Raw genomic sequence first — 127,008 nt, 5'->3', positions numbered from 1 at the left:
GGTAAAATGGCTATTCGCAGCTCACGGAAGTGCAAACTTTTTGCTGCCCTCTAATAGTTCCAACAACTATGTCGCATTCAAACCATCTTGAAAACTTGTGGTCAGGTTTCCTTAACGTAGTAGTACTCTGACATAGCCCCAGATTGCCTGGTTTAAGTACACATCCCATCCTCTCTGCGTCACCTAGAAGTCCGTGCTTCTAATCAGTTGCAGTTAAATTTCGTTTAACTGCTTCAGGCTTCTAAGGCCTGGTTCGAACGTCGCGCTTCTCATGTGCCGAACCTAACTCGGCGAAGTTAGCTTTTCATATGAACAATTGTGCATCGCAAGAATACTAACCAATCGCAAACCGTTATTTTGATGGGTGGCTTGACAAGTTGGGCATACGCAGTCCTTTTATATGGACACACTACCTTTAAGCACTTTATCGATTATTTGGTAAACATACAAAAGAATTTGAAGAATGTTTCAAAATGAGGCCGTACGTTGAATTGGTGTATTGTTCTTTGGTCTTTCCGCTGGTCCTCTCCTTATTCCGCAGCCATTTGCTGGTCGTTCCGCTAGTTCTTTCCTCATTCCGTCGTCTTTCCGCTAGTTCCGCGGTCATTGCTAGTTCCAAGCACGTTCTGCTAGTTCCTCGTTTTAGCAATGTCGCTAAATGACAGCGTTAGGAATTGTTCACCTGATATAACTTTCAATAACCTAAATCCTGATATCTCAGCCAAAATGATCTTCTCAGTAATATATAAAGTCAAAACAAAGTTGCACATATCAAGGTTCAAGTTTATTTACACTCTTTTCTTTTTATAAGAATAATTTTATAAGAACACGAGCATCAAAACTGGTCAAAGGTTGAGATAAAATTAGGAACAAGCTAAGGCTGAGTTACTGTTTAATGCATTTTTGAACAACATTTTATCCCCAAACGAGGATTTTTAGCCATGTGTGGTTGCTTTTCGGTGAAAATTCAATCTTGTCGTCAAATGAAGGCCGTCTCACTCACTTTGTTAGCAAATAATGCTTGAACACCTCCCAAGAGCGAAAAAGCTAGCAATCGCACTGCTTACACCCTATTAATTTAAGAACAAATTAAGAACAATCCACCCTCGGATTTTTGCGAAAATTAAGAACAGTCAGCCTGAACCTAAATTCACTGGCTTTTATAAAAAAAATAGTGAATACAACATGCACCTAGCAGCATACCCTTCCCTCTACAACGCGTATAAATGCTTGATGACACTAAGCTGCACCCAAGTTTCCTTTGAAAGATTATTTAGCGCTACTGATAATTTCAAAAGAAAAGAAAACTTTCCACTTGATTAAGAGCAAGTCATTGGCCAATTTGCTGATTCATTTGCACTTCTTCAAAAAGAGTTGAAACTCTGAGAATTTAAATAAGTTTTGATCTTGATTCTTAATTCTACATGGGATTTTAAAGCCTGTTTACAGGAGAGGAAAGGTATGGATCCAATTGGGTCCGAATTTACGAATTAAAGTCGATATACTACTGCTGTTTAGCATGTTGCTTTATTATCAATTTTTATTGAATCAATCGAATTCTAATCCACATTTTTAGTTGGTGTGGCTCCATTTTTCCGGCCAGGCCCTAAACCGGACCCTTGAGTTTTATAGCCACCCTGCGATTTTGACCCCAGACCGCCCCTGGTTTCGAAGCTGCTTATATCTTGACCAAAGTGCTGGATCTCTCTCAGCCCGTCTCTTAATATGGTCTCTCTCGCACATCAAATTCTTGATATATGGAGAAATCCATAGTACATATGCATGTCCCGTCTTAGCGGTCCTTTTTATCAACGGGGCATGCACATCCAAGACAGCGAGAAAGAGATCGTAGAAATTGCTAGCCATCCTATTAGGGTCATCCGATCTACATGACATAGCCATCTCCCAGTCAATACTAGGCAAGTCGTTAAGGAAAGAGTCACGGTCATAATTTTTCAAACTGCATGACTCTGTCTTAAATTTCACGTCATTGACATGAACTCTAGCGTTTAATTTTCTAATACCGTATGTCATATAGTGGTCTGTTATACCGATTTTTACGGCCGAAACATTACAGAGGTTGTTGGGTCTGTTTGAAGAAAGGTGATCTATAAACTTAAAAGTTTTATTAGGCTCTTTATCTTTCTTTTAGTTAAGTTAAGTGAGCTTCTGCTAGATGCCCAGAGCATGATAGGACAACTGATAAATTATTACTGAATGTTTTATCTTCGACAGGATCAAATTACGAAATTTACAGCAATGCTGACATTTACAGGAGATGTTTTGTTTTTGATTCTGGGCATTTCGCTTTGTTTTAAGTTTTGATAAGAGAGTCTTTCCGATGGTTATACGAGAATTACAATACATGAACTCTATATTGAACTGACGAGGAAAATTCACATTTTTTGAACAAAGCAGGAATCTGGGATAGCCGCAAAAAGACATTTTCACAAATCCCAAAATTCAATACTGCACATTTTCGAAATCAATACTACACGTTTTTAAATTAATACTGCACAAAGTGTGTAATACTGCACACTAAAATAGGCCCTGGAAAGAGTATTATCATTCAAGAAAGGAACATGCACAAATTACATAACAAAATATAGGCAACATTGAAAAAATCCTCTTCCCCCTAAATTATCATCTAATTTGCATCATTTATTGATCATTATGACCGTTAAAATTTGTGTGGACGTTCTTTCTTTGTGTGAACCCTCCATCTTTGATTAGGTAATATGTGAACGTTCCCATACCCAACTGCCAACGCATCGATAATCTTATCCATATACAACCATTCTGAATGGAAATAACATAGGATTGTACTCAGTTAATGCTTCAGAAGTGAGAACCCTCTCAGCTATTCGATATCAGGCATTTGAAATAATTCGCATTAGTCATAAGTGAAGAAACTAATATTCGCTGGTCGTAAGTCTTGGTTAATCACAACTCTTGGGCGTTTTTGAAGATTTCGGAAAACCATTCAATAAATTATACAATTACAAGGAATTAGCAAAAAGCTGGTGGAAATTTGATACATCATTGATACAGTTTTTCTCAATCTAATGGTGAAGCAAAACTAAACTGTAAAATCTTTGACGCCGAAACCATAACCACGGCGAACATTTTATGCAAACGTTCTTTCGAAAGGTCAATTGATGGTTGTAATCAATTCTAGATCTTTGCGAATATAAATAATTGCCTTTCGAAAGCTATTAAGTTTTTTGAAAAATATAACTCGAAGCAAGGGCGTAGCGGGAAATTTCGCCGTGTCCTGGTAGGCCGAGAAGCGATGGGTGGAGAAAAACTGGATAATTTTTCGGAGGTGAAAAGGCCAAAATTTGGTATATCCTACAAAGCAGTGAGAGATCGCTTCCAGAATATTTTCACCGACAAAAAATCCAAAAATAGAAGAGAAGAAAGTGCAAGTGGAATTAACCCTGAGCACACAGAAAAACGTGTTCTCCTTCTCTCTGATCAGCAAGCAGCATCCCAGCAAGTTAAAGAAAAACAAACAGCAGAAATGGAAAAAAGCTGAAGAAATGAGAAGGAAATCAGTGGAAACATCGAAAGAAAGCAGGAAGAGAAAGGAAGGGGAGGTAAAAAATGTAAGTGAAAAGAAACGTAACGTTAGGCAGAAAACCTTTCAAAATTATTCAAGAAAAAATCAGAGTTGGCAGTTGACTCAATCCGGGCTGACTCACAATTGCGTTTGGAAACCAAGTTTAGACCCACTTTCCGTTTCGAATACAAATTGAACAGAGTTTACCCTGGGTGAGCTCAACACAGGTTGAACCCGGGTAGCTTTTTGTAGTGTAAACCGGGCTTTCGATTGGAAATAATTTCACTTGCTTTCATTATTAAGCATCGGGCGAAGAGTTCAAGTGAATTTTGTTCCACTTTTAGAGCTATTTTGAACATTATTTCCTCTTTGTACTTATACTGTAGTTTTCTAAATGTATTATCAGTCATTCTATCAGCTCAATTTTTGCGCAGACACGACATGCTCAATGCATTCTAAACAACAGGATATACCATTCAATCTTTTCCTCTCTTGGGTACAGTTGAATTTTGGCTGTAAGTCAGCTCTGTGAGTTTTTTTTCTCCGATCGCAGTAGCTGCTAAAAAAATTCACCATATCTTTGAAACGCGATGAGATTTGTAAGAGTTGTTAGTTTCTATAGACTAAACACTGAAGAAACGAACGTCGTCGGGAAATCAACTATGTTGATTTTCTTGATTACTTAGATAAAATGTGAATCAAAATTATGGACTAAAATTTGCATAAAAAGAAGCATAAATAAAGGATTTTCCTGGGAATTCGGAGCTGGAGAAATCCCAAACGAGGCAGGCTTAAGAAGGTACTTTTCAGAGTTGTTTTAATGTTCGCAACTTTTTAAAAATATAATTTTCGCAACTTTAGATCTGCAAAAATTTTTTATGAATGAGAAATTATGCTTTTTTGCTTTGCTCTACTTTTCAAATGAATGTATAGCGAAGGGCGGGGGTGGGGAGTGTGAGAAGTGACGTAATTGGCAATATAATAGGGGGGTTCAGAAAGATGGTGACACAAGGGTGCAGGGGGCCTAAAAATCTTTAAATTATAGGTGATATCATTTATATATGACCCTGTCATGAATGTAAAATGTCTTGTCTACACTTTACTATCAAACCTTGTTTCAGCCTATGTAGGGGATAGAGTGAACCCAAGTAATATTTTCTGCAGTGCGAACACAAAGTTATCTCGCCAAAATTGTTGCCCGGGCTGACTCGGCCCGGGCTGACTCGGTCCGGGCTGACTCGGCCCGGGCTGACTCGGCCCGGGCTGACTCGGCCCGGGCTGACTCAATTGATTTGAATTAATGTATTGTTAATGCGAAAGAGAGTTGAGCCCGGTTAACTTTTCTACTGCGCATGCGGAATAAGGTTGCGGATTGAAAAAGGCGCCAATTTTTTTTGCATCTTTTCGCACAGTTAGTGCCGAACTTTTAAGGCACACAGTTATGACAATGTTTGAAACTAGCAGAAGTTTTGAAAATGCAAAAAGTTCCTTGTAAACGGAAGTTTCCATAACTTCTTCATCAAAACTACTAGTTGAGGTCTGAAAATCTCTTCACCGGTTAAGGCGATTATCGTTGCTTTGCGGTTGTGGTCGCATGTCTCATTTACAATATCGCATGGCACATCCATGTATTCAATGTATGACTATCTTTATTCAAACAGGCTTATTCATCTTAAAGCTTCAAGTGACTTGACCCGGATTTCACTGTGGTTTACGAGTGTACCTTGCAAGTGCGATCAGTAAAATTCCGTTTTCTACGAACTTACAACCTCCTCTACATACAGGTACGAAAAAGCTATTTTGTACTCAAGGAACTAATCGAATGGCTCAAAAATTTGCACACGGTCAGGACAGCTGTTGGGTAAGCAAAATGTGTCTCAAATCTGTGTAGCTGGGAATTAGTTTACTGCAAACTATGTCATAATTCAATTAAACTAGGAATTATACTTGAAAAAATTAACGAATTAATAAACGTCTTTTCGAGCATAGCCCGTTATCAAATTAGTATATTTATGTCATAATTCATTCTTAAAATCTCATGCAATGTATGACGGAATGAAGGATTATATTGCAAGCAAAACGGGGGCTTGTCCCCAGGGATGGCGCCAGAAAATAAATGCTGGGGGGCTGTAATGTCGGAGTGCCGACAGTGAGTGAACCATCAACAAAGATCTAATATAACACCATTTCTGCTGTGGTAATTCCAGTTCAAAAATGAAAAATAACTGAAAAAAAATCAAACAATAAAAAAAAAATAAAAAAAATCTTGAAGTGGAAGTTATGAAAATGCCGACATTGCTTAAAATTTTTCAAAAATTGAAGTACTGACTCGGCCCGGGCTGACAAATTGACTGTATTTGAAACTCTGAAAGGGTGGCAAAATATTTAGGTGTCAAATTATGTAAAGTGGTTTGCAGATTTTGAAAGTTAGACTAAAGCCCAAAGCCTAAAGCCATTTTTCAGTTAGCGCGAAACTATCTTCTAAGATTTTACAGCGAAAGCAACTTCTCTTTCCAGCGTAGGAGATGAGATTATTTTCGATTAAACACGCAATCTTCTGAAATTTAGCAAAATAATGACTTCATTCTCATCAAACGGTAATTTATGAATTTTTGAAAGTCTCAAAGCGTTTCTTTGAAAAAATAAAGAGGAGCTTTAGCTCCAACTAGCCTATTATAATGCCCGTACAATTATGCGTAAGTATGGTCAGGTATTGAACATGTGCTTATAAAACTATTGACTTTTCAGAAAGATATCTGACAACATCATTTGTAAAAATAATGGGTTCTAAGGAATCCTCACGCCACCCGTTTGTGCAAATTGATAATTTTGCAGATTGATGGGCTCCTTCTGTATAAGAAAGATATGGTAAAAAGGACAAAGAACCTCTTAAGAAAAAACACAGATATTATTCAGTAACGAAAATTATTTACGTTTGAGGAAAGACTGGAATACTTTTATAAGTTATTTTCAAAACATACGGCTTAATCTTCCAATAATAGTTGTAGGAGTTTCATATTTTCCAGGCTCTTTCTGTAGAATTCCAGGTTTGAGGTGTTTCTGCCAAGTTCCAAACAAGGAGAAGGGGGGGGGGGTACGGCTGATCATTAGTCAGGGAATAAAAAGCCCGGTTTGTCACTAGACACGACTTTTGAATAAAGTTGGACAAAATTTCTTTTTAGTACAAAACGCAGGAGTTTTAGCGCTTCAAATACAAAATCAAGATGCCTTTGGGTTCTTAGTAAAAATGTTTATCCTTTATCATTCCTGGAGCAGACTTGACTATTAAGGGATATTTGATGGTGCAAGGGAAGAGCCCGGGCCTATTTTAAGAAATTTTCAATACTGCACATTTTTAAGAAACTTTCAATACTGCACATTTATAATCATATTTTTTATAGGAAATTTTTTGTTGCAATTAGTGCAAACCCATGCAAACCCCAAGTATCTTGGCCATGCAAGTGTAGCGAGGAAATTGCCCGAATTTTGAACATGTGTATAGGCCATGACGGAGAAATCACAAACAGATAGACGATAAAATACACAATCAAGAATAACATTTCAAAACAGCAACAAAACAAACAGTAGCAACAAAACCTGAATAGAAACATAGTCATTTATCTCTTGTAAACGGAGTCACTATCTCATGTTTTGTCTGGACAGTAAAACAAAAAAGTTTTATTAGGCTCTTTATCTTTCTTTTAGTTAGTTAAGTTAAGTGAGCTTCTGCTAGATGCCCAGAGCATGATAGGACAACTGATAAATTATTATTGAATGTTTTATCTTCGACAAGATCAAATTACGAAATTTACAGCAATGCTGACATTTACAGGAGATGTTTTGTTTTTGGTTCTGGGAATTTCGCTTTGTTTTAAGTTTTGATAAGAGAGTCTTTCCGATGGTTATACGATATTTACAATACATGAACTCTATATCAAAGTGACGAGGAAAGTTCACATTTTGTGAACAAAGCAGGAATCTGGGATAGCCGCAAAAAGACATTTTCCCAAATCCCAAAATTCAATACTGCACATTTTCGAAATCAATACTGTACGTTATTAAATTAATAATGAACAAAGTGTGTAATAATGCACACAAAAATAGGCCCTGGAAAGAGTATTATCATTCAAGAAAGGAACATGCACAAATTACATGACAAAATATAGGCAACATTGAAAAAATCCTCTTCCCCCTAAATCATCATCTAATTTGCATCATTTATTGATCATTTTGACCGTTAACATTTGTGTGAACGTTCTTTCTTTGTGTGAACCCTCCATCTTTGATTAGGTAAGATGTGAACGTTCCCATACCCAACTGCCAATGCATCGATAATCTTATCCAGATACAACCATTCTGAATGGAAAGAACATAGGATTGTACTCAGTTAACCCAAAGTGAGAACCCTCTCAGCTATTTGATATCAGGCATTTGAAATAATTCGCATAAGTGAAGAAACGAATTTGCGTTAGTCATAAGTCTTGGGCAATCATAGGTCTTGGGCGTTTTTGAAGATATCGGAAAACTGTTCAATAAATTGTACACTTATGAGGAATGGGCAAAAAACTGGTGGAACTTTGATACGTCATTGATATAGACTGACTGACTGACTCGGCCCGGGCTGACTCGTTTCTTTAAAAAAATTAGTGAATACAACATGCACCTAGCAGCATATCCTTCCCTCTACAACGCGTATAAATGCTTGATGACACTTAGCTGCACCCAAGTTTCCTTTGAAAGATTATTCAGCGCTACTGATACGCATAGCACACCGGAAGCAGTAGACATGGTTTCTATTATGCTTGACAACGCAAGTGTGGCAAAAATAAAAGCCATCCCACTGTCCAATGACACTGTCGCAAGACGCATTGGTGCCCTTTCGAGAGATCTCCAGGAACAGTTGGTAGATAAACTCAAAGGCAAACGACCGGGGCGACTTCAACCCGGGTTTATTTCAACCTGGGACGACTTCAACCCGGCACGATTTCAACCCGGCACGACTTCAATCCGGGTTGATTTCAACCCGGGACGACTTGAAATCATTCGTTGGTGGAATTATTTTTGTACAGGATCTTGCCCCATTTGATGATTTCAACCCACATACATTAACAAGATAAACTCCGTCGAAAAGAATTTCAGACAAGTTTTCAGAATTTCGTGACAAAAATTTCATCGCCTATTTTACCACAGAGATAGCAACCTATTACCAAAATCTTAAAAAGCAAAACCATACAGGTTGCTTTGTATTCAATCCATCCCATAGGTACCAGCTTTGTGGAGACTTGAGGGCTTGAGTACCCGTTCGGATTAAGTTAGTTCAAGGACCGACAATGATTAAGATGTTGATGCCTACGATAAAGTTACTTATGAAGATAATATAAATGAGGACAGGCCTGTCGGGAACGGGGGGCTGGGGGCTGGAGCCCCCCCCAATAATTGTCAAACTGTAGTATGCTTCCTTCATAACAGTGTACTGAATGAGAAGGAATACAACGGGCAGCCCCCCCCCCCCCCCCATATGAATTTCGTTCCGACGGCATTGGAGGAAAATGATGTAATTGAGAATTAATGGATCAAAAGGATACATAAGTTTGATTCTTGACCTCAAGTAATAGTTTTTCTATTCGAATTCTCGAAAATCTTAAATGCAAAAATTATCGTCGTGAAAAAATTCCGTCTCCTTTTGAATTTAGTTAGAGAAAATTTCGTCATAATTTTTGTCCGAAATTTTTTGTAGTTAATGTATGTTATTGCCCTTTCAGCCGCAATGATATTTGTTTGTTTCAGACAACAGACTTTTGCTTTGCCCCGTTTGCTGAAGTCCTCTGGAAACAATTTTGACGAGTTATCATATCAAAATATTATCAAGGGGAGTTTCAATACCATATACGCATCGTAAGTGGTTCTCAGCTCAGTTCACCTACACTTTCAGAACCCCCCAAAAATAAAAATTCAACTAACTTTTAGTCAAAAATGCTAGGAAACAAAGTTGTTCCTAGTTGTGAACCTAAATAATCATCACAGATGTTTTGGACCTAGCAAAGTATCTCGTATAAAAAATTACCTATCCTAAGTAACACGAAAATACCTATCCGAAAACTTTCAAGCCACGATGCCTAAAATAAGCGTGGATCTGACTCACTTTGTGGAGTTGTAAATTAAAACTGTGGAGCTGTAATTGTAGAAAGTGTGGATTTTTAGATTGTGCATTTTCTTAAAAGTGCTGCATAAAATACTAATCAAAACGCCTAAGAAAGAATTAGGATCTTTTTCCAATGCAAAGTGAATACCCAATCCCAGCCTTGTGTAAATTGCTACGAGAAATGAAAAATGGACAATTAAAAGAATTAAGAAACTTCAAAACTGTAAGATTCAGTGCATGTGGAGAAAAACCAATTGTGCTTTACAATATTGTCGTCAGTGGCGTCGCCAGGTCGAAAAAACTGGGGTGGACAAGAAGAAATGTTCTTGGCCACGCCCTTCAGACACTTGGAAAAGCCTTTTCTTTATATATTTCGAAATCTTTGGACAAACAACTTTCTCAAGCAGCTTTTTTCGTAACGGTGGCTATCGATCTTATCAGTCCAACTCCTCCCCCTACCCAAAGGTTCTTCGACGGATTTCGAGAAATTAGAAAATCGACTTCTGGGAAAACTAGGGTGGACATTTCCACCCCAGTCCACCCCGTGGGGACGCCATTGATTGTCATGCTGTTTTGAAGTAAGATTGACTCGGTGTACAGCTTCAACTTCACGACAGCATCTCAAATATTTTTGCTTTATGACTTACTTAAAAAAGAAGACACTGAGCCTGAAGACCAAGACTGAGATTATGATTTTCTGTCCGTAATGAATTTTGGGGTGTATGTGATATCTTACAGTAGATTTAAGAAAAATTTGCAAAGCAATTAAACTAAGGTGTTTTGAATTGGAGAAGCATTGGAAAGGTTCCTCTCAAGGCTACAGCAGCTGAACGATGATAGGCCTCTCGGTGGTAGCTGGGAGGAACATTCAATTAGGAATATGGCATTACAGGGACTATTGTCCTTCCCAAATTTTTTGCAATGATAGGTTAGAAAATGTTTTGAAAGTTTACGCTAACGAACGCATTAGTAGCAGTTCTGCTGGGAACACGTTTTTGTTCTTTTTGATGGTGCTTTATCTTGTGTTGTCAAAGATGGATTTGTATTTTATCTAACTCGGTTTTGTTTGTTTATGTTAATCGAAATCTTCTCCAAATCGTTATGTTTATGAATAAGGAAAGAAAGAAGCAAATATTTTCTGAAAGGGGTGTTTTCCGGTGTTTCAAATGGCGTGGCCGTAAAAAATTTAGGGACAAGCCTCCTAGTTCCGTTCCAGCCACTCCCCTGTGGGCTGGTGCGTGGTGTCTGCGGTACAAACAAGATTGGGGCAAATATGATCCTTTCATACTACGCGAAAAGAGAATAAGAAGAGATAAGCACAACTTTTACATCAGAGAGAAGATATTATTTGCCATCCCTAACGTTTGATACCTCCTTTATAGTATCAAAACGTTTTTAAGAAAATATTTGAATGACAAATAATTTGATGGGCTGAATGCAAATAAAAAACTTTCCATAAGCAAAAAACGACTTTTGAAAGCCTCACCCAGCTTTTGCCCCGGATAAAAATTTAGCAAGATTTCATTCAATCATGCATTGAAATTTGAGAAATAAATGACTAAGATCACAGAGATCTCAAACTTGTTCTCAGAGGAATTCTACCAGGCGAGACAATGTCACGGATTTTGGCAGCAAATCCTAATTCTGCCGATGTAGAGAGGCTGATTCCCATCTACACTTTTCAAATATATGAATATTGCAATGAATATGCTTGATCTCGCAAGTTTCAAGTTCCATGAACAGCTGCAAAGATTTTGCTTCAAGAAACCAAAAACACTAAAGTCTGGAAAGCAAGACTGACATGAGGGGGTTTTTCAAGGTTAAAGGAAAGAAAAAATAACTTTGACAGATATCCGAACAAACAATGTAAAAGGGTTTCTTTTAGATAACTTTTTGCTCATAAGTTGAGACATAACTATATGTTGCTAATTTTCTTATTAACCCAATTACTGTATTGAAAAGAATCGGCTTCTTATACTTCGTTTATTTAAGTTTTTGCCAAATATTTGCCACGTCCATTGTGCCAATCCCAGCAAGGTACCACGCCCAATTTTTATAAGAAAATGTGGATCTGTAAAATTTTTCTTATTTTAGGCCCTGAGGCCCTGCCACGACGCTATTCTTGTTGCAAGTTTTGCTGCAGAATTTAAGATGAAATCCATTTCAAATGGACATCGATAAATATCCTTCTTAATTATTCAAATAATGATTCTATCTTGGAAGCATCTTGTCAAATGTCTGTTTACAGCGATAGAATAATCCGTGTTTGCGAGAAACAAATGTTCTGTTGGTAAGGAAACTTTTGTAAATATTGATATTTCTTTGCATATCAAAATCTCATTGTTTCTTCATTTTCACTGCTACCCGATGTTTTGGTGGAGAAACTGTCGAAACTTTGAAGAATAGTAGAGCAGCATTATCTGTTGAAAAATGTTTCGTTCCCTTTGAAATTATAATAAAACAAATGTTAATTGAGTTTGAGATATGACGTGATGAAATTATTTGTCAACCAATGAAAAGTACGAGAGTCGATGACGTTTTGAACACGAGACTTTCCTTATACCACGACAACATGGAGGCTGGGTGTACACATCTTTTTAGTGTTTACAGTTAAACTTTAATAGATCGAGAAAGCATGTATCGTCAACGGGTACGTAAAGCAATATAGCAGTACTTCAAAACAAACAGAGGAAGCCAACAGCCTGCTAAATGTCACGGCTAAGCTTTGCGAGTTCAGACAGGAAGGACTCTTGCACTTCGACCCAGGAGGGGCTCAAACTTATAGAGCTGTTGCAAAATTTCCTGGTTCAACAGAATGAGCAGATCGAAATTTTGAAAAACAGTGTCAAGAGTCTGGAAGAGGAAAGGGATGCTTTATTAAGTAAGAGATGTGTCAACGACACGTATTCCTTGAGAGATATTGCAACACAGACTGACGAGAATAACGATTTGTTTCAATGCCAGCGCAGTTTCGCAGAAGAAAGGCCAGAGTGAGTTGCCTATTTTTTCGATTCTATAAAAACAAACTTTCCAGTATGAATCCGATAACTGGCTCAGAAAATCCAATTCGTATGGTTTAGAGATAATGCTGTTGAACCTCGCGCTGAATCGCTTGTTTTGTTGGCAGATTAGATTGAACTGTCGCCATTGAAAACTTACAAAGTTTTTTATTTTTGATTTTCTGTGTCAATTTTCAAAAAGAAATTTCCACTGAAATAAGTATACCCCGTTTAGATTCCTTGACATTTTTTTAACGATGAAATCAAGTTTACCGAGTTATGATCGATATTGGTGGCTGGGAATATTTGTGGCCTAAAGTAAAACCTTAACATTATTTGCGGCGTTTTTATGTCATTCTCAAATGGGATAAAACACGTGATGATTTCGCATTTCTCACCACCAACCATTGCGAAAGTTTGCTAAATATACTAAAGTTCTGTTAAAAATTTTGGCAAGAAAAGCGTCTGAAAAATATTGAAGTTGGTACCGACCCGATTTTGACAGTATAAGAACTGTGTGACCCCCTGTCATGTAAGACAATAGAGAATGTTTTAACAGGCATGCTTCCAATTCATGTTTATTTGATGACAACTGTGTTGGGGATGTTTAAACTTGTTATGTGCAACAGTACACTTTTTGGGCAAAGGGATGTTCAAAAGTTACACTAAGCAAAGGAGTTTTTGAATTCTACATTCTGTTCCTATCCATGAAAGTTTTTTTTGTAATAAAATTTGAAAAAATTGTTCAAATTCAACATTTTGTAGGATTTTGGTCCAGGGTGTGCATATCAAATAAAAAAGGACCAAGTATGTGCCACATGTAATCAAAAAAGGACAAAGCCAAATTTTTCCCATTGACTTAGGTATTGTGAGATTAGAGAAACATAGTATAAAATAGAACACTCTTCTTGTCTATCTTTGCAATAGAAATATTATAGTATTTGCTTATTCCTCTACCAAGCTAAGAACATATGTAATTTAGCAGATCTTTTACCAGCTTTGGTATATATTTAATTAGGGATGTGTCTATTGCCTCCAACTTGCATGGCTTGATGATCTCTTAGTCAATTGAACTCTGCCTTTGATATGAAACAATTTCATCACAAAAATGATTTAAATTAAGGATTTGTGGCTTCCAGTTGAAGAAGACAGGGAACAGATGCAACACACCGTAACTAGATTAGCCTAGGTGTATGAACCAAGGATTTTGGACTTTGTGAGTCACAATGTTTCAAGTGTTTCAATTTAAGAAAAAGCCTTTCAGTATGATTTATGTATCAACATCTTTCCTAAGCTCATTCAGATTTTCCAGGCAAAAAAATATTTGAAAGCGAAGGAGCCAAAATGTTAAGATTGTGGATGTTTTAGAAAGGCAAGAAAAGTTTTAGAAATTTGGTTTTTCTGGCATGGAAAATTTTTTCTATTTAAATGCTGACATGAAACGGGAGATGTCTTCTAAAGTTTTGAAATGTAGAATTTGACAGGTCTTCAAGTATTTCTTAAACTCTCAAATAACTATATTTATCTTTTTAAATACTTCATTTGGATTATTTGTTCCCATAGAAACCACAACCCAGGAAATATTCATGGTCACCAGAAAATGGATGTGGAGAAGTCCTTTAAGCAACAGCATACAAAGACCAAAGAAACTGAGGTGCAAGAAGTGGAGATTGCACTAAGTGACAGAGACTCCAGCTCATTAGATAGTGCAGATGGTGTTCCAGCCATCAAGAAGGGCAATTCTGAAGTAAGATACAATAAAGATTACGCAAGCTTGCTAGACACACCAGTGAAATCAACACCAGAAGCAAAAGGAGCTTCAGTAACCCCACAAAAGTCAATAAAGCGTACTAGCTCAATTCATGTGAAAAGGCATGATAGTAAGGGAAGAGCAGACTCTTATCAACTTTCACCTGATTTGCAAGCTGTTACAAATGATTTGCTGGCTAATAAATATGGAGGGAAAGAGAAGGCTAATAGTGCTGCGAAGGTAATACAGGAATATTACAGGCATTGGGTCCTGAGTCGAAGCTTCAAGCGAATGAGAGCGTATTCAGAGAAAAGAAAAAAGTCAATAACTAGGTATCCAGAGAGAATATTGGACAGTGATAGGAAAAGGGGTCAAAATACTATGTATAACATTGAAAACCCTGTCCTTATTGTTGATCTAGAAAATGGCCAAGAAAAGGATAGTAGTTTATACTTACAAACGAAAGAGGAAGATGAAAACACTACTCTAGAAGCAGAAAGAACTGAAAGAACTTCATCATTTTTGAAGACTATGAGTCGTGGGAAAATTGTTGCAGATGAGAAGGGGGCTGTCAATGGTGATGGGCGTAAAATTTTGTTACCTTCAGATACTATGTTCTATTGTGGTACTCCGAAAGAAAATAAGGTAGAAAAGGAAACCCTACTTGGGTCATCAAGACCAGTAAAGCCTAACAATGAGGCTGCATCAGTGGATGATGAGGCTGAGGAAGAAAAGCAGGGAAGTCCAGAGAGTGAGGAAATATCAAAAAAGAAAATCACAAGGTCTGACAGCTCTGATAGCTATGAAATAATTGATGGTAAGAAATTTCTTTTATATTTCATAGGTTACTGCTTGGAAGTGCCTGCAAGAAATATTCTGAAATGCATTTAAGCTTATCTTAAGTGTGTGATCACAGAAATAATCTCATCTTTGGGTTTTGTCCCAGGGCCTCCAAAACCTCTTCTCTTGCCCTGCTTATTGGTGTATTCTTTGCAAGAAATATTTTCAAGCTTGTTGGAATCCAGAAAGTTCAGAAAGTTTTGATAAAATCTTTCTTTTCAGCACAACAGCTCATGCAGGTTTATGCTCGAGATGCACAGTCAGTAGGATCTGTTTCATCTGTTTCATCAGACACAATTGATGACAGGCAAGATGTGTATGACTCAACAGCATCATCAATGTTTTATGATGATGATCGTTACCCTCCAACTGTTGACAAATCTAGGAAATGGAAGTACAGAATTGGGATAAATCTTTTCAACAGGTAATAGTTTCCAAGTCTTTAACTAGTGTCCTGTTATATCTGGTTATCTTCTGACTGTTGGTTTCAAATCAATTTTTGTGTTATATGCTGCAAAAACTATAAACAGGAGAAGACATAAATCCTCATGAAGTACCTAGGAATATCATGTCTATTTTTGTCTAATGCTCCTCATATGAAGAATTGGTACAAATTACCGTATTTGATTTGTGGCGCGCGCTCTCTCTCTCTAATAAACCCCTCCTCCAAGGAACATAACCCATAAAGCTTGGTTTCCACTATGAGTTAAAGTCAGTTAATTTGAGATAATTTTGTGATCTGACATGGTTTAAAAATTATCTCATAGTAGAAACGCTCATTAAAAATTTACAAAATATATCTCATGAAAATTTACTTGTGTTAACTCACACTATCTCATGAGCTTGGAAACAAAATTTTTTGATTTCAAACTCATGAGTTAACTTGAGATAACATCTTATCAAAAGAAGCCGATGCGTGGGAGGGGAATGTGCTACCATTTCCACTGAGATTCCTACGCAACGCACTTGCACTGAGCATTACTTTAGATTTAAAAAACAGTTTTCTTCACTCAATGAAAAGTCAATTGTGAAATAAGAGAAACATATTCTCATTTTGAAGTTCCTTTTCCAATTGGCCGTATTCACCAAACGCATATCTTTTTTGGTAGATTTTCCATACTCAAAAACCTTGGCGCAGATCCCTAACGGCATTTCTAGCAAAAGAATCTTATCTTTCTATGCATTCTCAAAAGCAGCAGTAAAACAAATTGTTCTTGTAAGATGCCTGCCATAACTGCAAGACTCAAATAAAATATGATTTCTGGTATTTCCATACTTAATTCTATCTCAAGTGGAAACTGAATCGGTACATGGGTTAATTTTGAGTTAGCTCGCTTTATCTCACGCTATTTCACGCTATCCCAAGTTAACTTGAATTTAGACCTTGAGTTAATTTTCAAACCTACTCTCTAATAAATACCCAGGGCTTTTGTAAAAATTTTTGCATAAAGGAGAAATCCCATGTTTTTATGTATATTTTATAAAACTATTGCAAAAACAGATCTTTGTTATTTCACCAATGATTATTTTTTTGTTGGGAGTCATCTCAAATTTCTTGTCTATCTCCTGAAAGAATATTTGTCTTCATTTGAAATTACATTAACTTTTGCAGAAGTCCTTGTTTCAGTTTTCTTCCACCTGTTACTTCAGCCTGGAACCTGTCTTTGCAATAAAGTGAGAAATAGAATGAATATTCTAAGGAATGAATAGGTACAGTTCAAGCAAGCTCTAAACTCTAGGATGATTTTTGTAACAATTGGTAGAAATTTTTACCTTTCCCATTAAGTGTGGATTGATATAAAAATAATGTTATCAGTGCTGCTTGGCGTAATGCAATCAGACCAACATAACTTTATACGAGAGGTCAAACCCCAGACAATGGGGAAAATTGATGTTAAACAGAATACGATGATGATGATGATGATGATTATGATTATGATTATGATTATGATTAGGATGATGATGTGATGATGATGATGATGATGATGATGATGATGATGATGATGATGATGATGATGATGATGATGATGATGCCCTTTAAGAAATAAACGCCGCTCTCTAAGAAACGCCCCTCTACAATAGTCACCTCTCCAAGCAAAATGTGAAAGTTGCAAAACAGAATTACTGTTTTAAACATTTGTTTAAACACTGATTCATTTGTTTTAATTCTACAAGAGTTTATTAATTTTCAGGAAAATCAACTAGATTTTCTTGTAAATAGTGTTTTAACAAACAAAGTGAGTGTAGTAGAATGGCAAAATGGGGTAGAACTTTGGGCAGTTATTATTGAAAATAGATTTATGGCAGTGGAAGCTTGGGGGCTTAGTGGTTACAACTGTCATTGAAACAACCACTATAGAATTTCAAACAGTTGTTATAAAGAATTTGAAATATTTTCTGGTTTTCATTTTTAAGTGCACAAACACAAAGTAATTCAAATAGCTTCATTGTTTCAAAGTTAAAGATATTTGCTGAGCACATTTTTGTAGTAATCAAAATTTATGTTTAATTGATGAATGTAAGCTTTTTCAATTGAGAAAGGAATCTTAAGTTACAGATATCTCAGAAATTATTTGTTTTTACTTAGTTGAATATCAACGACATATTTTGCTATTTTAGCAAACCTGAGGATGGCATCGAATACTTGGTAGACAATGAATTGATACAGAATAATCCAAAAAGTGTTGCTGATTTTTTACGAAAGGAAACATCTATTGCCAAGCAGAAAATTTCGGAATATTTCGGTAACTTCCGGAAGGAAATGAACAGACTTGCTCTCAGGTATTCATTTAGATTAACACGTGGGACTTGAATTAGCATATGGTTTTTCACCATGACTTTCTCTTCCATTGATAGCACAGAACAATATATACACGATTCATTTTCATCAGACTTTTAAGTATGCTTAACTGTTTTTCTCTATCACATTAAACATTTCCTCCATGCAAACATGTGAATTGCTCTTTGTTGGCGGAGTTTCCATTCTTTGTTGATGTTTTAAAATCCCATTCAAATACTGAATTTTTTTCTGACTAGTGAATTTGCTTCATCATTCGATTTTGCAAACAAGGAAATCGACGAAGCATTGCGACAGTTCCAGTCTTACTTTAAACTAACGGTATGGCTTGACTTTTCTAGTCGAATTGCTTATTTTCTACATCATTAGATAGCTAGATTGTCTGAAACAGCTGCAATTGCATATAAAGCCATTATATATATGTGTTGTTTTTGTTTATGTGGCGTATTTTCGAAATTGCTTTTTGAAGAATACTCAAGTGTCATGACGGTGCTAAAAGATTTGTACTCCTTGAACAGAACTAGCTTGCTAACTATTTTTCATAAACTTGGTTCATTATAATTGCTACCCGTAGCTTTTTTTAACAATATTTTAGCCGTTGATTTGTGATTACATTGTCAATGTAGTGTGTATAAATGTGTATTTGTAAAATCCAATTTGTTATTTTAATTAGAAAATACTTGACATTTTCTGTTTTGATTATTCAGGGGGAAGCTCAGTCTATAGAAAGATTTCTCCAGGTATTAATCAATTATTGTAAAATTACCCGAATATCAAGTGATAGATGCATCAAATTTTATCAAAGTTAGCATTCTCTATAAAAGCCCTAGTGATATTTTAATCTAAAGAGCTGTATTCTAAAAAGCTCTTTTTAGAATATTTTTAGAATAGAGAGATTATTTTCAATGATATTTATGAAAATTTCTGTTTTAACTCCTTGTCATTAAGTGTTTGATGGTGATAATCAGAACTGTACACACTTTGGTGTATATAACAGGACAGTTATAATTGGCAACCCCGTGTTAAACGCTAAATCGCGTGTTTTTATAGAATTGACCGTGAAATGAATTGAATTCTGATAGCTTAATGTATTCCTTCATAGGTCTTCAGTGAACAGTATGTAGTCTGTAATCCAGATGGAATGACTATAAACGTTGACACAGTCCTGTTGCTAAGTTACGCCATGGCCATGCTTAACACGGACCTTCATAACGAAAACGTCAAACGTAAAATGACTGTAGATGATTTTATCAACAATTTACGAGGTAAGCTTTGTTAAGTGTTAACTGTTGTGGTATTCGGGTTATTTTCCTTGGTGAAATTTGTGTGTAACTTCATGTACAGCGTATTACCCGCGTGTAATGCGCAGGTATCTCTCGGAATTTCTACCTATTAATGAAGGGTACTCTCTAATGTAACCTTAAGTTCTCATTTATCTGAGGGGAGGGGGGGGGGGGCAATTAAATACCATTTAAATTTATATTGCATTTGTTGCTATTAATATCGAAAAAATTGGCTGTAACTCGTTTGAAAAGTTGATCTCTTTTTCCGACAAATTATATATCTACTATTTAATACGTTTTGTCAATTCTTTGACATTATTCGTCTCTTGATTCAAGTATTTTTTGTTCATTCGTCACCTTTCATTTAGGTACTGATGATGGCAAAGATTTTCCACGCGAGATGTTGCTCAACATCTACAATCGAATACAGAAGAACGAATTTTCAACCGGAGCTGATCACATGACACAGCTGAAGCAAATAGAACAAAGTTTTATTGGCAAGATACCAGTATGTATTCTTCTTTTTCTAATTAGGTCGATGGAAGTTCTTCCTTAGGCCCTGCTCATATCTTTTTGTATCTGTAGTGCCATCTGTTCGTCACTTGTGCCTTTCACTCTGTGACATCACGTGACATTTGCTTCAAATACTTACTCACTTACACTTGAGGTGGCGCTGTTTAGTTTTACCAAAGTAACTTCCCTATGGCTATTAGAAGCTGTCAGAGCACATGTTAATTATCTGGAAATCTATATGTGCCGTCTTATGTCATTTGTGTGAAGTGAAGAGAACTTCGCTTGACTAGCCACGCGAAGGGAACCTGGTTCAGTCTTCGGTCAACTTTTAGTTTTGAATTTGAAACAGCTGGGTCTTTTTTGGCTCAAAACCAAGCTAAGGTACTATTGGACAATTCTTGAACTTATTCATGGTTGATCTATTCTTGAACAACCAAACCGCCAACAACTTTCAAATCTTTTTTTAGAGAGTGAAGCAGATTTTGTTTGTAGTGATATTTTTCTAACTTTTGCGTTAACTTAACTTGGAAGAAAATTGTTTTTGTTTGAATGAGTTTTGCACTTAAAGCTGTAAAATATTGAATACTTTCTGCGTTGCTGTGCTCATTATTATACTCTTTCAAGCTCTTTCTTTACTTTTTCTTGATAACTTCAATTTGCTGTCTTACGTCACCGTGTCCCCGTTTTCTCTTTCAGTCGATTGCAGAACCTCATCGACAATTTGTGAAACTGTTTACTCTAGAGGAAGTCCACGATCCAAACAGAATCGACAAACCGCATATGAGACTGGCCTTTCTCTTCAACGACCTGCTACTGGTAAGTGTGCTTTGTATCGAAAAACAAACTAAAGAGAGCAACGTGGATTGTTTGTCACTGTTATAGGCATTGTTATTGTTCCACCAACAATGTATAGCTTACAGTAACGGCATAGGTAGATACTTGATGACTACACCACAAGAGAGGTTCATCGATGAATGAGAGGTCGTTTGGGCGTCCCTGGAAATGGGTATTCAAGTATCTAGCAGTTAATGAATCGATATAGTTTGTTATTTGTTATAAACATTTATGGTGTTTTTAATTGAACTGTCACGAAATTCGCTGCATTATTTCATGTGGGCATTTTCTATCCTTAATGAATACGGTGTCAAAGCATTTTGTTCACATTGTTTTATGCAGGTACCTAATCTTGTACAATATAGCATTCCTTAAACAGAAATGCACTCGATTCTTTCAAGTTGCCTTTTTGACAGCATACGTAAGATTCCTTCATGCAGTACCCGTGAGGCTAGTTATAGGTGGTTTCCACGCTACTTGAAACTGATGTTCACCCGTTACCTGTGCCATAAGAATTATCTGGCTCTCCCCAGAGCTTGGAAAAGTTGCACACCTCGGGTCGTAAAATGAATAATCAAAGGATTACATTGTCTATCTTGGGTATTTTACTTGCAGCGCTTTTGGTGCGGAGAACAGGAGCGGTTTAGGCTGTTTCTCCAGGTTTCATGCTTTGTACTAGTCAAGGAACTCTGAGTAACAAGTCAGAACCGCCTTGTACTCGACACCAAACCTATAAAGCATTTTAAGAGGGTTTCAGGGCGCTCTACAGCATACTGATTAACTGTAATATTCATTACATTGCTACGTTTCTAGCCAAAACTCGTCCTTTTTTAGAAACAGAGCCTGACTCTGAATGTTTGAACTGTGTAAACGTTCTTTAATCTAATTTTACTCCTAAAATTGTTTTACTCCTAAAATTTTTGCTCATAGAACCTGATTGTCAATCTAATTTTACTCCTAAAATTGTTGCTCATAGAACCTGACTGTCAAGTTGCAAGCTAGTTGTCAAGTTGCAATGTTCTTTAACCTCAATTTGTTCTGATACATTCGTTTTTGCCATCATTTCTAAAGAAACCTTTTTTCTTTGTAGTTGGCAAAGCCAAGGATCAGGCAAGGTGGTCACGGGGGTGGGCAAATAACCTTAAAAGCATCGTATAAGTTGCTAGGCATGCAGTTGGCCGAGTTTAGCAATGAACGTAAGTCTTTTCAATTTCTTTTTGCTTGCAGGTCGATGCCAATAAAGGGCTTACAATTCCTTCGTCGTGATTTTTATTATGAAAAATTAGATTTACTCTTTTATGCAAATTTTCCATTCACCCAAAGGAATGCTGGTTTCAAATTTGGTAAGGTGTTGAAGGGTAAATGCAGCCTAGCTTTTATGCCTGTAATTCTTTTAGTAGCAGTCAGGGTGATTTCAAGTGGTCAAGAAATTATTTATATTCTGATCTGGCACCTTAGCTCACCTCAGGAAAAATTCCTGAATTCTCTTAATATACCTTTAAGAGCACTTTACCGTGACTGCTAATTGGAGACATGGTACAGTAATTTTGTTAGTAGTATAGTAAGGATATGTTATTTTAACTATAAAAATAGTATTTTTATGCATGGGAATGATCTCAAGGAATGTCTTTTGCGCGGGAAGTGTTTTTTTCCTGAGCATGGATTTTTCTGTGAACAAAGAAACTGTTTTCGATTTAAGTATATCGGAATTTTGATAGATATAAATCTTGCAGTGCAGTGATATTTGCCTGATTGTCGCAGAAGGCATGAATTACGGAGTTATGGGTTTTTAATGAATTTATGTCTTCCATCAGTCAGTTTAATTTTTGCTTTTTATTATGAAATTATGCACGCAAAATTTGTAGCGATTTTTGAAATAACTTTTTATAAAGGTTTTAGTTTGTGATGAGAAAGCATCTCTTCTAAAACAATCTTTTAGTTGTCTTATTTTTATCTATGATCTGATGTGAAACATCTTCTTTTAGATTACAAATACGGCGTTTATCTACAGACAAAAATCGATTCAAAGGTACAATCTTCTAAAAACAAGCTTTTTTATTTGTGTATTTCTTTTGTGATGTAGAAGTATATTGGGCAAGAAGAATAAATCAAGCCTTTTTGTCTTCATGTCTGTCGAGCTTTGAAATCTTGCTACTCAAGAAACTCACTTGCGTATGAAAGATTTCTGATTTTCTTGAGCTATAACCCTTTTAAACAGATTCTTTTAAAGTATTCATTTCCAATGAAAACCAAACATCTGGTATTTATGAACGCGTGGTAGCTTTAAAAGCATTTGACTAATTGATGCCACGTAGCACCAGATGTTTTAATTTCAAGGATAGTACAGTCTAATTATTTTGTTGCAACTATGATCTTTTTTGCTTTTAGACTGTAGCTCGTTTCAATCTAAAAGACGAAAAAATGCGGAAATCGTTTGTAGAAGATCTTGACGACTGTATTAGAGAGGTAAATTTTTGTGTCATTTTCCCCGATGTCGTTTAAGTATATCAAGGACCGTACCAGTCCCTTTTTTGTTAACTTTTCAGGTGTGCGGTCAGTTTTAATTTGCATTTATCGAATGATGACTTTTCAAATCTAGAAACGCCTAATTTTCCAGTTCGATTTTTTCAGCAATATTATTTCTGCAAAATTTTCTTGGATAGCTTTGTTGTTATTTGCGTCTGCCAAGTCTCGGAAATCATTTTTAATGCGCGTTTTTTCTTTGTAGACAACTGGAATGAACAATATTCGAATAGGTACGTCGTTGAATCAGAATTATGACAATTTAACTTATGTATTGTAATATGAAAAACTTAAGGATTACAAGTTGCTATTATCATGTTTCTCTTGTGAAAAGGAAGGAAAAGAGAGTAAACAGATAAAATATGTAAGTTAAAAGGATTAAAAATGTGAGAGCAGATGAAATTCAAAGTTAAAAGGGCATTCGAGAAAAAATTCGTTTAGTTTTGGATTTTAGATACTCTTTACATTTCTCTCTCTTTACTCTTTACAAATAAAAAGAGTTCTTTAGAGATCTTAATATCTAAGTAGAAATGGTTTTTCGCTTATAATGTTCGGGAGGTGCACGCTAGACCGATTGCTCCTTTTGGTCTGGCAATGCTCTTTATTTATGATTTACAAGCACAGATTATTGTAAAATGATTTTATGAAGTGTTTTACAATGTCACACAATCAAACAATCGGCTCGTGCAGATTCAGTAACTAGACGATTTATGTTTTCTATTAAAAGTGACTTTTCTAGATCATTGTCATCTTCATTACTATCATACTGACAAGAGCAAAGCAAATTTCATTTCGATCTCATTTCGTATATCTATTGTCGTTTTTAGCTCTTAGCAAATCAAAACATGCAGCCAGGGGCAACTATATTGGACCACAAAGTATGACATTGGACAGAAAGAAAATCAAACGAAAGACAGAAGGAGGGGGCGAAACTCTTAGCTTATTGAATGTCCAAATAACTTCACTGGAAGCTGAAGAACTGACTTCGAAAAACAGAGCTTCGTCGATGTTAAATATAAGCGAGGCTGCGTCAGGTGTGTTTATTTATACCTTTCTGTAGTTCATCGAATCACCGTCAGTTAATCTTCACATGTTTTCGCAGCTTTCCCTACCAAGATAATATTGTTGGCCAACTAGCAGAATGTGGCATTTTCATAGCCCAATATGAATCAGGAATCATCATCTGCCACAAGTTACTGCTGAAGCGTTTAAACATGTCTCTTAAATTGAAACATCTCGTCCAATATCACTTTGTCTGCTTTGATGCATTTTAGTTTATTGATGAACATGCTTGATTTTGACAAATATTTGAAACCCACCTAATCTGACATCTTTTTCCTAAGATAATCCAAAAGCATTTCTCACTTTGTGGCCTGACCAAGATTTCCCACTCCTTCTTTCTCGCACCTTGTTTGATCAGATTAATTGAATTTGGTATAAAGTAAAGAAATCGTTTTCCTTTGTATGATGTGACGGTAATTTCCAAGATTTTCCATCCCTGTTCTTGCATTCCCCCTACTCTTTTCCCATATTCCAAAAACCAACCCAGCTCCTCAACGTCATGGAAGAATTTGCAATTGGAAAAATAATAGTCTTCATAAAATGTGGATAAACGAAACAATGGAGTGGATCAACACCAAAGAATTCAACCTAGTGCATTTAACCTAAGGGGCCAAAGATCAAATTAGGGGTCAACGGTAGTAGTTCAATGTCATTTATCTGTAGAATGGAAGGTCGAAAAGAAAACGCAGGGATTTTTTAACCAGCTAATTGAAAAAGTTTATCACATCTGTCATCGTGTTTATCATTTATTATATATTTAGATCCATTACTTCAATATTGACTATGCGTCTTATTCTTTTAGACACAGAATCGGAGCCATCTATGAGGCGGTCAAATAGTTCGAATTCGTTAGACAACGCCATAATAAACCCGGTGAGATGTTTGTAATATCATGAATAATTTGATTGATGAATGAAGATGTATCCAGGGTTTTTGCAGTGCATCATTCACCACAGAAAATACTGGATACCTCGCTGTAATTTACAGGTTTTTTCCTGTCATGTTTCCAAGAAATAACCTAGGGTGTTCCCCCATCGGGGAATGCCGTTCTTGTATGTGTCATGCGATAAGTTGAAATCTAATTTTATTACCAACAAAGAGAAAAAATCATGACCGCCTGGATGGACCATAATTGCTTTTTTGGTATCCATTTGCTTCATAACAATTATTTCTTCCGTTTGGAATGAAAAAATTTGGTAGATAAAGGAATGTCACTTTTTGACCGAATCGCGTAATATCAAGTGTAATTGTACCTATATCTTTTTAGATAACGATTGGGAGTCAAAGTTTATATCAACAGAATATTTTTTGCGCGGAAATGTTTTCATGTCTAAGCCATTAGAGCATTTTTTATACCTTTATCGTATAAGATATTCGTGTTTTTAGCTATCTAAGCTATTCAAATCATCTACATACTAATAGCGTAACATACTAACCCATTAATCATGCATTTACGACTTTCGCACATTACAAAAGAGAAGAAGCGTATCAACAGGCTTATTTCGATCAAAGATTCTAATTTTTCTGTTTAATACTAACAATTGAATTTGAAAAATAACACTTTTGAACGTCATGAATGTGTGTCTTCAACGTGGCATTGCTAACTTTGTCTCGCAATTGTTCATATTTAACACAAAAGATGCGAATTCACGTTCTGATTCACGTTAACCCATGCTCTCTTTAACCAGTCTTTAGTTTAAAAAGTTTACACTAATTTTACTTCACATCAGCACTTGTGCTGCCTATTTTAGCAACCTGCCTAAAATAGATGACTTCCAAATTTCTGCAGTAGTTTAGAATTTCATCTAAAGTAAGTCAATCAAAGATGAAATTGTTTCCCTGTTCAAGATCAACAAGTCTACGATGAAAAACGTTAGCTCCTTTTTTACTTAGATCTCTATTCTAACCAATAAATTTTTGTTGTTTAACACCGTTTAGTCTGGATGCGAAACCCCTACACAATGACTCAGAGAGTCGTTACCGAAATATGACAGTTGAAATTAACCGGGGGTTGCTTTCACAGTTAGAAATACGTTGATCAGGCATCAGCTTTCCTAGTCAATTAAAAGTAAAATTAAGCCAATTATAATTTCGATTCCTAAAATCATATTTATTTTCATTTTATAAATATAACATATTAATTCTTAAATATACAGGGTGTCGGAAGGAGGGGTCTGCAAAAAAGGAATGCAGCTGTTATTTTTTATTTAAATATGTGTCGTTGAAAAAAAAGAACGCCCCCTCCATCTTTTGACGGCACGGCCCTGAAATAGTTTTAAATCACAAGGATAAAATTGAAATAATAATAAAATTTAAATAGCTTGTATCATAAAACATACTTCTAAATCAAAATATTTTCCTAATAAAAACAAGTCACAAAAAGTATGCCAGTAATTATTGAACATTAAGGGTGACAAGAATGCTGTTCATGTCATTGATGACCAAATATTATCCACATGTTTATTTCCTTTTTATCTGGTTTTTCTTGGATTTATCTTATTTCCTACTATATATATCCTAATTTTCTATGAATTCCCAATATAAATCATAAATTTAAAAATATGTTTATGCTTGCATGCAAAAATCGTTAAACGAATTTTAAAATTTAATTTCTCGTCTTTAGCCGCGGGAACCGCGCCCGCTGAAGAAGATCCGCTCCGCGATGAGATGGATGAAGCCCGCGTCTTCGAGTAGACGCAGATCTGAATCATCTAATACTGTGATTTCTGAAGTTAATACTCAAGATGAGAGTAAAATGTAAACACCAATCATACAGTAAGCATCTTATGTACATCATAAACGTTAATGTTTTTATTACGTAGTTCATACCCAGACTCCTACAACTGTGAAACTGCACTAAACGAACTTTTTCAACAGCAAACGTCAAAACAGCAAACGAATTAAAAACGTAACGTAATTTACAGTTTTGATAAGAGGTCAGAACAACAGTATGAAACAATAGCCTATCACAGCTCTAATGGTAATACTAGGGTGACAGCCCCATCCCAGTCTACCTTTGGGCTACGTTTTGTCCACAGCTATTAGGACACCCATGCAACATATCACTCTCTGCAACTAACCTCACAGGCATCTGCTATATGAATGTCACTAACTCTTAACACTGTGTTTGCTTTGCATAAATATCCTATATCTTAGACATTGTATATAACATATCGTATGCAATGTATCTTGGAAATGTTTTGTTTGGTTGGTATCTGTGTCTTTGTGTAAAAGGGAACTAAATTCAATCTTATTTGCTTCCGTTTCAGAGATTAAAACATTCGTCTCTCCCGCGTATCAGTGAAGCAGTTCAGAATTCGTCTTCTGTTCCACGCCGAAAACACACGCTGTTTGGGTTTAGTTTAAGAAGAAAAACGTCCGTAGAAAATAGTGACAGGCGTCGTGAGGTTGGAAAATCAACGTTTTTCGAAGAGGTAGACGACATAATGGAGAAAACAGTATAATTTCAATTTCATTGGTAAACAGATGTTTATAGATATTGAAACTGTTTATATAAATTTTAATAATATGAATTTCAGGGTGCTCAGGGGTACTTATGTCTTGCGTAAAATATTTTTAACCTAATTTGTGAACCTGGATTATTTGTGCAAATCTGTTGAGTTTTTCACAAGAACTTCAACATCTGTATGCATCGAAAAGGCCTTTTCTAATCACCAAGATGAGTATTGTGAAATTATTACGCTAAGGCCACAGAACCTTAGTGCAAGAAGGATCACAGAGTTCTAGGCATCTTTCTGAACGCTTTTAAGTATGCGTTAGTCTTGTTACCGTTAAAAGGTCCACCCTCCCAGCCTCCTGATGTCATTTTATGTTTTACATGTATAGCTTCCAGTTTCGGATATTTTTCCAAAATTTACGGTTAGCTTCGCATGAAATATCACATTTGTTTCGAAATATATGTTTTGAATACTTGCAGAATATCCATGTAGAACTCATAAAGGAAAGTTAAATAAAGCACCATTAAGGTTTGCTTCAATTTTTGTTTTAATTTTGGTCCTTAACCCCTCAAATTAGATTGATTTTCATGTTCATTTTGGGTATAAATTATTCTATCACCCGTTTGAATCCCGTATCCATCTTTGTACCAGAATAATGAAAAGATAGAACAAATTGTTGATGGACTTTGTATATAGAAGCTTCTTGGTTAAAATTTTAATTTCATGCTGCTTTGCCTTTTTTCATGTTGTTCTTGCAAATCATTCGTAGACTTAGTCTAAGAGCCTGCGTTAAGCTGCCTCTTTTAAGGTTAAACTTCACCCATTCATTTTCCCGCATCCTTTTTCCTGCAGAACTAGATCGAACAAAAGCTGATAGGTACCCCATCAAGTGTAGACGGCGATTGTTTGGATACGTTTTTTACACACGCCGTGTTTTGATCCACAAAATGACCGAAACCGGGTTTTTGCGGTTATAGGTCCGGTATAAGCAGCCGATAAAGATCGAAAAGCTCCCCAGATTCAGTTCTGTTGGAAGACAATTATGATTTGTAACGGTACCGAATCAGGATTCATACAATTCCCAGGAAAATAGCATTTTACTTAAAATTCGATTTGATTGTTGTAACAGTGCTCTTTTGTAGGCTAGGCCGATGCTAAATAGATTCCGATCGTATCGACTTTCATTATATCCAGTTTCTTTCGAACAGAACCCAATCGTCTCAACAGAACCCAATTGTCTCAACAGTAAACTAATCAGTTCTCTTTCGAATAGATACCGATTGTTCCGACTTTTGGTATATCAGGTCTCTTTTGAACCGACACCGATTGTCCCAACGTCAAAGAAACACTGTCTCTTTCGATACTTACGCGAAGATGCTAGCAAAGACTAAGTGAATTTGGAAACTGTTTCAACGGTCAGTTAGCTTTAAAGATTGCTCCAGATCCTTCTATGTCTCGAAATAAATTTTTTTCAGTCAGTGTTCCATTATAAAAGACTTCATGATAATACATTCCTCAGCATTTTGGTATCTAGAAATTTTCCCACCTTATAATTAACCAGTATTGAATGATATCATAATTTGTTTGTAATAACAATAATTAAGATCTCTTATAAATTCTTAGAAATGGAGTTGTTACCAGTGTAAACAATGAAAGGATTAATTCACAAGAATATTTTTGTATGCATCTCTCTTAAATTCAGTAGCCGATGTTTTCCAGTGAAGCTAGTTTTTCTGGAAAAGTATGAAATTTTGGAACTTAATTGTATTTTCTTTTGTAATTGTCACCAATTCCATAACAAAACAATTGTGTGTAAATGTTGATTTTTCCGTAATCCCTGTCTCAATTTGAATTTCTATGTGATTTTTGACATGGTTATGGATCTAAGCATCCACTATGTCCGGATCTACTGCATCAATGTAGCATTTCGCTCCTGAGCACAATCTAAAGATACTTAGTAGCACAAGCCATATGTCAATCAACTATTGGACACTCAAAGAAACGCAAGTATAGTCATTGACAAATTAAGTATCCGTCAATTGCTTTTTAACTGCCTGACTAAACTACCAATAAATCCTTTTTAGTAGTCTTGAGCAGGGTTGATGGTGCTCCCTCAATTTTTTAGCCCCCGAACAGAAAATTCCTCAGCACAGTCAATTCCTTTTCCCTTGTTCATTTTAATTTCATTTTATATTTTTAGATGACAGTAGTCTGTTGAGAATGCTTTATGAGGGACCTTGCTGCAAATTAAAATATAAGGAATTTCAATAGCGAATTCCAAAGAAAAGATGAAAGAAGAATTAGAAGCAAGCCTCTACAATGTTTTCTCCAATCATTTCTTTGAAAAAAAGAGAAGCTGCCTGTTTGCGTATCTGCTCAATTGGTTCCATACCTTAGCCCAACGAAATATACCTCTGCCCATTGATGTTCTGAATAGAGGAACGCACAAGTCTGTTTTACTTTTTCATGATCTCAGTGTTTCTTGAGCTGAATTTTCTGGAAACAGTTTTGGTGCCTAAATTTTGTCTTAGCGTGTCAGCTGCTAAGCCAACAGAGCGCATGTTGTACTTACAGCATGATATGATCCGAAAGAGGGTGTGTTTCCTTATTTGGAGAGATTCTCTCAATGGAAGAGTGCTCTCGGGGATAGGTTTCGCCTTGGTTATATTTAGCAGCTGTCAGAAACCCACTCCTTCCCTAGTATGCACTGGTGTGCTGGGGATGAAGTCACAAGGGGGCAAAGGGTCAAAATGGCGCCCCGCATACCTTCAAATTTTCCTTCAAATTATTGGAAATTTGCAGAAAAGTACAAGATTTCGGAAGTACGCCGATCTATCTCTATCTACTTGTGACGTACTGAAAGACCTTCAAATGAAGGGAGAGGGGGTAGTCAATTACTGACAGGACGTGAAAGAACATTTTCAAATAGAGTATGTTATTCTTTGTAAAACCTAACAGTGTTTTTGAGTATCGTTGTAGCGGTGATCTTATTATCAAACTCCACAACAACATCGCTATAGACTAATGGAAAATCCTGGACGATACATTTCTTCAAAATATGGCCCCAAGGCCGTTGCGAGGCAGGCCTTATTTGGGTTTTTTTACTACGAATTTGCCGGATTGAAAACCGTCCTCCGCAATATATTGTTGTGTTGATTCACAATATTTATTTACATATTATCATTAGATCTTCCAACCCTTTAGATCGGAAACAGCCCAGGATATAAATACACTGTCCAAGGCGGCACCATGGTTGCCACCGAAGGGAAAACACTTTCGTATTTTGATGCTTACAAAATTGCTGGAAATGCACTTTTTGAAGTACTTATTCAATAACGCAAACTTTTTCTTCAATAAATGTTCACAGGCTGAAAGCTATTTGATGGTTCTAATCGATTTTCTGGTGTCGTTGCTAGATATTTTTGCTTATGCAACACAATTTTCTTCAGATTGGGGCATAATCTCTCAGCTTTTTTTCCCAGCATTGCTTTTCATTTAAGTGAATTAAAACTCCTTGCACATTCTCTAAAATTTTATGAATTGATGCCCAATCTGAACTTTTACCGACAAGCCAAAGATTTTTGATGGGTTCCTCAAAAACTCCCCCACGACCTTCCTCGATACGCCCATGGTAAGAAAATCATTTAGATTTAGTTTGAGATATTGAGATGGTGTTTGACGATCGTTGTTCAGTGCATCAAAGTTAATAAAAAAGGGATTTCTCTTCGAAGCGATTTATCGTGGATTGTTAAACAGTGTCCGCCTTTTGTATTGTTGGGTTCTTTTATGTAAATTGTCCGCGGTTGGGCTTGTAAATGCAAAAAAAAGTAACCCTTTCTTCTTTTACTGTTATTTTTTGAGACACTTTGCTGGGTAAAATTTCATTTTTCTCTGTGTATAAATTTAAAATAGAAGATGGTGGTGTCGGATGGGTGGACCATTTATATATACATTAACTGGTCCGTTTACTTTTGCTCTGATTATGCCCAACTATAGTTTTTTCGTCGTTTGTTCTCGCAAGTTGCGGTGGTTCTTATTTTCAATGAACTCTTATACCCTCTGCGAGGGAGAGTTAGACTACTATGGCCTATTCGTCCTCCCCACTGGGACTACCTCTGACAAAGCGTCCCGTGGGAAAACGAAGGACTAGAAAATGTCTGAAGAAGAAACAGATAAAACTGATGGAATCGTCTGGAAAACTTCTAAGCCAAAACTTATATCAAGAAATTTATCGACAGGAAATCTACAGAGTTTAGAGAAACAGCCTGCTGTTCTCGAAGCTACAAGCATTGACCTACCAAAACCTGCTGAAGTTCCAAAAAGATGGGAAAGAAAAAGAAGTTTGGCTTCCTTGCTTTCAATGCCGAGTATACAACCCCAAATTGAAGGAAGGTCTACGTCTGAATCATTCTTTAAAGAGTTTGCAGAGAAATATGATTCAAAGATAGCACAGGGGTCACAAGGCAAAAACAAGAATTGATGCCGCACTCATTCATTGGCCTAGATTTGGAATAAGTCACCTTTTTAACACAGCACAGCATGTACGCAGATTTTCGCATGAGTTTAACAGAGCTCTTCCAAAGCTCAAATACATTTGATATCTTTTGGAAGGGCAAATAAGATGAACTCACGTCATAATATTTTTGAAATTCAATTAACCTGAAACCTGCACCTGGCTCGTCAGTGTGACCCAATGTCATCCGCCCACTCTAATCTCTTTAAATAATCTTTCTAAATTTGATAAACTTGTTAAGTAGGTGGCCACACTGATTATTATATTGCCATTCTATCAATTATAGCCTTGCCATGCCCTTTCAAAGAAAATGTCACAGAAATTTAAATGCAAATTAATGAACAGTATAGTTATTTTTTACTTTGTGTGTATTCTTAGTACATTTTATAAGCTGTGTCACTGATCCTCGTCTTGACCCAATCAGAAAGCTTTAATTTGTTTCTTTAAAAATAGCTTATAGGTTTCTTGTTTCCATTATGCAGAGCCTGGCAATTGCACACTCAAGATTCAGACTTGTTAATATTTAGGGTGCATCAATAAAGAAGATATTTTAAATTATAAACAGGAAATTTTTTTGTGCTGGCACACCTGGCATTTTCTTATGACCCCTGATATGTAGAGCTGTTGATGCACCCAGAATCTTGTCAAAATGGGCCATTCTCTGCAAACTGGCCTGGTTTCCCTGGTGTGAGATGATTTTCTGTTAATCCAAGCATTTTCTTTTTTGTAAACCATTTTAAACCTGATTTCCACTAGGCAAATCCTTTCGCACGAATCAAATGAATAGTCATAGCAATAGAGTAGGACCGTGATCTATTTTCTGCGAATCAATTTTTTTGCTGCAAATTTTGAGAAAATAACACCATGCATGCTCACATTGAAAAAATCTTTGATTCACGCAAAATAATTCGCCTAGTGGAAATCAGTCTTTATGATCACATTATATCAACATTTAGCAGTAAATTTTCATTTATTTGTTCAAAATTGTCTATTTTTAGCATAAGAATGAAAACTTTTTTAATGCACAATAATACAGGGAGCCTATTACAGGTTTATAGATTTGCAGGTTTGACCTTATTTTTAATTGAACCTTTCCAAAGACAGATGAAAATAAATTCTTAAGCTGATTTTATGCAGAAATCTGTAATAGGTCTCCCAAACAAACATCAAAACATGTTTTGTGTATATATAACATAGCATTCAAATTGTAAAATATATCTATTTAAATTTCATTTGAAAGAGATTGAAATGTGTTTCAATACTTTTATTTTTGTCAATTCTTCCCTCTGCCAGGGTCAAAGATTGTTATGCTTATATACTCCAGGAGCTGATCCAGACTATAACAGCTGTAGCTCGAGCTATAGTCAAAATCTCTGTGTTTGATTTTCAGAAGTCAAAGTTTCCTTGCAGTCCCTAAAATGTGTTTATCCCCACAAGTGTTTATTCTTTCTCTGCTATCAAGCCTATCAATATTTGAAAACAGCCTATCCGCTTATCAAATACGATCTACAAATATATGCTGGCAATGTGTCATCACAATGCTTCCAAAATATTTCAAACAATGCTACAGATAAGATATAAAACACTGAGCAGAATGGTCTAATAGTAAAACTTAGACGAATCAGAAGTTCCATTCTTTGTTGACAGTAACCAACCAGCATTGAGCTATAGTGGATATTCCAAGCTACCCCCCTGTCCCTTGTAAAGCAACATTGGACTATAGCTCGTTTTCACAACATGTGTCCCGTGTAATGTATCTTCAAAGGCAAGGACCCACTAGGAAGTAGACAGGGACGGCGAAACGACAAAGCGGCAAAAGGGAGGGGGGCAGGCTTGGGTGAAAAGGGCATTTGAAAGATAATTCTCAGCTTCTACAAATTTAGCATAAGGCTAACTTTCGGCATAAGGAATTATTTTACAAGTTATGAGACGTCTAGAAATTATTATGAATTTGTCTGACTATTACAAATGGCCGCTTTCAATGGCAATTTATTAAAAAGGAAACTCTGACACCTTTGCCCCTCCTATCAAAGGACAACAGGAGCGGTTGAAGCCCACACCCCCTTCTCCAGCGTCCCAGGAAATAGAAAAAGGAAGTTCGAAGCAATACTTATGAATACGAAGCGACTATAAACACACATGGTTACAGCATTTACCCATATAGTGGGCGTGTTTCACAAGCAGAAAGGCGTGTTCCCAATCCCAAAAGATTTGAGCTATAGTCACAAAAAATCCTGGATCCGACCCTGTACTCCCTTAATGCGTATAGACTTGTTGCTATATAGTAGGACTGTATATCACATCATTATTCTAACCTTTCACTTATATATAACCTTTAGTTTATTAAGAATGACGAATCAGTTTATATTCTCGCTACGAGTCGCATGATATTTCTGTCTTGCTCTTCGCTCTGACGACTACTCGAAGTAATAGGTACAACTAAACCTATTATAGCTATTAAGGGGGCTTGTGGGGTGTGGCATCCCTTTTAAACAAAATTTCATTGCAGAAACAAGGAAGTGTTTGCCATTATGTGTTTTTTCGGCAAACTTCCAAACTTGCTCGCAAATAAAAGATGACTCACCAACTTTGTTGACAAATGGGACATGGAAACCCTCCTTGAGCACAGTAGCTAGCACCAGGCCTGACTGTGCATACTTTTTAAATGTTATTTTAATGGAAAAAGCCCTTTTGGTTTGATATTGGCATCTGTAAGTTTGCAAAGCCTCCTTTGTCAGGCAGTGGCAGGCAAAGTTATTTTGATGGAAAAAGCCCTTTTGGTTTGATATTGGCATCTGTAAGTTTGCAAAGCCTCCTTTGTCAGGCAGTGGCAGGCAAGCTGGAGCCAGGGGGGGGGGCTTTGGGAGATTTTTGCTGAAACATGATGTTAGTTTTGCGGCATCCAAGATAATGTTGAAAAAACTATGCCATAAAAGTTTGCCAATTTGTCTAGAGCCCCAGCCCTACACTGTGCTCTATGGCGCGCCGTTGCGGCAAAAAATGATGCGCGTACGTCCGTGAGTTGGCCGCATGCGCAGCACAGCCAATCAGGGTTCGTCAGAAAACCTACGGTGCATTTGTTTTTTATTGCACAGCAACAACAACCGATTACCGTTGTTTGTAATGAAGTTTATTTCAAGAGGGAAAGTGATATATTTACTTCCAGTCGCCATTGGATACATTAGTGGCCAAAAGCTTTTAAGGTGGTATTGAGTTTTTTTGTCTATTTTACGTTGATATGTAGAGTGTAACAATTGGAATTTGCACGTTATCTTTTGGGAATATCACAGGCCTGAGCCCCCCTAAACAAAAGCCTGGATGGATTGAGAAACCCCATAGACACTGCTACATCATATTACATTTGTACCCATTTGTACATAAGTTACATTTGACTCTGCTTATAGTCAAAGACAGAGATACAACTTTTTGTTTTGAGGAGGTTGCAGCCTTGATAAATAAATGTAACACTGCCATGTCTTACAAAATAAAAACATTTCACATATTCTACCTTGCTTATAGTCACATCAAATGTTGCTTGAAAGCTGCAACAGTAAGCGGGGCATGTCTGTTAACAGTGTTTAATTCATGGGCAGCACCAGAGGGGGGGGGGGGGGGTTTGGGGGCTTCAGCCATATTTTTGCACATATTTGCACAAGCATATTTTTGTAAAGACAAAAAATAAAAAAAAAGATAGAAGAAAAGAATAGTGCAATAAATCCTTTTATTGCTTAATTTCTTGAGGAATAGTCAAGGTCTATAGTTCCTCATAAAGTAATGAATTCCATTTGAAGACTGGAAGTAATCAATTGTAATAAAAGCATGCCTAAAAAATGGTAAAATGTTGTAAACGGTTCCAAAAAGTGACTACAAGAAATGTTCTGAAATGTATTTTGAGTTAATCTCAAGGGTGTGGTGGCAAAAATTTTCTGCTTGCTTTGCTAGCAAAGGAAGACTTTTCTTTCTGATGTACCTTTGGCCTCTGACAACCTCTCATCAGCCCTTCTAATGAACCACATAATGACTGCTCCATAAAATCATAGGCATGAATTATCATGAAGCATTTAAGTGCAATTCTCAAAAAAATGGTTTTTTAGTCTAATATTGCTGTCAACTCGACCCCCCCCCCCCCCCACCTTAAATTTCTTGGTGCCGCCCCTGTTATTGAGAAGTTTTGCATATTTTGGTCTTAATTTTATGTGACAAAGAGCAGAGTGACTATAATAAGAGTTAGCTCTACTCTACCTCAGAAGCCAACAAAGCTGATCTCATGTCAATGCATCACCAAGTAGTATAGTTTCACACCAAAAGTTTTTTTTGATTTTCTAAGTGAAATTCTGTCTGGCATCCAATGAACTTGCATCCAAAGATCATCACTGTACAGTTGCATTCTTTTGTCAGCATATAATTGATCTAAGCATAAGGCCAAAATGATTCCAATAAAAATATTCCAAGTGATTAGTCTATATTTCCACGATAAGCATGGCAATGTCATACCTTTAATTTAGAGGTTGCATCCAATGAACCCTGGGTTTTTATGTGTTACAATTTTTCAAAAAAAAAATTTATTGTATAATATATTGCTCAGCCTGTGCCTATAAAACTACATTCTTTTCATGCAGCTCCCAAAATTTGATGGCAGAATCGACGGCAGAAATCAAGGAAAAACTCCCGAAACCACTCTTCATCAATGGGAGGTTTCAAAATTCATGGGGGAATCCTGGGCGACCTGGAAATTGGGAGGCACTGAAGTTTTTGACAGTTTACAAGAATGAAACCAATCTACCAAGCCAAAAGGTAAAATGGCCTGTATATCAAGCTTCCAACTCACTTGTTGACAATATTGATTATAATGATGATAATCATGGTAATAGCAATCAGTCTTCTTGAGAGTGATGAGGAGTGTGAGTTTTTGAATAGAAAACAGACTAGTACAGACCAAACTGATTTTGAACAGAGTCTAATCCAAATCCTCTGTCCTCCCAATTCTGTGGGGGCCAGTGCTGTCTCTGTGCAAGCTAACCTAAAACAATCCCTTCAAGATTTATGCAGGCCCATTGCAGGAGTCTGCTGATTCTTTATTCTGCCAATTGCACTTAATTCTGACAGAAGCCACAAAATAAGGTAGTGTTCTTCGTAGGCAGAACAGTGTAGGTGAAAATCTTTTTTTCCAAAAAGATTTATTGGGAAAGACAAACAGTTTTGAAATAAATTTGTTTTCATAAAGTTTTTAACTTTAGATTCAGATGAAGAATCAGAAATTTAGTTTACATGCAAGTTTTCTGGATGCCAGCGCTTTTGATTTCATGAAGATTGATGATTGGCGACAAAGCCACACCCCCCACCCTACAAAGACTCATTACTATCGCTGAGCCTCTGTGCGTGTGTCAAATTGTCCACGCGACGATTTACGGTTTAACCAACATTGATTCTCTGTCTGAAAATGCATCATGGATTGCGCAGCGCAGCGAAATGGCTCATTGTTAGAAATGAATCTTTAAGATGAAAACGTTCACCCAGCACAATTTTTGCGGTGAAATCCTCTTTAAACTCCCTTTAAAAGTTTTTGCTGTGACGATCTGTCTTTTTTCGGAAAATATAGATTGAAGCGAAACCTTTAACTCTAAACCTTTAACTCGAAACCTTTAACTCGAAACCTTCAAATCCAAAGATCGAAACCAAACTAGTTTAATTGGTTCAACTTTCCTGTCTCTTTAATTTTTTCGGGAAGAAGTAAGCAAAGATAGTAAAGTATGTCACTGTCAGAAGCAAATGCAGCTAGAGATATTGGAGTTTTCTGGCTGCCTAGCAAACCAAAACTTATTTGTAGAAACTACTCGACAGGAAACGTACAGGCTTTAGAAAAGGACGAATCATTAAATGCTACAAATAGATCAGGCAAATTTCCGCGGATCAGAAGTCTGTCTTCGCTGGTAAGTGAGAACAGTTGCCAGCTAGGAGAAAGGCCTATTTCTGAATCATTTTTTAAAGGACTGGCAGAAAAATATGATGCGAAGAACGCGGAAGAATCGACAAATAGCAGCAGGACTTGATGAATTAACTGTCAAGAAACCTTTTTACGGAGCGTAAATTAGACCAATTAGCGTACTCTCTATTGTCACCTCGATAATGGTGTAACGACAGTGGACATTCAATTGGTTATCCGAAAAATTTTATCACCACTGCAACCAAAATTTCGAAACATCAAGAAACATTGAAACTGTAGACATCGCACAATGCAATGCACATGTCGGAGCATAATTAGAATTGAAAAGAGGACGCTGCCTGAGGGCTAAAGCTTTGATCACAAGTGTCCTGTGAAGTGAATCGATGTAAAAAGATCTTTACATATAATTTTAATCTTCCGATAACCTGAAGGTGTTCTCAGGCCACGCGAAACATGGGAGTGTATGCACAAGGGACGCCGGGACGACCAAGGGGCAAAGGGGGCAGACTTGACTAAAAGAGCATTTGAAAGATAACTCCCAGCTTCGACTAACTCCTTCTACTAACTGCCATTTAATTTCGATCTTCTGTATGTATCTTAAAATTGGTTAACTTTTGGCATAAGGATTTATTTTACAAGCTTTGAGAAATGTCGCCATGAATTAAGCACTACAATCAAAATTTAATACGAATCTCTCTGATTACTACCATCGGCCGGCTACAAAGGCACTTTAATGAAAAGGGAACTCTGGCCCCTCTTGCCTCTTTATCAAAAGGCAACAGGGGCGCCCTACTTCTCCGGCGTTCCTGGTATGCACATACAATAGACGTTGTTAACCTTCCTCGGTTCAGTTAGGACCTCCACAAGACTGTTTTCCTACAAGTTGGAACACCTACGGACAGCTTGAACCTTTTTAAGGTTTTTTACCCAATTTCCATTACAATTTTGCTAAATCTCACTGTTGTATAGTTGCCAGTGAAAACTTCACTTTTATGGTTTGTAGACCAGTTCCCCGTAAATGCTTATTTAATGGTTCTACTTGACCAAATAATTTCTTAAAAACTAAACCTGGTGCATATGAATTTAAGGTTGGTAATTTGTAAAAATTTTTACTACCTGTAAAACATTTCTATATTGAAAATTATCATAACAGAAGAACGATTTTGTATATTGGAAAGTGAAATATTATTACAATATTTCTATAACAGCGGTTCAGGATTGATATATTATAATATCTGGTGTACCGTTGGGTTCAGTACTTGATTTCTTTCTGTTTACCATCTTCCATCTAATCGTTCTTCCTTGGTTCAAAACAAAAATCAACAAACTTAATTTGCAGATAAGTTGCTAGTGATATTTGTAATTTATAATATCTTACAAGATTCGTAAATACTAGCAATAATAGCAAAGGTTCTAACACACTCCCTTGTGGGACCCAACAACTAATCGTTAGATTTTCAGAATTTACACTATTTATTGGAGCATTTTGATTATAATTCAAATTTGAATCAATGATACACAGTGCCTTATATTCCATAGCACTCTACAATGTCTAAAAATGACTGCATGGTTGACTTTATCAAAGGCCTTAGAAAAATCAAGAAAGGTACAGTTAACTCAGGCTTAGATACTGCAAAAACAGATTCTTTCTATTTATATGAATTTACCAATTTGGTTTGTACAGATTAAAGTTTAGATCTGCTAGGTGTGTAGATTCTGGATTTATTTAGCGAAAGCCAAACTGTGTTCGAATAAATTTTAAGTGAAAATTGTGATCAAATTTTTTTAAAGAACATTCAATCACTGTTCAGCGACTGAACAAGGCTGTCACGATATGAACATTGTCTGAACACGAATGTTTGTTATGCAATGAAATGCTAGGAGAGCTCTAGCTCTGTGGCCTAGATTATTCTCAGTCAAGAGATCTTACAAATACCGGATATGCTTGAAACAGAAGAAGACAAAACTGATGGAATTGTCTGGCAGACAACTAAACCGAAGCTTATTTGTAGAAATTACTCGACAGGGAACCTGCAGAGTGAAGAGAGGCAAGCTGTTAATGAAACAACAAGTAAAAGTCTGTCCTCGTTAGCTGGTGTACCCAGCAACCAACTGGAACAAAAACCTGTTCCTGAATCTTTTTTTAAAGGATTGGTGGAACAATACGATTCAAAGAAAGTTCCGTAATTGCTGGTTAGAAGAAGGGATTGATACAATAACTGATCGATACTTTATACGTGACTACATTTATTTAGGCCCATTGTCGTCCTCTGTATCAATTTGCTTTGACAATTGGGTGAAGGGACATCTGAACAAAAAGCCTCATCATATGATCAGCCTCAGCATGGCAAAATGCTAACATTAACTTAAATCTAGATATGTGTGAAACCAGGGTGGTATATATTTGTAATGTTTTGAACATTCAAGTCTTATATAAAAAAATCTTTTTACGTGGTTTGTTTCAGCCTCCGCCCCATGATCCCATGATGCTGTTTCAGCCATTAGGACCATAGTTAGTTTGAGATAAATTTCTGCATTATCCTCGACTCTCGGCTCAAAATTTGTATAATATGCCAGTAAAGTAAGATGTGCCTAATTCAGTCATGGACCTAGACCTGTTTTGTTTGGTCTGCCTCGATTTACACTGAATTACAGTGCAGAATGATTTACACTTGAAGTATGAATGTCTTCTCTTGAATGCCCCTACTCTTTTTAACTCGCTCTTATGTATGCCCTCTGTTAGTAGCCAAGTAGCCAAATTAGGACCCCATGATGCTCTTCTTCAATAAACACAGTCCAAGGATTTGAAGCAAGGAGGAGGACGGAATAATTCACCAGATTGTGCTTTCTTTGTTATTTTTAATGTCATTTTTTTGCTCTTAATGTCCCCATTTGCTGAAGATTTTCAGGTGGTTGCCCTTGCTGACCTTGTGCTGCAGGCCTCCTTTAAATTTAATAGTGAAAATCAAGGAATGTTAAACATTTCTTATTGGCTGAAAATTTGAAAGCACAAAGTGAATGCCTTTATTATCTAAACAATGTCCAAATGCTCCTACTCTTTTCAATGAATTCCTTTTTTTTGCCAATTTTCAAAATAGGTATGGGTGTATTTGAAGGCAGTCTGTCCTCTCAATGATTGGCTAATATGAACAGTTGGTTTTCCTGCCTTAACAGATTACGCTCCTTGATTAAGCTGGCCTAGCTGCAGTAGTGGATGACATTTGAAACTGCGAGCAAAATGGATATCGGGAGTGGCAAGAAGATTTAATTACTTGAATTGGGTGATGATAATTGAAGCATTGCTTTTCCCTGTTGACACATCTGTCCCACAAACCAAACAGGGAATCAAATTCTTCTAGCCACAGCTTAACTTCAACTGTAAAACAGCCATTTGATACAAAAGCTCTGGAATCAAGTTTGTCTCCGATTGGTTTAAATCATTTAATTATCGATCAAGCTCAACTGCGTGATTTTCATTATCGTAAAAATAAATTTGAGCAAATAGGGGACAGACTGCCTTTAAATATATTTTTATAGTCTTGAGACTTTATTAATAGATGTGAATGTAAACTTAGTGCTATATTTTAGCATTCAAAAGTGAAACTTATAACTAAGTTTGTAATCCAAATGAATATCAAATATTGTCTTTAAATTACAAATAAGTTTTGAACTTTTGTCTTTATTTTATTTTGATCAATCAAAATTCATATTGGAATGTGTGTCTTTTTACTTTCTTTATGCCTGTTTTTGAAAAATTTTCTTTTGACTTAAACAATGCAAAATATATTAAACAAATTTAGTTCTGCCTCAAATGGCATTTCTGAGATTGCATCAAAGAACTATATAGAAGTTTAACAACAGTTGCAAGGTTGTTTGGTTGATAAGAAACTGTAAATATTCTAAATCATTTTTAGGACTTGAAACTGACTCTTCGTGGAAAATTTAGGGGATTTTTTTTATTTAGGGCCTGACCATTTTATTGTCAGGTGTTAACAACAATAATGATAAATGGATATACATCTTATTAAGATCTTAATGAAATCATGGTAATCTATGTTATATTTCATAATTTTTTGACCGGAAAGGCACTTATAAAGGATTTGTTTCTGACTCACAAATTTTCATAGCCTCTGTCCCAAATGCTGTTCTCCTATAAAACATTACATTTGTCCCTTTTGGTGGAAAATATGAGAAGAACTCGTAATTTTTTACAATTGATTTGGTTTCTCAACCCTGCTATGCCGATTGGAGCAGGGTTGCCATTTGGCCGTTTTGACGGCCAAATTCCTCTATTCTGGCCGTTTTCCAAAGCTATTGGCCGTCCGAAATTGATTTGGCCGAAAAAGTAAAAGTTGGCCGAATTTTGGCCGCATGTTGAAAGCCACAAAAATACAAAGAAAATGACAATTTTTTACAGAAAATATTCAACATTTTCTTAAAACAATCTCAAAGTTGCAAATAACAAAGCAAGAAACAAAGGAAAAGATAACAGAAAATTGAAATTGAAAGCAAGTTGGAGCTTTTGTAACAAACAAAGCCAATTTTGATTACACTATTACTCTAAAGACTTGGCCAAAATGTAGCTTTTTTGTATATAAAAGGCTTGCCGAATTTGGCCGTCACGCGTAAAATATTTGGCCGCCAACCATTCCAATCATCTGGCAACCCTGGATTGGAGGTATTCAGAAATTGCTTATTGTCTAAAAACATCAATTCGTCATTTGTAAGTCATTTTTGAAGTCCCTTTAGGTTGGAAAACCAGTCTGAGGACTGTGACATGGTTTTTACCATCAAACAAATAAAATAACCATTAAATGTCCTATTTTAAAATAATTTTAGCAGTCTATTTACCTCCCCGCTTTCGTAAAAGTAAATAAACTAAACAGGGCAAATTTGAAAAATGCTCAAGCATGCAAATATGCAAAACCACAACGAGTCTCACAGATGTTGTTCTCCATCAACTGACATTCAAACACAAGTTTACGTATTTATATTTATAAAATCAGTTTATCTCAACATGTCAATTCCTTTTTGCTTTCTTTTTATAGGAGCTTGATGAAATGCCTGACTTTGTGGTACATACCCCAAACTATGACATGATGACATCAGCAGCCGACGATAGTCTCCAGGTCACCTGGCTTGGTCACGCTTCCGTTCTGTTTCAAGTCGATGGGATGAACATCTTATCGGATCCTGTATTTGGAAAGTTCTGTGGTGCCACCCAGTCCCGACCTTTTGGTCAAAAACGTTTTCGTGACTGCAAAACAGATGTTGATAATTTGCCAGAAATACATGCTGTGGTTATAAGTCATGATCATTATGATCACCTTGATTACTACACCGTGAGTATGAATGTTGCAGTTGCTCTCAGATCAAAATATTGGCTTATCGGTCAGCCCGACAGATCATAGACGAAGAAAGCATTTTAAAAGAGGTGGGGGCACATGTAGACAAAATAGGGGCACCAAGTAGGTACTGTCGCATCCTGGTTCCTACATCTATGCTATAGATTAGAAGAGGGGCTTTAGATTGTCAAAACCCCCAATGGGGATTTTACTTAAATTGGATTTTTTCTCTTTTTTATGGGTGTTTGATTTTCCTTTGCCCCCTCTCCTCCCTCCCCCACTTTCCAACTAGTGTCGGAGCCTATGGTGTTGGATGTCGTCTCAACGAGCCCCCTCTCCAACCCAAAGTTTTACGAGGAGTGTGAAGAACCTCCTTATGCAAGGATAACTGGCGGCAAAGCCTGCTGGGATACTTACTCGTTTGCTATCAAATAGTGTAGTACATAAATGTGATAAGACTGTCTAAAAAGGGGAGGGGTTTCTGGAAAACGTTGCAACATAAAAGTTAATTAAATCCAAAGAGAAGGGAAAAAGTCAAAGTCGTTAGGTTACAATAGTGTTGTCTATCAAGCGCAATAGTGTTGCGTATACAAGCTATTCCACTTGCTGCATGTGAAGTTGTGACAGTATAAATGTTAAACTTGCTAGCACCGCTGTAATGAAAGACTGGTATAAGTAACTGTAACTGCTTAAAGACTAAATAACTCTTGTTATTTCGACTGAATGAAATTAAATTACTGGGGTCGTGGAGCGTTTCTTGCTGCTAAAGCAAATCTAACTTTGGCCTTTCTCATTGCACATTTCGTTGTACACTTAAAATGGTGAACAGCTACAATCTTTTTACCCTTTTCAAATAAGCTTTTTGCTGAATTCAGTCTTATTTGATGTTCACTTAACAACTGTTGCTTTCATTTGCTTTTTTGCTCAATTTTTTAATTTGTTTGCTTAAGCTGATAAAACGAAACAAAAATTCAAACTACAAACGTGGTTTTTTCCTCCTTAAGGTAAAGAAACTAAACAAGAGATTTGGCGATAAGTTAACATGGCTTGTTCCCCTTGGAACCAAACAGTGGATGATTGATTCTGGTTGCTCTAATGTTTTTGAGCTTAATTGGGGAGATGAACACGTTTTGACGACGAAGTCTTCTGAGGAAAATGGAACATCTGATAATCCGGGGGTGAAGTTTGTTTTTGCTCCTGCACAGCATTGGTGTACAAGAACATTATTAGACGAGAACACACGTCTTTGGGGTAGCTGGATAATTATTGGTCCAAAGCATAGAGTGTACTTTGCAGGAGATACTGGATATTGCGACATCTTTAAAACGATTGGTAATCTGTATGGTCCATTCGATCTTGCAGCAATACCAATTGGAGCCTATCGACCAAGGTATTTTTCTTGACTTGTGTTTTTCTTTGCTATTGAAAATGATGATAAACAGTAAACAGGCTTTATTCTCCATTCGGGAGCAGTTAATTTTAGTTAATATTTATACAGGATAGCCTACTTCTAGAGCATGGGTTATGCTAAGCAAAATTTGCATAAAAAAGGATCGTAGGTCTATAGAAAAAACGCATTGTAAAATCATTGAAAGCTGTGACTTGATGAAATGCTGAATTGAATCGGTGTCAAACCCAGACATTGAATACAGCGAAATGTATCCATCTAGTGTTTTGGGTTGCTTTTGACCTAAATGTAATGTTTTTTCATGCATATTTTTTATTCCATTGAAAATTGTTTAAACGAAACTAAATAAACTGCACAGATCTTTTGTAAGATTGTTACAAAATTTCCAGTTTTGATTCGATTGCCTAACCCGGCAACTTTTCTTTCTTAGAGTTTCTAAATTGATTATACGAAACTCTAGCGAATAAATTTGTCTGAAGAACTGTTAAATAGTCTCTGATAACAGTTCAACAACTCGTTAAATTTAGTACTCGAAATGATTTTGGACAAAGCAGTGATTACAAAGAGAAGATTATGGAGGAAACCATAAATTTGAAATAATGGTACCATAAATATCTTCACAAGTGGAGGATAATCATATTTTGTCTCTGCCTCTGGAAAATTGGGAAACTATTGTTTTTAGTTATTTATTTAATGATTTGATTCGTATTAAGAATGAACATTTCACTACAATATTCCACTTTATAGGCATGTGATGATAAATCAGCACGTTGATCCAGAAGAGGCAGTGAAAGTGCATCAAGACGTAAAGGCGAAGAAGTCAGTGGCAATCCACTGGGGAACATTTGCTCTTGCTTATGAGGTAATGTGAACCTGTTAAAGATAGTTGTAGTGCACCAGAGACATTGATCGTAACTCACTGTGTTTTTTAATTGTATACAATTTTTGTCTATTCAATGTCAAATGCAGTAAGCAAACCAATAATTATTGTACAAAATATATTGTTTTGTTAAAATTTTCAGCTTAAATAAAGAAGCAAAACAGTTTTTGTGCTAGATTATTATTAATAGACCTTGCACTTGTTACATTTCCAAACATTCCGAACAATTCATTTGCCACAACTTAAAAGGACCAAAACTTCTCAGTGATACTGTTTTTATTTTTTTTAGAACGCAAGAGAGCCTCCACAGCTACTCCGGCAGTGTTTAGAAGCTGCAAATGTGAAACTAGAGGACTTCTTTTTATTACAGCACGGCGAGAGTAGAAAAATAGAGACTGATCAAGATATTTAATGTTGGAAGAAGTCAGTTTCAGGTAAATTTATCACGAATTATGGAAATCTCCCCACTTCTCAACGGGACGACGGGATGCTCCACACTTGTCGGACACGAATTTTTTCTAAAATGATGCACTTAATACAGTATTTTTTAGAATGTCTTACGGATATGCGGAATTTTTCACCTGCTGTCTTGTAAACGAGGATCTGGTCAAATTTTGGTTTGTCTGGTTAGCAGCATCTATCAAAATTTCCGAGTGCGGAATTTTGGCTGAAAATGACCGGAACGGTAGATTTCTGCCCCCCCACCCTGTTGATGACTCCCATTGTAATGATGTCAGCTTGAACAATGATGAGAATTGCCCTTGTTGGGGCTAGGTACCCTAATGCATAGATGAAAAACAGATGGTGCCCTAACTTTCAAATGTTACCTTTTCTTGGTTACTGATATATCAGAATATTTTCATATTTTCATTAAGTTTCATAACGTACTTTCTTGCAATAGTTTTTACGTAGCCAGTATGATAAAGTGTTTGTTTTCGCAGTCAAACATGCAATCTTTGTACACTTTTGTAGACAATGTAAATTTCACTTTTGTAAAATGCAACAATTTTTTGCAAAATGTATCAAATGAAATAAGGTGGGTGTCATGGATATTTAGTCATGTATAATTTAAATGATTAAATTTCTCCAATTTTATCTAAATGTTTACATATTTTACAAAATATTTAATCAAAATTTTTGCTTGAGTCCTTAAGGAATATTTCTGCAACGTAGATTTTCTATAAAATTTCCTTGTGCCTAAACTATGTCCAAAGACATTATGGGTCATTCAAAGTCTTTGTCCTAACATTGCAGGGAGCACTGGACACGATGAGTTCTTGAAATGGGTACCAGTCAAAAATACAGTTGAATAGCTGATTAAATTACTGTGCAAGCATGCTTTCCATCAGTTGTGGCACCAGCTACTGTGGAGTGGGAGGGTAACCAGTGAGACTATGCCCCTTTTGCCTCGTTTCAGAGGTTTGTACTAGGTTAATCTTCCTTAGGAAATATGATCTACCCCTATCTAGCGCTTTTTGATCAATTTGTAGATGAAACATGTGGACCATGTTATAACAAAAATGGATAGGGGTTCATAAGCAGAGGTTGCAAAGTTGCCTAAGCATTCAGGAAATAAGCCAGAGGCAATCACTCTCAACTAGCTTAAATTTAACAATACAAAATACACATTCTGGCTGGCTTCAATAACACAGCTATAAAACTTACAGTGATAAAAATCAACATGTTTAAAACGATTAGTAACACTTGTAGTGTTTCAATATAGGTAATGAATAAATACATTCAAATACACAAATCATAGTAGAATAATTCATAGAGATATAAAGGTATTACATGAAAATTTGTAAATATTTGAGGCAATTTTAGGAATATTGCTATCATCTACTTAAATAGTCATTTTTCACATGAATTGGAGAAAACTAAACCTTAAAATGATATAACGTAGATGCTATGCAAATTAAAATGAAGAAAAATGTTTCCAGAAAACCTTACAAAGATTGTTTTGCCTATGCTTTCTAACCCTGTGCAACAAAAGAACTTGTTCAAATATTGTGTGTTCTTTGCAAGGAAAGCTATAATTTGACTTTGAAAATTATCTATTTTCTAATTAGAGAAATTGTTACCATACCAAAATTTATATTTCTATCCCAAAATATTTGCCAAAATTAAGGAAAAACAGAAAAACCTAAATGTAAAAAGGTTTCTAAGGAGGCATGATAACAAAATCACTCAAAGATACCCAATTATCACCCTAAAATATACAATAGTAATTAGCAACTATACTTAGGAGCTTTTTTCTAATAGAGCATTTTGGAGTCAAAATATTGCATTCTTTGGAAACCATATTCAAACAAGTTCAACCTTGATTAAGAAGACTAAAAATACGAAATAAAATTTAAAAAATAAAGGAGTAAACAAACAAACATTAAATAGTTTTTATTGCAAATATCGCTCATCGAAAATTAAGACACAGCTATGCATTAAAGGGATATTAAGGGGGTAATGAATGCATTAATGGGATATTCAAAGCTAGTAGAGAAAACAAGTATCTAAACATTTTCACAACTCCAATGTTTTGTTGAAGTTTGCGCACATGCCATGCAACTTTTGAGCTGCCTTCATGATATATTAAATTGTAGTGTGAAGCAAGGTCACTGGGAATGTACAGCTTTGCTTTTTTACTTGCAACTATTTCATACTTGGATAAAAATTTTGACAGCGAGTAATAATTTTTCCAAATCATCAAGGAGTATGTAAAGGATCATTTTAAGATTTTTGTGACTCAGGCATGCTCTCTCACTTGTCTTTCTTTAATAAAAATCTTACTTTAATTGTATAAGAAAATGCCTGCAACTGTCATATGCTCCTAAAAATACAAATCCACCTAATGCTAACCACACCACTCTTGGCACCAAGCCAGAAAACAATCTGTGCACCCCTTCGTCCCTGCCAATTTTCATTGCTAATTGTATAATACCAGCCTTTGCTGTCTCTGCCTCTTTCTGCAAAAAGTTACAGAAACAATTTAATCAATACAAAGAAAGAAAAGGTCTTGCAATGAAGTGAACTCTTGCAGTGAGGATGAGGAGCACTGAGTTTGGCAGCAAAAACTCTAATTGAAACAATAACAATAAAAAACTAATTGTATCAATATTAATTTGTAGTTATTTATCAATACTAATTTGATGATATCTCCAGCCAGCTTTATGGCTATTGACTTTATTTATATCAGCTATTTGTAACTTTTTTATTTATCTGGAAAATTACAATTAATGTGTGAATAAAGAAAAGATCATGGTAGCAGGCTACTCAATGGACTCCTAGGAGTTTTCTGTGGCGAAAAATTAATAAAAATGTAGCAAATAAGAAACACCGCAATGCGACAAGAATGAACAACAATAAATACACGTAAATTAGTAAATGCTAATATATTGCCCCGGCATACGAGGATTCATCAGAGCAAAAGTGATGCTACCATGACCTTTTCACTTTTACGGTGCTGAAGCCCCCCATGCCATTGCATTGCAGTGTTACTTATTTGCTACAAATTACAATCAACCTTCTTGAATGTAGGCATGTAGGAACAAAAATACACAAGAGATGGGATTATTATAACCTTATTTTATAATAATTCACTTTTAAAGACAGTAAGCCAAGGCAGAGAAAATTGATAAATGATAAAGTTTCATTGTGAAGTAAGCAGAAATTTTACAATTTATGTAACAGATATTACATAGAAATATTCAGTTACCTCAGCTAGCATTACTCTTGTTTTGACAACATCCAAAGGAGTCGTTATTGCACCTGAAATAGCACCAGATATTGCACCAGCTAACCCAGAATGTAGTGCATTTATTGTGCCATCATGATTTGATAACTGTTTCTAAAAAATGAAATAATAAAAAAGTTAATCAAGAATTCATCAGGGATCCCTTGACAGTACTAAAAATAAACATCAATAACAGGAATAAATCCTCAGCCTCAATCATCTGGTGGGGGAATACATTATTCGAAGCTATCAAACCTCTGATAAATCAAAGTGATCATACAAAAAACTCTAGGGAAAAGGGGGAAAACTGTTTTTCAGTTTGGAGATACAAGTTCCCTGCTACAATTGTGAACAAATGTTGTATCAACAAATCCAGTACTATCAAAATACTTCAGGTTCATTGAAAGTGTCCCAGGTAATGTGTTTAGCTAGTGTTTTTACATTCAATAGATGCTAAGTCATTACACAATTTTTCAAGACACACTTCTGTTGAGACTGTACTTACACATTGCAAGAAATCTAAAATACCAGTCCTACCATAGTAGATTTTTTAATAATTTCTCGTGGATGCTAAGAAATAGGGACACTTGTTTGCTTTCTACTTGTTTAAACTATGAATAACAGCTTTATACCTTGAGATACTCCCATATTGGAAACTGGATGAATGAGAATGGAATCTGCAAAAAATAGAAAACAAATTCAAGGATCATAAACACTTGATTTCACCTTTACCATTTCACCAGATATTGAGCAAATCATATTAGTACCTTTCTTTTGATTCAAGAAACGGTACAAATGTGTTGGCCACATGTTAAAAGAGAACTATCCTTGTAAAAATACTCTTTTTGCACCAATATGTTTTTATGAATATTTATTAATAGAGTGAAAACATAAATTATATCATGGATAATTTTTAGTCTCTCCACTTTTCCTATGCTAACATTCCAAATCAGTTTAAACTCATTCAAATGCTAAACACATTATCATTTTCAGCAATTTATTCTAAGGCCGGGTATCTGTTGTCCGGGGGGTAATAAGTTCTCAGGAAGCCTTGCATCTTGTGTTAATGTAAATCAAGTGCCCTTGTACATATCAATTTTCTTACCTCTCTCATAACTGTTTTGAAATATCCACGATAAAGCCCTCGAAATCCCTGCAAAAGTAAAATGTTCAAATTAGAATTTGTCTGAATTGCATCAGGGTGAGAATTACTTGAAAATTATGTCAATGAATCATATCAACTTCTAATGCAAATTTAAACCTACATTGTTTACATCCGTGAAAACATTAAGATACAGCAGATGTAATGAGCGTTGATGAACCCTCTACACACTCATGCTAGTTTTTCTGGAACAGCTACCAAGCATCACAAATACAAACTGCAATAAAGATAGGTTGACAAGTGTGTATAAGGTCAACAATTTACCACAAAATTTAAACAAGATGTCTCAGTTGTTAGAGGCGCTGACTACAGACCCAAGGGTCTGTGGTTTGAGTCCCTGGCATGACTAAACTTTCACCCAGAGTGAGAAGAGTCTCCAGCTCTCTGTAATTCCAGGCATAGGAATCCCGAGGTGTAGTCACATCGTGAAGAAGGACCAGGACACTGCTTAATAAGCAAAGCTTCTCATTGTCCTAAAAACTATCTTCGGATGCTAGGTAGAAATAAATACAAATCCAGAAACAAGTGTAAATTTTTCTTCTAATTCTAATTCTACTTACCTCTTCTCTTATAGTAAAAAGGAATGAAGAATAGCTGTTGAGATTTTTGTTTGCTTGAGCCCGCTGCTTCACTACTTCAGTTGGCACTCTTATTAGACATCCACACTAAAAAAAATTGAATTACTGAAAAATTGATCTGAAGTCTGAAGTATCATGAGGCATAGATTTAATAGAAATAGCCTAGATTTAATAGAGTTATTTCTGTCGAGTATCCAGATACAGTGGTGCCCCTACTTAGTATTAATTTCAACGACAATAACAAACAATGGTTCCACAAGGTACCTAGGCACTGCCAAAGTTAAACGGCTGGTTAAATGATGCAATAGAGCTAATTCTTTTTTAGTTCAAGTTGATTTTTATTTAAAGCCTGTATCACCTACAAATTCTCAGTTAATAGAAGATTATAGAAGAGGGTCTGTTGTATATTTGCAATATATCATATTGTGGGGGCAGCCAACAAAAGCTGAGCTTCTATTCAGAATTGATTTATTATATTGATAGAAGAAGTAGAAGAAACTGACTTGGTATATACAATCAATATATACCAGAAAGGTTAGGTTAATTCAATTAAGCTAATCTACTAACTGCAAAATGCAGTCTAGATGCCTTAGAAAATATCATATTCAATTTGAAAATAAAGTTGCATAGCAATATACATGTTACGCAGTTTTGACTTGTGTTCTGAAAAGCATAAATAAATGACATACCATTTCACCTATGCTTGCTGAAATCATGTAGACAATTGTTGGTCGATTTAAAATTGGATGTAATGTACTCTTTGAAATTTCATATCCACAGAAAAACACAGCTCCTACAAATTATCAGAATTCAGTCAGGCGCGAAACCAGAATTGGATTTGATGAGACTCAAAGCTAAACTTAAAATGTTGGGGACAGTTGACAGTGTTAATAGTAAAATAAGTTTAATTACAGTATTTTCAAAAGCTATCAGTGAAGTGACCCTCAATGTTTGTTTCCACAGCCCCTGGTTTGGATTTGTGACTTCATATTTCAAGGGCCTACTTTTCTGAACTTCTGTCAGCTTATATCTTGTTTTATCTTCTTGAATCTTCAAGAATAGCCCTAGTTAAATATAACCATTTTTAAGGTGGTGTTTCTAATAGTATGAATCTAATAGTATGCAGTCGCCCCAGCCTGAGGAGAGCTTAGCATGAAGCTTGCCCAAATATGATTTGCTTCATTGGAATATAACTGCCTGGTTAGGGGGAGGGGGCTGCAGTCCCCCCAGCCCCTATGTAATCTTAACCTATGACCTGCAGCATTTGTCTTTGCATGGCACCCATTTGAATCCAAACACTAAATTGGTAAGCTTACATATCCAGTTGATTTGTGACTTAATGCAAACAAAAAAGCTATACATTGTCATTCAATAATGTCATGACACAGACCAAAGATGAACAGGTGAGTGATTTGTATGTTGAGCAGCTGAAGCACAAAGTCCACCACAGACATCACAGCGTTGTCTAGTAGAAAGTGTGTGGTTAGGATCCTTAAAGAGAAAGGGAATAAAATATCAAACAACTCTTACCACCAGGAAATGATCCTAAAGCAGCAGATAAAACTCCTCTATAAATTCCACCAAATCCACCAGACTTTAAGAAACCTTTTGATGACTGCAATCTTGTTTTGATTGTGTCTAATGGGAATAATGTAACGTCAACAATGGTTCCTGCGAATCCACCTGCCTGGTAAAAATGAATATAACAAGGTGAAAATTAATGAGGTTTTCAGTTGAAGACATATACAGTCTTCTGTTCAATCATGTTAACTAATCTTTGAGACTTAATCGAGTAATCAATTTTCTCATGTAAGCAATTGTTTAGTTTCCAATACAGGGAGGAATATGTGCCTGACCTGTTTAACCCCTCTTTCTTTTTACCGAAAATCTCAAGTGTGCAGGTGTGCTTTTTGGTATTAGTGTGCACTTCAATAGTGCACATACATTACTGTGCACAAATGCTCAATCGTGTCCATAAATTGATGAAGATAGAAAATGTACATGATTGCTAATCATTTCTTATTATGAAACCAATGCAAGGTTATGTCCATCTTGAGGAATCTTAGGGCCTGTTTGGAAGTGGGCTAGTTTCCACAGGTGAAATCGTATTGCAAGTGTTTGCACAAGGACGCCATTTATCCTCCTTAAGTGAAATGGTCTCTTATTTGGAAATTGTAAATTTTTTTTTTAGTTTTTGGTGCCACAATAATGAATATCAGTTTTCCTCAACAATGGCAAATAACAATTGGATTCCTTTTCTGACCGTTAAATTATACGTTATGCTCGGATTCATACTTCAGTTACACATAATTCTGATTTTGTGTTCAATCTATCAAACGTTGTGATTGACAGGTTCTTGTTTCTTCAATTGAGGAAACAAAATTCTCTTTGTTTGTGTACGCTTTTGATAAGGTTTTAGCAGAAAAGCCCAAACTGTTGCTGCCGATTCGTACAACATTATGATTTGGTTTAGTTTGGCACTGGTGTCAAATTTCTCCACACAAGCGCACTAAAATTCAATGAGTCGGGCAGACCACCCGACTCGATTGCATTTATGTGGATAAATTCTATCCCACCTGTCCTTCTCACGGATCTCGCCTGAGCTGGCTGGTCCACTTTCCATGTAAACACAAATATGGAGAACAAAGGAATGTATAGAAAGCATAGATCCCAAAGCAGTGGGCTAGCCCATTTCATGTAAACAGACCGGTACTTCTTTACTTGCCCTAAGCAATAGGACACACCCATGCCACGCCTAGATCTCGAATTGCCACACCCTTTACAATGTGTGCAGGGACATTTTAGAAAAATTATTTCGGGTGTGCAGGCACTGGTGACAGGTCATATATCCTGCAGTCGGGTTTGGGGTATTGTTTGGAAACAAAATTTGCTTACCACCAGTGGGACCCACAAATCTTTGTTCATCATTAGGTTGCAACCATGGTCGATCACTGGACAGAGGATTTGGAACAAAGGACAGCAACAGTTTCAATATAAGCACGCAAACCCGACATTTCTGCTGACATTCCCGCACTTATTCGTCCAGCCTCGATATCGCAACGAGACTTAGAATTGTTACCGCCAAGAAATAATGGAGGTGAAACCGTTGTTGGTAAACAGTTAGCTGAAATAGGAAACAAGACGCAACAATGCAGAATGCAGGAATTATTTTGCCTGCTCGATTCCTCTGTATTATGGCTCACATAATCATCACTATTACAATTTTCTGGTCCAAGGTATTTTATAAATTTAATTGTTTTTTATCAAGTTTTGCATCTACAATCTACACTGTTAGTTAGTCTCCAAAAAGGCTTAGCTCATGACGGAGATACACCATACTCTCGCTACAACACACCTACTTTACCTAGCGACATATAACTACACACGATATTGGTTAACGGATTAGTAGTTTTGTCGCAAGGGCACTTGGTCAACATGTTCTACTTTTCTTACAGAATGCAAATGTTGTTGCTTGTTTACCACTGAGATATACAACTACAGAATATGACACAAAAGATACAGAGTATGTAGAAATTTATTTATTTACTTGATTAGAATACATTGTTTTCTGTAGCCCTCTATCTTAACTATGATTTTGTTGTATGTTGGGTACCTGATTTATCTTCCTGAATTGTAATTGGAAAGAATACATTTAAACCACTTGATCAAGGAGATGACAACTTTGAATATCTTCTGGAATCTGTTTTCTTCCCCCGTTTTCAAGGAAATCCATAAAATGGTTATCCATTAAATGTACTACGTAGGATAAAATCTTTTAAACACTTTTCATTGACATCATATCTCAATTTATATAGGTTGACAGTTGGGTTGAGCATCTCTCTTGGTCTCCTGGTCATTGAACTGATAAGCTTTTTTGCCGGAGTCTCAATGTTTAAAGCTGGAATAAGCATGCTGTGTATCCTTTTGTAAAGAATTGAAAATCAATTTAATGGCTAATTTTATTTGTTCTTACAGATATTATTAGCTTTTTGCATTATTTTAACTTTATAATCACCATATTTTGAAATTATTTTCTCTTTTGGATCAAACTTTCTGTAGCCTTTACAATACATATTTTGTCATAGATTATGTAAGAAAGCTAACATTGTTCCTGAAAATCTCCTTGTTTTTCCAAATTGAGTTCAGCTTCTTGTTCAAATTAAACTTGGTTTGCTCACAAAAGGTTATTTTCTTGACAAACCTCTAGCTGTGATTTGCCATGCATCAGCTGCTATAACACTCTCACTGTTTGTTTTAAATTCTATGGATTGTGATGCCTTCTGGTATGTTTTTGGCTTTTGCTGGTAAGTCAGTTTGCTTGTATCCAAGTCAGTTAAAAAATTTATTTCACTAATGTCAAGGAATAGAAAATCAGTCTTTTTGAAAGGGATAGATCTCAATTCATGTTGGTCATTATCTAGAATTTTATACTTTGGGGAGTGTCAGAGGAAGAGTACTTTTGCATGCTATGTTTCTGTTTTCCATTATATTTCAATGCTTAATTGTAACATTTGCTTATTTTATCTTAAAACATTGTTTGTGTGACATAGTGAGAGTGCTCACCAGTAATCAGGTACCAGGGGCACCGTAGCAAAAAGTTTTGTCAGAAAATTTCATAAATCTTTCTTCTTTGTCTGAATTTTTGCTTGAGATTGTTAGCATTCACAGTTCTTTCCTAAAATGCAAAAGGCTTTCACCACGTTCTAAGAGTGTCTAAAGGGCATGGTGGATGCAATTTTCAGGGGCTTTTATGCTGGATACCAGAATTCCTTTCATGCATTGTTGAAATATCTCTAATAACTCCTGTTTTCATCTGTAAACTAGGTGATGTTTCTTATTTCGATTCGGTTCTAGTGCTCTCCCAACAGTGATAGAATTCTTTGCCATAATTGGTTACTGCAGATCCATGACAAGGTAAAAGGAAGGCAGATATCATGTACCTCAGTAGCCGGGGATGGCATGGACTCCGTCACCTTGATGGCATTGCCGTCGTTGCTCAAAGTGAAGTATCCAAGAAACAAAGAGTTTAGCAACAGAACAAGATGTAAAGATCAATGTCTTAAAGAAATTCCTGTGCAGCACTCTTATTGATGGAGAATCTAAAAGGATGGCTGCTAGATTTTACAGAATCAAAAAAGAGAGATGATCTTTAGTGTTTTATAACTTCAAAAGCAGTTCTGTATTGTAACTCTGAGAGATTATGTAAAAATGTAGCCAAATCATCAATATTTACCGGAGTCAAGAGCATTACTCGAAGTATTTTGTGTTCCTGTAAACAGTCTATTTTACAATGCACTATCCGTTTCTTTTTAAAAGCAAAATTTTATTGCTGGTGTTATCTAAAAAATGACTGGCATCTTTTAATCTCAACATTATATATAATTAGATTGCATTTAGGTTTTACTCATAAAATATTATGAAGCCTCGATGGCAGTTAGGCAGTGTCTCTTTAGTATGAACAAGAAACTTTGAAGTTAAAGTGAGATTACATAAATTGACCTACTTATACTGGCATGCAGTCACCTTACCTTGAATCTTTGATAATGAACAGTTTTGAAAGCCGTGTTGCTTTAAGTTATTCCAAACTTAATCATAAGTTTTCGCCAAACTTAATCATCGCCAAGTTTTCTTGCTTCTTTTACGAGGCTACTTTTACTTCATTCTTGCGAAAGTTGATTTGATTTAATTATTCATTCTCAGCCTGTTCTGTTTTTGTATTCTTCCCGAACTTTATCTCAGTCTATTTAAAAATATTTGCTTTAGTTATGCACACTGCAAAACATGACTTGTTAACAATATTTAAAATATTTACGAAAAATGTCACTGTATATTCACATTATTTGTTAGTATTTTGTTGTATTGTATCAAGTTTAATTTAAGTTGTAAATAGTTTATTGATCGTTCATTTGATTCCTCTCGCTTTTGTTCTATCCATTTCGCTTTGAAGGAACTGGCATAAACTACGACACAATTTACGAATAGTCAGTCAAAGCTTATGAAAATTAAATTATTGAACGTTAATGAAAATTTTTAGCTCTTTGTTAATACCCAAGGCTGTAAGTTTAGTGGAAAGTATTTTCAGGTATCGTCAAACAGAAACATTAAATATATCAAAGTAACCTTGAAAGTCTAAAATGGCACAGGTTAATTTTCATTCAATTCTACAACACGTTGTATACAGCATTAAGTTATAAGAAAAACTGCTAGATACTTAGAATATTAATGGTAATGTTGTACGACTTCATGAATATTTGAAATATTGATGAATTGTAAATATCAAAAGAGTTCTCTGGGACATTGACTTTTGTTTCAGTAGTTTTGGCAAGGATTGTACCTCAATGCAGACAGGCGTGACAGCAACAAAGGGCATTATCAACTTCAGGAACCATTCTTTATTTTACTTGTTCAATTTTGTCATAAATAAACCAGCACACTGGTCAAATTGTTGGGAAAGTTTACCATCGAAGGGAAAGAAATTATGCATAAGAATAAATATCATCTATATGTTCCATCAATTTGTTGGTACGCAGTGGCGTAACGCTATTGAGCAATTTTTTCAACCTCTGCACGAAGTCTCTGGCAGGTTAGAGATAGATGCCCCTGCAGTGGCGGATTTAAGGGGGGCAACTAGGGGCAGTTGCCCCTCCCTCGATGAGTTGAGGCAAGTATGGCGCCCTTTTTTGGAAATTGTGCGCCCCTTTTGAAGAATGAGAATCAGGTGAAAAAGTTTCTAAGGCCAATAAGTTAATTTGCTTCAAGGATTACTGCAAAGTTATGTTGTTTATTCCGAAAATGGATCTAAAATTGTTGAATACAGCGTTCTCTCGTCATCAATTTTTGAAAATTTTTCATCGCCCCCACTACAGACGGTCCCTCCTTCAAGTTTGCTCTGGATCTGCCCCTGCTACCCTGAAATAGTTCCCAAGAGCTGATCCTCTTGCTATATCAAGAAACGACAAGATTCTAAGCATCGGATCGTCAGAACATGCATCTTACGTAGTGGTGTATAATCAGGGATTAAACCATCTTGTTAATGCCTAGAAGCAGCCTTCTGGGCAATTCTTGCAAATGCTTGTGAAAAAGTTTTTTAGAATACTATTCATTTCATAGCACTACACCCCTTTCGACCTAAACGTTATGAATCCACAGAAAAGAATATGAGCCATTCAAAATATACAAATTTCGATTGCCTCAGTAAGAAAGTAGATGAAGTTAAGACAAAGTTATCTGTATTAAAATTTGACTTTGTCAGATTACCAAAGTTTGTCTAATATGCATTTCACTCACTAAACAAAGCATACACTCTTTTATTTGCACACGCTTTATAGAAAACAACACAAGAACAACATAAGAGCATGACCAGCCTCAGACTGTTTTTGAAAAGTTTACCTTGTATTAATAACAAATAATAGCATACTATATCTGCTAGGTAACTCTATCTACTTTTACAAAGGTCATGCAAAACTGTTATTCAGTGGTCTTAGAAACAATTTAAATGATATATGTAGGAAAATCAATGTTGGAGAAATAGAACATTTAGAACATACAAGGCTGTAGTTATCCGAAAACTTTCAACATTGAGATTCGCAGAAATTTATCTGGTTCACAAAAACGAGTGAAGTGAAACAGAACAGTATTAAATGCAGGATTTCATCCCCACACAGTTTCGGAAGAATCAACAGAAGTTATAGCTTTTTCGGTATAATTTTTAAGTTCAATAACAGCACAGGAAGACTCCCAGAAAATTTAATCAATGAATCACCAAGTCAAGCCTCTTTTTATTCGGTTTTAGCCCCCCCCACTATTTCAGACCCCCCATTTCTCTCAACAGTCTGCGGTGCCTGAGGGTTATATCGAATCCAAACTGGTCAGGGCAATGTCAGCTGCCGCTGAATGAACAAGAACACAGAGGCGGATCCAGATGAAAATAATGATATCCTCACAAAGAAATAAGGGTTGCATAGGGGTAGCCCCTGGAAAATGCTTTTGGACCACGCCTGTCAAATGTCTTAAAAAATTCCTTTTTTAAAAAGTTGTTCATATCGACTACACACTTTATAACATACACAAGAAACTTTTGGAATTTTTCAGTACTAAAAGTTTCTTAATTTTTCATAGAATTTAGTGCTCAATTCAGAATTAAAAATTCAATTTTTTTAAATTTGTAATTTCTTGAAATTGCAAAATAACAATAGAACCCCTTTTAATACATTTCAAGCAAAATGCCATGCTCACGCGAGAAAAGTGAAAACATGTAGATCCGCCTCTGCAGAAAACGCACAGTTGCAAGTGAGCACAGACAAATCCACTCCATATAATCATTACATCAACCATGGAAAAAATATCGTATTTTTCTTCGATGTATAAGACGACTTTCAGCGACTTGTGAAAAGCTCCAGCCCTTATCTTATTTTTTCAAAATCCATGGCATACGGAACAACATGTCCCGAAATTTATACCTCCTTGAAAAGCATGCTTATACTTGTGCTATAGGGTTCTAAAATGATGACGTCATAAAAATCTATTTTTGAATTTGGATCCCATAGCCTGAAAGAGCATCGTGAAATACCTCTAAATATGCACAATCAGGCAAGTGTGTTACGAATTGGCTGAAATATGGCCACATGTGTATTGGCTCTTTCCAGTCAAACCTCTGTATTTTGGTCTCTGTTCATAACTTTAACTTCAAATCCTTCATTGGCAATATCTCAACTGATTTTGGGCATATTTGCCTAATTTTTAATATTTGGAAATATTTCATGGTGATCTTTTATGCTATGTGGCTTAAATTCAAAAATTCTAAAAATATTTTTTCTGGTAACGTCACACTTTAGAACTCTATTCTGAAAAAGACTAAGAAGCTTGAACCAACTATCCTTGTACAATTAATAGCTTGAGTGGACGTAGAAAATACAATAATTCAAAACGACACGAGCTGAAATTTTTATACAGTCGTGGAATAAAGCTTCCAGAAGAAATCATTACAGAGCCTTTTTTAAGATACTAACTAGGGGGCAACTGCCCCTGCAGCCCCAGTGACTTTCCATTGTTTAAAACAATAAACTTTTATCCTCCTTTTTATCCTCCAGCTAATTTAATTAACTTCAGGATAAGTTTAGTTACAAAAACAGATTTGCCTTTTATGATTCTAAGGCTACGTACGAGCCATTTCTTTGTCATTATCACCCTTCCCTCGAGTGTAAACGAAACTGTTCCCCCTAAAAATTTGTCACGCATCGATGCCCTTTGTCGCCTGCCTGAGTTTCTCTAGGAAAAGAAAAGATCAAATATTACCATATTACCAAGAATACGAAGTAAACTTCCGTAAAATTGCAGACCCCCTGTTTGTTTAATCCTAAGGCTCGAACCCGAACCAGGGGACACCAACATTTGCGGGAAGAGACAGTAGGTGTCAATTAATGGCATTTGTTTTCCGTGAAAGGTACCTCCGTGCTGACTTGTTAAGAAGTTGAATGTATAATTCCTCTCATCAAACATGAGACAGCACTGCAGCACAAATCTTTTATGTGCTTATAGACAAACAATATGCCTTCCCTTTCACAATTTATCTGTATCTTCATTAAACCATCACAGAAAATTTCCATATCTTTTCTGTCGGGAATCGGGAAAGATATAGAAAACAATCTGACAGAAGCTCTGCATTCCCTTCGCTATGTTATGATAATTAGCATGCAACCCCCCGCGTAGCCACCATCGTCACGGGGAATTGATCATCGCATCTAGCTAGGGTGTGGAGTCAAGATAATTTTGCACTAAAATCCAAGAGAAATTATCTGCAAAATCTTCCAATTTATACACGGAACAAAAAGCCTTTATTTAACGGAGGTCTCAGTGTGTTTGATGGCCCTTGCAGATATGGCGAGCGCCGGAAATTTCGCAGTGACTTCATCCTCCCTTGCTCGGCAACAAGATGGCGGTGAAAGTGCAGCTGCACTCACAATGAAAGCTGAAGAGTTGCGCGAATCAAACAACGTAAGCTGATTTTATTTGATATCCTACCTTAACATTGGCTAAATTCATGATACGCATCCAAAACGGTGCGATATCACTTTATCTGTCGCATGATTTATATCGTTATCGTGTTTGAGTTGTTTAGTTGACTCCCCCTGAGAAGCGCTCACCAAGGGTTGTGCCCACCAACTTGAACCTGTAGAATTTCCCCCGTCTACTCGAGTGAAAGAAAACTGTAGTTTATCCCTGCTTCCCTCGGATCGTCAAGCAATTTAGCTCGATATTGCTAGCTTAGAAGCGTGCCCCCGATATTTGGATGGGATCGCCGATACTTGCTCTTCATTCATTGCAAATTATTGGCGCCTTGTGTAAGACGAAATTTAGGCCATAGACATAAGGATTATGGCACCGGCTGAACAAACATGAAAGCCATTACACACTTTATGTACTAGAAAATACGGCTAATAAGTATACTACAAAGGGGCTGCTCTGTAATGCTAGGTTTATAATTGTGCCGCAGCCCATTTTGATATCCTAATAAAATGATTGATGTTTGATTGTCAAATGAAAATATGATATACATGTGCATGTGGCTGTCTCCCTTACACAATACAGCTCCACGTTTATCGTTGCCAGGCACTTAGCAATATTCGTCTGCCCGTGCTTTGAAGAAATCTATAAAATAACTGTATCTTTGTGCATTTTTCTATCAAATATTTGTGCAGGTGCATGCATATTATAACAACTTATAAATCAATCATTACTGGTTTTTGCCTGGCATTTCTCTTCTTCCTGGCACAGAAAAAAATTCCCGACAAAAGTTTAATTGAAACAATAGGTCTCAAACTAATAATTAAATAAACATGAAAGGTTTGCTTTTGCTGTCTGTTTAAAGGAATTTAAGCAAGAAAAACAATCATGCCTCATAACCTGTTTTAAATTTAGCAAATTTCCAATGTCCCAAATGTTTGCAGAAAGATTGCCCATATAAATGTTTTGTGCAAATTGTTTTCCCAAAGTCTAAACAAAAGATATTGCTTATGCTCTTGTGAAAATGCAGAGATGCATTTTCTTTTTGAATTTGAATGTATTGATACGTCTGTTTTGACTCCAAATTTGCAAACTTCAAAAGATTGTATGTAACTTCAAAAATGGCAAATCCTCTTTTGTCAGTGAATATTTTCTGTAATACTACCTTTTATTAGATGGCAACTTCTTGTTCCATTTTTTCTAAATATCCTTTATTGAGTTGTAAGGAGTTTTAGTATTAAAATTAAAAATCTGGTCAAAATACCCAGAAATTAGTTGCAAGAAGTTACTTCTAAAAGGCTTAAAGCCCTAGACAAATTCAATAAAAAATTTTCTCAACATTTTAAAAGCAACAATTTTGCAGAATGTTAGCCCTGTTCATGTACTTTCTTTAATATAACAGTTGTTTGACAAAGCTTTTACCAAAAATTTGATCTTGCACACAACAGATTTCAAAATGGCTATTGTTCCTGCTATTTTATCTGATGTCATAACCAGGAGGATTAAAGCAAAAATTATTCAGCAGTTTTGCCATCTGGAGCTGTTATTTGTTATATTTGAAACTTAAAAAGGGTTAATAAAATTGGGTCTTATTAACACCAACAACAACATGGTAACTGCACAGGCACCTCCTGCTGGTCTTGATAAATTGTCACATGAAATGCTGGTCCAGTTTGAACACCGACTGAGCTGCTTAATTCTTTAATTTGCTTTCGATTATCCTGTGTTGTATTTTTTGAGATAAAAGCCTTATAATAATTGATTCCATTAACATTGAAATTGAATTTTTCCCTAGTTTTAATTGTCCAAATTATATTTTTTCAAGGTTTTTTTATGGGAAAGTTTTAATTTTGTACAGTAAAGAAAATACAAAGACAGGTGTAAGCCTTTTACCTGAAAATAAAGATTTAAACCAGGGCAGGAGGTTTTCTTGTAATTCGCACATCCGTGACACTAAGTTTGCTTTGATACCTTTTTGGCGGTACATAATAGATTTGCTGTAGTGAATCTGTTTTAAACTTTTTGACATTCTGACTTTTCTTAATCCTTATTAGCTTTTCCCATTGCTATTAGGTTTGTCTGGGAGCTTCTTATCATAAGTAATTTTTCCAAAACTTTTCTTTTCAAGAGTTTCCATATTTAATGTAACTAGATGAACAAATTAAAAGCTGAGCATGAGTGATAAATACTGATGACAGTACGCTGACGGCATGACAATACCCCAGGCAAAATATAACATTTGAATTAAGGTTGAAAAAATTTGTGTGTGAATATTTTGTTGAAGAAGAGTTTTAGAATAAGTTCAAAACCTGCACAATATCAATTAGAAAGTTAGTGGCAGTTAGAAATCTTGATATTTCTTGACAGGCTTTCCATTTCAAGTATAATGCCTTGAAATCAAAAGTTCTTTGGAATTTCACTCTTGATGATCAAAGCTGTGAGATCATTAAATCTCTCCTGATCCATCATACTTTGCATAAAGTTGTTGATCAGCTTGAGCTTCCTTAAGGAGGATCTCCTTGAGATTAAGCTTTGTTATTTGAATTAGTGGAGTATATGAACCAATTCAGTCATCTTTGTTTCCCATTGTCAAAAAGTTTTGAAGTCTTGTTGGTTTCACTGAATAGGAATGTGAAATTAAATATACTAATACAGTAGTGGGCAAATCCTGGCTGGTCAGCTAAATCTGGCAAGCAAGCAGAATTGTTTTGCTTTTGACTTGTTATATTATTTGAATTATGTGCACTGTTTTGGAGTAGTAATGAGGTAACTAAGTGCCCTTTCATATCTATGAATATTTGAAAAAACACAAATAGTGAACAAACCTCAAATGTTCTTAGGTAGAGAAAATTGAAATTTTAAGATAAGCAAGGTTTGGTATGGTAAATTGAACTTGAAGTTTTCTTTAGTTATTTTCTTAGTTGGATGTAACATTTTTTCTATTTTACAGCCTCGGGGAATGGTTGAAAATGAAGGTGATAGTTCAGGTTGGTGTTTTTAGTGACTACAGCCCTTTGACTTTAAAAGTAATTTTAAAATGGCTTTGAAAAAAGCAAACATTTTACAACATACTAAAAGCTTTACAACATACTAAAAGGCTAAACATAATAAAAAAAAAAAAAAAAAGCTTTTAGTATGTTGTAAAATGTTTGCTTTTTTCAAAGCCATTTTCAAATTCTGTACCGCAAAAAAATTGTTCAAAAGTAATTTTGCAATTTTGTTATATGTACTCTTAGACTTAGTGGTTCTGGCTATACAGATTAACAAGAAGGCCCTGCCAGAAACTTGCAGCTGAAAAAGGCATCAACAAAATTTTTGCGTTTATGTGACCTTGCAACCAGCTTTCTCCAAGTGGAACCTGATGTATCAATTTCCTGAAAATATCATCATTTTCCTTAAATCTTTTACAGAAAGGAGTATTGAGGGCTTATTAATCAACCATAAACATCTTTGATAAACTACTCTTTTTTTACCTGGCTCATTTATTCAAAAAATAAGTAAAGCCTAAATTGCTTTCCCAAAGTTTGCACATTTTTTATAAGCAAGTTTGATTGATACTGATGCCAATTTTGCATGAAAGGGAGTTTTTGCTTAATAAGGGACTTTAAGATTTTCATTCGAATTTTTGCTAGAAAAAATCGAAACATTTTACCTAGGGGTGTTACCTTTGTGTGCCAAAACACAATCTGAAAAGATGTAGACAGTTACGTAAGAGAGGTTAAATAAAAAAGTTGATTTCTAAACAAACTGTTTGTGGTTAATTCTCTCTTTGTGACAGCAATATCAAATGTTTCTATTCTTTCCTGATGATTCAGACCTTGTTCATGGCAGTGATACAAAACCCTGATGTAACAGTTGGCTGCATTAAATTTTTTGTAGATTTTATCAGCTTGCTATTTTCATTGCTTAGCAAAGCTTTATGTCCAGATTTTTTCTCTGCTGCAATGCCTTAAAGTTATTAAAATGGGCACTATTCTGTCAAATTTGTGCACAAAATATTGAAAACTTTAAATTTGCTTTGCATTCTTCAAAAGAAACAGTTTTCAAGAATAGCAGTTTTGAGCTCTATACATTTCTCTTTGGGCGAATGCCAGTAGTTCTGTGCATTTAAAAGGGAGAATGGCAGATTGTTTGTGTTTTTGGACAAGTATTGAAAGAGGCCACATGTCAGCAAATATTTAAGGGGAAGTTCTTTAATCCAACGACACAAGGAAGGATGGTGTAATCTAAGAAAAGATCTGAATTTATTGTTTTGTCTTTATCTTGTGTTTATTTTGTCTGCCTTTAACTGCTATTGCTGAGAAAATAGAATATCTTATTTTATCAGAGAGTGTATTGTGTTATGGTAAATTTTAATTTAGAGAGTCTTATTGCATTTAGCAAAGATTCATGTATGATGTAAGGTTTGATAAACTGTGAGAATTTTCATTTCCTATAGATGAAGATGATGTGCATCAGTGTGGACGTTGCAAAGATATTTTCAGAAGTCTGCAGTCATACATGCAGCATAAGGCAAGCAAAGTTTGCAGGACAGCAAAGATCCCACAAGTTCAGAAAAAGCCTGAGGCAGAAGAGCCAATGCCTGTACCTCCACAGCAACAGGAAACGAAGGCCCAAGAGACAAGGACAATAAAGCCATCAAATATTCTGGAGGAAGCTGCAAAAGATACCATTTATAAACAACTTGAAATCTTAGTGGTAGAAGAGGAGCCAGAGCCAGAGACCCATAGTACTGTTGATGTCCAAAGCATTAGCAGTGAGCAGACAGTGTCATATGTGGCACTGCAGAATAAGCAGGATCAAGGGAAAGTCAATGTGCCATTATTGGTTTCCAATGAAACCCAACCTGGTAAGAAAGGTATGCAGTTATGTACTGTGTGTGAAACCAGATTTGTGGGATGACATTGAGTTCATAAATCGGTTGGTTTCATGAAAGAATGGCTTAATTTAAATTAATGCTGATGTTAACAAAATTTGCTTCGTCATGCACTTTAAATAAAGCGTAAGGGAAGATTGAAAACTAACTATAATGGCTGCTAGGTAGATTTTTTCCCCTTGTTCAGATCTTAGGATATTTTAGTTGGTTATCTTATAACAAGGAAACCCCCTTTAGTGAATCAACTTTTGAACCTACTTGACTGGAAACTATTATTCATTATGTGGCATTGATTTAGCGTTTGGGATGTCTGACCTTTTTACTCGCTGTACAGGGGACACAGTTATGCTTAAAACATGTTTTCTGATAAGGAACAATTGATGATTTGGAATGCTTGGTCACCCCTATGATACTGCTTTAATTTTTTTGCCCAGGCAAATTAATCTGATGTTGTAGCCATAAATAAAGATCCAGTTATTTTTTGTGGTATTTATGGGTAGAAGAAGGTAGATCATGTCAATAAAAATTATACCACTTATAGGCAGCCCTACTCATTTGACAGCACAAGGAGACGGACTGGTCACAACAGATGCAAAGTCAGACGCAGCTGTAAACAGCAAAAAAAGATCAAAGTCAAGACAGATCTTCCAAGCAGACATCCAGCCTCTCACTGGTGAAATGCTTACTGCTGACTTCACTCAAAATATCGATGAAGATAATTTGGACGAAGAAACCAGGAAGAAGAGAAGGCTGAAAATGAAAAAGCAACCATCTTCATTTCCTTGCTCCATATGCAAGCTGGATTTTACCAACAAACAGTTGATGTTAGAGCACAGAGCGAAGCATACAAAGCTGTATAAATGTAAGGTTTGCAGCGAAGGATTCTACACTGAAGAGAAACTGAACAGGCATAATGAGAAAGAGTCGCACAACTATCCATGTGAGTGTTGTGGCAAAGTGCTTGTGAGCAAGGCCAGCCTTCAGCGACACAAAGTTGTTCATGGTGAAAAGAATCACGTCTGTGATGTCTGCAATCGTGCTTTTAAAACAGCAAGGGATATGAAAAATCACAAGCTTGGTAAGTGCTTCATTTCATATCTATATAGGCTTTTGGTCCTGCATGAAAGCTTGAAAGCGTGATCATAGCATACTGAAGAGCTACGTCAGAGCGTAAATGTTGAATAATGAACCAAAAGCAAACAGAAATATATCCAGATACGGATCGACAGTAAAAACTGTGCGTTTGATTGGTTCGCAAGTAAAAACCGTGCGTTTGATTGGTTCGAAAGTAAAAACAGCGCGTTTGATTGTTTCGAAAGTAAAAACAGCGCGTTCTGATTGGTTCGAAAGTAAAAACAGTGCTTTTGATTGGTTCGAAAGTAAAAACAGGGCATTTGATTGGTTCGAAAGTAAAAACAAAGCTTTTGATTGGTTCGAAAGTAAAAACAGTGCTTTTGATTGGTTCGAAAGTGAAAACAGTGCGTTTGATTGGTTCGAAAGTAAAAACAGTGCATTTGACTGGTTCGAAAGTAAAAACAGGGATTCTTAAAGAAGTTGAGAAATCCAAGAGAGAAAACAAGTTGGTGTAATATGACATTGTAAAGTTTTATGATATCATATCGTATCAAACCATAATGTATATATCTCATAAGAAGGTATGATATAAAATCGTATAATGTCAGATAATTTTCGTTATGCTCTTTTTAGCTTAACCTTGCTTGTACAATCAACTGACAAACAATTAGAGTACAAAATGACTCCAAGAAGGGGGGGGGGGCAAGAAATACATTTCTACCCTGCATCTTGGACATGCAAATATGTTGTCGGGACAGGATTGAGGAGAAGCAAGTGCAGATAGATACAATTTATAACTGATGCCAGTCTCATGTTTTGCTGATATGTCATTTCTTGTGTATATATAAACTCAATTGAATTATCTTTAACAGGTGTCCACAGTGAAGAGAAGAACTTTCTTTGTGAGCATTGTGGAAAGGCTTTTGCTCGAAGGGAGAAGCTGAAGAGACACAGTCTTATCCATTCACCATCTCGACCTGTTTTCACGTGCCCGTTCAAGAATCACACGGGATGTGACAAAGTATTTTACAGAAAAGACAAGCTAACACGTCATCTTTACTCTCATTCAAAGATCAAGCCTTTCAAATGCGACCACTGCATGAAAACCTTTGCTAGGACTGATAACCTAAGGGAGCATATGAGAACACACACAGGTTTGTTTCAATTCCCTCTTCTGTTTATAATTTTTCTCTCAAGAACCGTAACGGAATCTTTTATATCGAGCTAAGGAATCATTCACTTAAAGCGACTACTCTGTTACAGCTCCATTCATTAAACCTTGTTCAGGGGGCGACGTTGGTAACGTTTTCCCAAGTATAGGGCGCCTCAGTATACGTTCGAGACCCAGTATAGGGATTGTCAATCAAAATTAAGTTCTAAAGTGCCGCCAAAGCAGTTTCGGACCGGTGCGTTATTATCGCGATGATAGTTGGAAGTTGTTTACCAGTATGGTTAAATTCAGGGAAATAGAATTCATAAGCAAGTACACACACCCCGTCTTACTGTTATGTAGGTAGCTTTATTCGCTTTCCTGTAGTCGTCTGTGCAAGATTCATAGAATGTCCTGTCCTCCTTTTTGTATCCAAAATGTTTTCCCCGTTAATGCGCAGCTTATGCATCATTAGCCTGTCTAATGTTTTAGTACAAATTTTTTTAAGAGTTGTCTTAAAAAATTGATCTTTGCAAAGATATTTTCAAAGGTGCTACAGATAGTCCAACTTGCTTGCTCGCAGAGTTGACCTTTCTGTATTTCCTGGTAATCCCTAGTTTCAGAGTTCCCATTTCGTCTTTGTTTCCATTGACAGCATTGTGTTAATTCAGAAGTCTTTGCAAGTAAAATGCAATTTCCTATGCTTCTTAAGATATATTCTTATTTCTTTCCTGTGCTCCTGCAGAACGCACCTTGCTCTTCTTATATTTACCTTATTGTTTCCACCCTAGTCTATTAGAAATTAAAACTTTGTGATAGACAACAAGAAATTAAACCTGCCTTGTTATTTCTACCATTTCGAGACCCGACACCTTTCTCTATTTTCAACTCATAACTGTCATTCTTATCGATAGCTTTACTTTTCAACTTCTTGTTGTTCAGCATCAATACCATTGTGTAACTTTATATACTAATCTAAACTTTAGTCGTCAGTAAAAAGTTAAAAAGTATCTCCTAAGAAACCCTCATTGTCACATCTTTTATCAAGGGCATTTTCTTTCCTGCATGATTGAAGTATCATATAAGTTTTTATGCTTCTTCTGTCTAGAAGCTTTCAGTTTTTGTATCCAAGAAAATGAAATCAAATTTTGATGTTGCCTGGCATGATTATTAGTGCTGAAGAGTTCGATCAATCATTGATGTAAATCCACCAAGTATGTTTGCCATTATAATCTTTAGTAATTTTCATATAGTTTTGACATGACAATGTGTTTCATTGGTTTTACAGGTGTATTCCGGTACTATTGTACAATCTGCGGAAAGGGCCAGCCAGGACCTAAAAAGTACCAGCAGCACATGCTAAAACAGCACAGCATCGAGAACTTTGAAGTGCCAATGCCAATTGAAGATAATGCACCGTCAGAGCTTATTGAGCAGCACAAAGCCGTCGTTCTAGCCGAGACGACCACCAGGGCATCTAGAGGGACCAAAGGGCGTAAAAAATCACACATGGAAATGGGCCGACCTCATGACGTTGAGCAAGATTTTGCGGCTCTTCATCATACAACAATGGTCACCTCTTATTCAACAGTATCGCTTCGGGATATTGACCCAATTGCTACCATGCATACTGGAGAACATCATTTACTACAGCAGGCAGCCGCAGCACACGAGAACCCATCGACCCCAACTGCCATCCACCCACGGCCGCCTCAAGGTGATGACTCAATTAGAGTCAATGACCATGACTCATCGAAGCAGGAATTCACAGTGCAGGATTTGGGGAGAAATGTTCTTGAAATGGGTAGAGTTTCTGTTGCTGATATTGCCAGAACCAGCGTCCACGAGCTTGCAAGGCGAAGTATCCAAGATCTTACTCGGAATGTTCATGATCTAGGTCGAGCAAGCGTAGGGGATATCAGCCATGGAGTCACAACTGTAGCAGGGGGTGATGAAATGGGCAGGGTGACACCACAGATGAACCGGCAAGAAATGAACCGACCTGTCCAGGAGATGACCCGCAATGATTTAGCCAGGGCTGTGCCTGAATTGAGATTGAAAGTACCAGAAATAAGACAAGCGGGACCAGAGATTATCAGATCCATAACTGACATTACCAGGGCCGTTCAAGAAATGCCGCGAAGAGGCCCTCAAGAAATGTCCAGGGGTGCAGACATGGTTTCAAATATCATGGTACCAGCCACACATGCGGCAGAAAGATCAATTATGGTATCCACTGTTCATGCCGACAGAGGAAATATCATGACTGTGACGTCACAAAATGATCGCCAGAATATCATGCCTCCAACTTCGCATGCAGAAAGAGGTACTTTGGATATAAGCTGTTATTTCTAAACAGTTGTCTATGACATAATGACGTCATGTTGTTGTCTTCATTTTATTTTCATATTTTGTTAATGTTCTTTCAAGTTTCAGGTGAGGGACCGTTTTGGCTGCACAGGTTTAGAAGTCTGTATCAAGTGCTTTCGAATTTATTTGCTATGTTTTCTCGTATGTCGCAAGGTGCCGCCAGAGTCAAGGAAAGCTACCATCTTTCCTGTAGGTGATACCCTACAGCAGTGGCGGACACCTGGGGGGGGGGGCCGTCGCCCGCCAATATTTGGCTGATAACGATCTTTTGTTCTAAAACAATCGGAAAATGTGTCGCCATCTTATCAAAACAATATGCTTGCCTCCCCCCCTAATATTTGACCAAGTGTCTGCCCCGGCTCTTAAGCTCTGAACACCCTCCTTAGAAAATCAATGCAAAAAGGATGTGGTTTGTTTGTATTGGCCTCTCTCCCCATCGTTGACTGTGGGACCGCCATTTTTTCTGGGCTGTGGGTGCCACAAATGCCAAGTGTCAAATATTGTTGTAAAGCATTGACTTAATGATTAAACACTGCCTTGCAAGCTACATGGTTAAAATTCCTATCAAACCGCCTTGTTACACCCTGTCAAATCACTTTTTTGAGATAACGGGTTGTTTTGTGTTGCAAAAACAGCATGGCTTTCAGTAAAAAAGTTTTCTTTTAAAAGCCGTTAACCCACACTCGTCATATTAGTTTAATTTTAAGCTTCGAAAAGGGAGAGGGTGCTACGACGTTTGCGAAAGTTTGTGACAAGCATTGTGGTAGCGAGCAGACGATTTCACATTTAGGCTTATCTTATTGCCATGTTTCAGCTTTTTGTAGTACCCTCATTAGGCTATGCACGACTTAAATTTGTTTCTGTTGTTTGAATTTAGATTAGATTAACTTTCATCCTTGAGTTTCACATTTAGTAAAATGGCTATTTCCTGTCATTGATGGTGAAAAGAATTTTCAAAGCAATTCAACATCAAAACACTCATGTAATGTAAAGGCCCAACGCCGCAAGATATTTGGTGTATCTTTCTGATTTAGGCCTCTTTTGCTCAAATGTAAACCTTTGCTTGAATGACATACTGTGCTTCCCGTAACCATCTGAAAATGACGGGGCCGTCTATAGCAGTATTTTAAACTTACAGCTGATGTTTTAATTTCAGGTAACATCATGGTCCCTTCGTCGCACGCTGGCGAACGTGTTGGCATTCATCTGCTTCCTCAAAGCGTCATACAACAGAACATGCATTTCACCAATCTCTTAAACATGAACAGTGATTTAGTGTCGATCGGCGAAGCTGTAGTTCGTAATCAAGGACTTCCTGTTATGAGTTCTATTTTCAAGACATTTCACGGACAATCGATGCAGTAGTTATTACTTGTTTTCAATCGGCTTCACGTGGATGTACGGTATTGCAGGTGACGCATTATCCAGAAGTTTGTACATAATCTATGCGCATGCCCAGGACATGACACCGCCAAGAACATCAGGGACGTGTGCCAACATTACTGCGTAAATTTTGGTTGGCAACTACTATTTCTTTGACTGACAGAGAAAAATCCGCCCGGTTTAACAACATAACCTAGTCCGGTACTTTGATCTTTATAAGTTGAAGGAAAATAATGGTAATATATACGTAACACAATCTACATTTTGCTGAAGTTTTACAATCTACAAAATTTGCCTACTTAGAAACGCCGGAGGAGAGGTTTGAGGGCTGTTTAGGTGACGTCATGTCTGTAATATTAGCAATAATATGTGCTGAATTTTTGAGTAGAGTTTACCTCTAATTATGATTCATGGAGAACAAGACATAACCAAGTGAACCCTTAATATAAGAACATTATTATGAATTTTCAATCATTCTTTAACTCCAGAGATGACAGAACTAATTCTGATTTTAGATTGAAAGCATTTCACTAAATAATATTTAGTCATGTGACAGTAGCCTCGTATCGGCTGCTGTTGTAATGGAAGGTAGATATTCCATTTAAATTTGTTAGCTCGTCTGCCTGGAAATCTAGTATTCTTTTTCATTCCTTTAACTTGTTTTATCACAATATATGGTTGTAAAGATATGTATGTATTTGTTTTAAAAAGTTCTTTAAGTTCCCTAGTCGTTATAATTTTGGCAGTCCAAATTGTTTATTGCCTTTTGACAGTGTTTTACTATTATCCTTTTATTCCCTTCAGCTGTGTGATAGATAGAGATAAGATTGTATGTTATAAGTATATGAATCGAACTGTCGACCTATTTCCCCGTCATTAAGCAAAATGCATTGAAAATAATTATTTAATTTCATGATCCCAGCGCTTTACTTACATCGACAGGTGATTGTCCTGTCGCGCCAAGAACTTCTGTATGCTTCTCGCCTAGCAATAAGTGTCTGTGACAAATACGATCTAGTCTCTTCTAAGATGCTACCTTTATAAAGCGACCACCCTATCAACGGTCCACCTCACCTACCACCGGTATTTTTAGGCAATTGATCTTTGGTTTGGATTGATGTACTTGCACCGTGATCGCGTTACAGAAGACTTTCACACAGAAGACTATGAGAGGATCAGTACATATAATACAGGCTGAGATGTAGCCACTTGGTTCTGAAATGTATGAACCAAGCAAATACATAAGCAAAAAGGTTCTATGATTTAATTTCAGATTATAGGACCCAAATCTACAGATATGCTATATGATGAAATCGCTTGGCAGCTTTTAACATGTTTTGTAGGGAGTAGACCATATATTGTTGCCATAATGTTACAGGTGTATTAATTGTTAGCCGAACATGATTATGTATAACGTTGTGTAAATATATACGGTACATTGAATTCTGGCTGTTTTCTCCTTGTCTGGATCAGAATGTAGTACAGTGTTGAGTTAGGGACCGTAGAAGTGTGAGAGGTGATTTTAATTACATCGTTTGGATGGTAGAGCAAAGAAAACACACTCTTAACATTTTCATATCTTGATTGATAACTGAACGGAGTTACAAAGATAACTGAACTACGATATATAGAACTGGAGATTATATAGTGTCTACAATAAGTCATTACACGTGATTAAAATAGGCTATGTGACCTGGGGAGCGTCCTACTACAGAAGGTGGAGGGGGGCTGGGGAAAGTAAGCACTCCACCTCGGTGTTTGTCAACCCATGTTTGATCCCGGGCACATTTCCATTGAAAAAATCACAAGGAACACCATCAACGTAGAATATTAGGAGTATTATCTAAGTCGTTCACACCGAAGTATGAATGATCTTGGACAGGAATCGAAAAATACAAAGCAAAAGTATCTTAGAAAAAAATAGAATATTTTTATTACCCAATGTGAAACCTGGGCCTGTCTTTAAGACCAATCAGATGAAATTGAAGAATTCTCCACAACATGCCAGACAGTACCTGACGGCACACTATTTGCCACGGCACAGTGGTTGAAAAACAGTGCTCTACTTAATAAAATTTCAAAACTACTCAAGACAAAAGATTCCCCATAACGTTTTTCCTTACTTTCTCGTCCCCATAGATCACACACAAATTTAGGAACGCTGTCTCCTGCATGGGTAAGAGCTGCGTTTAAAGAGATAGAAAAGCAAATTTGAGAAAAGTCCAGTACACTATCATAGGTTTTAACCATAGCCTGTGTTCCAGGTCCCTAATTTGAAGATAAAGGACCTGGAGCAAAGTCTACAAAAGGTTACTTCCTTTGTCTTCATTTCCTATTCATTCTCGCTGAACATGAGCAGTTTCTCTTTGTATGATCTCTATGCAGTCAAGCGCTTCTAAAATAGAATTAATGCTTGCAAAATAGAACATATTGATCATCAATATGGTTACGTGTAAGACTGTGACAGGAAAAAGGAACGTGTTTAAACAAACGTCGTATTAGCTTGCAAAGAAAATTGATTGTCCAGTCTTTTACTTTCATAAGATTATTCCAGCAAATAAGAAATTTAGGAAAAACCAAAAGGAGCTGTAAAAAAGGGTAGTAATGTCCGACAGGGCTGTGTTGATTCAAATTGGCCTGTTTGTTCTGATGAAGATATGAAAAGGTTTTACAATTTTCAATAAATAAAAATTTTTGTTATACATGAAATGCTTTCCTTCGAGTTGTACTCAAAATAATTTAAAGATAAAGAAAAAACCATCCAGGCAACACAGCTTTAGCTTTGTAAGGGACAGGGTTTATTAATATCTTAACAAAAAGAGATAGCAAAATTGGGTTTTGTTGTCCAAATGTGGACCAGCAATTTCCGTTTATTTCACAACATTGTTTCAAACACGAAACTCCTGTGAATGCAAACATAATATAATAACAGAAAAACAGAATACAGCTAATGATAACTGCTAGAGAAACTAAAGACCCAGGGGGTACTCATATATATTTAGGATTGGGGCGCTCAGGCTTGGGTACGAGCCATCAGCCCAAAAAAATAATTTTTAGCATACAATATTTTTCTTGCCTTGCACACCCAAAAAAATAACAAATTGTTAGCCAATTGTTAGCTTTGTGGGATTATGATGTGTCAATTAATCCTTATATCATTCTGGATACTCTTATGATTATGAAGTTTTCATCTGCAATAAATGAAAAATGAATCATGTTTAGTGTGTAAACCTTTTTTTCCTCTATTTTTTAAAATTTTCTCACATTCAAAACCCCAAAAAAATCATTCGGCATTTCATGAACCTAAAAAAGTAATTGCACAATTGGCTGACCCAGAAAAATAACTTTCGCTCAAATTTTAGTTCCAAAAAGTAACCTGAGCACCCCTATCTTAAATATATATGAGTATCCCCCTGGGACTTTAAGAATATCGTCTTTCGGGAAGAGGGGGCTATATTTGCCTCTAAACCAGGGGTGGGGTACTATCCTATAAAGAAAGGAAGGGAGCTGTGATATAGGCAGCTTCTAGAAGCAACACCCATGACGTTTTGGAATCATTAAAACAGTTCACCAACTCAAAAAGGTCAATAGGAAATAGCGAATTCACTGAAGGTTGGCAGCCGTGCTCGCTTGTTAAAGGGGGAGGGGTGAGGGTGGCCAGAGTCCCCCGAAATCTCTCTGAATTTTAACAAGGAGAATTGGCCCTTGAGTCCTCTTCATGACATCCCTGTCTTGCACATCACTATCCAAGATGCTACAAAATGACGCTTATAGTCTATACATACACTCTCTTTTTTATAAGAACACACATTTCAAGAACACAGAGGCTGAGACAGATTTAGCGGGGGTTGTAGGGGTGTGACACCCCCTAATATTTCTGTGTCCTTCGGTAAATTTTGCTTCCATTCGGTAAGAAACATTTTTGGTAGGCCTAATCAGTAGTAACAAAATAACGCCACGTTTTTACATTATTAATCTTCTTATCTTCTTTACCGTAAAGTTTAAAACCTAATCTTGAAAATGGGAGTTTCTATCATTTTCCAGTGACCCGAAGGGTGTGGCGCCAAAATCCAATTAATATCTAACACCTCCCCCCAATCATTGTTGCTTAAATCCGCTCCTGCACAGAGGCTCGATTGGTAAAAAATAAGCTTTATTCATCGATGCAAAAATTATGCGAAAATATCAATTACGCAAATATCGAAAACTTTTTCAACAATTGTAGCTAAAAAGAGCGTTTCTCTAGTTCTCCGGGAGACTGAAGGGCGTGGCCACAGAAATTTTTTGGGGGCCCAGTTTTGTTAATCACCCCTGGGTCCGAGCTGGTTGTCGACGGCCCTGGTGGCTGGTGCCGCCACAGCACTGATAAATTAGATAAGATCATGATTATTATTAGTAACAAAAGTTCTATGACGACACAAGCTTGATCCTGCCGACAGTACATTGGGCAACTTCTTTGTGAGGAGGCAGGTGCTGAGGTGTTGTCTGTTAATCGAGGGCAGAACCCAGGGATGTAGGGTTAGTTTTATTAAAAAGGACGATGAGGTGACACTGAAAGTTTGCTGCAAAGATGCAAAGAATCCTCGAAGACCATGTTAACAGAATCAATACGAAAGTAAATGGGAGAAACATCCTGCTAGCCACCGGTGTTACATGTCTAGGGGCCTATGGTGCACGGAAACTGTTTCAATGCGCCTACCCAAAAATCGTAGAAAAGTTTCAAGGCAATTCTTCGGTTGATAATGCCAAAAGGAGTATTAATTTCTTGACGACGCCTCCAGATGATGGCGAAGTTGCTAAAAATGAAAAGGGTTCACCACGTGTCAATTTTGATTTTGTGAAAGAGCTTTACAAATTGATTCGTGTTATTTTGCCTGGAATATGGACAAAAGAATTTGGATTTCTCACGCTTCATTCTGGTGCACTTGTAACCAGAACGTTTTTATCCATATATGTTGCTGCTTTAGATGGTCGACTGGCAAGAAGCATTGTTCAGAAAGATGTTAAGAAGTTTTTAGCATATTTGTTAAAATGGATACTGGTTGCAGTTCCATGTTCATTTATAAACAGTTTGCTTAGGTATCTGGAGAAAAAATTAAGCCTCGCATTTAGGAACAGGCTTGTTACTCATTCATACAATCTCTACTTTGATAAGCAAACTTATTATAAAATTGGAAACTTAGATAATAGGCTTGTAAACCCAGATGAATGTTTGACAGAAGATCTAAGACTTTTTGCAGATTCAGTGGCACATCTTTACTCCCACATAACTAAGCCATTGCTAGATATCATTGTCATTTGTTTCACATTGAAAGGAATTGCCTCAAAACGTGGCAGTTCTTGGGCTGTGCCACTGTCACTGGCAACACTTGTCACATTTGCCACCAGTGAAATTTTGAAGACATTTTCACCTCGTTTTGGGAAGCTTGTATCTGAAGAATCACAAAAACGTGGATACCTCAGGTATATTCACTCAAGGATAATCACAAACTCAGAAGAGATCGCTTTTTATGGTGGACACAAGGTAAAGATCAATGGAATTGATTTTGGCATCAAATTTGTTTATATTTTTGATATTTCTTGACATCTATGATTCTGGGAAGGGTGTTGGTATTTTCCAGCCTATCCCCAAAGTTCAATATTGTAAACTCTGAGCAGTTCACCAATTCCACATTACACAATCACTGGCTCTACATTTCTTGCACTGGATTTGTGTTTAACATATGCTCAAAAGCTAAGACTAGAACTAAAGTTCATTTACAAGCTTTTTAAACAGCCACAAACACTAATATCTATGATAATAAAGCCGGTAAATGCTTCTGAGACAAATGCCATAGCATAAGCAAAGTGGCAGAAATGTACAACTGGATTTGAGTATTTCACTTCCAAATATGACAGTTTTCAGTTCAGTTCAGTTTTCATTTTTTAAATTCCACTACATACAATTTATCAATAACAAGACAAGCATACATCTAAAATACAAGAAATTAATACGATATACCAATACTAAACATAGACACAAGATAGATTGTATGGAGGGAATTACTTACAGGAGGAGCTCTCTCAGTAGTTAGACTAATTGAGGAGAGAACACCCCCTATTATAAAAGTATCTCATATAAAATTGATTTCTTTAATTGACATTATGATGTTGACAAAACTACTTGATGGGCAGATGGTGACATTTTTAATATCCACTTTTCCAAAATTTAGTAATTAGTTTCAAATAGGAAAGCTTTGATTTTTTGACAAAAACTATTAACAGATGGAGATTGTTTTATTTCCACAGGAGTGTCATTCCAGTATTTAGCTCCACAATAACGCACTGACCTGAGACCATATTGCAGGGTATTTTTTTGGGTTAGGAAAATATTATTTTTGATGACTTGCCGAGTACCATATTGATGAACAGACACATTTTTTCTTATAATAGACAAAAATATGACAACATTGAGCTACGGAAATAGGTGCAAATGAGTTGAAAAGCCATCATCAGATTCTCATGTTACTTAAGCCATCTGTATGTCAAAAGTCGGCCAATGTGTGATACCAGGGTCATAAGATTTTTTCTTGTTGGCACCTCTCTATTTTCTCTCCAAGGTAAACCCCCTAGCATGGCAGTTAGATATGGCACTAAATTAGTTTCTATAACCCTTCAAAGTAATTGATTCTGATCACTGTCTTTATTTAACATTTAATTGTGATAATTTGTTTTTAGGTGGAACTTAACTTGCTGAAAAGAAGCTACAAAGCACTGTCAAATCAGATTGAACTCATATTGTCAAAACGTCTTTGGTACATTATGCTGGAGCAATTTTTGATGAAATATTTATGGAGTGCTAGTGGAATGGTGATGACGGCCCTACCAATTATTTATGGTTCAGGTATGCATACATTTTATAAATCCCTATTAATTTAAAAACTTTCTGGAAATGCATTTGCTTATAATATGTAACAAAATGTACCAATGAGGTGTTACACTCATGATGTATAGAATAGGAAGGTTGCCTAATGATTGCATTAAGTGTGAAACTCTTGATCTATGCACCAAAAGCATGTGCAGCTCTGCGTATCTCATCTATCTCATATTTTTCTCTCTCATATATTCAAGATGCCAGCCTGAGTTGAAAGGATTTTGCATGTACCCAAAGCATGTGTATTAATAGCTTTTAATTTACGCTATCTTACAATTCAAATACTCCAGGAGCAGACCTGGGCATAAGAACTTTGGCAGGTGGGCGGTAGATTGCTCTCTTTGTTAGACACCGGCAGATGTATTTGACAAAATGTAAAGTTTATTAATTTAGTGTTTTGAATACATTTTCAAAAGACCACATGATTTAGTAAGAAAATATTAAAGACAAGAGGGTCTTGAAGCTCAAGAAGGAAATTAGTAGATGTCAAATACTGCAACTGAAAAAATGAAAAAGTTCTATCTACTGTTGTCCTATTTATAAAATTCTTCCATGCTTGAATCTGGTTCTTATTCACTTATTCTTAAAATGTCCTCTATTTCTCAACTCAACAACTGATTTGTTGTAAAAACTGATTTACAGCCTAGACAGTGGTGAAGCCAGGTTTGGTTGGACAGTCAGGCCCAGATACGGATATGTCATGCCTTTTTGACCATGCCCAATAATAAAATGCCTACTTATAATGTGAAAACTTATTCTTGGTGAATCAACCATAGGGAATTGGAACAATTTTGCAACAAAATTAGTTCTTTTTGTGATGGTCAAAGAGCTCTTTTGTAAAATTTTCATTTTCATATGGTAATGTCAAAAGGCAATCAAAAGTATATATGTAAAATTTTCAGAATGACTGGCTTCTGATTTTTGGCTAGTACAGCAATTTCATCATTTAGCTTATAGGGGATTTTGAATTCTTTTGGGAAAAAGGAAGAAAATAACACAGAAATAATTTTCTAATTTACATTACTCTGGCTCTCAACAAGTATGGTGCAAAAAAGACACCTTTATTTATGAAGATTCACTAGCAAATAACATACTATTCACACTTTTCAAGTTCATATTTCCACACATTAACTTAAATCAACAAAATAAATGTTATTGTGAATTTTTCAAATTCAGTACACTGCAGTGTAATAACACACTTTAGCTCTGCCTCCTCACAATGGCATACAAAGAAGGTCCAAACAACGTTGGAATATCGATACAATTCACTTTTAATGAGCGGCATATTGTACCAATTTTTCTTAGAATAGACAAAAATATCTGCATTTAAAAAACATTTGAGTACAAGTAGATGGGCCGTTAAGAAAGATAGAAAAGATTATTTGAGTACAAATTTCCGATGTAGCACTAATCCATGGAATATCATCCTCAATATTTCTATGTGATTAACATAACCAAGTTATGGTCTCTGGAATGAATGGAGGTTAAAGATATTACAAAGATTTTACTTAGAAATTGGTTGAGAACCGAATGATTGATGGCCCTTCTTGAATGATTAAGGAGGCTGCTAGGGCCCGCACAGAAGGTCACTCATAACAAATGGCAAAGCCTGTTTAGGAAGAGACACTCCTACCACTTTCCTCTACTTCTTGGTTTCTTCTTTATGCGCAAGCATATATAACTATATATTTGTTTTAAGCTTACATTTGTCTTTGTTTCCAGAATACAGTGGTTACCTGAATTCCTGGAGATTAGTTGGAATTTAAACCTGGAATTGGTTCTAATAAACTAAGAAAATCTTTTTCTGTTAAGTGGACACTATTAAAAGAACTTACTTTGACTCTTTTGTAGACAATTTGCCCAATGATGAGATAAAAGATGGTGGAGATGCAATCAGTGAAAGAGCTCAAGCTTTTACAATATCACGTAATCTTTTGGTTTCTGGTGCAGATGCCATTGAGAGAATATTTTCATCTTATAAAGAGGTTAGCATTTGGGTAATTCTGTATGAAATTGACAAAAAATTCATGAATTTATCCACCACCACAGAATTTGCAATTTTTTTGTATAAATGTTGCCTAATAAGAAACCAGTGGGGAACCAGTTTTTGGCCACTGGCCTAGAAAGAAAGTTTAGACCAGTGATTTTGACAGCCAAATTTCTGCATTTTTGGTATTTTTTCAAACCAAAAATGCAGAAATTTGGTCTTTTGCTCAAGAAGTAAAAGTTGGCTGAATTCTGACCTCATGTTGAAAAAACAACAAAGATACAAAGAAAACAACAATTTTTTGCACAGAAGATATTCAACACTCTTTAAAAATAAGTTCAAAATTGGAATTTACGAAACATGACAAAAATAAAAAGATATCAGACAGTTCAAGATAAAGGCTAGGGAAAGCTTTTGTAACCTTCGAAGCCAATTTTTATAACAGTATTACTCCTCACATTAACAATTTTTATAACAGTATTTTATAACAGTATTACTCAGCAAAAATCGAGCTTTCTTGTATATTTCGTTTAAGTGGTCTAATTTAACTTTCAACCATAAGATATTTGGCCACCAACCACTCCAAAAATCTGGCAACCCTGGACGTGGCAACTTAGACAAGCTGAAGATTTGTGAAAACATTCCAAGCACAATGTTTTGCAAAAACACATCTTTTGTTTTTTCATGTTTTCATAAAAACTTTTATTAGGAAATGTTTTTGACTGAAAATGATTTTTTGGCTAACAGAATGAGCCAAGATGTTGTAATCTGGTGTCAAAATGAACAAAAAGTGGATAAGGGCGATAAGGTTATATTTGGCAATATCATTTAAAAGAAATATCTTCTATAATTGACAAAGGGTGTAGCAATGATCTGTTGCTAAAATGTTTCTATGTTAAAAGTTACCTAGTTTTTGTCTACCTAATCCCTCCAGTCAGTTGTACTTTCCTACAGCAGTTACTTACACCCCTTCTCCAACAAGCCAAATTTAAAGGCTAGGACAAATGTATATATAGGAGCAGACAATCTTACATTGTCACAAGGGCTTACCAAGGCTTAAGCATCTAGACTTTTACAAGCTGACTTGAAGGTCTGTATTACTCTCTTTGAGATCATATTAAAAGATGATTGAATAAATTCCTCTTGTAACTTTGACGGCTGAGCCCGAGATAAAAGCTGTAAGCATTTGATATGCTTAATGTATAGGTGTCATGTGACAGTGGAGAGTAAAACCGATAACTGTACTTAAACTATATAGCTAAAATTTAGCAAATGAAGTTTAGGCCCTTATTTTACCCTCTTTTTTGATAACAATCATCTGTTCATAAACGATTTTTTTGCTTTCAATGTTACATTAGTCTTCTATTTCATTAAGCCAAGGCTCATTGTCAGAGTCGAACTTCCTACACTCTTTTTACGAAATTTAGAGGTGCCGTCAGTGTCGAGGCTTGGAAGCTCAAATGTTAGCAACTGTTTTCGAAGTTAGCTCAAACTTAACCATTTAAACAACCAGTTTCTAAGTAGCCATTTAGAATATCTAAAACAGGACTAAACCACCCCTGACAGCTTTCTGATGCTGAAAATATATTTGGGGGACATCAAAAAGGCCGCTTTGTCTCTCAGTTAAGGCCGGTTTACACGATCATATTCAGGTCACATTTGCATCACATATTTTATGTGATCACAGAATGTGATCGTGTAAACGACCTTACAAGTTGCTTGAAGTTGTACGAAGCAGCAAAAAATAATCCTTTTTAATTGCCTGTTAATTCGATGTCACAGATTTTTCATTTGACTAGCGATCAAATGGAAAGTCTGTGATGCAATTTTTTCAAAGGCACCGACAAGTCTTTGCTGTCCTGAGTACTATTTCGAGTTCATTTGTATCGACGTATTTGAGGAAAAGGACCTACGTTTCTAGAAAGATGGGCAACATTGACGTGGAATTCATTCCTGATACGCAATCAGAATACTACGAAGAGTCTTCATTCTCATTTCAGGCCATTAAATCAGCTGCAGGCAAACCGTACCAAAACAGAAGGAAAGTCAAGAAATTCGAATGGAAAGACAAAATTGTCGAGTTGGTTATTGACCTGTGGCAAAATCAGCCATTGTTATTTGAATTTGAATTTTAGGGTGCCCGTGAATTTTTGCAATGATACCCTTGAGATCAGCTCAAAATACATTTGAGAATCCCCCCCCCCGCTACGCTACTGATAAGAAAATAAATACTGATAAAAATAAATAAAGTAAAATCTTAGCGTTATTTTTTTACCATTGACTACCAACAAATGATTTTTACCGAATGAAACAAAATTTACCGAAGAACACATAACTATTGGGGGGTGTTGCACCCCCACACCCCCGCTAAATCTGTCCCTGCAGGCCATTATATATGCCCCTTTCGTAGTGCCTGCATAGCCAGGGCTTTGTCCAACAACTCCTTTTCCGTCTTTTTTTATTTTTGTTTTCATCACTGCGCAGGCTAATAAAATAGCTGCTAAAACTCTCTTATCTTCCTCGCTCTCGACTTCCACTGACAACAAATGAAACGTAAACATTTAATGAAGGCAGATCACTGATAAAATGGGCGCCAAACAGTTCCCGATCTACCCAGGACAGCAAAGACTTGTCGGTGCCTTTGAAAAAATTGCTTCACAGACATTTCCATTTGATCACTGGTCAAATGAAAAATCTGTGACATCGAATTAACAGGCAATTAAAAAGGATTAAGTCTTGCTGCTTCGTACAACTTCAAGCAACTTGTAAGGTCGTTTACACGATCACATTCTGTGATCACATAAAATATGTGATGCAAATGTGACCTGAATATGATCGTGTAAACCGGCCTTTAAAGCAACTGCAAATTTAAAAAGGTACCCTTTGCCCTCAAGACTCTTTATCAAAAAGACCATCCAGTTACTTTTCAATTAATAAGATTGAATGACGTCATTAACACATTGCAAATGAATTGATCTACTTTTTAGCGACATTTTCATTTCGAATTTATAGCCACCTCAGGAAGTAGGCTAGAATTGTTCAGCTTACATTTGGTGAGAGCATAAAAAAATGTCAAAATTTCTCGCTGCAGTTGTATTATATATTTATTACGATGATAAAAAATCAAATGTTACTAAGGAACTAGACACAAGTTGAATGTTACTAAAGTAGAAGAAATATTGATGCCTCTAATCTATTGAGCTTCAAACTTTTTTAACACATTGTCAAGTTATGTTCAAGTTCTTGCTGTTTTCGTTACAGATAATCGAGCTTGCTGGATATACACACAGAGTCTCGCAAATGATAAATGTTTTTGAAGACATAAACAAAGGGCATTTTGTCAAGACTGGTAAATTGAAAGAGATATCACAAACGAAAAATTATGGTGTTCTGGAAGTAGATTCTTTAGATGGGAGTCTGGGTCATGGGCAAGTCGTTGATCTGCATGGATTGATGAAGGTTCAAGCCAAGAAGACTGATGGCGACATTATGCTGCAGAATATATCTATCATTACACCCGGGGGTGATGTCGTTGTTCCGAATTTGTCATTACAGGTGATTCTCTTTGTAATTGGTTTAAGGGGGCATGAAAAACAGTGCAGGTATTTTGGTTTGTGCTGAGTGTGGAAGGTGCCAGCTTGGAGCATTATGGATGGAAACCTCCTTGCATATTGACTTTTGCGTGTTAATGTTGCATATAAAATTTTGCTTATTTATTTTTACCTTAATCCCTTAGCACAATCCCCTAATCAACTCCTCTTTAATCTTGATTTGATTGACGCCTTAAACAACACCACCTAAACTCATAATCCATTTCTAGAACCCTGTGGGCTAAACTCATTAAAGCCTGGTTATTAGACAGAGTAACATCATTTTTAAGGTGGACTCGTAACCAGAGGTAGACCATTACTAGCTGAATAAAATACTACCGACTTTGTCAGTGCTTTAAGAAAAGATCGTACATTACCAATTAAAGAAGCATCTAAAAAGCCAAAACAAACTCTGCTTACACCATTTTGCATTCAAAAGGTACACGGTACAAAGAAATGTCGATTGAATTTTATAAATAAATGGTTCAAGAATTCTGAATGGAGGAAAATAAACTAAGGCATATTTTGTGTGTCAAGAAAGCATTCGATACCTTAGATCAAAAAAATATTTTGTGGAGAATTGTCTGAGGGTACTTCCCACAGCTTGTTCACTTTTTATCTTACTAGAAGCGAACAGTCCTGCAATTTTCATTGAATTCTAGCAAAAATCAATGAGTGTGATGTTCCACAGGACTCGTGTTTGGTACCCTTACTTGCATTTTCTACCAGAACGATTTTAAAAACGATTATAAATGTATGCCGATGATGCATACCTATGTAAGTATCGCTTAAGAAGGCCTCGACGAGCTGAAACCAGATTTCTGAAGTTAGCTGGATAGGATATCGAATCTGATGAGGATTAATAGAACTAAACTTAAAAAAACAGACGATGACTTAACGGACTCGCTCCCGATATTGCTTCGAGGAAATCACGTCGAGGATCCAGTCGAAGAAAGCCTTAACTGAAAAGGGGCCCACAAAACCTTCAGTTTGAAATAGAAAATCTCTTCCGTCTATTTATGCCGAGCTTTTTGTATAATCTAGCAAGTTTTAGTAAGTTTATTTGCATCCCCTCTTTCCATTTACAGGTTTTCTGTACGTATCTCTCGTGTCCCATCTTTTCACTTTGTAAACAGACATTTCGATTTAAGAATATTCCGTTTATTTGACATTCATGTTTGCTTACTCATAATCCCGCGTCTTGTCTTTCATAGATTGACTCGAGCACCCATCTGCTAATCGCCGGGCCAAATGGTTGTGGAAAGAGCTCCTTGTTCAGGATACTAAGTGGATTGTGGCCTGTTTTCGGAGATGGTCAGCTTGCAATCCCTTCACCTCAAGAAATGTTCTACATTCCACAAAGGTATATGCTTTTCTTAGACTGTTTAATTTTATTTTACCTTAGACTTAGATGTTTAACTTAGATTTTTCTTAAAAACCTGTGGGCTGGCTATATATTTGTTTTTAAGAAAAGTTTAATTTTACTTTCTTATTAAATTTTATCTCTTTTAATTTTAGGCCTTACATGACTGTTGGTTCCTTGCGAGATCAGGTGATTTACCCAGACACCTTTGCGGACTTTAAATCAAAAGGAGTGACAGAGGCAGAATTAGCTGAAATTCTTGACAATGTATATCTTGGGTATCTCGTTGCAAGAGAAGGGGGTGAGTTTGTGTTCCATTGACTTTTGTTTATTGGCATATTGTATTGGATAGGATGTGTAAAAATTAGAGTGACAGAGGCCAGTTCTTACCAAGATACAACTTTAAAGGCAGGGTCGCAACAGGAAATGATGCAATAAACTTCAGGCAATTTCTAATACACCACTCCAATTAACAGCCTCGTTCGGGACATTTCGCAAAATACGAAATTTTTGACCTCGGGTTTGGACGAATTCTATATAGGATGAATTTTGGTGCTAAAGGCAGAGTTTGGATCAAAGATTTTTATGAGCAACTTGAAGAAAGTTTTGACTAGTTTTCAAAATAGTGCTATGTCATTAAACTTTTATTTTAAATACATTTACTTTTATGTTAGGATTTCATTTAACTTGAATGCTAATTATCTCAACCAAACCTGAAGTCACTGATAACTTAGCAAGCATGAACTAATAACTAACCACCAATTGTTGTATCTGTTGTAAAGGTTATGTAAGGTTATGTGTCTATCGCAGAGGGTTTTTTTCTTAAGGAATCGATTCTCTGCCATTTGGACATGGTCTGAGAAAAACGTTTTGCTTAAGTACTTAGACATTTATTTATATTGGAGATCTATTTAACCTAACGTTCCCCTCCCCGCTCTGCTCCAGTGTTTATTCTCTAGTGACAAGTAAGAATAGTATGAAAATAAAAGTAACAGTTAAAAATAGACGGGAATCAGTATAACGTCAATCCAATGAAAACACAAGCAATATAGTTAACAATAGAGCAACGTGTTGTCTATTTACTAACCATTGCTTACTGTCTATAACTTTCAATACACGTTATTAGGTATTTTGACACCACCGCAATGAATTTTATGAACTGATTGATATACAGTAAGAGCCTGCATATTAGAAAACCCCTTATATAAGAAACAGGCCTCGTTTTCTTCAAAAGGGGCTCATTTTATAAGAAACAATTTCAGGCCTGAAATTAAAAAGTATCTTATTTTCAAGTATAAACAGTCGTGTTTTTTTATTCTCTATTTATGCTCTAGGATGGTTGTAGTGTGTGTATTTCGTTTTCTTCAAAAAGGGGAAAATTTTACATAAAACAATTTCAGGCCTGAAATTAAAATGTATCTTATTTTCAAGTATAAACAGTCGTGTTTTTTTATTTTCTATTTATGCTCTAGGATGGTTGTAGTGTGTGTATTCTATTGATATGAAAAATTATACTGTAGATTATGTATTACATAGTACTAACAGTAATGTTAAATACACATATTGAATACAAATATTAAATACTGTCATATAGCTTGACTTGATTTAAATTGACAGTACCTATTGATAAGAAACTTGGACCCGGGTGATATAATGTCTCTGTTAATAAGGAACTTTCTGAGGCCTCAGTTTAAAAAAGCTATTTCTTATATGTGGGTACGTACTATCCTCGTATTATATGACTCTGACGTCCACATTTGTTGTTCTTGTCGTAGGCTGGGATGCAGTTAACGATTGGATGGATGTGTTGTCCGGAGGTGAAAAGCAGCGAATGGGAATGGCCAGATTGTTTTATCACATGTGAGTAGCTGAAGTTGAAGGGCCCAGGGGTAGTGCTAAGGGAAAGCAATTTTGGGGGTATAGCTATTGGGTTACAGATTACAGATTTAGCTGGGGGGCTAAGCTGAGCCAAAATCAAAACACACTGCAATGAATCTGCAAAAGTTGATTTTATGATTTAATTCTAAGACCAAAAGCTTCAAGTTAGATTGAAATAAGTCTGTCAATAAATGCAAAATGTCCGAATTTGCATACTTTTATTAAACTGGAAATCTATTAATGACTTTGAAGAACAACAATTTTCGTGAAGCCAAAAAGAACATTGACTACATAGTATACATGTCCCTCCAGGTATAGACATCAGTCAGCTTATATCACAGATCAAACATTTGTTTGGAGATTCCTGTATTGGATGGAGATTCTTGTAGAGCACTCTTTGGAACTGAAAAAAACTTGTAGAGCACCCTTTGGAACTTGTCTTGATCTCGTCTGCAAATGATTTATCCAAGTTTCTCCATGTTGATTTTCATACATAATTTCTCATCGTAATTTCTCATCGTAATTTCTAAAACAAGAATGAAAAACAATTTTAAGACACTCTGTCATAAAAATAAAACCGACAAAATATTCGATTGTGTAGCAGAAAACTTTCCACCGAGAATGGAATTTTTTGCCTGATTTGCTGTCAATTTTAGAGATTTATTCAACCTTAGGGGGTTGCAGTCCCAGGCCTGGCCATAAGACTTTAGCAAGTGGGCAGTAAACAGCTCTCATCGTAGGTTTCAGGTGAGCTATAAGAATAGAATCAAAGAAAAAATTGATTTCAAGGAGAGCAATTTGCTTTTTAGAACAATTTAGGAGAGCCTGGAGGGGAGCAAGAGCTGTGGCTCTCCTCAAATGACCTGGCCTGCAGCCCCAAACCCCCGTGCGCTCATGCACTTAGTGACTGTAATGTTTTCTGTATCTCGCTTAAAGATCCGCATTACCTAATGTGTTTGTTCTTCTCAGGCCAAAGTATGCCTTGCTTGATGAATGCACTAGTGCTGTCAGTATTGATGTCGAGGGCAGCATTTTCCAGAAAGCTAAGGATCGTGGGATAGCGTTGTTAACTATTTCCCATCGGCCATCTTTGTGGTAAGTTTGCGATTTGTTAGAATTTCTGAATATGTTATTTCTGAAGGATGTACCTCCAAGAAGCCTTCATATCTTTTATAGCTAATCCTATGTGTTGTATCATCTTTATCCTATTGTTTCTTATAGTACTGTATCGTAAGCCTTTGATATCGAGTTCTATCATACCAAATTGTATCGCGTTTTTAATATCGCTTTGTCTGGTTTTGTAGCGTATCATATGATAGCAAGTCATGCTGTATGTATGGTGTTGTAACCGTACAATTTAATACTGTTTTGTATCGTATAATTTATCTATCAATTTACAAGACTCACTTGTGTATCACATCACGTTACATTTTGCGAAATATCAATGTGACACAAAAAGGTCATTTTTGCTTCATTTCTTTGAAAGTTTTTAAGAATTCATCTTTATGTCAAATTTGAGTGATTCTGTGTGTTTTTGTAATTTTTTTCCAGTTTCCAAGGACACTAAAGTGTTTATTTTATTACCTTTATAGAGTGACTTTCGCGGCATAAAATTTGTCCCTTTTCTAATTATTACAAAAGTTTTTCCACGTTATAAGAAAAAGAATAAATAAAGATAATTCCTTAAAACTCCTATTATAGTTCCCCTCGAATATAATCCCCCCAAATATAAGCCCCCAGAAAAGTGTCTTTGAACCGTTATAAGTCTCGAGCTTCTATTCGGAATTGTACGGTATCTTATGTCTCAATCGATAACTTAAAGACAGTCTTGGAAGGGGCAAGGGGCAAGGGGGAATAAACATAGGCAAGTGGGGATAAGCCGGGGGGGGGGGGGTGGTGAAAGTATTAAAAAAAAATTTGTGAAGGATTTGAGAATGGTTGACTAATTTTAGTTTTTCTATTTCGTATTTTTGTCTTTTTTACTTTGTAGGAAATTTCACACACATTTGCTACAGTTTGATGGTGAAGGAGGTTGGCGGTTGGAAATGCTTAATACTGCCACACGGCTCACACTGCGTGAAGAAAAAGAGAAGCTAGAAACACAGCTTGCGGGAGTCCCTGAAATGCAGCGAAGGCTGAACGAGCTTTGTACTCTTCTTGGTGAAGATTCTGTCTTGAACATAGCAATAGATCAATAGCGAGTTGTCAGATTTATCACGTAATTTCATCTTCAAATTATAGGCTCTTTAAATTGTTTCTTAACCTAGTAATTTCTGAATGTGTTCATAAAATTCATGTTAATGTTTGTTTGGTAATCTATTCTTATTTTTTAGATAGAGCAACATTTTAACGTTTTGTTCGATGCTCTAGTAAGGGGGAAGGGGGACTATCCTGGACCTAAATTTGCTGACGTCAGACAGCTCCTCGGAGTAGGCTTTCGTTTTACAGAGCATCGATCTGCTAATCTAATCTAATCCTAATCTAATCCTATTGTAGCAATGAATGTCTTACTTGCAGTCGAGCAACATCGTTTATGGACCATTGAGAATTTCTTTATTTGCACGTGACTGATAAGATAAAGCTAATTGGCCCAAAAAATGACAGGTTTGATTGATACTTTCTCATTTTAAGGCTCTTTATGCTTATCAAATTCAATGAGACATTTGAAACAACAGGGCTTTTCAAGTATTTTTTGGCTGCAATTTCGACTTAAACTGTATCTTTTCCAAATTAGTCGCTGAAAAGTAGGCATACTTTTGTCATAAATAGAAATTTCCATTGCCAATGGCGTTTATTGTGATTGGATGCATTGAATTTGAAATGTTTGTCAATTGTTGACAATTGTTCAACTTATTGGTGAGAATATTTAATTTTGAGAATTAGAAAGCTGCCTGTTTTAAGAAATATATGCTTTGGAAAGAAACTTCTTACATTTTTGCATTCTTCTGCAGTTGCCTTAATTGAAAATTATCTGGTTATCCCTTACTGTAGTGTCCTAACTACGTTATTTTTCGTGCAAATTTTCGATGCATTTTGTCTGAAACTTGAGCTAGAATGACTTTCCTCAGAAGACCAAGGAAGTGAAATTTACTGGAAAAAGTGAAGTTTCAGTAAGTTATTTTTTTGAGTGCCCAAAAGTGAAGAAGCTCTTCCCACCCACAAGGAACTCGTAAGGATCGCCTTACCATAGGCAAATTGCTAGTCTCTTTGCGTAAGAATGGTGAGCACCTCTTCCCGCCTACTTACAACACTGGCAAATATCACCAAACCATACACGAATCACGCAAGCCAAGCGTGTCTTCCGATCGTGAGTGACATAATGACTGCCAATTGCAATATTCTTTACAAAACAGTTCGACACTGCTGCGCTTGAAATTTGTACAAATATTTTTATTATTTGGTTTTTATCATATCCCGGAAAAAAAGGTATAAAAGTTCTCATACGAGTCACAAGAAAGGGGTCTTTTTAACCCGGATGAGCTTGGGTAAACGCCGGGCATTCACACAATCAGTATTCAAAACACCTGGCTTTTCAAATAAGAAGGGTCGTGACAGTTGAACATCGCAATAAAGTTGTATGGAATGGACCTTGTCTGCAGATTTGATCTACAATCATGGACAAAATATAATTAGACAATCCAACAAACGGTGACATCCCCTTTCCCCCTTACTTCATTGTTGAATGAGAGCCGGATGACCATCATGTTCTTTCCTTGCTGCCTCACATTGACCTCAACATTGGTATGGGGGAGGGGCATTAGCGGACACCCGGGGGATGCCCCAATACTTTGGAAGACAATAGTCTTTTGTTCTAAAACAATGGACAAATGTGACGTCATCTTAACAAAACTGTAGGCTTGTCACCCACAATGCCTGGCTAAGTGTGCGCCACTGTGGGGAGGTGATGGACAAATATCTGTTTGTCTCATAATTTTTGTCCAAGATTGTAGTTGTTGCTGCTGACCATTGCGGTAGTATATAAAAGGCTAAATAAATTTTCTCGAGACTAAAAAATGATTTGTTTCTCTAATATTAAATTTCAAAAGTCGCTTGTTTTTGATAATTTCATGTTAGCAATGTCAATGTCATTTTAGCAATGTTACAATGCCAGGACCCGGACAATTTTAAGGGTGTTTACTACTTTTGAAATATTACTGCTCTTTCAAAGATTATTTAGTTGCAAAAATATGTTTCTAAAAGAGAAATAATTTTCAGAAAAGCTTAATCAACATTCTAGACCTATAGCCTTAATTCACTAAAGAAAATTTACTTATCTAGAAACGTGTGATTTTTACAAAAATTGCCAGCTTTTAAAAATGGCAGTTAATTCCTTGCTTAGTTCAACCATAGAGAAGCAAATAAACAAGTTTTTAGAAGAGAAATTGGATCAATTTACTTAAACTCGATGTAGAAAATGAAGAATTCTTAAAACATTACAACTTTTTAAGAATGTATTTGAATTCAAGCCGATTCCAATTATACCAAAGGTAATAAACATGTTTGTAGAAAAAAAAACTTCTACTTTCAATAGAACATCGACCAATCTAGAAGAACAAGAATTTTTATTAATTTTGCTACTTTTTTAAAATGGAATTGAGTTCATGCCCATTGAGACAAATAAACATGTTTTAAAAAGAAAATTGCGCAAACTTTTGAGCAGTTAACCAAGTCTATAGTCTTACTCTTTTAGTACAAAATTGAAAGATCTAGAAAGATGGGATTTTGTCAAGTATAACTACGTTTCAAGAACACAATTCAATTTTTGCGTATTTTGATCGTGAAGAAGCTAATAAAAATTCTTGCGTATTTTGATCGTGAAAAAGCCAATAAACATGTTTTAGAAGAATAAATTTCAGAAAATTTTGAACAGTTTACTAAGTCCATAGTCTTACTCTCTTAGTACAAAATTGAAAGATCTAGAAAGATGGGATTTTGTCAAGTATAACTACGTTTTAAGAAGAGAATTCAATTCTTGTGTTTTTTTATCGTAAAGAAGCCAATAAAAATGTTTTAGAAGAATAAGTTTCAGAAAATTTTGAGCAGTTTACTAAGACTATAGTCTTACTTTTTTAGTACCAAATTGAAAGATCTAGAAAGATGGGATTTTGTCAAGTATAACTACGTTTCAAGAAGAGAATTCAATTCTTGTGTTTTTTGATCGTAAAGAAGCTAATAAAAATGTTTTAGAAGAATAAATTTCAGAAAATTTTGAGCAGTTTACTAAGACTATAGTCTTACTTTTTTAGTACCAAATTGAAAGATCTAGAAAGATGGGATTTTGTCAAGTATAACTACGTTTCAAGAAGAGAATTCAATTCTTGTGTTTTTTGATCGTAAAGAAGCTAATAAAAATGTTTTAGAAGAAAAAATTTCAGAAAATTTTGAGCAGTTTACTAAGACTATAGTCTTACTTTTTTACTACAAAATTGAAAGATCTAGAAAAATGGGATTTTGTCAAATATAACTGCGTTCCAAGAAGAGAATTCAATTCTTGTGTTTTTTGATCGTAAAGAAGCTAATAAAAATGTTTTAGAAGAATAAATTTCAGAAAATTTTGAGCAGTTTACTAAGTCTATAGTCTTACTCTTTTAGTACAAAATTGAAAGATCTAGAAAGATGGGATTTTGTCAAGTATAACTACGTTTTAAGAAGAGAATTCAATTCTTGTGTTTTTTTATCGTAAAGAAGCCAATAAAAATGTTTTAGAAGAATAAGTTTCAGAAAATTTTGAGCAGTTTACTAAGACTATAGTCTTACTTTTTTAGTACCAAATTGAAAGATCTAGAAAGATGGGATTTTGTCAAGTATAACTACGTTTCAAGAAGAGAATTCAATTCTTGTGTTTTTTGATCGTAAAGAAGCTAATAAAAATGTTTTAGAAGAATAAATTTCAGAAAATTTTGAGCAGTTTACTAAGACTATAGTCTTACTTTTTTAGTACCAAATTGAAAGATCTAGAAAGATGGGATTTTGTCAAGTATAACTGCGTTCCAAGAACAGAATTCAATTCTTGCGTTTTTTGATCGTAAGAAGCCAATAAAAATATTTTAGAAGAATAAATTTCAGAAAAGTTTGAGCAGTTTACTAAGACTATAGTCTTACTCTTTTAGTACAAAATTGAAAGATCTAGAAAAATGGGATTTTGTCAAGTATAACTGCGTTCCAAGAAGAGAATTCAATTCTTGTGTTTTTTGATCGTAAAGAAGCCAATAAAAATGTTTTAGAAGAATAAATTTCAGAAAATTTTGAGCAGTTTACTAAGACTATAGTCTTACTCTTTTAGTACAAAATTGAAAGATCTAGAAAGATGGGATTTTGTCAAGTATAACTACGTTTTAAGAAGAGAATTCAATTCTTGTGTTTTTTTATCGTAAAGAAGCCAATAAAAATGTTTTAGAAGAATAAGTTTCAGAAAATTTTGAGCAGTTTACTAAGACTATAGTCTTACTTTTTTAGTACCAAATTGAAAGATCTAGAAAGATGGGATTTTGTCAAGTATAACTACGTTTCAAGAAGAGAATTCAATTCTTGTGTTTTTTGATCGTAAAGAAGCTAATAAAAATGTTTTAGAAGAATAAATTTCAGAAAATTTTGAGCAGTTTACTAAGACTATAGTCTTACTTTTTTAGTACCAAATTGAAAGATCTAGAAAGATGGGATTTTGTCAAGTATAACTACGTTTCAAGAAGAGAATTCAATTCTTGTGTTTTTTGATCGTAAAGAAGCTAATAAAAATGTTTTAGAAGAATAAATTTCAGAAAATTTTGAGCAGTTTACTAAGACTATAGTCTTACTTTTTTAGTACCAAATTGAAAGATCTAGAAAGATGGGATTTTGTCAAGTATAACTGCGTTCCAAGAACAGAATTCAATTCTTGCGTTTTTTGATCGTAAGAAGCCAATAAAAATATTTTAGAAGAATAAATTTCAGAAAAGTTTGAGCAGTTTACTAAGACTATAGTCTTACTCTTTTAGTACAAAATTGAAAGATCTAGAAAGATGGGATTTTGTCAAGTGTAACTGCGTTCCAAGAAGAGAATTCAATTCTTGTGTTTTTTGATCGTAAAGAAGCCAATAAAAATGTTTTAGAAGAATAAATTTCAGAAAATTTTGAGCAGTTTACTAAGACTATAGTCTTACTTTTTTAGTACCAAATTGAAAGATCTAGAAAGATGGGATTTTGTCAAGTATAACTACGTTTCAAGAAGAGAATTCAATTCTTGTGTTTTTTGATCGTAAAGAAGCTAATAAAAATGTTTTAGAAGAATAAATTTCAGAAAATTTTGAGCAGTTTACTAAGACTATAGTCTTACTTTTTTAGTACCAAATTGAAAGATCTAGAAAGATGGGATTTTGTCAAGTATAACTACGTTTCAAGAAGAGAATTCAATTCTTGTGTTTTTTGATCGTAAAGAAGCTAATAAAAATGTTTTAGAAGAATAAATTTCAGAAAATTTTGAGCAGTTTACTAAGACTATAGTCTTACTTTTTTAGTACCAAATTGAAAGATCTAGAAAGATGGGATTTTGTCAAGTATAACTGCGTTCCAAGAACAGAATTCAATTCTTGCGTTTTTTGATCGTAAGAAGCCAATAAAAATATTTTAGAAGAATAAATTTCAGAAAAGTTTGAGCAGTTTACTAAGACTATAGTCTTACTCTTTTAGTACAAAATTGAAAGATCTAGAAAAATGGGATTTTGTCAAGTATAACTACGTTTTAAGAAGAGAATTCAATTCTTGTGTTTTTTTATCGTAAAGAAGCCAATAAAAATGTTTTAGAAGAATAAGTTTCAGAAAATTTTGAGCAGTTTACTAAGACTATAGTCTTACTTTTTTAGTACCAAATTGAAAGATCTAGAAAGATGGGATTTTGTCAAGTATAACTACGTTTCAAGAAGAGAATTCAATTCTTGTGTTTTTTGATCGTAAAGAAGCCAATAAAAATGTTTTAGAAGAATAAATTTCAGAAAATTTTGAGCAGTTTACTAAGACTATAGTCTTACTTTTTTAGTACCAAATTGAAAGATCTAGAAAGATGGGATTTTGTCAAGTATAACTACGTTTCAAGAAGAGAATTCAATTCTTGTGTTTTTTGATAGTAAAGAAGCTAATAAAAATGTTTTAGAAAAATAAATTTCAGAAAATTTTGAGCAGTTTACTAAGACTATAGTCTTACTTTTTTAGTACCAAATTGAAAGATCTAGAAAGATGGGATTTTGTCAAGTATAACTGCGTTCCAAGAACAGAATTCAATTCTTGCGTTTTTTGATCGTAAGAAGCCAATAAAAATATTTTAGAAGAATAAATTTCAGAAAAGTTTGAGCAGTTTACTAAGACTATAGTCTTACTCTTTTAGTACAAAATTGAAAGATCTAGAAAGATGGGATTTTGTCAAGTATAACTGCGTTCCAAGAAGAGAATTCAATTCTTGTGTTTTTTGATCGTAAAGAAGCCAATAAAAATGTTTTAGAAGAATAAATTTCAGAAAATTTTGAGCAGTTTACTAAGACTATAGTCTTACTTTTTTAGTACCAAATTGAAAGATCTAGAAAGATGGGATTTTGTCAAGTATAACTACGTTTCAAGAAGAGAATTCAATTCTTGTGTTTTTTGATCGTAAAGAAGCTAATAAAAATGTTTTAGAAGAATAAATTTCAGAAAATTTTGAGCAGTTTACTAAGACTATAGTCTTACTTTTTTAGTACCAAATTGAAAGATCTAGAAAGATGGGATTTTGTCAAGTATAACTACGTTTCAAGAAGAGAATTCAATTCTTGTGTTTTTTGATCGTAAAGAAGCTAATAAAAATGTTTTAGAAGAATAAATTTCAGAAAATTTTGAGCAGTTTACTAAGACTATAGTCTTACTTTTTTAGTACCAAATTGAAAGATCTAGAAAGATGGGATTTTGTCAAGTATAACTGCGTTCCAAGAACAGAATTCAATTCTTGCGTTTTTTGATCGTAAGAAGCCAATAAAAATATTTTAGAAGAATAAATTTCAGAAAAGTTTGAGCAGTTTACTAAGACTTTAGTCTTACTCTTTTAGTACAAAATTGAAAGATCTAGAAAAATGGGATTTTGTCAAGTATAACTGCGTTCCAAGAAGAGAATTCAATTCTTGTGTTTTTTGATCGTAAAGAAGCCAATAAAAATGTTTTAGAAGAATAAATTTCAGAAAATTTTGAGCAGTTTACTAAGTCTATAGTCTTACTCTTTTAGTACAAAATTGAAAGATCTAGAAAGATGGGATTTTGTCAAGTATAACTACGTTTTAAGAAGAGAATTCAATTCTTGTGTTTTTTTATCGTAAAGAAGCCAATAAAAATGTTTTAGAAGAATAAGTTTCAGAAAATTTTGAGCAGTTTACTAAGACTATAGTCTTACCTTTTTAGTACAAAATTGAAAGATCTAGAAAGATGGGATTTTGTCAAGTATAACTACGTTTCAAGAAGACAATTCAATTCTTGCGTATTTTGATCGTAAAGAAGCCATTAAACATGTTTTAGAAAAATAAATTTCGGGAAATTTTGAGCAGTGTACTAAGACTATAGTCTTACTCTTTTAGTAAAATATTGAAAGATCTAGAAAGATGGGATTTTGTCAAGTATAACTGCGTTCCAAGAAGAGAGTTCAATTTTTGCGTATTTTGATCGTAAAGAAGCCAATAAAGATGTTTTTGAAGAATAAAATGCGGAAAATTTTAACAGTTTACTAAGACTATAGTCTTACTCTTTTAGCAAAATATTGAAAGATCTAGAGAGATGGGATTTTGTCAAGTACACGAAATTCTTTCTTTCGACAAAAATATCTTCCATGAAAGATGGACTTAAACTGTTTTTGGTTTTATATATCTCTATCAAAAGCAACTGCAAGTTTCTTTGGTGAGCTGATACTGAGTTATCTTTTGCTAAAAGTTCACCAAAAGAGGATTCAGTGTCTCTGTATACAATTCGCAAATCTCTTTCCTGAATTTTATTAATTCCATTATTTGCGGCTCTGTCATGAAACAACAGCTGAGATGACACTCAACAAAAAACTGCATTATCAGCTTTATATTTTCCGTATCCATGTAATTGGATACCCTTGCTAAGGCATAGAGTAATTAACTTGCCTTCTCACAGAGCTGATCAATATGAGCATTAAAATCTAGCTTGGAATCTAATGTTACACCAAGTAATTTTTCAGATTCAGATTCTGAAATTTGCAAGGCACCAATATTTAGGGTCAAGGCACCAATTTTTTGCTCCGAAAATCAAAAGATGACTCTTTTCTTCAGTTGGTTTCACGAAATTGTCAGAGAACCATTCTGATAGTAAAAGCCTGTCTTTTATTAATTTTGAGAGCACTGTCCTAAGGTTCTTATCTCCAACATATAACGTTTATCGTCTGCGTAATTGCATACTTCAGTATCATTCACTAGATAAAAATATCGTTGATAAAGATATTGAAAAGGAGGGGCCATAATACTGGTCCCTGTGGTACTCCTAATTTCTTGAGTAACACAAGGTGCTGAATGTAACATTCACCTTCACCCGTTGTCTCCTATCAGAAAGGAAGCTACATATCAACTTTAGAGCATTCCGACTAAATCCATAGGCATCTACAATCCTGGACAAAAATGGTTTAGACTTTTCAAGTAAAGCTTATATTTTCACTTTCCTTTCAAAAATAACTTCCCCCCTCCCCAAATTCAATGTTGAATGCATGATTTTGAAGGAGAAATGGTAGAATTACAAATCCAACTTTTAGTCGGGGAAAAGGGAGGATTCAAAATTTATAAGGGCAGGGTGAAGTAGAAAAATACAAAAATTGCATCTTGTCTCAACATTCTTGTCTGGGATTGTAGTTTTGCTAAGTGTATATCGTGATCTAAGGAATCAAAGGCCTTTGAAAGGTCCATAAGGACAGCACCTACATATCCTTTATTATCGAAATATGTTTACACATTTCTAACAGTCTTTGGAGAGCATGTTGAGTGCTATAGCCCTCAGGAAAATACACAAATAACGTGAAAAAAACACTTTTATTTGGTCATGCACGATTCGCTCGAACATTTTTAATTCGGATGTAAGGATTGTGTGGGACGATAGTTCTTTTTTGTCATTACATCTTGATTTTTAAAAAGTGAGGCGATCACTCTAAGTTTGTCAGGAAGTTCGCAACATTCAGCCATGTTATTAAAGAAAGAAGTCAGATACATTGATAAAATATCTTCTGAGTTTTATTTAAATATCTTAGCTGGAACTCCTCCATATGGAGTGGCCTTTTTTAGCTTAAATTTCCTAATTTGCTTTTCAACCTCCATGACAGATGTCGTTTGAAAGTCGAATTCATTGGCCTCACTGAGATTGTCTCTTATTCTTTGAATATTTGGATGAAACGGGTCAGTGCCTTTGATAATAGGGGACACATTTCCTGTATTTTTTGACAATCCTAATGTCTCCGTAATGTTTACAAAGTGACCGTATAATTTCTGCAACTTTGAAATTATCTGAGATAAAGGTTCCACTTTCAACAAAGGTGATATCAGAAGATGTTTGGACCTTTTCATGAAATAAAGGCTTCACTCTCTTCCAAAACTTTCTATTATTCGTAATGGATTTCACCATAGAAATAGTAGAGCTAGAATGCGCGCTCTATTGTTCGCCTATTGTTTTCTGCGTAATGCCAATGGGCAGCAAAGATGGTAGCAACATGTTGGCAAAAAGCTTTTGTGGCGTACGTTGTACACAAATAAGAAGTTATGGACTTACCGCTTCTGCGTGGTGATACGAGAAGACAAATTTCATGGAACCTTTTCAGCAACCTAAATAGAAGAAGGTAAGGCACTTATTTACTTTTTCCTTACGCCACAGCGAGTCGTTTTACGGTTTTTCTTCGTATTTTCTTTGGACTCCTTTCTCTGCCAAATTTCCTTTCGTAGGCCAGCTTAGTAATTAATTATGTCTAAATCAAATTTCAAGTTCATTATCATTAGACAACCTTCAACCATTACAAATGAGTATGCGATATTATTTTTGAGCAGTACTTAATAAATTCCTCAGGTTTTTGGCCTAGAAGAAACGCGGAAGTTACTGGTAAACAAAAGTGTCAACAACAGCGTGATTCAGTGTCTAGAAAGTCTTGTTGAAACTTGATGCATTCGAGGCTTATATTTGCTTAAATTACCTTGAAATCAAATCCCAGCCACTAGGTTTGGGCAATTTCCAAGTTTTGAATCAACATGTTCCAATTCAAATGAATATATGTGAACAGCGTTGTTGTTTTCAGCTTAAATGATGTGCAGTAGAACGAGACTCCAAGTGACCCCAAACCTTAAGCAAAAGCAAATATGAATCTAAAATCCAGTCGCTAGAATTATTTTATCCTTGAATATGGTATCTTAGAACTAAATATTTACATTTTTTTACAGATTGCAGATAAAGATGGCATTTCCTCCATCTATAATAAAAAGCCCACCAGGTTACTTAACCGCCGCCTGGCACTCGGCGTTACCTCATGGTACAAGTTTTATAATATTTTTTGAAATTATTTCTTATTGTGTAATATTTTTGAAATCATATTATATTATTCATTGTAAAACAAAATTTGCTTTGTAAGTTTATGCCTTCTTGAAGACTGATTTCCTTTTATTATACGTTCTGTATAGACCCTTCCAAATTGGTGGTAAAACAACACAAGGTAATTCTTAATGATCTGTTTAATCAAAATGGTGATATGGTCATCTCTAAGGTGTTCATCAAGGACATGACAGTGTTGTGAGTGCTCTTGTAGAGATCTGAAGGTATTGTTTTTCATTTTGTGCAAGACTGCTGATGTTATTTTAGCATTGATTTTACCTTTGAAATACATTGCCACCTGCATAATTCTGTTCTAGCTAGTTTGTCTGTACACTCAACTATCTTGTACAATGACTATGATGGAACCAACAAATTTCCATACCGTTTGCAAGAAAGAAAAGAGAGGTGGCTCTGGTATCTATGGTCACCTGAACTGTCAGAACTTTGATAAAGGGAAACTGCACAGTCTGGACAATCTAATGATTCCAAAATTTTTTTAACAATGTAGCCTGAAATGTAGTGGAGGACATCAGATCTCCAAACATTGTTTGTAAGTAGCATATTTGAGATGTTCGAGTCAATCTTATTATCTGGAATGTTTTTAGAATTTTCAAAATCAATACAGTTTGCTGTTGATGGAGATTCAATCTTATTTTTTAGAAGTAACTGTCTCAAAGCATATTTGAACTGGAGTGCAGTTGGATTATTGTTCCAACCTAGTCTACTTCGAATTTTGGAAAAGTACATCTCCAGTTGGTCTTTAGAGAAGCGATAAGTTAGAACATACTCAAATGGTGCTTCTGATCGTTCTAACAAGCCTCTGCTGATTTTCAAGATTGAAATTGATGAGACAGCAAAACCGAGAATAAAAGCCTTCCTTGGACCATTTACAATTGGCCGGCCTGCTGTATCTTTAAGGGATTTAAGGGTCTCAATTCCATTCAGTAAATAGGCATCTATATCATAGAAATTTTCTAAGCTTATAGGCTTCTTTGTATGCTTTCCAAATTTACTTTTCGAGATAAGCATATCAAAGATATTGTTCATCAGAAGAATGATGTCGCTGGTTGCTTTGCTGTCCTTAAATTCTTGCAACCCCAGATTTCTCAAAAAAGTTATTGCAGATGCCACAGAATGGCTTAAAGTCTGAGCTGCAACACTGACCTTCATTTTATGATTCTGCCACTGAATATGCTTTGTCTTGAGTTTATTTGCAAGATTAAGTATGTCATTTTTTTGTGTTCTATAGAGTGCAAGAACATACTCCCAAGATATTCTTTGTCCACCTGGGGTACAAAGGATCTTGATGGTGGAAAAGGCATTTCTTGCAAGCTTCAGCATGTGGCAGATATCAAGAACTACAAAGATCTTTTCATTGGGGTTTGATGGATGTGGAAATGATGTACCAAGGTGTTTTATATCACATCCAAGTTTCTCAGCCATGCTAATATTTTTAAGAGCACCATCAAAGATGACTGCATGAACTTTAGCTCCTCTCTCAGTAAGGAGATTAATTGCTTCACTTATGAGCTGTTTCAATATATTTGCATTTAGGTTGTTCGTTAAAAAGTACTTAATAGGGACATACCATGGCTTTTGTAGCCCTGAAGCCATTAAAACAAGAGCATTTGTTGCCATAGTGTCTGGGGTTTCTGCCTTAAAGTTGCCATAGTCAACATTGCCAGCAAATTTGGAATTCTTCTTATCCCATTCCATTTGTTTTCTTATAGCCATTTCATCAAGCATTAGTACACAGTCCTTCTGCCCCTCTTGAACCTTGCCTGCTACATATTCAAAGGTTTTTTTCAAAAAACCAGGTTCACAGTCAATGTTTATAGACCAAGACCTTATTGTTGCTGGGTGTGGCAAATTAAGTGACTTTCCGATGAACTTATAGGCTCTTGGGCTATAGAAGTGCAGAGAAATGGCAAACTCTTTCATTTCTTCAGAATACCTGGAACCAGACCCTTTTTTTAAAATTCTGTGCTTCGTTTCTGAAGAGCTCTGTTGTCATATGCCCAAAGTTATCTGCCAATGACTTCTGATTTTCTTCAGAAAGCAATCTATACTAATGAAGCTGTGTCATGAGACCCTCAATAGTTTTTGCTTTCCTAAAATTTCGTGACCTGAGTTTGTTTATTATTTTGTTCTTTTGATTAAGCTTTTTCTTATATTTGTCTTTCATTTTCCTTGGTGAAATAGTTGATGCATATGCATGATCGAGTTTGACCTGCTTTGGATCAATTGTGGGTGGTGTTTCTGCTTGCTTAGGATTAGACCTTTTAACAGGAAAGGCTCTTTTCTTTGTCCATGGCTTTTGCAGATGTGCAGGGAAATTGAAAACAGAGGGGACAGCATCTTTATTCAAATACTTTTTACCTAAAGACTCTGAGTTTGGCATGGAGGGAGGATAGCTATAGTCACTTGGAAGAAAATGCTTTTCACAAATTTGTTGCGATGAAGAAGGATGCCAATGTTTACGACGCATTGCAATTAGCCATTTATGTAACAATGACTGATTCTGAAGTGGAAACCTGTTTAGAATTGGGCTCATAGTTAAATATATAACAGTATTTTTTGTACAAAATATATGGTTTGTGATTCTTCCACATTATTTGCATAATTGAAAACTAAGGACTTGCTTTTGAAAATACAATTTTGTAATATTTGGCAAAGTTAACATTTTGATCGTTTTATATACTAATAAATGAAAGAGAATTGAGCTCAAGATATTTGTCTGTCTTTGAATTTTAGAAAAATTATGAGCTGCTAATCTTAAATGAATATTGCTTAAAATAACCTGTATTCTATACTATATTTACTAAAATACATTAGAATACTATATATGCCCCCCTTTTTACCAGTTTGTTGGGAAATTTTGCTAGAATGTTAGAAATTGTTGGAAAATTTATCTTAAAAATCCGAATTATTTCGTGAGATGGTTATTATGTCTCTACCATCTGCTTGTAAACATAGTAATAATGCTTGTAAACATAAATATCGTTGATGAAAAGCAGTTTATCAAAATAATTAATAATAGTATAATAGAATTTTTGGAAGTTTTTTTCTTTTTAAATTCCTATGAAGAATAAAGAGAAACACAGTACACACAAATGGGCCTACTTACTTGTGGAACGATATGTTTGTTTGACCGGGAAGCAAGTCTTTTTTAGGAAAGCATCGATTCTGGCAGCCGAAAGCAGCACACGACACTACCATTTTCTTATCTGTAAACGCTGAATTATCTTTAAATGTTGACAACAGTATATTAGATTGATAAGTGAGCCAAGCGCGTATACGGTGATACGAGGCAATACTGTCCGCTGTGATTTCCCGCGTATTTTTTTGCCAACTTGTTGCTACCATTTTGGATCCCCATAGTTCGCACGCGTCACGTGATAGACCGCGCATTCTAGCGCTACTATTTCTATGGATTTCACATCCAAATTGCCCTAAGAGTCACGTTTTGCTGTCTCAGAATTTTGACACACTTGTTGCGCTGTTTCTTAAAAGCATTCCACATAAACCATAAAAGTTTTCTGGAGTCTTTTCTCTATTGTATTTATTTCTTAAACCTGCTCTTAGCATGATAGCTTTTCTTGAACAGACACGCAAAATTAACTTGACCTCAAATGAAAGCATATCGAGCATAAATACCTGATACATTATTATTTTTTAATAATCAACACAGTTTTCGAGTTATTGAGCGTCAAAGTTAGCCACCAAACATTTTCCGAGCACGGACGAGTTTGCCCGAGCCTTCCACATAGTCGTTACGTCACAAATACCATGTTCACATCACTTGAGCAACACGACGGTCTGGAAGGCCGTACTTTCATGACTCTCCAGATGAGTATCGATGCATTAATTGAGTAGGTTTTGGCTCCATTCCAACAACCTGATTGAAAAACAGATTATGACTCCTTTACAAACCTTTCATAATAAGACTTGTAAGAATATCGTATTATTCAACGCGTTTGAGGCCCTTCCTCCGTCTTGCAGGACCATGTGGCGGGCCAACATATCATATAATAGTAGCGATAAATATATGGGCAGGATTTTTTATTTTTCTGGAAACTTAAGTAAAATACTTTTAGTTTGTTAAATACGGCTGCTGTTAGACTAATTTATCAGTGTTTATATGGATGTGGAAACAATCTATCGAAGTTATAATATTTTCAATTTATTTGTAAAAGAAGCTAGATTCATGACAAAATGAAAAGATTCTTACATTCGTCCGCATGATTGACTTCAGAATTGAGAATTTCTTCGAGCAGCTAAAAGTGCCTATTCCTTCCAAACTTAAATTCCCTCCTAACATAACGCAGTACCAGCCAGCACATATCCTTCGTAAATTTAATTAGCCTCGAATTTTAATGTATCTTGGATCAAAGGCTACGTAGATTTCCTTGAATAGTAACTGAACAAGATGAACTGAACTGTCCAGTCCATGCGTGATTTCCATTCTAGGAATAAAAACATGGTGTTTCTGACGTCACACGCACTGGGTCACATTAAATGCAGACAATGGTCGAACACTCGACGATAATTTCATGACATTTAGAGCGGAATTAACCGAAAATTTGAAGTTAAGATTCCATGCATTGTTTTATGCATCATATCAAAATATATTTTTGCATGTCAGTTCACCTTTAACGCCTTGGTCATGAAAGGTCTATCATTTGGTCTTACGTACTTCGCCTTTAACAGGGCGTGGACACTCAATACCTGCTCAACAACGAATTTTGATAACGAATTTTCTTACGCCCCTTTTTAACAAAATTGTAAGACCTGAATACCATTTTGGCCAGTTTTAGTAAATTTTATGCTAAAATCTTGAAGATAAGAACTTGGTCATTTTTAAAAAAAATCCATGACCCCAGACCTGTAAAAACATCGAAAATAAAGACATTATTTAAAAATTATTTTTTCAAAAAATCATTTCGGGCAGTTTTAGTAACTTTCAGCTCATATTTTGAAAAATAGCCTAGTGTTTTTAAAAAAAAATCCATGACCCCGGACATGCAAAAGAACTCCAAAACTTTGAAACTTTTCAAAATATTATTTCTTCTCAAAAATAACTGAAAAGCCTTAAGGACATTACGAGCACCATTTCGAAAAAATTCGGTGAATTTTATGCTGATTTTTTAAAAAAATTCATGACCCCGGACCTGCAAAAATGTTGAAAAATCTTGAAATTTCGCAAAAAAAATTTTTTTACTCGAAACGACCTAAAAAGCCTCAAGATACGTTCTGAACGCCATTTCGGGTCGTTTCGGTAAAATTTATGCTGATTTTAGGAAAATAAGGACTTGGTGACTTTTGAAAAAATTCATGACCCCGGACCTGCAAAAAAGTTGAAAAATCTTGAAATTTTTCAAAAAAATTTTTTTACTCGAAACAACCTAAAAAGCCTCAAGATACGTTCTGAACGCCATTTCGGGTCGTTTCGGTGAAATTTATGCTGATTTTAGGAAAATAAGGACTTTGTAATTTTCGAAAAAATTCATGACCCCGGACCTGCAAAAAAGTTGAAAAATCTTAAAATTTTTCAAAATTTTTTTTTTACTAGAAACAACCAAAAAAGCCTCAAGATACGTTCTGAACGCCATTTCGGGTCGTTTCGGTGAAATTTATGCTGATTTTTTGAAAATAAGGACCTATTTATTTTTGAAAAAAATTATGACCCAGGACCTGCAAAAAAGTTGAAAAAATCTTGAAACTTTTCAAAAAATTTTTTTTACTCGAAACAACCTGAAAAGCCTCAAGATACGTTCTGAACGCCATTTTGGGTCGTTTCGGTGAAATTTATGCTGATTTTTTGAAAAAATGGACTAGGTGATTTTAAAAAAATTCATGACCCGTACCTGCAAAAAAGTTGAAAAATCTTGAAATTTTTCAAAAAATTTTTTTTACTCGAAACAACCTAAAAAGCCTCAAGATACGTTCTGAACGCCATTTCGGGTCGTTTCGGTGAAATTTATGCTGATTTTAGGAAAATAAGGACTTGGTGATTTTTGAAAAAATTCATGACCCCCGACCTGCAAAAAAGTTGAAAAGTCTTGAAATTTTTGAAAAATTTTTTTACTCAAAACAACCTAAAAAGCCTCGAGATACGTTCTGAACGCCATTTCGGGTCGTTTCGGTTAAATTTATGCTGATTTTAGGAAAAAAAGGACTTTGTGATTTTTGAAAAAATTCATGACCCCGGACCTGCAGAAAAGTTGAAAAACCTTGAAATTTTTCAAAAAAATTTTCTTTACTCGAAACAACCTAAAAAGCCTCAAGATACACTCTGAATGCCATTTCGGGTTGTTTCGGTGAAATTTATGCTGATTTTAGGAAAATAAGGACTTGGTGATTTTTGAAAAAATTCATGACCCCCGACCTGCAAAAAAGTTGAAAAGTCTTGAAATTTTTGAAAAATTTTTTTACTCAAAACAACCTAAAAAGCCTCGAGATACGTTCTGAACGCCATTTCGGGTCGTTTCGGTTAAATTTATGCTGATTTTAGGAAAAAAATGACTTTGTGATTTTTGAAAAAATTCATGACCCCGGACCTGCAGAAAAGTTGAAAAACCTTGAAATTTTTCAAAAAAATTTTCTTTACTCGAAACAACCTAAAAAGCCTCAAGATACACTCTGAATGCCATTTCGGGTTGTTTCGGTGAAATTTATGCTGATTTTAGGAAAATAAGGACTTGGTGATTTTTGAAAAAATTCATGACCCCCGACCTGCAAAAAAGTTGAAAAGTCTTGAAATTTTTGAAAAATTTTTTTACTCAAAACAACCTAAAAAGCCTCGAGATACGTTCTGAACGCCATTTCGGGTCGTTTTGGTTAAATTTATGCTGATTTTAGGAAAAAAAGGACTTTGTGATTTTTGAAAAAATTCATGACCCCGGACCTGCAGAAAAGTTGAAAAACCTTGAAATTTTTCAAAAAATTTTCTTTACTCGAAACAACCTAAAAAGCCTCAAGATACACTCTGAATGCCATTTCAGGTTGTTTCGGTGAAAATTATGCTGATTTTTTGAAAAAAAGGAGTTGGTGCTTATTGAAAAAATTCATGACCCCGGACCTGCAAAAAAGTTGAAAAACCTTGGAATTTTTCAAAAAATTTTGTTTACTCGAAACAACCTAAAAAGCCTCAAGATACGTTCTGAACGCCATTTCGGGTCGTTTCGGTGAAATTTATGCTGATTTTTTTTAACATAAGGAGTTGGTGATTTTTGAAAAAATTCATGACCCCGGACCTGCAAAAAAGTTGAAAAATCCTGAAATTTTTCAAAAAAATTTTTTTTCTCGAAACAACCTAAAAAGGGGCAAGATACGTTCTGAACGCCATTTTGGGTTGTTTTGGTGAAAATTATGCTGATTTTTGGAAAAAAAGGGTTGGTGATTTTTGAAAAAATTCATGACCCTGGACCTGCAAAAAAAGTTGAAAAATCTTGAAATTTTAAAAAAATTTTTTTTTACTCGAAACAACTTAAAAAGCCTCAAGTTACGTTCTGAACGCCATTTCGGGTCGTTTCGGTGAAATTTATGCTGATTTTAGGACAATAAGGACTTTGTGAGTTTTGAAAAAATTCATGACCCCGGACCTGCAAAAAAGTTGAAAAATCCTGAAATTTTTTAAAAATTTTTTTTTTCTCCAAACAACCTAAAAAGGGGCAAGATACGTTCTGGACGCCATTTTGGGTTGTTTTGGTGAAAATTATGCTGATTTTTTGAAAAAAAAGGGTTGGTGATTTTTGAAAAAATTCATGACCCTGGACCTGCAAAAAAAGTTGAAAAATCTTGAAATTTTTAAAAAATTTTTGTTTACTCGAAACAACTTAAAAAGCCTCAAGATACGTTCTGAACGCCATTTCGGGTCGTTTCGGTGAAATTTATGCTGATTTTAGGACAATAAGGACTTTGTGAGTTTTGAAAAAATTCATGACCCCGGACCTGCAAAAAAGTTGAAAAATCCTGAAATTTGTCAAAAAATTTTTTTGTCTCGAAACAACCTAAAAAGGGGCAAAATACGTTCTGAACGCCATTTTGGGTTGTTTTGGTAAAAATTATGCTGATTTTTTGAAAGAAAAGGGTTGGTGATTTTTGAAAAAATTCATGACCGCGGACCTGCAAAAAAGTTGAAAAATCTTGAAATTTTTCAAAAAAATTTTTTTTTACTGGAAACAACATAAAAAGCCTCAAGATACGTTCTGAACGCCATTTCGGGTCGTTTCGGTGAAATTGATGCTGATTTTAGGAAAATAAGGACTTTGTAATTTTTGAAAAAAATCATGACCCCGGACCTGCAAAAAAGTTGAAAAATCTTTAAATTTTTCAGAATTTTTTTTCTACTCGAAACAACCAAAAAAGCCTCAAGATATGTTCTGAACGCCATTTCGGGTCGTTTCGGTGAAATTTATGCTGATTTTTTGAAAACAAGGACCTATTTATTTTTGAAAAAAATTATGACCAAGGACCTGCAAAAAAGTTGAAAAAATCTTGAAACTTTTCAAAAAAATTTTTTTACTCGAAACAACCAAAAAAGCCTCAAGATACGTTCTGAACGCCATTTCGGGTCGTTTCGGTGAAATTTATGCTGATTTTAGGAAAATAAGGACTTGGTGATTTTTGAAAAAATTCATGACCCCCGACGTGCAAAAAAGTTGAAAAATCTTGAAATTTTTGAAAAATTTTTTTTACTCAAAACAACCTAAAAAGCCTCGAGATACGTTCTGAACGCCATTTCGGTCGTTTCGGTTAAATTTATGCTGATTTTAGGAAAAAAAGGAATTTGTGATTTTTGAAAAAATTCATGACCCCGGACCTGCAGAAAAGTTGAAAAACCTTGAAATTTTTCAAAAAATTTTCTTGACTCGAAACAACCTAAAAAGCCTCAAGATACACTCTGAATGCCATTTCGGGTTGTTTCGGTGAAAATTATGCTGATTTTTTGAAAAAAGGAGTTGGTGATTTTTGAAAAAATTCATGACCCCGGACCTGCAAAAAAGTTGAAAAATCCTGAAATTTTTCAAAAAATTTTTTTTTCTCGAAACAACCTAAAAAGGGGCAAGATACGTTCTGAACGCCATTTCGGGTCGTTTCGGTGAAATTTATGCTGATTTTTTGAAAATGAGGAGTTGGTGATTTTTGAAAAAATTCATGACCCCGGACCTGCAAAAAAGTTGAAAAACCTTGAAATTTGTCAAAAAAATTTTTTTACTCGAAACAACCTAAAAAGCCGCAAGATACGTTTTGAACACCATTTCGGGTTGTTTCGGTGAAAATTATGCTGATTTTTTGAAAAAAAAGGGGCGGTGATTTTTGAAAAAAATCATGACCCCGGACCTGCAAAAAAGTTGAAAAATATTGAAATTTTTCAAAAATTTTTTTTACTCGAAACAACCTAAAAAGCCTCAAGATACGTTCTGAATGCCATTTCGGGTCATTTCGGTGAAATTTATGCTGATTTTTTGAAAATGAGGAGTTGGTGATTTTTGAAAAAATTCATGACCCCGGACCTGCAAAAAAGTTGAAAAATATTGAAATTTTTCAAAAATTTTTTTTTACTCGAAACAACCTAAAAAGCCTCAAGATACGTTCTGAATGCCATTTCGGGTCATTTCGGTGAAATTTATGCTGATTTTTTGAAAATGAGGAGTTGGTGATTTTTGAAAAAATTCATGACCCCGGACCTGCAAAAAAGTTGAAAAACCTTGAAATTTGTCAAAAAATTTTTTTTACTCGAAACAACCTAAAAAGCTGCAAGATACGTACTGAACGCCATTTCGGGTCGTTTCGGTGAAATTTATGCTGATTTTTTAAACATAAGGAGTTGGTGATTTTTGAAAAAATTCATGACCCCGGACCTGCAAAAAAGTTGAAAAACCTTGGAATTTTTAAAAAAATTTTTCTTACTCGAAACAACCTAAAAAGCCTCAAGAAACGTTCTGAACGCCATTTCGTGTCATTTCGGTGAAATTTATGCTGATTTTTTGAAAATGAGGAGTTGGTGATTTTTGAAAAAATTCATGACCCCGGACCTGCAAAAAAGTTGAAAAATCTTGAAATTTTTCAAAAAAATTTTTTTACTCGAAACAACCTAAAAAGCCTCAAGATACGTTCTGAATGCCATTTCGGGTCATTTCGGTGAAATTTATGCTGATTTTTTGAAAATGAGGAGTTGGTGATTTTTGAAAAAATTCATGACCCCGGACCTGCAAAAAAGTTGAAAAATCCTGAATTTTTTCAAAAATTTTTTTTTACTCGAAACAACATAAAAAGCCTCAAGATACGTTCTGAATGCCATTTCGGGTCATTTCGGTGAAATTTATGCTGATTTTTTGAAAAATGAGGAGTTGGTAATTTTTGAAAAAATTCATGACCCCGGACCTGCAAAAAAGTTGAAAAACCTTGGAATTTTTAAAAAAATTTTTTTACTCGAAACAACCTAAAAAGCTGCAAGATACGTTCTGAACGCCATTTCGGGTCGTTTCGGTGAAATTTATGCTGATTTTTTGACCATAAGGAGTTGGTGATTTTGGAAAAATTCATGACCCCGGACCTGCAAAAAAGTTGAAAAACCTTGGAATTTTTAAAAAAATTTTTCTTACTCGAAACAACCTAAAAAGCCTCAAGATACGTTCTGAACGCCATTTCGGGTCGTTTCGCTGAAATTTATGCTGATTTTTTGAACATAAGGAGTTGGTGATTTTTGAAAAAATTCATGACCCCAGACCTGCGAAAAAGTTGAAAAATCTTGAAATTTTTCAAAAAAAATTTTTTTACTCGAAACAACCTAAAAAGCCGCAAGATACGTTCTGAATGCCATTTCGGGTTGTTTCGGTGAAAATTATGCTGATTTTTTTGAAAAAAAGTGTTGGTGATTTTGAAAAAATTCATGAACCCGGACCTGCAAAAAAGTTGAAAAATCCTGAAATTTTTCAAAAATTTTTTTTACTTGAAACAACCTAAAAAGTCTCAAGATACGTTCTGAACGCCATTTCGGGTTGTTTCGGTGAAAATTATGCTGATTTTTTGAAAAAAGAGGGTTGGTGAATTTTGAAAAAATTCATGACCCCGGACCTGCAAAAAAGTTGAAAAACCTTAGAAGTTTTAAAAAAATTTTCCTTACTCGAAACAACCTAAAAAGCCTCAAGATACGTTCTGAACGCCATTTCGGGTCGTTTCGGTGAAATTTATGCTGATTTTTTGAACATAAGGAGTTGGTGATTTTTGAAAAAATTTATGACCCCAGACCTGCAAAAAAGTTGAAAAACCTTGAAATTTTTCAAAAAATTTTTTTTACTCGAAACAACCTAAAAAGCTGCAAGATACGTTCTGAACGCCATTTCGAGTCGTTTCGGTGAAATTTATGCTGATTTTTTAAAAAAGGAGTTGGTGATTTTTGAAAAAATTCATGACCCCGGACCTGCAAAAAGGTTGAAAAACCTGGAAATTTTCAAAAAAATTTTTTTTACTCGAAACAACCTAAAAAGCCGCAAGATACGTTCTGAACACAATTTCGGGTCGTTTCGGTGAAATTCATGCTGATTTTTTGAAAAAAAGGACTTTGTGATATTTGAAAAAATTCATGACCCCGGACCTGCAAAAAAGTTGAAAAATATTGAAATGTTTGAAAAACCTTTTTTCACTCGAAACAACCTGAAAAGCCTCAAGATACGTTCTGAACGCCATTTCGGGTCGTTTCGGATAAATTTATGCTGATTTTTTGAAAATAAGGACTTTGTGATTTTTGAAAAAATTCATGACCCCGGACCTGCAAAAAAGTTGAAAAATCTTGAAATTTTTCAAAAAAATTTTTTTACTCGAAACAACATAAAAAGCCGCGAGATACGTTCTGAACGACATTTCGGGTCATTTCGGTGAAACTTATGCTGATTTTTTGAAAATAAGGAGTTTGTGATTTTTGAAAAAAGTCATGACCCCGGACCTACAAAAAAGTTGAAAACCTTGAAATATTTCAAAAAATTTTTTTTACTCGAAACAATTTAAAAAGCCTCAAGATACGTTCTGAACGCCATTTCGGGTCGTTTCGGTGAAGTTGATGCTGATTTTAGCAAAATAAGGACTTTGTGATTTTTGAAAAAATTCATGACCACAGACCTGCAAAAGAGTTGAAAAATCTTGAAATTTTTCAAAAAATTTTTTCCTCAAAACAACCTAAAAAGCCGCAAAATACGTTCTGAACACCATTTTGGGTCGTTTCGGTGAAGTTGATGCTGATTTTAGGAAAATAAGGACTTTGTGATTTTTGAAAAAATTTATGACCCCGGACCTGCAAAAAAGTTGAAAAATCTTGAAATTTTTCAAAAAAATTTTTTTACTCGAAACAACATAAAAAGCCGCGAGATACGTTCTGAACGACATTTCGGGTCATTTCGGTGAAACTTATGCTGATTTTTTGAAAATAAGGAGTTTGTGATTTTTGAAAAAAGTCATGACCCCGGACCTACAAAAAAGTTGAAAACCTTGAAATATGTCAAAAAATTTTTTTTACTCGAAACAATTTAAAAAGCCTCAAGATACGTTCTGAACGCCATTTCGGGTCGTTTCGGTGAAATTTATGCTGATTTTTTGAAAATAAGGAGTTGGTGATTTTTTAAAAAATTCATGACCCCGGACCTGCAAAAAAGTTGAAAAATCTTGCAATTGTTAAAAAAAAATTTTTTACTCGAAACAACCTAAAAAGCGGCAAGATACGTTCTGAACGCCATTTCGGGTCGTTTCGGTGAAATTCATGCTGATTTTTTGAAAAAAAAGAGTTGGTGATATTTGAAAAAATTCATGACCCCGGACCTGCAAAAAAGTTGAAAAATATTGAAATGTTTGAAAAACCTTTTTTCACTCGAAACAACCTGAAAAGCCTCAAGATACGTTCTGAACGCCATTTCGGGTCGTTTCGGATAAATTTATGCTGATTTTTTGAAAATAAGGACTTTGTGATTTTTGAAAAAAGTCATGACCCCGGACCTGCAAAAAAGTTGAAAAATCTGGAAACTTTTCAAAAAAATTTTTTTACTCGAAACAACCTAAAAAGCCGCAAGATACGTTCTGAACACCATTTCGGGTCGTTTCGCTGAAACTTATGCTGATTTTTTGAAAATAAGGAGTTTGTGATTTTTGAAAAAAGTCATGACCCCGGACCTACAAAAAAGTTGAAAACCTTGAAATATTTCAAAAAATTTTTTTTACTCGAAACAATTTAAAAAGCCTCAAGATACGTTTTGAACGCCATTTCGGGTCGTTTCGGTGAAGTTGATGCTGATTTTAGCAAAATAAGGACTTTGTGATTTTTGAAAAAATTCATGACCACAGACCTGCAAAAGAGTTGAAAAATCTTGAAATTTTTCAAAAAAATTTTTCCTCAAAACAACCTAAAAAGCCGCAAAATACGTTCTGAACACCATTTTGGGTCGTTTCGGTGAAGTTGATGCTGATTTTAGGAAAATAAGGACTTTGTGATTTTTGAAAAAATTCATGACCCCGGACCTGCAAAAAAGTTGAAAAATCTTGAAATTTTTCAAAAAAATTTTTTTACTCGAAACAACATAAAAAGCCGCGAGATACGTTCTGAACGACATTTCGGGTCATTTCGGTGAAACTTATGCTGATTTTTTGAAAATAAGGAGTTTGTGATTTTTGAAAAAAGTCATGACCCCGGACCTACAAAAAAGTTGAAAACCTTGAAATATTTCAAAAAATTTTTTTTACTCGAAACAATTTAAAAAGCCTCAAGATACGTTCTGAACGCCATTTCGGGTCGTTTCGGTGAAATTTATGCTGATTTTTTGAAAATAAGGAGTTGGTGATTTTTGAAAAAATTCATGACCCCGGACCTGCAAAAAAGTTGAAAAATCTTGCAATTGTTAAAAAAAAATTTTTTACTCGAAACAACCTAAAAAGCGGCAAGATACGTTCTGAACGCCATTTCGGGTCGTTTCGGTGAAATTCATGCTGATTTTTTGAAAAAAAAGAGTTGGTGATATTTGAAAAAATTCATGACCCCGGACCTGCAAAAAAGTTGAAAAATATTGAAATGTTTGAAAAACCTTTTTTCACTCGAAACAACCTGAAAAGCCTCAAGATACGTTCTGAACGCCATTTCGGGTCGTTTCGGATAAATTTATGCTGATTTTTTGAAAATAAGGACTTTGTGATTTTTGAAAAAAGTCATGACCCCGGACCTGCAAAAAAGTTGAAAAATCTGGAAACTTTTCAAAAAAATTTTTTTACTCGAAACAACCTAAAAAGCCGCAAGATACGTTCTGAACACCATTTCGGGTCGTTTCGCTGAAATTTATGCTGATTTTTTAAAAAAGGAGTTGGTGATTTTTGAAAAAATTCATGACCCCGGACCTGCAAAAAGGTTGAAAAACCTGGAAATTTTCAAAAAAATTTTTTTTACTCGAAACAACCTAAAAAGCCGCAAGATACGTTCTGAACACAATTTCGGGTCTTTTTGGTGAAGTTGATGCTGATTTTAGCAAAAAAAGGACTTTGTGATTTTTGAAAAAATTCATGACCACAGACCTGCAAAAGAGTTGAAAAATCTTGAAATTTTTCAAAAAATTTTTTCCTCAAAACAACCTAAAAAGCCGCAAAATACGTTCTGAACACCATTTTGGGTCGTTTCGGTGAAGTTGATGCTGATTTTAGGAAAATAAGGACTTTGTGATTTTTGAAAAAATTCATGACCCCGGACCTGCAAAAAAGTTGAAAAATCTTGAAATTTTTCAAAAAAATTTTTTTACTCGAAACAACATAAAAAGCCGCGAGATACGTTCTGAACGACATTTCGGGTCATTTCGGTGAAACTTATGCTGATTTTTTGAAAATAAGGAGTTTGTGATTTTTGAAAAAAGTCATGACCCCGGACCTACAAAAAAGTTGAAAACCTTGAAATATTTCAAAAAAATTTTTTTACTCGAAACAATTTAAAAAGCCTCAAGATACGTTCTGAACGCCATTTCGGGTCGTTTCGGTGAAATTTATGCTGATTTTTTGAAAATAGGGAGTTGGTGATTTTTGAAAAAATTCATGACCCCGGACCTGCAAAAAAGTTGAAAAATCTTGCAATTGTTAAAAAAAAATTTTTTACTCGAAACAACCTAAAAAGCCGCAAGATACGTTCTGAACGCCATTTCGGGTCGTTTCGGTGAAATTCATGCTGATTTTTTGAAAAAAGGAGTTGGTGATATTTGAAAAAATTCATGACCCCGGACCTGCAAAAAAGTTGAAAAATATTGAAATGTTTGAAAAACCTTTTTTCACTCGAAACAACCTGAAAAGCCTCAAGATACGTTCTGAACGCCATTTCGGGTCGTTTCGGATAAATTTATGCTGATTTTTTGAAAATAAGGACTTTGTGATTTTTGAAAAAATTCATGACCCCGGACCTGCAAAAAAGTTGAAAAATCTTGAAATTTTTCAAAAAATTTTTTTTACTCGAAACAACATAAAAAGCCGCGAGATACGTTCTGAACGACATTTCGGGTCATTTCGATGAAACTTATGCTGATTTTTTGAAAATAAGGAGTTTGTGATTTTTGAAAAAAGTCATGACCCCGGACCTACAAAAAAGTTGAAAACCTTGAAATATTTCAAAAAATTTTTTTACTCGAAACAATTTAAAAAGCCTCAAGATACGTTCTGAACGCCATTTCGGGTCGTTTCGGTGAAATTTATGCTGATTTTTTGAAAATAAGGAGTTGGTGATTTTTGAAAAAATTCATGACCCCGGACCTGCAAAAAAGTTGAAAAATCTTGCAATTGTTAAAAAAAATTTTTTTACTCGAAACAACCTAAAAAGCTGCAAGATACGTTCTGAACGCCATTTCGGGTCGTTTCGGTGAAATTCATGCTGATTTTTTGAAAAAAAGGAGTTGGTGATATTTGAAAAAATTCATGACCCCGGACCTGCAAAAAAGTTGAAAAATATTGAAATGTTTGAAAAACCTTTTTTCACTCGAAACAACCTGAAAAGCCTCAAGATACGTTCTGAACGCCATTTCGGGTCGTTTCGGATAAATTTATGCTGATTTTTTGAAAATAAGGACTTTGTGATTTTTGAAAAAAGTCATGACCCCGGACCTGCAAAAAAGTTGAAAAATCTGGAAACTTTTCAAAAAAATTTTTTTACTCGAAACAACCTAAAAAGCCGCAAGATACGTTCTGAACACCATTTCGGGTCGTTTCGCTGAAATTTATGCTGATTTTTTAAAAAAGGAGTTGGTGATTTTTGAAAAAATTCATGACCCCGGACCTGCAAAAAGGTTGAAAAACCTGGAAATTTTCAAAAAAATTTTTTTTACTCGAAACAACCTAAAAAGCCGCAAGATACGTTCTGAACACAATTTCGGGTCTTTTTGGTGAAGTTGATGCTGATTTTAGCAAAAAAAGGACTTTGTGATTTTTGAAAAAATTCATGACCACAGACCTGCAAAAGAGTTGAAAAATCTTGAAATTTTTCAAAAAATTTTTTCCTCAAAACAACCTAAAAAGCCGCAAAATACGTTCTGAACACCATTTTGGGTCGTTTCGGTGAAGTTGATGCTGATTTTAGGAAAATAAGGACTTTGTGATTTTTGAAAAAATTCATGACCCCGGACCTGCAAAAAAGTTGAAAAATCTTGAAATTTTTCAAAAAAATTTTTTTACTCGAAACAACATAAAAAGCCGCGAGATACGTTCTGAACGACATTTCGGGTCATTTCGGTGAAACTTATGCTGATTTTTTGAAAATAAGGAGTTTGTGATTTTTGAAAAAAGTCATGACCCCGGACCTACAAAAAAGTTGAAAACCTTGAAATATTTCAAAAAAATTTTTTTACTCGAAACAATTTAAAAAGCCTCAAGATACGTTCTGAACGCCATTTCGGGTCGTTTCGGTGAAATTTATGCTGATTTTTTGAAAATAGGGAGTTGGTGATTTTTGAAAAAATTCATGACCCCGGACCTGCAAAAAAGTTGAAAAATCTTGCAATTGTTAAAAAAAAATTTTTTACTCGAAACAACCTAAAAAGCCGCAAGATACGTTCTGAACGCCATTTCGGGTCGTTTCGGTGAAATTCATGCTGATTTTTTGAAAAAAGGAGTTGGTGATATTTGAAAAAATTCATGACCCCGGACCTGCAAAAAAGTTGAAAAATATTGAAATGTTTGAAAAACCTTTTTTCACTCGAAACAACCTGAAAAGCCTCAAGATACGTTCTGAACGCCATTTCGGGTCGTTTCGGATAAATTTATGCTGATTTTTTGAAAATAAGGACTTTGTGATTTTTGAAAAAATTCATGACCCCGGACCTGCAAAAAAGTTGAAAAATCTTGAAATTTTTCAAAAAATTTTTTTTACTCGAAACAACATAAAAAGCCGCGAGATACGTTCTGAACGACATTTCGGGTCATTTCGATGAAACTTATGCTGATTTTTTGAAAATAAGGAGTTTGTGATTTTTGAAAAAAGTCATGACCCCGGACCTACAAAAAAGTTGAAAACCTTGAAATATTTCAAAAAAATTTTTTTACTCGAAACAATTTAAAAAGCCTCAAGATACGTTCTGAACGCCATTTCGGGTCGTTTCGGTGAAATTTATGCTGATTTTTTGAAAATAAGGAGTTGGTGATTTTTGAAAAAATTCATGACCCCGGACCTGCAAAAAAGTTGAAAAATCTTGCAATTGTTAAAAAAAATTTTTTTACTCGAAACAACCTAAAAAGCTGCAAGATACGTTCTGAACGCCATTTCGGGTCGTTTCGGTGAAATTCATGCTGATTTTTTGAAAAAAAGGAGTTGGTGATATTTGAAAAAATTCATGACCCCGGACCTGCAAAAAAGTTGAAAAATATTGAAATGTTTGAAAAACCTTTTTTCACTCGAAACAACCTGAAAAGCCTCAAGATACGTTCTGAACGCCATTTTGGGTCGTTTCGGATAAATTTATGCTGATTTTTTGAAAATAAGGACTTTGTGATTTTTGAAAAAAGTCATGACCCTGGACCTGCAAAAAAGTTGAAAAATCTTGAAATTTTTCAAAAAAATTTTTTTACTCGAAACAACATAAAAAGCCGCGAGATATGTTCTGAACGACATTTCGGGTCATTTCGGTGAAACTTATGCTGATTTTTTGAAAATAAAGAGTTTGTGATTTTTGAAAAAAGTCATGACCCCGGACCTACAAAAAAGTTGAAAACCTTGAAATATTTCAAAAAAATTTTTTTACTCCAAACAATTTAAAAAGCCTCAAGATACGTTCTGAACGCCATTTCGGGTCGTTTCGGTGAAATTCATGCTGATTTTTTGAAAAAAAGGAGTTGGTGATATTTGAAAAAATTCATGACCCCGGACCTGCAAAAAAGTTGAAAAATATTGAAATGTTTGAAAAACCTTTTTTCACTCGAAACAACCTGAAAAGCCTCAAGATACGTTCTGAACGCCATTTCGGGTCGTTTCGGATAAATTTATGCTGATTTTTTGAAAATAAGGACTTTGTGATTTTTGAAAAAAGTCATGAGCCCGGACCTGCAAAAAAGTTGAAAAATCTGGAAACCTTTCAAAAAATTTTTTTTACTCGAAACAACCTAAAAAGCCGCAAGATACGTTCTGAACACCATTTCGGGTCGTTTCGCTGAAATTTATGCTGATTTTTTAAAAAAGGAGTTGGTGATTTTTGAAAAAATTCATGACCCCGGACCTGCAAAAAGGTTGAAAAACCTGGAAAATTTCAAAAAAATTTTTTTTACTCGAAACAACCTAAAAAGCCGCAAGATACGTTCTGAACACCATTTCGGGTCTTTTTGGTGAAGTTGATGCTGATTTTAGCAAAATAAGGACTTTGTGATTTTTGAAAAAATTCATGACCACAGACCTGCAAAAGAGTTGAAAAATCTTGAAATTTTTCAAAAAAATTTTTCCTCAAAACAACCTAAAAAGCCGCAAAATACGTTCTGAACACCATTTCGGGTCGTTTCGCTGAAATTTATGCTGATTTTTTAAAAAAGGAGTTGGTGATTTTTGAAAAAATTCATGACCCCGGACCTGCAAAAAGGTTGAAAAACCTGGAAAATTTCAAAAAAATTTTTTTTACTCGAAACAACCTAAAAAGCCGCAAGATACGTTCTGAACACCATTTCGGGTCTTTTTGGTGAAGTTGATGCTGATTTTAGCAAAATAAGGACTTTGTGATTTTTGAAAAAATTCATGACCCCGGACCTGCAAAAAAGTTGAAAAATCTTGAAATTTTTCAAAAAAATTTTTTTACTCGAAACAACATAAAAAGCCGCGAGATACGTTCTGAACGACATTTCGGGTCATTTCGGTGAAACTTATGCTGATTTTTTGAAAATAAGGAGTTTGTGATTTTTGAAAAAAGTCATGACCCCGGACCTACAAAAAAGTTGAAAACCTTGAAATATTTCAAAAAATTTTTTTTACTCGAAACAATTTAAAAAGCCTCAAGATACGTTCTGAACGCCATTTCGGGTCGTTTCGGTGAAATTTATGCTGATTTTTTGAAAATAAGGAGTTGGTGATTTTTGAAAAAATTCATGACCCCGGACCTGCAAAAAAGTTGAAAAATCTTGCAATTGTTAAAAAAAAATTTTTTACTCGAAACAACCTAAAAAGCGGCAAGATACGTTCTGAACGCCATTTCGGGTCGTTTCGGTGAAATTCATGCTGATTTTTTGAAAAAAAAGAGTTGGTGATATTTGAAAAAATTCATGACCCCGGACCTGCAAAAAAGTTGAAAAATATTGAAATGTTTGAAAAACCTTTTTTCACTCGAAACAACCTGAAAAGCCTCAAGATACGTTCTGAACGCCATTTCGGGTCGTTTCGGATAAATTTATGCTGATTTTTTGAAAATAAGGACTTTGTGATTTTTGAAAAAAGTCATGACCCCGGACCTGCAAAAAAGTTGAAAAATCTGGAAACTTTTCAAAAAAATTTTTTTACTCGAAACAACCTAAAAAGCCGCAAGATACGTTCTGAACACCATTTCGGGTCGTTTCGCTGAAATTTATGCTGATTTTTTAAAAAAGGAGTTGGTGATTTTTGAAAAAATTCATGACCCCGGACCTGCAAAAAGGTTGAAAAACCTGGAAATTTTCAAAAAAATTTTTTTTACTCGAAACAACCTAAAAAGCCGCAAGATACGTTCTGAACACAATTTCGGGTCTTTTTGGTGAAGTTGATGCTGATTTTAGCAAAAAAAGGACTTTGTGATTTTTGAAAAAATTCATGACCACAGACCTGCAAAAGAGTTGAAAAATCTTGAAATTTTTCAAAAAATTTTTTCCTCAAAACAACCTAAAAAGCCGCAAAATACGTTCTGAACACCATTTTGGGTCGTTTCGGTGAAGTTGATGCTGATTTTAGGAAAATAAGGACTTTGTGATTTTTGAAAAAATTCATGACCCTGGACCTGCAAAAAAGTTGAAAAATCTTGAAATTTTTCAAAAAAATTTTTTTACTCGAAACAACATAAAAAGCCGCGAGATACGTTCTGAACGACATTTCGGGTCATTTCGGTGAAACTTATGCTGATTTTTTGAAAATAAGGAGTTTGTGATTTTTGAAAAAAGTCATGACCCCGGACCTACAAAAAAGTTGAAAACCTTGAAATATTTCAAAAAAATTTTTTTACTCGAAACAATTTAAAAAGCCTCAAGATACGTTCTGAACGCCATTTCGGGTCGTTTCGGTGAAATTTATGCTGATTTTTTGAAAATAGGGAGTTGGTGATTTTTGAAAAAATTCATGACCCCGGACCTGCAAAAAAGTTGAAAAATCTTGCAATTGTTAAAAAAAAATTTTTTACTCGAAACAACCTAAAAAGCCGCAAGATACGTTCTGAACGCCATTTCGGGTCGTTTCGGTGAAATTCATGCTGATTTTTTGAAAAAAGGAGTTGGTGATATTTGAAAAAATTCATGACCCCGGACCTGCAAAAAAGTTGAAAAATATTGAAATGTTTGAAAAACCTTTTTTCACTCGAAACAACCTGAAAAGCCTCAAGATACGTTCTGAACGCCATTTCGGGTCGTTTCGGATAAATTTATGCTGATTTTTTGAAAATAAGGACTTTGTGATTTTTGAAAAAATTCATGACCCCGGACCTGCAAAAAAGTTGAAAAATCTTGAAATTTTTCAAAAAATTTTTTTTACTCGAAACAACATAAAAAGCCGCGAGATACGTTCTGAACGACATTTCGGGTCATTTCGATGAAACTTATGCTGATTTTTTGAAAATAAGGAGTTTGTGATTTTTGAAAAAAGTCATGACCCCGGACCTACAAAAAAGTTGAAAACCTTGAAATATTTCAAAAAAATTTTTTTACTCGAAACAATTTAAAAAGCCTCAAGATACGTTCTGAACGCCATTTCGGGTCGTTTCGGTGAAATTTATGCTGATTTTTTGAAAATAAGGAGTTGGTGATTTTTGAAAAAATTCATGACCCCGGACCTGCAAAAAAGTTGAAAAATCTTGCAATTGTTAAAAAAAATTTTTTTACTCGAAACAACCTAAAAAGCTGCAAGATACGTTCTGAACGCCATTTCGGGTCGTTTCGGTGAAATTCATGCTGATTTTTTGAAAAAAAGGAGTTGGTGATATTTGAAAAAATTCATGACCCCGGACCTGCAAAAAAGTTGAAAAATATTGAAATGTTTGAAAAACCTTTTTTCACTCGAAACAACCTGAAAAGCCTCAAGATACGTTCTGAACGCCATTTCGGGTCGTTTCGGATAAATTTATGCTGATTTTTTGAAAATAAGGACTTTGTGATTTTTGAAAAAAGTCATGACCCCGGACCTGCAAAAAAGTTGAAAAATCTGGAAACTTTTCAAAAAAATTTTTTTACTCGAAACAACCTAAAAAGCCGCAAGATACGTTCTGAACACCATTTCGGGTCGTTTCGCTGAAATTTATGCTGATTTTTTAAAAAAGGAGTTGGTGATTTTTGAAAAAATTCATGACCCCGGACCTGCAAAAAGGTTGAAAAACCTGGAAATTTTCAAAAAAATTTTTTTTACTCGAAACAACCTAAAAAGCCGCAAGATACGTTCTGAACACAATTTCGGGTCTTTTTGGTGAAGTTGATGCTGATTTTAGCAAAAAAAGGAGTTTGTGATTTTTGAAAAAAGTCATGACCCCGGACCTACAAAAAAGTTGAAAACCTTGAAATATTTCAAAAAAATTTTTTTACTCGAAACAATTTAAAAAGCCTCAAGATACGTTCTGAACGCCATTTCGGGTCGTTTCGGTGAAATTTATGCTGATTTTTTGAAAATAGGGAGTTGGTGATTTTTGAAAAAATTCATGACCCCGGACCTGCAAAAAAGTTGAAAAATCTTGCAATTGTTAAAAAAAAATTTTTTACTCGAAACAACCTAAAAAGCCGCAAGATACGTTCTGAACGCCATTTCGGGTCGTTTCGGTGAAATTCATGCTGATTTTTTGAAAAAAGGAGTTGTTGATATTTGAAAAAATTCATGACCCCGGACCTGCAAAAAAGTTGAAAAATATTGAAATGTTTGAAAAACCTTTTTTCACTCGAAACAACCTGAAAAGCCTCAAGATACGTTCTGAACGCCATTTCGGGTCGTTTCGGATAAATTTATGCTGATTTTTTGAAAATAAGGACTTTGTGATTTTTGAAAAAATTCATGACCCCGGACCTGCAAAAAAGTTGAAAAATCTTGAAATTTTTCAAAAAATTTTTTTTACTCGAAACAACATAAAAAGCCGCGAGATACGTTCTGAACGACATTTCGGGTCATTTCGATGAAACTTATGCTGATTTTTTGAAAATAAGGAGTTTGTGATTTTTGAAAAAAGTCATGCCCCGGACCTACAAAAAAGTTGAAAGCCTTGAAATATTTCAAAAAAATTTTTTTACTCGAAACAATTTAAAAAGCCTCAAGATACGTTCTGAACGCCATTTCGGGTCGTTTCGGTGAAATTTATGCTGATTTTTTGAAAATAAGGAGTTGGTGATTTTTGAAAAAATTCATGACCCCGGACCTGCAAAAAAGTTGAAAAATCTTGCAATTGTTAAAAAAAATTTTTTTACTCGAAACAACCTAAAAAGCTGCAAGATACGTTCTGAACGCCATTTCGGGTCGTTTCGGTGAAATTCATGCTGATTTTTTGAAAAAAAGGAGTTGGTGATATTTGAAAAAATTCATGACCCCGGACCTGCAAAAAAGTTGAAAAATATTGAAATGTTTGAAAAACCTTTTTTCACTCGAAACAACCTGAAAAGCCTCAAGATACGTTCTGAACGCCATTTCGGGTCGTTTCGGATAAATTTATGCTGATTTTTTGAAAATAAGGACTTTGTGATTTTTGAAAAAAGTCATGACCCTGGACCTGCAAAAAAGTTGAAAAATCTTGAAATTTTTCAAAAAAATTTTTTTACTCGAAACAACATAAAAAGCCGCGAGATATGTTCTGAACGACATTTCGGGTCATTTCGGTGAAACTTATGCTGATTTTTTGAAAATAAAGAGTTTGTGATTTTTGAAAAAAGTCATGACCCCGGACCTACAAAAAAGTTGAAAACCTTGAAATATTTCAAAAAAATTTTTTTACTCGAAACAATTTAAAAAGCCTCAAGATACGTTCTGAACGCCATTTCGGGTCGTTTCGGTGAAATTCATGCTGATTTTTTGAAAAAAAGGAGTTGGTGATATTTGAAAAAATTCATGACCCCGGACCTGCAAAAAAGTTGAAAAATATTGAGATGTTTGAAAAACCTTTTTTCACTCGAAACAACCTGAAAAGCCTCAAGATACGTTCTGAACGCCATTTCGGGTCGTTTCGGATAAATTTATGCTGATTTTTTGAAAATAAGGACTTTGTGATTTTTGAAAAAAGTCATGAGCCCGGACCTGCAAAAAAGTTGAAAAATCTGGAAACCTTTCAAAAAATTTTTTTTACTCGAAACAACCTAAAAAGCCGCAAGATACGTTCTGAACACCATTTCGGGTCGTTTCGCTGAAATTTATGCTGATTTTTTAAAAAAGGAGTTGGTGATTTTTGAAAAAATTCATGACCCCGGACCTGCAAAAAGGTTGAAAAACCTGGAAAATTTCAAAAAAATTTTTTTTACTCGAAACAACCTAAAAAGCCGCAAGATACATTCTGAACACCATTTCGGGTCTTTTTGGTGAAGTTGATGCTGATTTTAGCAAAATAAGGACTTTGTGATTTTTGAAAAAATTCATGACCACAGACCTGCAAAAGAGTTGAAAAATCTTGAAATTTTTCAAAAAAATTTTTCCTCAAAACAACCTAAAAAGCCGCAAAATACGTTCTGAACACCATTTTGGGTCGTTTCGGTGAAGTTGATGCTGATTTTAGGAAAATAAGGACTTTGTGATTTTTGAAAAAATTCATGACCCCGGACCTGCAAAAAAGTTGAAAAATCTTGAAATTTTTCAAAAAAATTTTTTTACTCGAAACAACATAAAAAGTCGCGAGATACGTTCTGAACGACATTTCGGGTCATTTCGGTGAAGCTTATGCTGATTTTTTGAAAATAAGGAGTTTGTGATTTTTGAAAAAAGTCATGACCCCGGACCTACAAAAAAGTTGAAAACCTTGAAATATTTCAAAAAAATTTTTTTACTCGAAACAATTTAAAAAGCCTGAAGATACGTTCTGAACGCCATTTCGGGTCGTTTCGGTGAAATTTATGCTGATTTTTTGAAAATAAGGAGTTGGTGATTTTTGAAAAAATTCATGACCCCGGACCTGCAAAAAAGTTGAAAAATCTTGCAATTGTTAAAAAAAAATTTTTTACTCGAAACAACCTAAAAAGCCGCAAGATACGTTCTGAACGCCATTTCGGGTCGTTTCGGTGAAATTCATGGTGATTTTTTGAAAAAAAGGAGTTGGTGATATTTGAAAAAATTCATGACCCCGGACCTGCAAAAAAGTTGAAAAATCTGGAAACTTTTCAAAAAAATTTTTTTACTCGAAACAACCTAAAAAGCCGCAAGATACGTTCTGAACACCATTTCGGGTCGTTTCGCTAAAATTTATACTGATTTTTTGAAAAAGGAGTTGGTGATTTTTGAAAAAATTCATGACCCCGGACCTGCAAAAAGGTTGAAAAACCTGGAAATTTTCAAAAAAATTTTTTTTTACTCGAAACAACCTAAAAAGCCGCAAGATACGTTCTGAACACCATTTCGGGTCGTTTCGGTGAAATTTATGCTGATTTTTTGAAAATAAGGAGTTGGTGATTTTTGAAAAAATTCATGACCCCGGACCTGCAAAAAAGTTGAAAAATCTTGCAATTGTTGAAAAAAAATTTTTTACTCGAAACAACCTAAAAAGCCGCAAGATACGTTCTGAACGCCATTTCGGGTCGTTTCGGTGAAATTCATGCTGATTTTTTGAAAAAAAGGAGTTGGTGATATTTGAAAAAATTCATGACCCCGGACCTGCAAAAAAGTTGAAAAATATTTAAATGTTTGAAAAACCTTTTTTCACTCGAAACAACCTGAAAAGCCTCAAGATACGTTCTGAACGCCATTTCGGGTCGTTTCGGATAAATCTATGCTGATTTTTTGAAAATAAGGACTTTGTGATTTTTGAAAAAAGACATGACCCCGGACCTGCAAAAAAGTTGAAAAATCTTGAAATTTTTCAAAAAATTTTTTTTACTCGAAACAACATAAAAAGCCGCGAGATACGTTCTGAACGACATTTCGGGTCATTTCGATGAAACTTATGCTGATTTTTTGAAAATAAGGAGTTTGTGATTTTTGAAAAAAGTCATGACCCCGGACCTACAAAAAAGTTGAAAACCTTGAAATATTTCAAAAAAATTTTTTTACTCGAAACAATTTAAAAAGCCTCAAGATACGTTCTGAACGCCATTTCGGGTCGTTTCGGTGAAATTTATGCTGATTTTCTGAAAATAAGGAGTTGGTGATTTTTGAAAAAATTCATGACCCCGGACCTGCAAAAAAGTTGAAAAATCTTGCAATTGTTAAAAAAAATTTTTTTACTCGAAACAACCTAAAAAGCTGCAAGATACGTTCTGAACGCCATTTCGGGTCGTTTCGGTGAAATTCATGCTGATTTTTTGAAAAAAAGGAGTTGGTGATATTTGAAAAAATTCATGACCCCGGACCTGCAAAAAAGTTGAAAAATATTGAAATGTTTGAAAAACCTTTTTTCACTCGAAACAACCTGAAAAGCCTCAAGATACGTTCTGAACGCCATTTCGGGTCGTTTCGGATAAATTTATGCTGATTTTTTGAAAATAAGGACTTTGTGATTTTTGAAAAAAGTCATGACCCTGGACCTGCAAAAAAGTTGAAAAATCTTGAAATTTTTCAAAAAAATTTTTTTACTCGAAACAACATAAAAAGCCGCGAGATATGTTCTGAACGACATTTCGGGTCATTTCGGTGAAACTTATGCTGATTTTTTGAAAATAAAGAGTTTGTGATTTTTGAAAAAAGTCATGACCCCGGACCTACAAAAAAGTTGAAAACCTTGAAAT

General features: G+C 35.3%; 6 protein-coding genes and 1 long non-coding RNA gene across 12 annotated transcripts; 6 read left to right on the top strand and 1 right to left on the bottom strand.

Annotated features, from left to right (window-relative positions):
- The first annotated feature begins 12,132 nt into the window (after positions 1–12,132).
- Positions 12,133–41,935, top strand: LOC135692471 (uncharacterized). Of its 3 annotated transcripts, none has more exons than XM_089111242.1 (18): positions 12,133–12,694; positions 14,267–15,270; positions 15,516–15,717; positions 17,913–18,074; positions 18,330–18,411; positions 18,798–18,830; positions 19,193–19,355; positions 19,742–19,881; positions 20,583–20,702; positions 21,811–21,916; positions 22,706–22,749; positions 23,109–23,186; positions 23,449–23,476; positions 24,071–24,277; positions 25,108–25,178; positions 27,575–35,479; positions 36,896–37,070; positions 40,012–41,935. In XM_089111242.1, exons 1-16 carry the CDS (start codon positions 12,414–12,416, stop codon positions 27,767–27,769), a joined length of 2,916 nt encoding a protein of 971 aa, XP_088967368.1. In that variant the 5' UTR covers positions 12,133–12,413; the 3' UTR covers positions 27,770–35,479; positions 36,896–37,070; positions 40,012–41,935. The 3 variants fall into 3 exon arrangements, with proteins under 3 accessions (XP_088967368.1, XP_088967372.1, XP_065066672.2); XM_089111246.1 differs by having other exon boundaries at positions 27,575–35,482; XM_065210600.2 differs by lacking the exons at positions 36,896–37,070; positions 40,012–41,935 and adding an exon at positions 26,929–27,080 and having other exon boundaries at positions 12,135–12,694; positions 27,575–27,715.
- A 1,384-nt stretch (positions 41,936–43,319) lies between these two features.
- Positions 43,320–46,265, top strand: LOC135692472 (N-acyl-phosphatidylethanolamine-hydrolyzing phospholipase D). Its single transcript, XM_089113017.1, has 4 exons — positions 43,320–43,562; positions 44,570–44,955; positions 45,721–45,835; positions 46,143–46,265. The coding sequence occupies exons 1-4, from the start codon at positions 43,320–43,322 to the stop codon at positions 46,263–46,265; spliced, it is 867 nt and encodes a 288-aa protein (XP_088969143.1).
- Positions 46,266–47,321: 1,056 nt separating this feature from the next.
- On the bottom strand, positions 47,322–54,356 carry LOC135692473 (mitochondrial S-adenosylmethionine carrier protein). The gene is made up of 8 exons (XM_065210603.2): positions 54,216–54,356; positions 52,851–53,007; positions 52,010–52,113; positions 51,303–51,407; positions 50,686–50,733; positions 50,213–50,257; positions 49,563–49,694; positions 47,322–48,813 (listed from the first exon to the last, which is right to left on the bottom strand). Exons 1-8 carry the CDS (start codon positions 54,246–54,248, stop codon positions 48,634–48,636), a joined length of 804 nt encoding a protein of 267 aa, XP_065066675.2. The 5' UTR covers positions 54,249–54,356; the 3' UTR covers positions 47,322–48,633.
- LOC135692474 (transmembrane protein 107) lies at positions 54,318–57,233 on the top strand. The gene is made up of 5 exons (XM_065210604.2): positions 54,318–54,556; positions 54,776–54,843; positions 55,136–55,236; positions 55,528–55,624; positions 56,175–57,233. The coding sequence occupies exons 1-5, from the start codon at positions 54,470–54,472 to the stop codon at positions 56,236–56,238; spliced, it is 417 nt and encodes a 138-aa protein (XP_065066676.1). The 5' UTR covers positions 54,318–54,469; the 3' UTR covers positions 56,239–57,233.
- A 3,487-nt stretch (positions 57,234–60,720) lies between these two features.
- Positions 60,721–73,618, top strand: LOC135692578 (uncharacterized). 4 transcript variants are annotated; one of them, XM_065210761.2, is made up of 7 exons: positions 60,721–61,313; positions 64,273–64,309; positions 65,761–66,171; positions 66,761–67,276; positions 68,145–68,426; positions 69,711–70,748; positions 71,949–73,618. In XM_065210761.2, exons 1-7 carry the CDS (start codon positions 61,182–61,184, stop codon positions 72,155–72,157), a joined length of 2,625 nt encoding a protein of 874 aa, XP_065066833.2. In that variant the 5' UTR covers positions 60,721–61,181; the 3' UTR covers positions 72,158–73,618. The 4 variants fall into 4 exon arrangements, with proteins under 4 accessions (XP_065066833.2, XP_065066832.2, XP_065066829.2 ...); XM_065210760.2 differs by having other exon boundaries at positions 65,761–66,180; XM_065210757.2 differs by having other exon boundaries at positions 60,722–61,313; positions 65,761–66,180; positions 66,740–67,276.
- Positions 73,619–76,608: 2,990 nt separating this feature from the next.
- On the top strand, positions 76,609–90,829 carry LOC135692579 (ATP-binding cassette sub-family D member 2). The gene is made up of 9 exons (XM_065210762.2): positions 76,609–77,699; positions 78,893–79,058; positions 80,940–81,073; positions 84,337–84,630; positions 85,880–86,028; positions 86,184–86,329; positions 87,804–87,888; positions 88,876–89,001; positions 89,897–90,829. The coding sequence occupies exons 1-9, from the start codon at positions 76,746–76,748 to the stop codon at positions 90,102–90,104; spliced, it is 2,262 nt and encodes a 753-aa protein (XP_065066834.2). The 5' UTR covers positions 76,609–76,745; the 3' UTR covers positions 90,105–90,829.
- Positions 90,830–99,514: 8,685 nt separating this feature from the next.
- LOC148960512 (uncharacterized) lies at positions 99,515–103,501 on the top strand. The gene is made up of 4 exons (XR_016144568.1): positions 99,515–99,727; positions 100,320–100,408; positions 100,557–100,691; positions 101,717–103,501. It is a non-coding gene; the product is annotated as an uncharacterized LOC148960512 (long non-coding RNA).
- The last annotated feature ends 23,507 nt before the right edge of the window (positions 103,502–127,008 follow it).

The sequence above is a fragment of the Rhopilema esculentum genome, chromosome 3, assembly GCF_057945365.1.
Source record: "Rhopilema esculentum isolate cy_ngs chromosome 3, ASM5794536v1, whole genome shotgun sequence".
NCBI classification, from domain to species: Eukaryota; Metazoa; Cnidaria; class Scyphozoa; order Rhizostomeae; family Rhizostomatidae; genus Rhopilema; species Rhopilema esculentum.
Note: the sequence above shows the minus strand (reverse complement) of the source record. Positions and strands in the feature narration are given on the sequence as shown.

Bases quoted from the DNA above. Each gene is read 5' to 3' on its own strand.
- LOC135692471 (XM_089111242.1), top strand. From the start codon at position 12,414: ATGTCACGGCTAAGCTTTGCGAGTTCAGACAGGAAGGACTCTTGCACT. The intron at 15,718-17,912 runs GTAATAGTTTCC...TTGCTATTTTAG, and splicing joins GGGATAAATCTTTTCAACAG to CAAACCTGAGGATGGCATCG. The intron at 18,075-18,329 runs GTATTCATTTAG...TTTTCTGACTAG, and splicing joins ATGAACAGACTTGCTCTCAG to TGAATTTGCTTCATCATTCG.
- LOC135692472 (XM_089113017.1), top strand. From the start codon at position 43,320: ATGACATCAGCAGCCGACGATAGTCTCCAGGTCACCTGGCTTGGTCAC. The intron at 44,956-45,720 runs GTATTTTTCTTG...TCCACTTTATAG, and splicing joins ATTGGAGCCTATCGACCAAG to GCATGTGATGATAAATCAGC. The intron at 45,836-46,142 runs GTAATGTGAACC...TATTTTTTTTAG, and splicing joins CATTTGCTCTTGCTTATGAG to AACGCAAGAGAGCCTCCACA.
- LOC135692473 (XM_065210603.2), bottom strand. From the start codon at position 54,248: ATGATGAACAAAGATTTGTGGGTCCCACTGGTG. The intron at 49,695-50,212 runs GTATAAAGCTGT...TTCATTTTTTAG, and splicing joins CAATATGGGAGTATCTCAAG to AAACAGTTATCAAATCATGA. The intron at 48,814-49,562 runs GTAACTGAATAT...AACTTTTTGCAG, and splicing joins CAAGAGTAATGCTAGCTGAG to AAAGAGGCAGAGACAGCAAA.
- LOC135692474 (XM_065210604.2), top strand. From the start codon at position 54,470: ATGCAGAATGCAGGAATTATTTTGCCTGCTCGATTCCTCTGTATTATG. The intron at 55,237-55,527 runs GTATCCTTTTGT...ACAAACCTCTAG, and splicing joins AGCTGGAATAAGCATGCTGT to CTGTGATTTGCCATGCATCA. The intron at 55,625-56,174 runs GTAAGTCAGTTT...ATTCGGTTCTAG, and splicing joins TATGTTTTTGGCTTTTGCTG to TGCTCTCCCAACAGTGATAG.
- LOC135692578 (XM_065210757.2), top strand. From the start codon at position 61,182: ATGGCCCTTGCAGATATGGCGAGCGCCGGAAATTTCGCAGTGACTTCA. The intron at 61,314-64,272 runs GTAAGCTGATTT...TCTATTTTACAG, and splicing joins AGTTGCGCGAATCAAACAAC to CCTCGGGGAATGGTTGAAAA. The intron at 67,277-68,144 runs GTAAGTGCTTCA...TATCTTTAACAG, and splicing joins TATGAAAAATCACAAGCTTG to GTGTCCACAGTGAAGAGAAG.
- LOC135692579 (XM_065210762.2), top strand. From the start codon at position 76,746: ATGCAAAGAATCCTCGAAGACCATGTTAACAGAATCAATACGAAAGTA. The intron at 81,074-84,336 runs GTTAGCATTTGG...TTTTCGTTACAG, and splicing joins TATTTTCATCTTATAAAGAG to ATAATCGAGCTTGCTGGATA. The intron at 87,889-88,875 runs GTGAGTAGCTGA...TGTTCTTCTCAG, and splicing joins GCCAGATTGTTTTATCACAT to GCCAAAGTATGCCTTGCTTG.